This window comes from Solanum lycopersicum, chromosome 9, assembly GCF_036512215.1.
Source record: "Solanum lycopersicum chromosome 9, SLM_r2.1".
Lineage (NCBI taxonomy): Eukaryota > Viridiplantae > Streptophyta > Magnoliopsida > Solanales > Solanaceae > Solanum > Solanum lycopersicum.
Genome location: NC_090808.1, coordinates 841,852 through 952,597, shown reverse-complemented (window position 1 = coordinate 952,597; position 110,746 = coordinate 841,852). Strand labels below are relative to the sequence as shown.

General features: G+C 32.6%; 11 protein-coding genes, 1 long non-coding RNA gene and 1 pseudogene across 22 annotated transcripts; 7 read left to right on the top strand and 6 right to left on the bottom strand.

Annotated features, from left to right (window-relative positions):
- Window positions 1–750: 750 nt before the first annotated feature.
- LOC138338134 (uncharacterized) lies at window positions 751–2,355 on the top strand. Of its 5 annotated transcripts, none has more exons than XR_011211480.1 (7): window positions 751–1,097; window positions 1,173–1,327; window positions 1,410–1,478; window positions 1,550–1,645; window positions 1,724–1,906; window positions 1,974–2,144; window positions 2,221–2,355. XR_011211480.1 is itself a non-coding variant. In XM_069288832.1 (7 exons), exons 1-6 carry the CDS (start codon window positions 856–858, stop codon window positions 2,060–2,062), a joined length of 846 nt encoding a protein of 281 aa, XP_069144933.1. In that variant the 5' UTR covers window positions 751–855; the 3' UTR covers window positions 2,063–2,100; window positions 2,221–2,355. The 5 variants fall into 5 exon arrangements, 1 of the variants encoding a protein (XP_069144933.1); XR_011211479.1 differs by having other exon boundaries at window positions 1,712–1,906; window positions 1,974–2,135; XR_011211478.1 differs by having other exon boundaries at window positions 1,712–1,906.
- A 2,746-nt stretch (window positions 2,356–5,101) lies between these two features.
- Window positions 5,102–12,411, top strand: LOC138338138 (ethylene-insensitive protein 2.2-like; annotated as a pseudogene).
- An 8,766-nt stretch (window positions 12,412–21,177) lies between these two features.
- LOC101250251 (F-box/kelch-repeat protein At3g23880-like) lies at window positions 21,178–22,445 on the bottom strand. The gene is made up of 2 exons (XM_004246883.4): window positions 22,245–22,445; window positions 21,178–22,164 (listed from the first exon to the last, which is right to left on the bottom strand). Exons 1-2 carry the CDS (start codon window positions 22,440–22,442, stop codon window positions 21,238–21,240), a joined length of 1,125 nt encoding a protein of 374 aa, XP_004246931.2. The 5' UTR covers window positions 22,443–22,445; the 3' UTR covers window positions 21,178–21,237.
- Window positions 22,446–31,441: 8,996 nt separating this feature from the next.
- Window positions 31,442–38,410, top strand: LOC138338226 (uncharacterized). Its single transcript, XM_069288990.1, has 2 exons — window positions 31,442–31,622; window positions 32,178–38,410. The coding sequence occupies exons 1-2, from the start codon at window positions 31,527–31,529 to the stop codon at window positions 35,526–35,528; spliced, it is 3,447 nt and encodes a 1,148-aa protein (XP_069145091.1). The 5' UTR covers window positions 31,442–31,526; the 3' UTR covers window positions 35,529–38,410.
- Window positions 38,411–40,738: 2,328 nt separating this feature from the next.
- On the bottom strand, window positions 40,739–48,608 carry LOC101245392 (uncharacterized). The gene is made up of 11 exons (XM_004246692.5): window positions 48,140–48,608; window positions 45,266–45,422; window positions 44,423–44,901; window positions 44,078–44,299; window positions 43,647–43,973; window positions 43,204–43,557; window positions 43,020–43,100; window positions 42,836–42,940; window positions 42,370–42,741; window positions 41,631–41,762; window positions 40,739–41,305 (listed from the first exon to the last, which is right to left on the bottom strand). The coding sequence occupies exons 1-11, from the start codon at window positions 48,452–48,454 to the stop codon at window positions 41,168–41,170; spliced, it is 2,682 nt and encodes an 893-aa protein (XP_004246740.2). The 5' UTR covers window positions 48,455–48,608; the 3' UTR covers window positions 40,739–41,167.
- An 843-nt stretch (window positions 48,609–49,451) lies between these two features.
- Window positions 49,452–55,343, bottom strand: TRM19 (TONNEAU1 recruiting motif 19). The gene is made up of 5 exons (XM_004246693.5): window positions 54,815–55,343; window positions 53,951–54,039; window positions 51,889–53,859; window positions 50,456–50,729; window positions 49,452–50,236 (listed from the first exon to the last, which is right to left on the bottom strand). The coding sequence occupies exons 1-5, from the start codon at window positions 54,864–54,866 to the stop codon at window positions 49,650–49,652; spliced, it is 2,973 nt and encodes a 990-aa protein (XP_004246741.2). The 5' UTR covers window positions 54,867–55,343; the 3' UTR covers window positions 49,452–49,649.
- Window positions 55,344–63,373: 8,030 nt separating this feature from the next.
- Window positions 63,374–64,432, top strand: LOC138338132 (uncharacterized). The gene is made up of 3 exons (XR_011211477.1): window positions 63,374–63,681; window positions 63,939–64,034; window positions 64,115–64,432. It is a non-coding gene; the product is annotated as an uncharacterized lncRNA (long non-coding RNA).
- Window positions 64,433–65,000: 568 nt separating this feature from the next.
- On the bottom strand, window positions 65,001–68,654 carry LOC101245980 (protein SLOW GREEN 1, chloroplastic). Its single transcript, XM_004246694.5, has one exon. It carries the CDS (start codon window positions 66,377–66,379, stop codon window positions 65,315–65,317), a length of 1,065 nt encoding a protein of 354 aa, XP_004246742.1. The 5' UTR covers window positions 66,380–68,654; the 3' UTR covers window positions 65,001–65,314.
- A 141-nt stretch (window positions 68,655–68,795) lies between these two features.
- On the bottom strand, window positions 68,796–70,456 carry LOC101246275 (uncharacterized). Its single transcript, XM_004246695.5, has 3 exons — window positions 70,189–70,456; window positions 69,877–69,982; window positions 68,796–69,192 (listed from the first exon to the last, which is right to left on the bottom strand). The coding sequence occupies exons 1-3, from the start codon at window positions 70,219–70,221 to the stop codon at window positions 69,020–69,022; spliced, it is 312 nt and encodes a 103-aa protein (XP_004246743.1). The 5' UTR covers window positions 70,222–70,456; the 3' UTR covers window positions 68,796–69,019.
- Window positions 70,457–73,967: 3,511 nt separating this feature from the next.
- Window positions 73,968–76,072, top strand: LOC101246658 (large ribosomal subunit protein uL23). Its single transcript, XM_004246696.5, has 4 exons — window positions 73,968–74,082; window positions 74,173–74,233; window positions 75,252–75,615; window positions 75,775–76,072. Exons 2-4 carry the CDS (start codon window positions 74,221–74,223, stop codon window positions 75,857–75,859), a joined length of 462 nt encoding a protein of 153 aa, XP_004246744.1. The 5' UTR covers window positions 73,968–74,082; window positions 74,173–74,220; the 3' UTR covers window positions 75,860–76,072.
- Window positions 76,073–76,276: 204 nt separating this feature from the next.
- On the bottom strand, window positions 76,277–78,377 carry LOC104649097 (pentatricopeptide repeat-containing protein At5g42450, mitochondrial). Its single transcript, XM_010327749.4, has one exon. The coding sequence runs from the start codon at window positions 78,241–78,243 to the stop codon at window positions 76,747–76,749; it is 1,497 nt and encodes a 498-aa protein (XP_010326051.1). The 5' UTR covers window positions 78,244–78,377; the 3' UTR covers window positions 76,277–76,746.
- LOC101246955 (diaminopimelate epimerase, chloroplastic) lies at window positions 78,264–86,154 on the top strand. Of its 2 annotated transcripts, none has more exons than XM_004246697.5 (9): window positions 78,264–78,771; window positions 79,619–79,786; window positions 82,235–82,305; window positions 83,149–83,206; window positions 83,472–83,648; window positions 84,204–84,288; window positions 85,529–85,588; window positions 85,700–85,773; window positions 85,911–86,154. In XM_004246697.5, exons 1-9 carry the CDS (start codon window positions 78,490–78,492, stop codon window positions 86,025–86,027), a joined length of 1,092 nt encoding a protein of 363 aa, XP_004246745.2. In that variant the 5' UTR covers window positions 78,264–78,489; the 3' UTR covers window positions 86,028–86,154. The 2 variants fall into 2 exon arrangements, with proteins under 2 accessions (XP_004246745.2, XP_025888635.2); XM_026032850.2 differs by having other exon boundaries at window positions 85,908–86,154.
- Window positions 86,155–101,092: 14,938 nt separating this feature from the next.
- Window positions 101,093–107,322, top strand: LOC101247250 (type I inositol polyphosphate 5-phosphatase 8). Of its 6 annotated transcripts, none has more exons than XM_069289216.1 (12): window positions 101,093–101,315; window positions 101,870–101,910; window positions 102,204–102,288; window positions 102,394–102,474; window positions 103,411–103,477; window positions 104,137–104,241; window positions 104,407–104,857; window positions 104,940–105,112; window positions 105,204–105,312; window positions 105,437–105,585; window positions 106,727–106,782; window positions 106,952–107,322. In XM_069289216.1, the coding sequence occupies exons 2-12, from the start codon at window positions 101,884–101,886 to the stop codon at window positions 106,981–106,983; spliced, it is 1,335 nt and encodes a 444-aa protein (XP_069145317.1). In that variant the 5' UTR covers window positions 101,093–101,315; window positions 101,870–101,883; the 3' UTR covers window positions 106,984–107,322. The 6 variants fall into 6 exon arrangements, with proteins under 6 accessions (XP_069145317.1, XP_004246746.2, XP_025888747.2 ...); XM_026032962.2 differs by having other exon boundaries at window positions 101,101–101,315; window positions 103,408–103,477; window positions 106,952–107,058; XM_004246698.4 differs by having other exon boundaries at window positions 106,727–107,276.
- Window positions 107,323–110,746: the final 3,424 nt, after the last annotated feature.

Genomic DNA, 110,746 nt, shown 5'->3' with positions numbered 1-110,746 from the left:
CAAAATAAATCCAAATAAAATAAAATAAAATCGGTAAATTGAAAAAGAATAACCCACGTTCCGATATTAAACAAGATTTCATTCCTTAGTTTCTTCTCATTTTGTTATTTATCTTCCACAAATCTGTAAAGAATTAATTTATACTTCTCTCTCGTAACCTTAAAACTAGTATTGTAACCAATATAACACCTTAAAATTCGCTAGAGATGAAATCTTAAAGAATGTGAATGAACTCACTTTTCGTGAAAATATCATTCATAAACTTGAGGTCATGATTAAGGATCTAGGTTATCGCACTGATGAAAAATGATAATATTTAGTAGTCCAGACTTTAGAAGAAATTGTGAATACCATTGAAAAAGATAATGTTAAATATGATACAATATCTTTGGAGCTAGTATTTATATAAAGTAAGAATTTCGGCCCACTTATGTGCGTACCTCAATGATTAGCAAACCTATTTGTCGTTTTTTTGGAGTTTCCCCCTATATTTCCGTTGAAATGAATTTTAGTAATTAAATGCAAAATGCAATTTCCGGTCCTTAACCGTTTCTTCTAATTAAGGCAATAATAATTTATGAATTCTAATAAATTAACGTTTAAGAAGAGAAAGATACCATTTCAAATTGTAATTGTAATTTGTCATGCTTAACTGTTTCTCTAATTAAGGCTAAAGTAATTAATGAATCCTAATTAATAAATGTATAAAGAGAAAGTATACAATGATAAATCTCTTTTTATGACTAAAGGGGTAAGTTGGACTTTTTATTTCTTTTGTCTTTCTAGAATTTCCCAGGAGAGAGAGCAAAAGTAAAAAGTCGCCTTTCGTGCCAAACGTCCTGAAGCCGATTAGCCATGGATGATTGCAGTCCTTGTACTACATTGAAGGATCATCAGAATTGCAACGATAGTTGTATAATGAAGAAGTATTTTGTTCCACGTACATTAGAGATGCTGGTGAATCATTATGGATATGAATTGGTGAAAGACGTAGTACTAAAAAAACATGAAATTAACCCAACGGATTTGAAGGTGTGGATATCTACGAAAGTAGTAGATGTTGCTAAAATGAATGCATTTTCCGATGTGATTTTCGCGTAAGTTTTGAATATTCTTATAGTTTGCATTTTTCTGTATAGTATATAATGTATTACGTATGATTTTATATTTAGAAAAAATGTGGATTCCGATCCGGATGTACCTCCGGATAAGGTTGATAGAGCTCATTGGGCTGGAAAAGCTCGGAAAACTCGGAGAAGAGGAGCTAGTTCTTCGGCGAATCCTGTTCAAGGAGGAGTTTCAAAGGCTCCGGCAGCTGATACTGCAGGTTACATCAGGTCCCATAGTCTATTTTGTTATTGTTAGGGAAACAGCCTTTTAATGAACCTAAAAATGGCTCTGCTTCTTAGATGAAGCTGCTGCTGATGATATTGATCCACCTCCTCCACTAGCAGCTCAATTGTCTACTGTTATAGCAGGTTACAGCAGGTCCCATAGTCCATTGTATTATTGTTAATAAAACAATTTTGTAATGAACCTAAGAATGCAGGTTCTGCTGTAGAAGAAGCTATTGTAGAAGCTGCTGATGAAGAAGCTTATGAACAAGCTCCTATTGCTGCTACAGCTCAATTGCGTGCTAGAACTCGTAATGTTGTTATTCCATTGTGTTATTGTTAGGAAAACAGTTATTGTAATGAACCTAATAATGCAGGTTCTGCTGTAGAAGAAGTTGATGAAGCTGCTGATGAAGAAGCTGATGAAGAAGCTGATGAAGAAGCTGATGAAGAAGCTGATGAAACTTCCGATGATGATAATACTGATCCACGCCCACCACCACCTCCTCCACCAGCAGCTCAATTGTCTACTCAAGCTCCTACTGCTGTTACAGTTCAATTGCCTGATCGAAGTCGTAATGTTGTTATCCCATTGTGTTATTGTTAGGAAAACAATTATTAATGAACCTAATAATGCAGGTTCTGCTGTAGAAGAAGTTGATGAAGCTGCTGATGAAGAAGCTGATGAAGAAGCTGCTACTGATGATACTGATCCACGCCAAATTTGAATAGATCCACATATACCTTGGTTGACACGAGTATATAAGTCAGCTCCTACTACTGTTACAGCTCAACTGCCTGGTCGAACTCGTAATACTGTTATAGCAGGTCCCATAGTCCCATTGTGTTATTGTTAGGAAAGTTTCTAATGAACCTAACAATGCAGGTTCTGCTGTAGAAGAAGCTGCTATAGAAGAAGTTGTTAATGATTTTACTGCTGATGATGATCCACATCCACCATCTCTGCCACGTGCTCTAGCTCAATCTCCTGGGTCATCTGCTCAAGCTCCGCCGGTTGAAGGTACATGACTTAACCATTCTCTTTTTGTTCCCCTTGATTAGAAAAAGAATGAATTGGTCTTTTTTTTGTTCAATCATTGGATAGAAGGGAAAGACAAGTAGTAAAATAATTCCTCGTCTAGAAATATCCAAATTTTGATGCCCAATATTCCATAGATAGTTCGAACATGGCACTGAAATTGGATAGGTTCACGCTTAGGCCTGGTTATGGAAACTCTTTAAGCATAGGAAACTCCAACTTAAACAGGAACTGACCTGGAACTATATGTAAGGGCACTCTCATCCACTGGCTGCAAGGAAACAACTGGATTGGCTTTTCTAACTCTTTTTGAAAGAGACTGCTTTCAAATTCACTTGGGTCAACCTGTTTAACTGCATGCCAGACCACTAAGTGATGAGACCGTGCAAACAAAGGGAACGAGGAGCGCTAGCCGGAACTGGACAATGGGTGGGTGTCCAACAAACATTCCTTAGCTAAGAAGGATTCATTCACCGCAGCTTCTCTTACTAGCAGATGAAACTAGCAACATCACATCATATAGAATACCGATTGACAGGCATTCAAGTCTATCTTATAGTTTATGTTGATGATCTCATTGTTTCCGCGAGTGCATCCTTCATTTCCAAGCTTTATGAAAGGGGGAAATGGCGGCTGTCCGTGCACTTTCCGGAAATGACGGAAATATAGTCCAGTGCCGCGAAGGCGATAATGTCTTACGATCTGGAGATCTCCGCGGAGACGGATACGGAAACCCTCCGCAGATGGGTGGAGAATATAAGGGGGACCTTTCTCTCCTAAAGCTACTCATTAGGGGGTTTGCTGCTTCCAAACCTGGTTGTCAGGACTTGGAGTGAAATCCGTTCTATTTTCAGTCAACCCCACCAATACTTAAGGGCTAAAAGGAGGATGCTGAGGAAGAAGGTAATGGAATTGAAAATACAGACTGAAGCAGAGAAGAAACAGAATGTTGGTCTGATGGTAAAGTACCCAGCAGAAGGTAAGGCTGGGAAAGACCACAAGAAGCTGGAGAAGGGACAGGCCTCGTCAACGGAGTTTTCTGATGAGCTTTCTTTTTGAATACTGTCGACCATTACGAGCGATAGCGAAGCCAAGCAGTATGCATCTGTTATTTTGGCACAAATCTTTTTGGTTCTTAAAAAGAAAGAGTTCGAGAAGGTTCAATTGGCCGAAATGAATTTCTAGATTCGCAGATTTATCGACATCAAGTTCGTAAAAAGAACCAAATACTGATGACTTCCACCACGTCAAGGTGACACTCTACCGCTGAGTTATATCCCTTCCCCGCCCCATCGAGAAATAGAACTGACTAATCCTAAGTCAAAGGGTCGAGAAACTCAACGCCACTATTCTTGAACAACTTGGAGCCGGGCCTTCTTTTCGCACTATTACGGATATGAAAATAATGGTCAAAATCATCTTCTGCAGTTGATGAAGAGGCTGTTGATGAAGAAGCTCCATTACCTGTTCACACACTACTTCGGAGGTCTGCACGCTTGTCTGCTCAAGCTCCGGCGGTTGAAGGTACATGACTTAACCATTCTCTTTTCTTCATCTTCTGCAGGAGGCTGAACACGTGTTCCTGCTAGTTTCATTGGTTTTCTTAACAAAATCATCTTCTGCAGTTGATGAAGAGGCTGTTGATGAAGAAGCTGTTGATGAAGAAGCTCCGTTACCTGTTCACACAATACTTCGGAGGTCTGCACGCTTGTCTGCTCAAGCTCCGGCGGTTGAAGGTACATGACTTAACCATTCTCTTTTCTTCATCTTCTGCAGGAGGCTGAACACGTGTTCCTGGTAGTTTCATTGGTTTTCTTAACAAAATCATCTTCTGCAGTTGATGAAGAGGCTGTTGATGAAGAAGCTGTTGATGAAGAAGCTCCATTACCTGTTCACACGTTGTCTGCTCAAGCTCCGGCGGTTGAAGGTACATGACTTAACCATTCTCTTTTCTTCATCTTCTGCAGGAGGCTGAACACGTGTTCCTGGTAGTTTCATTGGTTTTCTTAACAAAATCATCTTCTGCAGTTGATGAAGAGGCTGTTGATGAAGAAGCTGTTGATGAAGAAGCTCCATTACCTGTTCACACGTTGTCTGCTCAAGCTCCGGCGGTTGAAGGTACATGACTTAACCATTCTCTTTTCTTCATCTTCTGCAGGAGGCTGAACACGTGTTCCTGGTAGTTTCATTGGTTTTCTTAACAAAATCATCTTCTGCAGTTGATGAAGAGGTTGTTGATGAAGAAGCTCCATTACCTGTTCACACTTTACTTCGGAGGTCTGCACGCTTGTCTGCTCAAGCTCCGGTTCAAGGTCCGAGGAGATCGACACGTATTGCTCTGCAGAGGCAGAGTAATATGCGTGTCATACGTGTACACCGTCAGCGTCACTATCATCGTTGTCGTCCATATTGTAATTGTAGACGAAGCACTTGTCCATGCTACCTCTCTAGAACGTAATTAGTGACAGAAAAAGAGACAAACAAGTCTGTTTACATCTTCAAAACTTTGATTTGCATATATTTCCACTCTATTGATGTAGTTCCACTCTTATTCGAATGAAATTCTTCTTTTTAGATGTGATTTAACGTGTGTGTTTCTTTCTAAGTTCAACTTTTATGTATTTATAACAGATGAGAAGATTTAATCTTGCTTTATATAATAATTACTAGTTGAGTTTCTGGTCGTGCTGCGGTTGAGAGTCTGCTGGTTTTGAGGAAGCATTAGTGTGTTCGTGGCAGAGAGCGAATACATTGAATTTTTCTTTGTAAGTTCTATCCCTTAGCGTCTTCCGAGTTTTTCATTTCTTTAAATGTTTTATGAGATAACTTCTACATAGAAAGAAGAGACAAGAAGACACACATTACCAGTTGAAATGACGTCTTTTCTTGAAAAGTTAAATACATACCTTAAACTTCAAAGAAACTGGCTTATATTATCTTAATTTAGATCCTGAGTAGTAAAGCCAAAAGATCCCTCTCATCAGTTGAAATACGATGAGTTACAGATGGAAATGTGTGGTGGTGAGAAATGAGTTTTGGTGGAAGCTTTGTGATTACCATGGCATGCATGGTCACAGCTGAAGCGAAGTCCAAGAAAGTGGATATAATACTTGGTCTGGACTCAAAGGTGAATCCAAAACCTGCCCCTCCATCACTAAAAGTGGAAAGCAGTGTGTATATTCCATCGGGGAGTGCAAGGATACCAGAGTTTCGGATCAACTCGCATATGTACTCCCCCAAGCAGCAACTTGCGTCAAGCATTGTGGACTATGCTTATAGAGTCCCAAAGGAGCCATCTTCAGCATCTTCTATGTGGTCTAACCATATGAAACTGCTGAAAGCATGGCTGGCTTAGCCAACTCTAAGAAGTACTACAGCTTGCCTGATATCTCAGTGTGCGATGTTCCTCGCCAAGATTCTAAGTCTCAGATGGGAGAGCTCAATGGTACAATTCCATGGGGTTTGGACAATCTGGTGGTCGATCTACATACGAGCAAGCCCATATGAGTGGTTCACTTAGGGCAGGTGGTCCTCAGAGGTATGAAATATTCTCCTAAAGTCTGCAGAGATGTGTTCTCCTTGCAGTACAGCTCCAATTCAGGGACTGGATCCCTGTGGTCTTGACAGCCTTTTGAGCAATTTGGTGTAGCTGGTAAGCCAGATGTTGGTAGCGGTGATCATGGAACTGTTCATCTGCTCAATAGAGTACATCTACGGTTGACTTGGAAGCTAAGCTGCTTGAGTCTTTCAGAAGTTGTATTGTAAACTTTTGAAACTGGAAGGGTCTGAGTGGTTATTTAGGCAAGATGATGGGGCTGATGAGGATCTTACAGGTCGGATTGCTGCAAGAGAGAAATTTCTCTATAAAGCTGAAACTAGGGAGATAAGTAGATTGACCAACATTGGTGAATCACGCTTGTCTTCCAACAGGAAACCTGGTTCTGCCCCAAAACCTGAAGAGATGGATTACACCAAGTTCTTGGTGATGTCAGTTCCCCATTGTGGAGAAGGTTGTGTTTGGAAAGTAGATATGATTGTAAACTTCGGTGTGTGGTGCATTCACAGAATTCTTGAGCTTTCACCTACGGAAAGTAGGCCAGAGTTGTGGGGCAAATATACCTATGTTCTCTGGCTTGCTAACTATTTAAATCAAATTATGGATTCTGAAACTCCGTCTAGAGAATATAGGCAGCCCAGCATGGTTCAGCGAGTACTTTCTGCTTCTGTGCCAATGCTGCCGATTGCAGTTGGCTATGTTGATCCTGGGAAATGGGCTGCAATGGTTGATGGAGGAGCTCGATTTGTCATGCCAGTACTCTTGTTCAATTTTGCTGTCATCTGTGCTGGTATCTGTCTGCTTGGATAGCCTTAGGTACAGACCAAGATCTGGCGCAGGTAGTGTTCTTTCATTGCAATTTAACTTTTGATTGTGTCTAAGTAGTGATGAATCTAAGTAAATCGAACATGCATGGACATTGATTCTCCTGCTCTTATATGTTTCATTTAGAACACCCATAGCAAGGACAGTTCTTCTTTTTTTTTTTTTGTGCTAACCTGGTGTTTGGGCCAGTTTATGCACATCTTGTATTTTGTTTAACTGGTGATGTATAATAACTTCGTTGTCCTTGATGATGTCAAAGATTTGCAGTGAAGAATATGACAAAGTTACAAGCATATTCCTAGGAATTCAAGCTGAGGTTTCGATGATTGCTCACAATGGTAATTTTTCTATTTCATTTTGTGTATACTCTGGCTTCCGACATTATGACCTTTTCTAGCGCATCAACTTACGATCACTTGATTCTGATAGGTTTTGGGCACTGCACATGGGCTTAATGTTGTGTTTGGAATTGACCTGTTTAGCTGTGTGTTCCTGACTGCAACCAGTGCCATTTTCTTTCAACTGCTTGCTTCTCTCTTTGTAAGTCTTACTACTAACTATCCTTGTGTACTTTCTGTTATTGGCATCTTGAATTATCTCAGATTCTTGTCGTATAGTCCTAGTCTCTCATAAATAATAATGATTTTAAAACTATATGTCTAGGACAAGGGCAGTTCAAAATTGTTATGCATTGGCTGGGCAAGCTTTGTACTGCTCTCTTATGTTTTTCGAGTGGTCATAACTTAACCTGAAACTTCATTCTCCATTGGTGCTATGCTGAATAAGTTTAGTGGAGAGAGTGCATTTGCACTGATGAGTCTTCTTGGAGCAAGTATTATGCCTCACAATTTTTACCTCCATTCTTCTATTGTACAGGTGCCTCTCTGTCAATGTGTGTGTGTGTTTGTGCATGTGCATGCATAAATATTGATCTGTGCTTGCAGGACGGAGGCATGCCTGTAACTTATAGAACAGTCTGTCACTGGACTGATTGTTAAGATAATTATTGGTATGCTAGATTGGGCCCTGATAACTCAAGGCTAAATGTTTTTTCAGTCTATTTTGTTGTTCCAGCCAGTCATTTGTGTGAATAGTTGTACTGCTTTCTTATATTCTGTAGCTCTTTAACTCTAGACTATCCATAGTCATGTGAGGTCCTCTCTAGATATATGGGTTGTGGCTGGTACCCAAGTCTTTAACTTGTACCATGTAATGGGGCTAGCTTATCTACTTATCTACTCTTTGCATCCTCTAGATGCCAGTAATAAAACAACTTCATCAGAAAAATGATTGGCCTGATAAATCTTTTACCCAACAGACTAGCAGACACTAGCCTAGCCCCTTAGTAACCAATATTGGCATGTATGCTTTGTTTTTCATGATGTTGATCGTGTGAATTCTGTTATTGCTTCCATCTTTTAATTGTCTGTCATGATTACTGAACTAACTGCTCATCCTTGGGACTTAAGTTGGCTTGGCCATGATCAGCTAAGTTGCGTAGGTTGACTCTTTAAAGAGATAAAATCTGTTGAACCAATCCGTGTTTCTGAAGCCTCTATTGTTAAGATTTTCGTGCTAGGGATCATAATTTTTGTGGTGGATGAGTTTATTTCTTCAGGAAAAAGGAAACCAAACTACAACAAAAAGAATGTTTTCTCACTTTTTCCTGTTTTAAGGGGGTGGGGTGTGGGGGAAGTGAGAAGGTTAAAGAGCATGTCGAAAATGAACTTGTGTGTCCTTTGCTTTTTCACCTGCACTATCTGTATTATATAATATCTTTGTGTATCCCTGAGCCGTAAGAGCCAATATTCACAGGGCAAGGGTGCTTAGGCATGATTACAACAGTCTAAAAGTGTAAAATATGTTCAGACATGCTCAAATCATTAATGATGTGTCTTCAACCTCCCTTGTGAAAAAAATGATGCGTCTTCGACATTGCCAGTGGATGTGGTTTTTTTTTGTGTATTTCCCTGTTTCTGATGCATTTGTTTTTGGATATTGAAAAGACAGATTTTTAGAAATTTCCATGTTCCATGTTATTTGTATGGTTTCCATTAGTCTCATTAATTATCAGAGCTTAGAAATAATTTGCTACTTGTGTTTTTGAGTTCAATACTAGACTGTCTCGTCTTTACCTCTATATATAAATTCTTTTCTGCAGCAAGGTAAGGAATCAATGGAGCTTTCAAGGGGAGCTCTGTGTCAGGACCATTTTTTTGCCATTGTTTTCATAATCAGTGCCATTTTCCTGGTCAACATGAATTCAGCAGCCAATGTGTCTGTCTTATAGTACTGGCCTTTTGTTGCTGACATTTCCGGACACATTGTCATTGCTCGATTAGGTTAGATTAGAACAGCAAAAGATGGTTCTGTCTAAGCTAGGCGCCTCTTTGAACTAGAAATATTAATGCTTTTCATGAATTATTGACGCAGGTGTTCAGAAGCTCAGTAGCACCATTCACCATAATGCTGGTTACATTTATTTCCAATCAAGTTACACCACTAACTCGGGATCTTGGTAGACCAGCAGTTGTGCATGACTTATTTGGAATGGCATCCCAGGCTGGCTTCATTATGTGACGATCAGAGTTATTTTCATTGTCCCAGCCCTTTATTGTGCATGGAATTCAGGAGCTGATAGCCTATATCAGTTACTAATATTAACACAGGTTGTGGTGGCTCTTGTGCTTCCATCTTCTGTCATACCCCTGTCCAGATTTGCTTCTTCCAAATCAATTATATTGGTGTTCTTATCTCTTGGCACATTTATCGGCTTACTTGGCCTAAAGATTATATTTGTCATAGAGATGATATTTAGAAATAGTGATTGGATTAATAATTTAAAGTGGAGTATCGGGAGTAGTGTGTCTACTCCATATGTTTTTCTCCTTATTGCAGCCTCTTTATCTCTTTGTCTGATGCTGTAATTAGCAGTAACTCCACTGAAATCTGCAAGTTCCAGGTTCGATGCTCAGGCATTTCTGCAAACGCCTATGCCTGAGTCATCAACTTGGTGTGTAATACTATGTTTGGTCTAGTAGAAGGGTCCTCCCAAAAGCAAGAAGGTGCATTTCATGTGAAAAAATCCTTGGTAAGCCATCCAGATTTATCAACTAAAGTTTAATCCTGATCAACTCTTGCCAGAAAGAATCACTCTTGGATTTTGAAAAGGTCCATCATTTGGCTACTATTGATGAGGGTAAATCTGAAACAACATTCTCAGCTCCTGCTGTTGGTCATCCTGAGGTATCTGTATCAGCAGGAGCAAGTTCCGGTGTGAAAAGTGTTTGTAATGAGCTGTCTGGTGTTGTATCTGTGGATACCAGTGTCTTCAATACTGAATCCGTGGACGTCGTAGAGAAGACTATTCGAATTGAAGGGGACATGGAAAATGACAGGGATGATGGAGATTCGTGGGAGGAGCCTTAAAAGGCAATCAGAGAGAACACTCAATCTTTTATTTCTGATGTTCCAGGGTCATACCTAAGTCTAAGTGGAAAACTAGAGGACACTGGGAATGATACGGGAAGTCTATCAAGATTAGCAGGTCTTGATTGTGCAGCCTAGGAGGCAGTTATCAGAAGTTCTAAATGAGTTTTGGTGGCAGCTTTATGCATGGCCACAGCAGAAGCGAAGTCCAAGAAGCTGGATATAATACTTGGTCTGGACTCAAAGGTGAATCCAAAACCTGCCCCTCCATCACTAAAAGTGGAAAGCAGTGTGTATATTCCATCGGGGAGTGCAAGGATACCAGAGTTTCGGATCAACTCGCATATGTACTCCCCCAAGCAGCAACTTGCGTCAAGCATTGTGGACTATGCTTATAGAGTCCCAAAGGAGCCATCTTCAGCATCTTCTATGTGGTCTAACCATATGAAACTGCTGAAAGCATGGCTGGCTTAGCCAACTCTAAGAAGTACTACAGCTTGCCTGATATCTCAGTGTGCGATGTTCCTCGCCAAGATTCTAAGTCTCAGATGGGAGAGCTCAATGGTACAATTCCATGGGGTTTGGACAATCTGGTGGTCGATCTACATACGAGCAAGCCCATATATGAGTGGTTCACTTAGGGCAGGTGGTCCTCGGAGGTATGAAATATTCTCCTAAAGTCTGCAGAGATGTGTTCTCCTTGCAGTTCAGCTCCAATTCAGGGACTGTATCCCTGTGGTCTTGACAGCCTTTTGAGCAATTTGGTGTAGCTGGTAAGCCAGATGTTGGTAGCGGTGATCATGGAACTGTTCATCTGCTCAATAGAGTACATCTACGGTTGACTTGGAAGCTAAGCTGCTTGAGTCTTTCAGAAGTTGTATTGTATAACTTTTGAAACTGGAAGGGTCTGAGTGGTTATTTAGGCAAGATGATGGGGCTGATGAGGATCTTACAGGTCGGATTGCTGCAAGAGAGAAATTTCTCTATAAAGCTGAAACTAGGGAGATAAGTAGATTGACCAACATTGGTGAATCACACTTATCTTCCAACAGGAAACCTGGTTCTGCCCCAAAACCTGAAGAGATGGATTACACCAAGTTCTTGGTGATGTCAGTTCCCCATTGTGGAAAAGGTTGTGTTTGGAAAGTAGATCTGATTGTAAGCTTCGGTGTGTGGTGCATTCACAGAATTCTTGAGCTTTCACTTATGGAAAGTAGGCCAGAGTTGTGGGGCAAATATACCTATGTTCTCAACCGTCTTCAGGTAAAGGCCTCATATCCTATTTATCTTTTTTTTTTTCTCTCACAGAATTCTTGAAGTTCTCTTTTTCTTTCAATAATTGAAGTTATTTTTGAGCATGGAGAAATGAAGCATGCTTTTTGGTGTTATCCCACAATCCTTCCTGAAAACCCTCTTTAAAGCTTATATCTCACATCATTTAAGGTTTAAATAACCGTATTTTGTGTTAGATTCATTGTTGGACCTTGTTGCCAAAAAAGATATTGTAGTGTCCTTTTATTTTAAGGTGGCTAAACAAGTGGTAAAAGCTTCAGACACCACAAAACTGTAGGGTGGGGGTCATTTGTTTGAAATTGTCCTTTCTTGGAACAGCGGGAAAGTGCTATAATTGAGTTGGTCTTGACGCTCAACATCAATGTGTCAACCTCACAATATTGAGCTGCTAGTATAAGATTTATTATTTATCTGATAATCATTTACCAACTTCAGGGCATAGCATTTTTGAAGCCCCTGAGCCATTGTTGTTTGTCTTTGAATTGGGGTTGGCCGCCCTTCAATTATAATTGAAACATGCTGTCACAAACGAAACAGGGCCGAGGAAAATGTACGACTACAGCAATGCTCTTAGAGATGATCAAAGACGTGATGACGGCAATTTCCTGTCGAATGGGCACTGCATTAGGGGATTTGAAGGAAAAGAGAACCTGGCATCCGCGCTGTAAACCAGTAGGGGTGGCTGGTGGACTAGGCACGCAAAGTAATGATGTCGGCCTCATCACCCCTTTCATCTTGTAATGCTCTTTTCTCAGATCATTCATAGCAAATGACTGGTGAGATCACCATTGTTCTTAGTTTCTGTGTATTTGAATCTTTGCAGCTTATTCACCCCCACCCTTTACCTCAATCTGTATACATAGAATAAAATGTTGTTACGAGATTATTGTAAAACTAAAGATGTTACTATAAGACATGCACTTCTCTTCCTTTTTCTTTCTATAGTGCTATCTATGTTGAACCAATGGAAACAGCCTCTAGCTCTTTATTACTTTTAATATCAAAAGGTGGTTGTATACTACTACCGAATTACTTTTAATATCAAAAGGTCGTTGTATTTTCGAGGGTCTATTGAAAACCACCTCTTTACACGGGGTATGGGTTGTTGTTGTATTGTATACTACTTCTACTTCCTTTTTATGTGGTGGAACTGTTAGTTGTAGTTTGCACTTAGTTGCCATACAAGTTACTAACTTTACCTCTTTCTGTGTAGAATAATAGAGGAAAATTCCTCTTTTTTGTGGTCTCATGATTCCCAATAAATAATATGGTTGATGTTAATAGTAAAGATTTAAATAATTATATTTGTAGTTTTAATTGTTTCATCTTTCCATTCCAATTATTTTGTACTAATAAGTTCGTCTACTTTATTGATTTCTATGATGTATCTATATATAGACTTAAGCTAATTAATTATAAGATTGTGAAAATATTGCCCTAAATTAGAATTATATTTTAGTTGATTTATTGAATTTTCTTTTAAATACAAAATGACATATGGTTGTTACTTTGATGAGTAAGAAATGTATTAGTTAAATGAAATAAAGATTAATACTATTTAAGGACTAAGATACTAAAATCACAACAAATAAATGACTTTATTGTTTCATAAAACAAACAACCTCTTATTTAAATTTTACTTTAGGAATTAGGATAAATATTCAATTCATATCCTAGTATTTATTAGAAAAATATAACGGTTTAGTCAAACTTATTTATTTTCATTTCATCCTTATCCTTGAGTTTAGATACGATTATAATTATTTAATGATCTATTTTTTTTCTAATAAAAACAAGATTTTCCAATAATGGTAAACACTTTATTTTATCTATATAAACAACATAGTTCATTCACAATTAAAAAAGCACATTCTTGTACACATTCAAAATACTACTTTACTACAGGATGAAGAAACAAAGCAAACTTTTTAAGATCCTTCTTTTTTTGTTTCTTCGAGTCATGCAATTACGAATCGAAAGATATTGGATTTAAAGTCTCGAGTTGAAATTAAAAAATCTTCAAGTGTTTTTGGTCAAATGTTACCAAAAGGTGTACCAATACCTCCATATGCTCCATCTTGTAGATCAAGTCCTGGCACACTTCCTTCATGTCCCATGACACAACCAGAGATCGTGGACGTTGTTGCGAGCTTCACCCCCTAATATATCATTTAAAGCGAATTATATGTCTCATGGCACAATCAGAGATCGTGAATGTTGTTGTGAGCCTCACCCCCTAATATATCATTTAAAGCGAATTATATAATATATAAGAAAATTAGTGTTACTTTGTTGTATGTGCTTCTAGATCGATGTATCATACTATTGAAATCGAATATTTGATTTTATCTACTAATTTGAAATTATTGAAATGAAATAGATTGGAAATTTATTGATTAACTTCTTATTTTAATTTTTTATTTTTTTAAAAAAAAAAGATAATGATTTTTCATTGTGTATGGTGAATAGACAATAGTTCTTGATTGGGGGTCTATGATTTGTGTAAATACAAGTTAGGAAAAAAATAAGAGAGAATTTTTTTTCAAAATTCCTAAATCTTTTTATATATGTTGAAGGTTGTATACATAAATTTGGTTGAGTCTCATTTTGTTTTTATTAAAATCTGAATATTTATCTTAATGATTTAGACATTTTTTTAGAATTTAAACATTGAATAATTTAGGTTATGTATGTTTTAACGTACAAAGTTTCTCTATAGGTACATAATAAAAATATAATTTAAATAAAAATTAATCAAATATTTACAAAATTGAATAATTGATGTAGCTCGTTATTATTTTTCAATAAGCAGTGTATAAAAAAATACAAATTAAAGAAGGATCTTAATTTTGTCAGTTTATGAAATTGCTAACAGATATTTTCAAATGGTAATTTCAGCTTAACATGATCGATAATAAGAAGAAAAATATTATAAAAAAAATTGAATAGCTGACCATTAAAATTATTATAATATTTTTATTAAATAAAATAAATTTTATGACAATAAAATATCAATTCAACCAAAGTAACATTAAATTTAATTTATCATAAATTACATAATTTTATTTTTGTGTGAACGGCTTGATTTTTAATACAAAAAGTTAAAATATACTTGAAACACATAAAAGTAAGAAAAATATTTGAATCATATTGCTAACATAGTTATAGACGAAATAAAAAAGTTACTGAGATCTTATTTTTGTTTGGTTTTGTTTAATATTTGATTTTCCATCTTTAGATTCATCTAATAAATATATGCTTGCATGATGTACGACGTTACATATTTTGTAAAATTTATAAAGATTTTAAATTGAATAAATTACACTTGTTCGTAAAAAAAGATGATTACTATGAATAATTATATATTCATAAAAAAACATAATCCTTATAAAAAGTCATATATTCATGAAAGAACGTGACTTTTATAAATAATCATTTCTTCATATCCATAAATGTACATAGTAAAGAATACCAATGAGATCACACACACAGATACGATCAATTTTATTTGAAAGAAATATATACGGAGAAAAAGAGAATAATTCCATTTATTTTTTTCCTTTCTACTCCACTTCTTCAAGAATTTAAAGATCTTGTCTTCTTTATCCTCCTCAATGTGATGATAAAATAATGTATTAGAGATTATATTTTGCAATAGAAAATAAAATAATTGAAACACATAAAATAAAATGTATATTCAGAATAAATCATGTATTACTTATCTCAATTACATAAAATCATCATACAGTGACAAAATATTAAATTTTTAGAATACATATAGGGTCAAGGTGTAAAAAAATAAATCTTAAATCAAATATTTTTTCCGGACAATATAGAGTATTGAAAGAATTTTATAACGTTAGTGTAATTATTATTATAGTCATTATTAAAATAATAACATATATGATAATAACTCTTCAAAATTTAACTTTTTCATATAATATAACTTTCGATAAAGGAATATCAATTGATACATGTCATTACCTTATATGTATTATCTATATAATTTGAAATTTATAATTTTTTTATCTTTCTTAGAGAGATCAATTAATCACTCAACTGTTACATGACTCATAAATTAACTCCCCAACTTCTTAGTGATTAAGTCAAAATTATAACTCCCCAACTTCTTAGTGATTAAGTCAAAATTATAACTCCTCAACTTCTTAGTGATTAAGTCAAAATTAGGATTATTCTTGATTAATCGTCCAACAAAAAAGGATGTCACTAAATAATGTTCACACACATTTTGGATTTATATAAATAGCATAGTTCCTATACAAAATTATAAATTAATAATATTTTCTCCACATTTTTAAAAGTTCTAAATATTATTAGCTTTATGATATGATGAACAAAGAAAGTAGACTTTTCAAGTGTCTTCTTTTTTTTGTTTTTGACAACTCTTTGCTATTCTTCGAGTCCTGCAATTACTACTCATAGAAAATTATTCGAATTTAAATCTCACATCGATAATTTTGGTAATACATTACCAAAGTTTGTCCCTTTACCTCCATCCGCTCCGTCTTGTAAAACAAGTCCTGGCATGCCTATTTCAACGATATGTCCACCACCTCGACCTCCACCTCCACCAACGCCTCCCACCCCATTACCACCTAGTGCACCACCTACGAGGACGGACGATGGTGTTGGCCGGCCATCGGAATTATATGTATAGTGGAGTTTGTTTTACTATGGTGTATGTGCATTTTAAATTGAATGTATAATCAGCTTTGTTAAGGGACCAAAATGGCATTAAGCATCAAAATAATTTCATATGGGTGCTTGATTTATAGTGAACAAATATTATGAAAGTTCTTTGCAATTTACGTCCTATAATTTTTTTATTTTTTTTTAATTTATTACATTTTTATATATATTATTTTCCTTTTAATGTTTACTCACCCCTTTGAGACATTTAGGGATTATTTGGTAGATGAATAAGCTATATTGAAATTATAATACGAGTAAATAACTACTCCTTCCATAAAAAAATATAGAGAGAAGTATCGCAAATATTCTTAATTTTGGTGCAAATTATCAATTTCATCTTCAAATTATTGACAGTTTTAAACAACGCTCATTTACTTGACTAACTTAACTTAAATACACACCGATTTTACAACATTAGTGAAATACATCCTAACCTAAATTCTCGCCAAGTTTAAGTTGTAATCAACATTTCTCTCCACTTTTTCCACAGTTTGGGTCCGTATCTAAGTTTAATTAGTAAGTAAAGAAGTGTTTTTAAGGTTGTCAATAATTTAGAAACCAAACTAATAATTTACGTTAAGTTTTAAACCGATACTTCTCTCGAAAATATAAGGAAGTTATATTTCTCCTGTCTTGCAATAGATGAAACAAAATTTTGTATCCCCTCTGCTTCACTCGAACCAATTATACACATATTAAATACTTTCAAATCCCAAAATAGCTACTTCACTCAATACACTCACAAGAACTATAGAACCATCTGCTAAAGAATTACATTAGAACCAAAAATAGAACTCCTTTTGCTGCATCTTTGAAGAGTAAACCATTGCATTTTCATGATTCATTGTGTAAAACTAAAAATAATTAACCTCAGTGACTAAACCAAACAAATATACGGAGCTAAATGATTCAAGGATATAAGGTCACAGCAAGTATATTATGATATCATATCAACGCGTATTATTTTAGAAAGAAAAATAAAACAAGATAGATACAAAAGTCAAATTTCTAAGATATGTAACCAATCATCATCACATTATATGATACTTCATTTGTTACATAATCTTCAACAGAAAGAAACATATGTAAATACTAATAAGTAAGTGAAGTAGGTGAGATGAAGCTCTCTGCAAAAACAACTCCGCTCTTAGCAGTATCACATTCAGGGCATAAATCAAATGGTCTTCCACTTGTCGTGAAATTAGAACTAAAATGTATGAAACGTCGGAAGTGTAGTAACACTTGACAATCCGCAAACATATATAATGGTCGCGCTGATAGAAAAAGATCGGTACCTTTTATTTTAATAAAGTTAGTCCAAGATTCCCTCACACCATACTCCTTCATTATCCACAACTTAAAACTGCCTCTAGACTCAATATGGTTATATGCAGAATAAAAGCAAAGCATTCCTCTCAATACTGAAACACCATGATCGACGAAGAAGTACACGGGACATAGATAATACATTTGCTTCAATAACGCACCTCTCCATACACCTCATTTGAAATAGTTAACGAAACCGTAGTATGATATCCAGAAGGTGACTTACCAAGCCAATGAAATGCTCCATGTAGAAACGCCAACTTATCAGTACCACAATCCCTATAACCCTGAGGCCGCTCAATGTCAGTTGGATAACCAATTTTCTTCTCCAAGAAGGACTTGTTCGAGAGAGACATTCAACCGAAATATTGATACTATTTCTTCCATTGAGGTTAACTGCAACGATCTTATAGCCTTCACTAGTTGCATCATATTCCATGCCAAATACATAATACAGTAATGGAAATTCTGGATGGGGAAGTAGTATTGATTCTCTTGTGGACGGATTCCACAACAAAAGTTCTTCACAGAACTTTCTAGAGCAAACACGAATAAGAACCAATCCATCACAAGAACAAAATAGTATAGCATCCACCGGATTGCAGCTTGTAGGCCCATTAAGCTTTTGTTTATCCTCAACCATTGATAAAGAACTAGTATAGAAGTTATATGTCTCATTCTTATCAAGTAACCTTTCGGCAAAAAGAAGTTTTTTGTTATCCCTGCTATGAATGTAATGTGTCCTCTTAAAGTAAGGATCGTCCATTAATGATTTCCACAATTTTGAAACACATTTAAATCGAAGAAGAGACTGAATAGGTAATCTGCGGAGGATGCCCATCATTATTTCGTCTTGTAAATGAATTTTTGTTGGGACCTGGATTGGAGTATAGTATATCAAAATAAAACCAACTATAATTAGTTCAAAACAATTGCAGAACTGAAGTGAGAAGTTACCTGATGAATCTCGATGTGGTGTGTATTATGATTTGAAGGGCTCTTGAGATTGAATTTTTTGATAGCTTCTTGTTTTTCATCTCCATTGCTAAACTTAAGATTAGCTTTTATTCTCTTAAGAATGGACTTCTTGGCTTTTGTATGAGCTAAATTTACATGGGCCTAGCGACGATGGGAGCATGTACACTTCATAGTCATAGTCATCGTCTCAAATGCTATGCTAGCAGCTAGGGTTTTATTTTTCTATTATATACATACACATACCAGGGGTATATTGGTCATTTAACTCAGCTAGGGTTTCACTGGATATGAGAACTTGAAAACCAAATAGTGTCAACTCATGGATTTTCAATACATACAAGGACCTCGTATGTGTTGTAAGCAACTTTATTCTGGAGTTTTGACCAAAATAAGCTATTTTAAAAATCAATTCACCAAAATAATACGTTTTTAATTTTTTTTACAAAAATAGTATAAACGTACTTTATGGTAACGTTTTAGGATATTTTCATTAAAACAATTCAACGGACAAAAAGTTAACGGGTTGGCGACCTTAAACGCATAAACGTAACTCTGAGTAACGTTTTAGGTGTAAAACGTTACTCAAGAGTACGTTTTTGGAGAATCCAATCACGGGCCACTGACTCCAATCTTGCAAAGGCGGAGTCAAATCATTCAACTGTAAAACGTTACTATCAGTAACGTTTTACACCTAAAATGTTACTTTGACTCCCGTTTCTTAAGAATTCAATCACGGGCCTTCGACTTCTGCAAATTTAGAATATATTTAGCTATAAAACGTTACTCATAGTGACGTTTTACCTTAAATTTATGAGTATTCTTTTAGAACTACATTAAACTAAAAAAAAAAAAAAACAAACTACATATAATAAACAGAAAACATAAAAGAACTGGGAATTAAATAAAACAAGGCTAAGAAAAAAAATTTACCTGGTTCTGGGCGGCGAACCGGAACTACAAGTTTGAAGGCAACGACTCCACCTCCTCAACTCGAAAAACCACAAAAAACACTTTAAAAATTTTGAACTATGGGAACCAAGAATTCTAAAAAATTTATGAGTATTCTTTTGTTTTCCCTTCCAAATCCTCCCCTAAAAATAGTGAATGAAGTGGGCTTATATAGAAACCCAAAAATCCTCAAAAAGGATGAAATGCCGATGTGGGACTTATTGCAAAATTGAAAATTGTTTGAGAGACAATGTGGGAAAGACAATTTTTTTTGTTTTATTTTTGTATTTGACCAAAATGTATGAATTTTGAAATCATTGGATCAAAATTTGCTATTAAATAAATAAAGCTTCAAAATCACGAATTTTAAAAATGTTAGGCCAAAATTGGGTGTCAACACATCCTAACCTAAATTCTCGCCAAGTTTAAGTTGTAATCAACATTTTGTTGGGTTATCCCACATCGGAAGTGGAAGGGGCTGGTGGTCAATTTATAAGTGTGAGGGAAAGCCTCAACCTTTGAGCTAGCTTTTGGGTTGAGAAGGCCCAAGACCACCCAACATTAGTATCAGAGCCCATGTTGTCAACAAGTCTCAGCCCACCGGGAGAAACTGGGTTGTCGCTCTCCAGCCCAAGGCCCGATGTATGAAGGGGGAGATTGTTGGGTTATCCCACATCGGAAGTGGAAGGGGCTGGTGGTCAATTTATAAGTGTGAGGGAAAGCCTCAACCTTTGAGCTAGCTTTTGGGTTGAGTAGGCCCAAGACCACCCAACATTAGTATCAGAGCCCAGGTTGTCAACAAGTCTCAGCCCACCGGGAGAAACTGGGTTGTCGCTCTCCAGCCCAAGGCCCGATGTGTGAAGGGGGAGATTGTTGGGTTATCCCACATCGGAAGTGGAAGGGGCTGGTGGTCAATTTATAAGTGTGAGGGAAAGCCTCAACCTTTGAGCTAGCTTTTGGGTTGAGAAGGCCCAAGACCACCTAACACATTTCTCTCCACTTTTTCCACAGATTGGGTCCGTATCTAAGTTTAATTAGTAAGTAAAGAAGTGTTTTTAAGGTTGTCAATAATTTAGAAACCAAACTAATAATTTACGTTAAGTTTTAAACCGATATTTCTCTCGAAAATATAAGGAAGTTAGATTTCTCCTGTCTTGCAATAGATGAAACAAAATTTTGTATCCCCTCTGCTTCACTCGAACCAATTATACACATATTAAATACTTTCAAATCCCAAAATAGCTACTTCACTCAATACACTCACAAGAACTATAGAACCATCTGCTAAAGAATTACATTAGAACCAAAAATAGAACTCCTTTTGCTGCATCTTTGAAGAGTAAACCATTGCATTTTCATGATTCATTGTGTAAAACTAAAAATAATTAACCTCAGTGACTAAACCAAACAAATATACGGAGCTAAATGATTCAAGGATATAAGGTCACAGCAAGTATATTATGATATCATATCAACGCGTATTATTTTAGAAAGAAAAATAAAACAAGATAGATACAAAAGTCAAATTTCTAAGATATGTAACCAATCATCATCACATTATATGATACTTCATTTGTTACATAATCTTCAACACAAAGAAACATATGTAAATACTAATAAGTAAGTGAAGTAGGTGAGATGAAGCTCTCTGCAAAAACAACTCCGCTCTTAGCAGTATCACATTCAGGGCTTAAATCAAATGGTCTTCCACTTGTCGTGAAATTAGAACTAAAATGTATGAAACGCCGGAAGTGTAGTAACACTTGACAATCCACAAACATATATAATGGTCGCGCTTATAGAAAAAGATCGGTACCTTTTATTTTAATAAAGTTAGTCCAAGATTCCCTCACACCATACTCCTTCATTATCCACAACTTAAAACTGCCTCTAGACTCAATATGGTTATATGCAGAATAAAAGCAAAGCATTCCTCTCAATACTGAAACACCATGATCGACGAAGAAGTACACGGGACATAGATAATACATTTGCTTCAATAACGGCACCTCTCCATACACCTCATTTGAAATAGTTAACGAAACCGTAGTATGATATCCAGAAGGTGACTTACCAAGCCAATGAAATGCTCCATGTAGAAACGCCAACTTATCAGTACCACAATCCCTAAAACCCTGAGGCCGCTCAATGTCAGTTGGATAACCAATTCTTCTCCAAGAAGGACTTGTTCGAGAGAGACATTCAACCGAAATATTGATACTATTTCTTCCATTGAGGTTAACTGCAACGATCTTATAGCCTTCACTAGTTGCATCATATTCCATGCCAAATACATAATACAGTAATGGAAATTCTGGATGGGGAAGTAGTATTGATTCTCTTGTGGACGGATTCCACAACAAAAGTTCTTCACAGAACTTTCTAGAGCAAACACGAATAAGAACCAATCCATCACAAGAACAAAATAGTATAGCATCCACCGGATTGCAGCTTGTAGGCCCACTAAGCTTTTGTTTATCCTCAACCATTGATAAAGAACTAGTATAGAAGTTATATGTCTCATTCTTATCAAGTAACCTTTCGGCAAAAAGAAGTTTTTTGTTATCCCTGCTATGAATGTAATGTGTCCTCTTAAAGTAAGGGTCGTCCATTAATGATTTCCACAATTTTGAAACACATTTAAATCGAAGAAGAGACTGAATAGGTAATCTGCGGAGGATGCCCATCATTATTTCGTCTTGTAAATGAATTTTTGTTGGGACCTGGATTGGAGTATAGTATATCAAAATAAAACCAACTATAATTAGTTCAAAACAATTGCAGAACTGAAGTGAGAAGTTACCTGATGAATCTCGATGTGGTGTGTATTATGATTTGAAGGGCTCTTGAGATTGAATTTTTTGATAGCTTCTTGTTCTTCATCTCCATTGCTAAACTTAAGATTAGCTTTTATTCTCTTAAGAATGGACTTCTTGGCTTTTGTATGAGCTAAATTTACATGGGCCTGGCGACGATGGGAGCATGTACACTTCATAGTCATAGTCATCGTCTCAAATGCTATGCTAGCAGCTAGGGTTTTATTTTTCTATTATATACATACACATACTAGGGGTATATTGGTCATTTAACTCAGCTAGGGTTTCACTGGATATGAGAACTTGAAAACCAAATAGTGTCAACTCATGGATTTTCAATACATACAAGGACCTCGTATGTGTTGTAAGCAACTTTATTCTGGAGTTTTGACCAAAATAAGCTATTTTAAAAATCAATTCACCAAAATAATACGTTTTTAATTTTTTTTACAAAAATAGTATAAACGTACTTTATGGTAACGTTTTAGGATATTTTCATTAAAACAATTCAACGGACAAAAAGTTAACGGGTTGGCGACCTTAAACGCATAAACGTAACTCTGAGTAACGTTTTAGGTGTAAAACGTTACTCAAGAGTACGTTTTTGGAGAATCCAATCACGGGCCACTGACTCCAATCTTGCAAAGGCGGAGTCAAATCATTCAACTGTAAAACGTTACTATCAGTAACGTTTTACACCTAAAATGTTACTTTGACTCCCGTTTCTTAAGAATTCAATCACGGGCCTTCGACTTCTGCAAATTTAGAATATATTTAGCTATAAAACGTTACTCATAGTGACGTTTTACCTTAAATTTATGAGTATTCTTTTAGAACTACATTAAACTAAAAAAAAAACAAAACAAACTACATATAATAAACAGAAAACATAAAAGAACTGGGAATTAAATAAAACAAGGCTAAGAAAAAAAATTTACCTGGTTCTGGGCGGCGAACCAGAACTACAAGTTTGAAGGCAACGACTCCACCTCCTCAACTCGAAAAACCACAAAAAACACTTTAAAAATTTTGAACTATGGGAACCAAGAATTCTCAAAAATTTATGAGTATTCTTTTGTTTTCCCTTCCAAATCCTCCCCTAAAAATAGTGAATGAAGTGGGCTTATATAGAAACTCAAAAATCCTCAAAAAGGATGAAATGCCGATGTGGGACTTATTGCAAAATTGAAAATTGTTTGAGAGACAATGTGGGAAAGACAATTTTTTTTTTTTTTTTGTATTTGACCAAAATGTATGAATTTTGAAATCATTGGATCAAAATTTGCTATTAAATAAATAAAGCTTCAAAATCACGAATTTAAAAATGTTAGGCCAAAATTGGGTGTCAACACATCCTAACCTAAATTCTCGCCAAGTTTAAGTTGTAATCAACATTTCTCTCCACTTTTTCCACAGATTGGGTCCGTATCTAAGTTTAATTAGTAAGTAAAGAAGTGTTTTTAAGGTTGTCAATAATTTAGAAACCAAACTAATAATTTACGTTAAGTTTTAAACCGATACTTCTCTCGAAAATATAAGGAAGTTAGATTTCTCCTGTCTTGCAATAGATGAAACAAAATTTTGTATCCCCTCTGCTTCACTCGAACCAATTATACACATATTAAATACTTTCAAATCCCAAAATAGCTACTTCACTCAATACACTCACAAGAACTATAGAACCATCTGCTAAAGAATTACATTAGAACCAAAAATAGAACTCCTTTTGCTGCATCTTTGAAGAGTAAACCATTGCATTTTCATGATTCATTGTGTAAAACTAAAAATAATTAACCTCAGTGACTAAACCAAACAAATATACGGAGCTAAATGATTCAAGGATATAAGGTCACAGCAAGTATATTATGATATCATATCAACGCGTATTATTTTAGAAAGAAAAATAAAACAAGATAGATACAAAAGTCAAATTTCTAAGATATGTAACCAATCATCATCACATTATATGATACTTCATTTGTTACATAATCTTCAACAGAAAGAAACATATGTAAATACTAATAAGTAAGTGAAGTAGGTGAGATGAAGCTCTCTGCAAAAACAACTCCGCTCTTAGCAGTATCACATTCAGGGCATAAATCAAATGGTCTTCCACTTGTCGTGAAATTAGAACTAAAATGTATGAAACGTCGGAAGTGTAGTAACACTTGACAATCCGCAAACATATATAATGGTCGCGCTGATAGAAAAAGATCGGTACCTTTTATTTTAATAAAGTTAGTCCAAGATTCCCTCACACCATACTCCTTCATTATCCACAACTTAAAACTGCCTCTACACTCAATATGGTTATATGCAGAATAAAAGCAAAGCATTCCTCTCAATACTGAAACACCATGATCGACGAAGAAGTACACGGGACATAGATAATACATTTGCTTCAATAACGCACCTCTCCATACACCTCATTTGAAATAGTTAACGAAACCGTAGTATGATATCCAGAAGGTGACTTACCAAGCCAATGAAATGCTCCATGTAGAAACGCCAACTTATCAGTACCACAATCCCTATAACCCTGAGGCCGCTCAATGTCAGTTGGATAACCAATTTTCTTCTCCAAGAAGGACTTGTTCGAGAGAGACATTCAACCGAAATATTGATACTATTTCTTCCATTGAGGTTAACTGCAACGATCTTATAGCCTTCACTAGTTGCATCATATTCCATGCCAAATACATAATACAGTAATGGAAATTCTGGATGGGGAAGTAGTATTGATTCTCTTGTGGACGGATTCCACAACAAAAGTTCTTCACAGAACTTTCTAGAGCAAACACGAATAAGAACCAAGCCATCACAAGAACAAAATAGTATAGCATCCACCGGATTGCAGCTTGTAGGCCCATTAAGCTTTTGTTTATCCTCAACCATTGATAAAGAACTAGTATAGAAGTTATATGTCTCATTCTTATCAAGTAACCTTTCGGCAAAAAGAAGTTTTTTGTTATCCCTGCTATGAATGTAATGTGTCCTCTTAAAGTAAGGATCGTCCATTAATGATTTCCACAATTTTGAAACACATTTAAATCGAAGAAGAGACTGAATAGGTAATCTGCGGAGGATGCCCATCATTATTTCGTCTTGTAAATGAATTTTTGTTGGGACCTGGATTGGAGTATAGTATATCAAAATAAAACCAACTATAATTAGTTCAAAACAATTGCAGAACTGAAGTGAGAAGTTACCTGATGAATCTCGATGTGGTGTGTATTATGATTTGAAGGGCTCTTGAGATTGAATTTTTTGATAGCTTCTTGTTCTTCATCTCCATTGCTAAACTTAAGATTAGCTTTTATTCTCTTAAGAATGGACTTCTTGGCTTTTGTATGAGCTAAATTTACATGGGCCTGGCGACGATGGGAGCATGTACACTTCATAGTCATAGTCATCGTCTCAAATGCTATGCTAGCAGCTAGGGTTTTATTTTTCTATTATATACATACACATACTAGGGGTATATTGGTCATTTAACTCAGCTAGGGTTTCACTGGATATGAGAACTTGAAAACCAAATAGTGTCAACTCATGGATTTTCAATACATACAAGGACCTCGTATGTGTTGTAAGCAACTTTATTCTGGAGTTTTGACCAAAATAAGCTATTTTAAAAATCAATTCACCAAAATAATACGTTTTTAATTTTTTTTACAAAAATAGTATAAACGTACTTTATGGTAACGTTTTAGGATATTTTCATTAAAACAATTCAACGGACAAAAAGTTAACGGGTTGGCGACCTTAAACGCATAAACGTAACTCTGAGTAACGTTTTAGGTGTAAAACGTTACTCAAGAGTACGTTTTTGGAGAATCCAATCACGGGCCACTGACTCCAATCTTGCAAAGGCGAAGTCAAATCATTCGACTGTAAAACGTTACTATCAGTAACGTTTTACACCTAAAATGTTACTTTGACTCCCGTTTCTTAAGAATTCAATCACGGGCCTTCGACTTCTGCAAATTTAGAATATATTTAGCTATAAAACGTTACTCATAGTGACGTTTTACCTTAAAAACGTTGCTTTCAATTACAACATTCTGTTAAAGTCATATTCCTCCATTTTTTCAAACTGACCGAAGTGATTATAAATAAATGTTGTTGTAATATTTTGCATGTTCAAATATAATTCAGCAAAAAATTTCCTTGTGTGGTCCATTTTAAAAATAATATTCACAAAATTTCATCAGGTATGATTTAAATAAGTGAAGTTTATCCTTTGTTATGTTCTTATTATAGCTTTAAAATTATAATTTTGTGAATATTATTTTTAAAATGGACCACACAAGGAAAATTTTTGTTGAATTATATTTGAACATGCAAAATATTACAACAACATTTATTTATAATCACTTTGGTCAGTTTGAAAAATGGAGGAATATGACTTTAACATAGTGTTGTAATTAAAAGCAATGTTTTTAAGGTAAAACGTCACTGTGAGTAACGTTTTATAGCTAAATATATTCTAAATTTGCAGAAGTCGAAGGCCCGTGATTGGATTCTTAAAAACGGGAGTCAAAGTAACATTTTAGGTGTAAAACGTTACTCATAGTAACGTTTTACAGTTGAATGATTTGACTCCGCCTTGGCAGGATTGGAGTCAGTGGCCCGTGATTGGATTCTACAAAAACGTACTCTTGAGTAACGTTTTACACCTAAAACGTTACTCACACTTACGTTTATGCGTTTAACGTCGTCAACCCGTTAACTTTTTGTCCGTTGAATTTTTATAATGAAAATATCCTAAAACGTTACAATGAAGTACGTTTATACTAGTTTTGTGAAAAAAATTAAAAGCGTATTATTTTAGTGAATTAACTTTAAAAATAGCTCATTTTGGTCAAAAACTCCTTTATTCTATTACCCCGTCATAGAATTTTTAACAAACTAAGTCATTATATAAAATAATTTATCAAAGTAATATATTTTTCTAAAATTTTACAAAACTATTATAAACGTATTTCACGGTAACGTTTTAGGGTATATTTTATTTTTTAAAAACTAACAACATTAGGTTGATATATGTTACTGTAAGTAATGTTTAACTTTTAAAACGTTATGTTCAGTAACGTTTTAATCCTACAACGTTACTGTGAGTAACGTTTTAGGAGTAAAACATTACAGTGAGTAACGTATATCAATCTGACGCCATCAACTTTTAAAAAATAAAATATATCCTAAAACGTTACTGTGGAATACGTTTATACTAGTTTTGTAAAATTTTAGAAAAACATATTAATTTGGTGAATGTCTTTATATAATGACTTAGTTTGGTTAAAATGTTTAACTGGTGATGTATAATAATTATTGAATGTTCTTTTAAATACAAAATGTCATAGGGTGGTTGTTACTTTGATGAGTAAAAATGTATTTAGTTAAATGAAATAAAGATTAATACTATTTAAGGACTAAGATTAATAAAATCACAACAAATAAATGACTTTATTTTTCCTTAAAATAAAAAACCTCTTACTTGAATTTACTTTAGGAATTACGATAAAGATTCAATTCATATCCTTGTATTTATTAGAAAAATATAACGATGTAGTCAAACTTATTTATTTTCCTTTCATACTTATTCTTGAATTTATATATGATTATAATTATTTAATGCATATATATTTTTTCTAATAAAAACAAGATTTTCAAATAATGGTACACACTTCTTTTTTTTATCTATATAAACAACATAGTTCGTTCACAATTAAAAAGGCACATTCTTGTACACATTTAAAATACTACTTTACTATATGATGAAGAAACAAAGCAAACTTTTTAAGATCCTTCTTTTTCTGTTTTTGACAACTCTTTATTATTCTTCGAGTCATGCAATTACGAATAGAAAGATATTGGATTTGAAGTCTCGAGTCGAAATTAAAACATCTTCAAGTGTTTTTGGTCAAATGTTACCAAAAGGTGTACCAATACCTCCATCTGCTCCGTCTTGTAGATCAAGTCCTGGCACACCTCCTTCATGTCCCATGACACAACCAGAGATCGTGGACGTTGTTGCGAGCCTCACCCCCTAATATATCATTTAAAGCGAGTTATATGTCTCATGGCACAATCAGAGATCGTGGACGTTGTTGTGAGCCTCACCCTCTAATATATCATTTAAAGCGAATTATATATATATATATAAGAAAATTAGTGTTACTTTGTTGTATGTCCATCTAGATCGATGTATCATACTATTGAAATCGAATATTTGATTTTATCTACTAATTTGAAATTACTGAAATGAAATAGATTGGAAATTTATTGATTAACTTCTTATTTTAATTTTTTATTTTAAAAAAAAAAGATAATGGTTTTTCATTGTTTATGGTGAATAGACAATAGTTCTTGATTGAGGGGCTATGATTTTTGTAAATACAAGTTAGAAAAAAAATAAGAAAGAATTTTTTTTCCAAAATTCCTTAATCTTTTTATATATGTTGAAGGTTGTATACATAAATTTGGTTGAGTCTCATTTTGTTTTTATTAAAATCTGAATATTTATCTTAATGATTTAGACATTTTTTTAGAATTTAAACATTGAATAATTTAGGTTATGTATGTTTTAACGTACAAAGTTTCTCTATAGGTACATAATAAAAATATAATTTAAATAAAAATTAATCAAATATTTACAAAATTGAATAATTGATGTCCCTCGTTATTATTTTTCAATAAGCGGTGTATAAAAAAAATACAAATTAAATAAGGATCTTAATTTTGTCAGTTTAGGAAATTCCTAACAGATATTTTCAAATGGTAATTTCAGCTTAACATGATCGATAATAAGAAGAAAAATATTATAAAAAAAAATTGAATAGCTTACCATTAAAATTATTATAATATTTTTATTAAATAAAATAAATTTTATAAAAATAAAATATCAATTCAACTAAAGTAACATTAAATTTAATTGATCATAAATTACGTAACTTTATTTTTGTGTGAACGGATTGATTTTTAATACAAAAAGTTAAAATATACTTGAAACACATAAAAGTAAGAAAAATATTTGAATCATATTGCAACATAGTTATAGACGAATTAAAAAGTTACTGAGATCTTATTTTTGTTTGGTTTTGTTTAATATTTGATTTTCTATCTTTAGATTCATCTAATAAATATATGCTTGCATCATTTATGACGTTACATATTTTGTAAAATCTATAGAAGGTCTTAAATTGAATAAATTACACTTGTTCGTAAAAGAAGATGATTACTATGAATAATTATATATTCATAAAAAACATAATTCTTATAAAAAGTCATATATTCATAAAAGAACGCGACTTTTATAAATAATTATTTCTTCATATCCATAAATGTACATAGTAAAGAATACCAATGAGATCACACACACAAATACGATTAATTTTATTTGAAAGATTTATATACAGAGAAAAAGAGAAGAATTCCATTTATTTTTTCCTTTCTACTCCACTTCTTCAAGAATTTAAAGATCTTGTCTTCTTTATCCTCCTCAATGTGATGATAAAATAATGTATTAGAGATTATATTTTGCAATAGAAAATAAAATAATTGAAACACATAAAATAAAATGTATATTCAGAATAAATCATGTATTACTTATCTCAATTACATAAAATCATCATACAGTGACAAAATATTAAATTTTTAGAATACATATAGTGTCAAGGTGTAAAAAAAATAAATCTTAAATCAAATATTTTTTCCGGACAATATAGAGTTGTAACGACCTGTTTAGTCGTTTGAGCAGCAGACTGAATTACGGGGAAAAACTGGCTGAGACGACGTGTGTCCCGACGGACCGTCGTTGTCACGACGGCCCGTCGAGGGGTTGTCGTTCCAGGACACTTAGAATTCTTCAAATTGGATATTAAAATCGACTCTCTGTAAATTGTGACGGACCTGCAGGACGTGCCGTCACAGCCACGACGGACCGTCGTGAGCTCCCGTTGCAAAACACTTCAACTTTTGAGAATTTGGTGCAAGAAACGAGTTTCTGACCGTCATGACGGAGGAACAGGACGGACCGTCACGGCTGTGACGGGCCGTCACAGGCCACTTGAGCTCGAGGGAGCTGCGACGACCACCGTGACGGACCGTCGCAGGCACGACGGCCCGTCACAGGTTGCGCAGTCCCAGGCAAAATAGGATTCCTCTACACGTTTTAGGGGTCGTTTTGGACTATTCTTTCCTTAATTATAAAGATTGAGGGTTAATATTAATAAGTCTAATTACTTAGGGGTTAAAAGGGGTAACCTTAAATTAATTAGGGGGTTTATTTGTCCTCTTTTATTCTTAATTAATTGTTAATTAGGGTAAAGGAAAGAGGGTTTGAATAAAACAAAAGAGAAAGAACAGAAAGAAAGAGAGAAACGATTGAGAGAGATTGGACGAGAAGAAGAGAGCTTTGGGAAGATTAGCTTGTTGATTCCAATTCTTCGGTGGAGGTAGGTTATGGTTTTTACGATTTTCGTAGTGACTCTTAATAGTGAATAATATGTGTTGATGATATTGTAAACCTGTCTATATGCTTAATTGTGTGTGTGCATGAATATGATTATGTGATTTTGATAAAACAAGCATGATGAGAACCCTTGAATCCTAAATCTTGAAAGAAACTTTAATCTACAATATTAATGATGATGTCTCGGTATAAAAGAAGGCTTGATGAATTAAAGTAATGGGATTGATGATGCCTTAGTATAGAGAAGGCTTGATGAACGGATAGAATGAATTTAGTGGATCGGAGTGTCACGTACCGACACATAGTATTAGTGGATCGGAGTGTCACGTTCCGACACATAGTATTAGTGGGACGGGTGTCACGAACCGACACGTAGATATAGGGGATCGGAGTGTCACGTACCGACACATATAGGGGATCGGAGTGTCACGTTCCGACACATATAGGGGATCGGAGTGTCACGTTCCGACACATATAGGGGATCGGAGTGTCACGTTCCGACACATAGTGGTAGGGGATCGGAGTGTCACGTACCGACACAAGAGGAATAAAGATAATGAATCTCGGAAGATGATAATATACTCAACATAATGAACTTAATCCCCAAATGAGTATGGTAATGAGGCTTGAGCCCTCATGAATGAACTTGATGGTATTTATTGACGATTATGATACTTGTTGTTGCTACATGTTGAGTTTATAGTTGCTTTATAATATTACTTGATATATATTATCTTCTATTTTGAGTTGGCCGATGATACTTACTCAGTACGTGTGGTTGTACTGACCCCCTACTTTTATGTTTCCCTTTGTTATTTGTGTTATGCAGCAAACGTTCCGTCAACTTCGACTCAGCAGTAGATCAAGCCAGTCTTCACTCCATCGGAAATTCAGGGTGAGCTAATGCGTCTAGCTTGGACTGGATCTTCTTCTATAAGTCTTGATGCCTTGACTTCCGGCATGGACTAGTTTCTTATGTATTTTTTTTTAGCTTCTTAGACATTCTTAGATAGTTTAGATTAGTAGTTTGATCATAGATGTTCTTGTGATGATGACTTCCAGATTTTGGGAATATTAATAATAGTTGAGTTGTTTTATTTATGAGTTTAAGTCTTCCGCATTATTTTCTGTTGATATTATATTGAAATGTTAAGGTTTAGATGGGTTGGTTTGCTCACATAGGAGGGTGAATGTGGGTGCCAGTCGCGTCCCCGATTTGGGTCGTGACAAACTTGGTATCAGAGAATTAGGTTCATTGGTCTCATCACACAAGAACAGGTCTAGTAGAGTCTTAAAGAACGGTAGGGGGACGCCTTTACTGTTCTTTGAGAGGCTATAAGACTTTAGGAAAATTCCTTTCTTTCATTCTTTCTTTCGTGCTACTACTTGAGTCCAATTGGTATCTAGGTGATACAAATTGGTATCTGACCATCTTCATTCTATTTCGCAGATGGTTAGAACTAGAGCAACGACCGCACCAGCAGCGACAACGGAAAGACAGGAAACTACTGAGCCAGCCACTGGGGCTGTGGCTCGAGGAAGGGTAACGGCAAGAGGCCGTGGAAGAGGTCGTGGGAGGACGTCCTCTAGAGGGAGAGGACGAGCCCCTAGCCCATCAGATGCTAGGGCGGTGACTCCTCCACCGACTGAGGAGGTAGTAAGAGAGGGTGAGGAAGGGGAAACTGAACAAGTGCAAAATGAGGAATTGCCACCCCAACCTACCCCAGAGATGATCAACCAAGTACTTGCTTATCTTAGCGGGTTGTCTGATCAGGGTCAGGCACCTCCAGTGGTTTCTGCACCAACACCTCCGGTTTCAGAGATACGACATGCGGCTACTATGGCTCCCCGCATGGATGCAACATTGGGAATAGGCACATTTCCACGTCTGACTACTGGGCCTATTATGACAAACGATCAACATGAATTTTTCAGTAAGTTCTTGAAACTGAAACCTCCAACCTTCAAGGGTGCAGAATCTGAGGATGCTTATGATTTTCTGGTTGATTGTCATGAGCTACTACACAAGATAGGGATAGTAGAGAGGTTTGGTGTCGAGTTCGTGAGCTATCAGTTCCAAGGGAACGCCAAAATGTGGTGGCGTTCACATGTTGAGTGTCAACCAACGGAGGCACCACCAATGACTTGGGAATCATTCTCCACCCTGTTTATGGAGAAATATATCCCAAGGACTTTGAGAGATAGAAAGAGGGATGAGTTCTTGAGTCTGGAGCAAGGTAGAATGACGGTTAATGCATACGAGGCTAAATTTCGCGCACTATCCAGATACGCCACCCAACTCTGTTTCAGTCCACAAGAACGGATCCGCCGTTTTGTGAAGGGGTTGAGGTCAGAATTGCGGATCTCAGCCTTACAGATAGCGGCAACAGCAACATCCTTCCAAGAGGTGGTAGACTTTGTGATAGAGGTGGAAGGAGTGAAACCGGATGACTTCACCACAACGTCTACATCAAAGAGGTTTCGAAGGGGAGGTGAGTTTAACGGTTCTTATTCTAGAGGACAGAACTCCGGAGGTCACTCAAAACGACCAATTCAGTCTTCATTACAGACTGTAGTTGGGGGTCCGCCTCAGAACGGTCAACACTACTCCGAGAGACCTATGCCTGACTCCAGAGAGTGCTATGGATGTGGGGAGATTGGACATATTAGGAGGAATTGTCCAAAACAGAGTTACAGAGCCCCAATGGCCAGAGGTAGAGGTGGTCATGGTAGAGGCCGCTTTTCTGGAGGACGTGGTGGTCGAGGTAATGGCGGTCACCAAAACGGCAGAGGTGATGGGCAAAACGGAGCCACTACTACACAACATGGTAGGGGCAACGGACAGACAAATAATGGGGCTCATTGCTACGCTTTCCCTAGGAGATCTGAAGCGGAGGCATCAGATGCTGTTATCACAGGTAATCTTTCGGTTTGTGATTGCATGGCATCTGTATTATTTGATCCCGGATCCACATTCTCTTATGTATCTTCCTCATTTGCTAATGGTCTAAAATTACATTGTGAATTACTTGACATACCTATTCGTGTTTCTACTCCGGTGGGTGAGTCGGTGATAGTTGAAAGGGTATATAGGTCTTGTTTGGTGAATTTTGTGGGGAGCAACACTTATGTAGACTTGGTTATTTTAGAAATGGGTGACTTTGATGTAATTCTGGGTATGACTTGGCTTTCTCCGAATTTTGCGATTCTGGATTGTAATGCTAAAACAGTGACGTTAGCCAAGCCTGGGGCAGATCCGTTAGTGTGGGAGGGTGACTACACTTCCAATCCGGTGCGTATCATCTCATTTATTCGTGCTCAGAAAATGGTTAGTAAGGGTTGTCTAGCTTTCTTGGCACATCTCAAGGATGACACTACCCAAGTACCTTCGATTGAGTCAGTTTCGGTAGTCTGTGAATTTTTGGATGTGTTCCCTGCAGATCTTCCCGGTATGCCACCGGATAGGGATATTGACTTCTGTATCGATCTTGAACCGGGTACTCGCCTCATTTCTATACCCCCTTATAGAATGTCTCCCGCGGAGTTAAGAGAGTTAAAGGCTCAACTTCAAGAATTGTTGAGTAAAGGCTTCATTAGACCAAGTGCATCTCCTTGGGGTGCTCCGGTTTTGTTTGTGAAGAAGAAAGATGGGAGTTTCCGAATGTGCATAGATTACCGACAGTTGAACAAAGTAACTATTAAGAACAAGTACCCCATTCCTCGCATTGATGACTTGTTCGACCAGTTACAAGGTGCTTGTGTCTTCTCTAAAATTGACTTGAGATCCGGTTATCACCAATTGAAAATACGAGCAACGGATGTGCCAAAGACTGCTTTTCGAACTAGGTATGGGCACTATGAGTTTGTGGTAATGTCCTTTGGTCTTACGAATGCCCCTGCTGCTTTCATGAGTTTGATGAACGGGATTTTCAAGCCATATTTGGACCTCTTTGTGATTGTGTTTATTGATGATATACTGATATACTCGAAGAGTAAGAAAGAACATGAGGAGCATTTGAAAATGGTGTTAGAGTTGTTGAGAAGGAAAAAGCTTTATGCGAAATTCTCCAAGTGTGAGTTTTGGCTAGATTCAGTGTCCTTCTTGGGACACGTGGTTTCTAAGGATGGAGTGATGGTGGATCCATCCAAGATTGAGACAGTGAAGAATTGGGTAAGACCTACAAACGTGTCAGAAATAAGGAGTTTTGTGGGTTTAGCTAGCTACTACCGCCGATTCGTCAAGGGATTCTCTTCTATTGCTTCCCAATTGACGAACTTGACTAAGCAAAACATTCCATTTGTATGGTCGGATGAGTGTGAGGAGAGCTTTCAGAAACTCAAGACTTTGTTGACTACCGCGCCTATCCTCACCTTGCCGGTAGAGGGTAAAAACTTCATTGTCTATTGTGATGCGTCCTATTCGGGTTTGGGTGCAGTGCTAATGCAAGAAAAGAATGTGATTGCTTATGCTTCGAGGCAATTAAAGGTGCATGAACGTAACTATCCAACTCATGACTTGGAATTGGCCGCGGTAGTGTTTGCACTAAAGCAATGGAGACACTACTTGTATGGGGTTAAGTGTGAAATCTATACGGATCATCGTAGTCTACAGTATGTCTTCACTCAGAAAGACTTGAACTTGAGACAGAGGAGATGGATGGAACTACTGAAGGACTACGACATCACTATCTTGTATCATCCGGGGAAGGCTAATGTTGTAGCGGATGCTCTAAGTAGAAAGGCCGGAAGCATGGGAAGTTTAGCTCATTTGCAAGTTTCTAGACGCCCATTGGCTAGATAGGTGCAGATTCTGGCTAATGACCTTATGAGGTTAGAAATAAACGAGAAGGGAGGATTGTTAGCTTGTGTAGAGGCAAAATCCTCTTTTCTTGATCAGATTAAGGGGAAACAGTTTGATGATGAGAAACTAAGGCAAATTCGAGATAAAGTGTTGCAAGGAGAGGCTAAGGAAGCAATAATCGATGGGGAAGGTGTTTTGAGGATTAAGGGAAGAGTATGTGTACCCCGCGTCGATGATTTGATCACCACTATTCTTACAGAGGCTCATAGTTCCGGATACTCTATACATCCTGGTGCAACCAAGATGTACCGCGACCTAAAGCAACACTTCTGGTGGAGTAGAATGAAGAGAGATATTGTTGAGTTTGTTGCCAAATGTCCAAATTGTCAACAAGTAAAGTATGAACACCAGAGGCCTGGAGGAACACTTCAGAGAATGCCCATTCCTGAATGGAAGTGGGAGAGAATCGCGATGGACTTCGTGGTTGGTCTTCCAAAGACATTGGGTAAGTATGACTCTATTTGGGTGATTGTTGATAGGTTAACTAAGTCTGCACATTTCATTCCGGTCAAGGTGACTTACAACGCAGAGAAGTTAGCCAAAATCTACATCTCAGAAATCGTTCGGTTGCATGGAGTTCCACTCTCCATCATATCAGATAGAGGTACGCAGTTTACTTCTAAGTTTTGGAGAACATTGCATGCAGAATTAGGTACTAGGTTGGACCTTAGCACGGCATTTCACCCTCAGACCGATGGTCAATCTGAGCGAACGATTCAAGTGTTGGAGGATATGCTTCGCGCGTGTGTAATAGAGTTTGGGGGCCATTGGGATAGCTTCTTACCTTTGGCAGAGTTTTCATACAATAATAGCTATCACTCCAGTATTGACATGGCTCCATTTGAAGCATTGTATGGGAGGAGGTGTAGATCTCCCATTGGTTGGTTTGATGCCTTTGAAGTTAGACCTTGGGGGACTGATCTGTTGAGAGATTCTATGGAGAAGGTGAAAGCTATTCAAGAAAAGCTTTTGGTGGCACAAAGTAGACAAAAGGAGTATGCAGACCGAAAGGTTAGAGACTTGGAGTTCATGGAAGGTGAACAAGTCTTGTTGAAGGTTTCACCCATGAAAGGGGTGATGCGGTTTGGAAAAAGAGGTAAGCTAAGTCCAAGGTATATTGGACCATTTGAAGTGCTTAAGCGGATAGGGGAGGTGGCTTATGAATTAGCCTTGCCCCCAGGGCTGTCCGGAGTGCATCCGGTGTTTCATGTATCCATGTTGAAGAGATACCACGGAGATGGAAACTACATTATCCGTTGGGATTCAGTTTTGTTGGATGAGAACTTGACTTATGAAGAGGAACCGATTGCTATATTAGATAGAGAAGTTCGCAAGTTGAGGTCGAGAGAGATTGCATCCATCAAGGTTCAATGGAAGAATCGACCGGTTGAAGAAGCTACTTGGGAGAAGGAGGCAGATATGCAAGAAAAATACCCACATCTGTTTACGGATTCAGGTACTCCTTTTCGCCATTGTTTTTCCTCTTTTGATCGTTCGGGGACGAACGATGGGTAAATTGGTATCTATTGTAACGACCTGTTTAGTCGTTTGAGCAGCAGATTGAATTACGGGGAAAAACTGGCTGAGACGACGTGTGTCCCGACGGACCGTCGTTGTCACGACGGCCCGTCGAGGGGTTGTCGTTCCAGGACACTTAGAATTCTTCAAATTGGATATTAAAATCGACTCTCTGTAAATTGTGACGGACCTGCAGGACGTGCCGTCACAGCCACGACGGACCGTCGTGAGCTCCCGTTGCAAAACACTTCAACTTTTGAGAATTTGGTGCAAGAAACGAGTTTCTGACCGTCATGACGGAGGAACAGGACGGACCGTCACGGCTGTGACGGGCCGTCACAGGCCACTTGAGCTCGAGGGAGCTGCGACGACCACCGTGACGGACCGTCGCAGGCACGACGGCCCGTCACAGGTTGCGCAGTCCCAGGCAAAATAGGATTCCTCTACACGTTTTAGGGGTCGTTTTGGACTATTCTTTCCTTAATTATAAAGATTGAGGGTTAATATTAATAAGTCTAATTACTTAGGGGTTAAAAGGGGTAACCTTAAGTTAATTAGGGGGTTTATTTGTCCTCTTTTATTCTTAATTAATTGTTAATTAGGGTAAAGGAAAGAGGGTTTGAATAAAACAAAAGAGAAAGAACAGAAAGAAAGAGAGAAACGATTGAGGGAGATTGGACGAGAAGAAGAGAGCTTTGGGAAGATTAGCTTGTTGATTCCAATTCTTCGGTGGAGGTAGGTTATGGTTTTTACGATTTTCGTAGTGACTCTTAATAGTGAATAATATGTGTTGATGATATTGTAAACCTGTCTATATGCTTAATTGTGTGTGTGCATGAATATGATTATGTGATTTTGATAAAACAAGCATGATGAGAACCCTTGAATCCCAAATCTTGAAAGAAACTTTAATCTACAATATTAATGATGATGCCTCGGTATAAAAGAAGGCTTGATGAATTAAAGTAATGGGATTGATGATGCCTTAGTATAGAGAAGGCTTGATGAACGGATAGAATGAATTTAGTGGATCGGAGTGTCACGTACCGACACATAGTATTAGTGGATCGGAGTGTCACGTTCCGACACATAGTATTAGTGGGACGGGTGTCACGAACCGACACGTAGATATAGGGGATCGGAGTGTCACGTACCGACACATATAGGGGATCGGAGTGTCACGTTCCGACACATATAGGGGATCGGAGTGTCACGTTCCGACACATATAGGGGATCGGAGTGTCACGTTCCGACACATAGTGGTAGGGGATCGGAGTGTCACGTACCGACACAAGAGGAAGAAAGATAATGAATCTCGGAAGATGATAATATACTCAACATAATGAACTTAATCCCCAAATGAGTATGGTAATGAGGCTTGAGCCCTCATGAATGAACTTGATGGTATTTATTGACGATTATGATACTTGTTGTTGCTACATGTTGAGTTTATAGTTGCTTTATAATATTACTTGATATATATTATCTTCTATTTTGAGTTGGCCGATGATACTTACTCAGTACGTGTGGTTGTACTGACCCCCTACTTTTATGTTTCCCTTTGTTATTTGTGTTATGCAGCAAACGTTCCGTCAACTTCGACTCAGCAGTAGATCAAGCCAGTCTTCACTCCATCGGAAATTCAGGGTGAGCTAATGCGTCTAGCTTGGACTGGATCTTCTTCTATAAGTCTTGATGCCTTGACTTCCGGCATGGACTAGTTTCTTATGTATTTTTTTTTTTTAGCTTCTTAGACATTCTTAGATAGTTTAGATTAGTAGTTTGATCATAGATGTTCTTGTGATGATGACTTCCAGATTTTGGGAATATTAATAATAGTTGAGTTGTTTTATTTATGAGTTTAAGTCTTCCGCATTATTTTCTGTTGATATTATATTGAAATGTTAAGGTTTAGATGGGTTGGTTCGCTCACATAGGAGGGTGAATGTGGGTGCCAGTCGCGTCCCCGATTTGGGTCGTGACAAGAGTATTGAAAGAATTTCATAACGTTAATGTAATTATTATTATAGTCATTATTAAAATAAAAACATATATGATAATAACTCTTCAAAATTTAACTTTTTTATATAAAATATAACTTTCAATGAAGGAATATCAATTGATACCTGTCATTACCTTATATGTATTATCTTTATAAATTTGAAATTAATTAATTTTTTATCTTTCTTAGAGAGATTAATTAATCACTCAACTGTTAAATGACTCATAAATTAACTCCCCAACTTCTTAGTGATTAAGTCAAAATTATAACTCCCCAACTTCTTAGTGATTAAGTCAAAATTAGGATTATTCTTGATTAATCTTCCAACAAAAAAGGAGGTCACTAAATAATGTTCACACACATTTTGGATTTATATAAATAGCATAGTTCCTATACAAAATTATAAATTAATAATATTTTCTCCACATTTTTAAAAGTTCTAAATATTATTAGCTTTATGATATGATGAACAAAGAAAGTAGACTTTTTAAGTGTCTTCTGTTTTGGTTTTTGACAACTCTTTGCTATTCTTCGAGTCATGCAATTACTATTCATAGAAAATTATTCGAATTTAAGTCTCACATCGATAATTTTGATAACATGCAACCAAAGTTTGTCCCTTTACCTCCATCCGCTCCATCTTGTAAAACAAGTCCTGACATGCCTATTTCAACGATATGTCCACCACCTCGACCTCCACCTCCACCAACGGCTCCCACCTCATTACCGCCTAGTGCACCACCTACGAGGACGGACGACGGTGTTGTCCGGCCATCGGAATTATATGTATAGTGGAGTTTGTTTTATTATGGTGTATGTGCATTTTAAATTGAATGTATAATCAGCTTTGTTAAGGAACCAAAATGGCATTAAGCATCAAAATAATTTAATATGGGTGCTTGATTTATATTGAAAAAATATTATGAAAGTTCTTTGCAATTTACGTCCTTATAATTTCCTTTTTTCTAATTTATTATATTTTTGTATATGTTATTTGCCTTTTAATGTTTACACCCCCTTTGAGACATCTAGGAATTATCTGGTAGATGAATAAGTTATATCGAAATTATAATACGAATACATAACTATCCTTTCCACAAAAGAAAATAGAGGTATCGAAAATATCCTTAATTTTGGTGCAAATTATTCGTTTCATCCTCAAATTATTGACAGTTTCAAAAACGCTCATATACTTGACTAGCTGAACTTAATACACCCTAAATTCTAGCCAAGTTTAGATTGTTCTCAACACTTTTCTCCACGCTCCTACAAGAGTTTGAGACTATCAATCCTACAAGAGTTTGAGACTATCAATAATTTAAGAGAGAAACAAATAATTTGTGCCAAGTTTCGAGTGTTCTCCGTACTTCTCTCATAAATATAAGAAAGAACACATATTTCAACTGTTTTTGGATATGTTCATGGTTTGGTTTTTCTCTAAAAGTTGACCAAATCAATTTACTCGATTCTGCAAATGTTAGAATCAAATCAAATTAATTAAGTCAATTTTTTGCTTAGAATTTGCCAAAAGTTTAAATAAATGACAAAGTTATTTTCTACCATAACAACAATAATTATTATTTGAGATTGGGATTTGTTTGGCACATAAACATTTAATACTCAATATTCGTTTTAACAAAATCATAGCTAAATTCTAAACTTGCAACAAATGAAACAAAATTTTGTATCCCCTCTGCTTCACTTGAACCAATTATACATATATTAAATACTTTCAAATCCCATAATAGCTACTTCACTTAATACACTCACAAGAACTATATAACCATCTGCTAAAGTAATACATTAGAACCAAAAATAAAACTCCTTTTGCTGCATCTGTGAAGAGTAAAGCATTGCATTTTCATGATCCGCGAGCCTTCATTGTGTAAAACTGCTTCTATGAAAGCAGAAACAAGGCCCTAACTGTGAAGACGAAACAAGAACATGGCAAGAAAGACCATGAGTACTGATTTATCAACCAAGGGATCTCGGAACTGCAGATTCTCCATACAGATTTCTTCGTGAGAATGTCAAACCTCATGGTTCTCACCCCCACAGTCTATTTTGTGGGTTTGCCCTTACTTTTACCACCCTTCTTTTTCTGCACACCACCACGTTTGTGGTCCTGTCCTTTTTCATGGGGATTTACCTCCTTGAATTTGATTGGCTTTATGATACTACCGCTCCTCTTTACCACCTGTAAGAATTATAACATAAGGAAGCAATCACCTAAACAACCTCAAAATTGTAGTCCCAAAGCCTAATTCCTCCCCCCAAGAACAGAGAAGACAACAAAAGAGAACCTTTTATACACAAAAATTAAAATTGAAGGACTAAAGACGAGGAATAACTTTAATGCAATTGGGTTTTAAATTTCAGATGCAGGCCTTGCCTTTTCTTTTTAGATATTTTGGGTTTGGATAGGTGGGAGGGGGGTTTCAGAGACAGGATCGTATAGTTCAGGAAATTAGAATATAGATAGATAAAGAAAAATAAAATTAGATAGTATGCTTCGGACAAACCTCTGGGCGGATAAGAGCTGGAAGTGCTGTTCCGGGGTTGAATTCAGGTCCAATGGGCATCCGAATGCTCCCCTCAAAAAGTTCTTGGGAAGTAAACGGATAAGGTAATGTTGGCGTGTATAAATTCTCAGCCTGCATGGCAAAATAGAAATTCAGTAAATCGTGGCAATAGTTGTGCACTTTAAGCAAAGACAAGCAACACCGAAGACATAGCCTTCCGTACAGAGAAGCATCTGTCGGACAGGTCTGAGACAGATCAGGAAACCATCTGAAGAACAATTTGTCTTCTGGATAAATAATGAAAAATAACAAAAATGCATGTTGCATAGTGTCTGAACATCTCCGGCACAGACTACATAACCATTACCAAATTACATAAAGTTAAGAATAGTGTCTCCTGCAAATGAATGATGGTGAAGTTGAAACTCTACTCTACTGCTTTCTGCATTTCTCTGTTCTTTTGTTTATCTACTTTGTTTGGTTAGCAATCCAACTTCTCTTTGATTGCAGAAAGATGATTTTTCACTTCACCAAATACTTGGTATATTTTAATCTCACTAATTTAAAGCCAAGGGAAAAGGCAAATAAAATATACTATTATCAGGCATGCACATGAAATCTGCAATCACTATTATAAAGCCTAAAAGTTTAGCCTCAACATCTAAAATCAAAATTGGCATCAATCACAAGAATGTTGATTCATAAATCAGGTTTAAAATGAAGTTTGTCAATGACCAACCTTTTTATCCCTCTTTTCGGAGATGATAACATGATTCAGGTTAGCATCCTTCCTCTTCTTGAGAGCTTCTTCCCTTTTCTTTTTGGCATTATCATGTTCTTCAAGCATCCAAGAAGGCGGACCTCTCTTCTTTTGTATATTGGTCCATTGTCCCCAACCAGGCAGTAAAACAGGCTTCTCAGGCTCTGGAACTTCCTCATTCAACGCATCTTGTTTTTCTCTCTCAAAGTCGTCTTCAACATCATCACCAGCAAAAGCACGCCGAATAAGCTCTTCTTGAGATGGGATTTCATATGTGGACTTAGTCCCAGATGTTAAAATTCCATCAACCATTTCTCCTCCACTATCAGTATCGCTATCCTCATAAATTTCCTGCAAGCAAAATTAAGAGTCAATAATAACAAACAGTTCAGACAAGTTTGCATTGTGGATTCAGCATACAAAACTTTTGTAGTTCAGAAATTACCTCCCCATCAGGTTTACTCTCAACAGGTTCTGTGATCTGTAAAGAGGTTGCACTCTTTGCATTTGCAGATTTCTTCTGCTTCCCTTTAGCTGATGAATCATTCATCTGTTCAACAAATACACCAATAAGACTAATGTGGCCAAAAGGAGTGAGAACACTGATTTTGAGACAGCAAAAGCTCAACCTTTTTCCATGAGTTGGCTGCAAAAATGGAAACTTCGTATGATGTCTTTGAGCCTGGGTCTCTCGCAATGTCGTCAAAACTCTGAAACAGGACAAAGTCAAATTTTAATCACCACAAACAACGCAGAAAAGAGGGCAATATGATATGGTACTACAGGCTTTGATGAAGTATGCAACGCAATTACCTTAAACAGAGAATCATGATTAATCTCAGACTCTTCACGAAGTAAATTGGGATCAAAATGAACTTCCCTCTGAGATAAATTATTTTCTTCATGAGCACTGATGCCATTTTCTCTGGCATCTGTCTCGCCTTCACTATCACTGTCACCATAATAATTGTCTGATGTCGCTTTCTTTTTGGGTTCAGGTGCCTGCTCTTTTTGAGCACCAAAAACCCTCCTGCCAGTCAGAATATTTGTTTCTTGAGTTTTTGGCTCGTTCTTGTCTTCTAATTCCTTCAACGATGACTCAAACTCTTCTAGAGCAAGCTTTGCTTCTTCATTGGCCGCCTCTCTCCTTCTTTTCAATCCACGTACCTGTGAAATGGGAGTACCATAGATGAACTTTCAGGCCTCAAAAAAATTAGAGCAAGCCGGGGGTGCAAAGGAAAGACTGATAAAATTACCATGAAAGGTAAAGAAAGCACTCCTGATGCTGGCAATTCTTCGTCCCCTTCTAAGACTGCGGCAGTCTTTTCCTTCGCTTTCTTCAACAGTTTTACTGCAGCATCCTGATCTGATCCATCAGAGGCCTCATCAAGGTCATCCTCATCACTGCTTTCTTCACTACTACTGCTCTCATTCATATTATTTGCTTTTCTGGACAAAAGGGCATGTTGATTCAGTTGTTCAGCAATAGCAGCTCGTGTTCCATCATCTTGCACATCCAATCCACGTTTTAAGATGCGCTTTGCCCACTTGGAGCTATTCTTGTGCTTCAAAGTCAAGCGTTCCTACATAAAATTTCGTGGCAAAAGAGACCAAGTCAATCAGAAAATAACCAGAAAAGCAAAAGTGACTCCTACGCGAGTTTCACACAAGTAATGAATGAAATTACCTCTGCCCTTTTGAATTCTTGTTTCATGGCCTGCTCTTTAGCTGCTTCTGGATCTGTTTCAGTTGTAGTACCTGCTTGTTTCAATCTATCCTTTTTTAGCAAACGATGATACACTTTTGACTTTATCTTCTTGACTCGTTTTGCCTTCATTTCATGACGGAAAAGAAGACTACGCATATTAGCAAGCTGGTCTTGGCGCTCCCTCACATCTTCTACGGATATCTGCCGAAGTGATTAACATTAAATATAATACAAAAATTTACAGGGACCTTTTTCCTCTAAAAACACTGAATGATTAACCATCTGTCGGAATAATAAGTGTGTAAAAGTCTATGACCTCCATACCTTATTAAGTTCAAGAAGTCTTGCACCATCTTTTCTATGAGCTTCAACGACCTCATGGTCATCAAAAAGAGAAGCAATTTTTTTCTCAAAATCACTTCTTGGTTCAAATTCAGCAGCGATTTCTCCTACCGTAGAATATCCCACGTTCTTATCTTTGCCAAAATATATAGTCGGTGCCTCTCTGTTTTTTTTGACATGAGGTTCCCATTTTGTAACATCCTTCTGGATAAAACCATAAGCAGCATCTCTTTCCAATCTTTCTTGATCCGGTTTCGGAAGAGGTGCATGAATAGGCATGGACTTCTTCTCCATCCGACTCATGCTCTTTCTAAGTTTGCTATGGTCAGACTTCCCATGGAGGGGGTCCAGAAGGTCCTGGATGCTAATCCGGCCATCCCCATCCAAAATATCACGACTGGGATTATACTCGGACTCCGAATATGCCTCAGATATGATAACGTCATTTTTCTTCTTCTTGCCTATCATACAGATCTAGCTATCAGTCCTCCTCATCATGGATTACACAATATATCAAAATAAATGACATGTGATGACAAAAAATCCTCTTTTATCCCCACGTTGAGGACTGAGGAGAATGCACTGTCTTGTGGAAAGCAGGGCACTTAATAAGCATATTCTCCAACAAAATAAAGGGAAAGAAACATGGAATTGCACAAAAAAGAGGGGAAAACTAAAATTTAGTTGATTTCCACATCACATGTACAAGCAGCACATACAAATCATGGTTTAAAAATATATAAACGGATTGAGTTTGACAAAACACATCATATTCTACTAGTAAATGCAAGCATGAAACTCAAGAAATGTGGGTAGGAATTATACCATCAAAAGCATCAGTTGGAAGTCCAGTAATTTCTTGCAACAATCGTGAATGCCTTCCATCATCCTCTTCCTCTTCCTCTTCCTCTTCCTCTTCATCTCCTCTCCGACCACCCTCATCATCCCCACCATCTTCTTCATCCGAAGGTACATCTTCATCCTACATAAGAAAAAAACAATGCCTATAAATCCACCATAACCAAAGACAAAAATATTGTGGTATTTCCATCTTCTGCAGACTGCAGCTAATGCAAATCAAAATTTGAAAGGGAAAAACAAGTACTACAAAGCATCAAGATGTTCTTGCCTTTTGTAGCTCATGGTAAGGTTTCACATCCCTCCACACTTATGTACAAGTAGTCAATATTTACAACCAATAAAGTTCATTTAGATTTGTGTGGGTGGGTGGGTGGGATCTAGTGTCCCCAAAATTCCCACCAATAGAACATTAACGACTGCAAATAAGAACATTGCTTGGTAGTGGTGCGAGAGGCAGGCCTAAGTAATCATAATATCAATTCTTTACGCACAAGCATTTCAGTGTTTAGAAAGAAATATTATCCCATCTGTAAGCAAGGACTATGAATCGAGTTAATTTGACATGCATTAGCTAAAGATAACAGGATCTACACATCCCAAAAAGGAAGGAGTAAAATTAAATTGCATATAGTTTCATCAGGCAAACATTGTTTCAGACACTGGAACAAAGTTCTATATAATTAACCTCAGTGACTAAACCAAACAAATATACAGAGTTAAATGATACAAGGATATAAGGTCACAGTAAGTATATTATGATATCATATCAACGAGTATGAATCTCAAATTAAAAGGCAGAGCTACATGGATCTTCCATATACATACTGTTCTATTTTCTTTTTTCTCTCGCTTTTATTATTGGGATGGTGGCTGGGAAAGCTACATTGATCTTCACTTTTTCACCGGGCACCAACTACCTCCCATCAACACAGGTATGTGAATAACTATGCCCACAAGGACTTAGGGAGATTGATAGTAGGGATGACAATAGGGCAGGGCGGGGTAAGGCTGGTTAAGTCTTCCCCTGCTCAGTTATTTCCCTGCCGTGCCCCTTTAAGTAACTGCCTTCCGCCCTACCCTGCCCTGTTTTACCCCCCATTTTCAGATATAACATCAATGAACTACAAAAATTCATTATCATATTAACTGGAAAAGGACAGTGTCAAATTTTGAATGTGAACATATAACATATTTTTCCATTAATTATAATAATCATAATGAACTTTCTTGAATTAATGTAAAAGAGAACCACAGGTAATGTGTTAAAAGATTAACATCAATCATTCGGCAAGATATTGTTCTACATTTGGTTCCAGATGAGGACTATGATATATTATACATCATGTGTATAAGCTGTTACTCAAGATGTTTGAACCTTCCACGCGTTAATGTCAAGAGCTTTCCACATGTTATCAATGTCAAACTGTAACAAATGTGGTCTTTGCATACAGGGAAAATCCAGTCCAGATGTGGCCAGATGGGTGATATATGCTTAGAATATTCTCCGACAAATGATAAAATTTCAGTTTAACTCACGAGTCTTAGGCAAGCTGCAACCTTCCCTGCCCCACTAACTATTTTCCTAAAACGAGTTTTCCCCTGCCCTGCCCTGCCCTGCCTCGTTAAGGCTCTTCCATGCTAAGTTGCTCAGACTTGGGTGCGGGTTTCCGATACAGGTGCGGATCTAGAGGTCAGATCCTCAATGATCTAAATTATAATATTTGGAGATAAGAATCCATGTGTGCATTCAGATATGGGGATTCCGCTAAAGATAATTCAAATATTTAAAAATAGAGTTATAAAACATAAATTATGAGTTATTATGTGAAAATATTGATCCAGAGGAAAATCATGGAAGGAGATAAAAAGTATTTTATTTTCTTCAATTTCACAATATTTTTTTATTATTATTAAAAATCATTGAATCTGTCCACAATTTCTCCCTCAAAATTGGTCAAACTACCTTTTCCTCTATCTTAGAATTTGAACCCTCCAGGATCTTCACCGATCCCGTGTTGCTCCAATCTCAAAAAAAATGTCTTTTAAGACAAAATTAAGGGCTCCCCAACCCTAGAGGTCATATACATATTCTACGTACCAGCACATAAACATACTAAAAAGACTCCTTCTAAACATAGAGCTATAAGTGTAGCACACGACTAAGTCTTAGTACTAATTAGTTAATATCACTTATAGTATCTTTTACTTTTGGTTGCATGATTGCATCGTGTTCTTTTGCTACAGATTTCATGAGATTGAAGTTTTGAGACAACTTTCTCAGTGTTACTTTAGGTTTACCTCATCCACTTTTAACACTTCCAATCATTATAGTGTCACAATTACAAACCAAAGGCGCTTGGAGTCATATGTGTACTTGACCAAACCATCCTAATGCAGCCTTCTTTTATTTATCCTCTTTGTTCAACTAGTAATAGAGGTCTACCTAGTAGATGAACAAAACCATCCTCATACAGGTTTCATCCTCTTTGTACAACTAGCAATACAATCAGATGTAATCATCTCCATTTAGTCTATTCAAATACCAACCCAAAAGACAAAAAGCTCTAATATAACCAAAAAGAATACAAACATAACATAACTCCTCCTGTCAGTTAAACTGGTAAGACTTGTTCTTTATCACAGTAGCATTATAATTAACAAAAAGCATCATTACAAAGAGATTATCAGCTCCCAGAAAGGCCAAAGAAGCTATTACAACTATCAACATAACTAATAGTACCTTCGTAAACCTCTATAACAATGGAATGAGCTTAGCAGAGCAAAAATTAACAGTGAAATTTGCAACCAAGAACAATCAAATTGAAATGAAATAAATACCTCAAACTCCTCAGGAAGCTCATATTGATAATTTTCAACAGGGTCAAAGCGTCTATTCTTCCTTGACTCCTCTTCAGCTACCCCTTCTTCATACTCATACAAGTCATTAAGAGCATCATCAGAGCCAATTTCTTCATCGGAATCTGCGTACCGTTTCGGTAATTGAAGCTCCTTTAACATAGCATTAGGCAAACGAGGACCGGACCTTTTTCTTCTACCATCTTTTCCTCCACTTGAACTTTGATTTTTCTTCTTAAATTCTCTTCCTTTGTTTTGCCTATTTGCTTCTCTTCTTTTTCTCTTCGTCCCCGCCATCACTGCAGATCAATTACCGGTACGCCGCGCCGCCGGTAGACAAGCTTTGAAGGGCGGCAGTTGAAAGAAGGAGAAGGGTTTAGTTGAGGCCCTAACAGTTTTAATTTTTTGGAGGGTTTTTTTTTATTTATTTATGATTCAATTAATAAATTCTATTGTATTTTTTGTCCTACCTTTATTTATTTAACTTTTTGTCCTTTATTTTTATTTGTCGAAAGTGATTTTGAATTAATTTTTAAAGTTTAATATATTAGTTTAATATTATAAACAAAATATTTAAATATTTAAAAATCATTTGAAAAGTATTATAGACGAGAGAGAGTTACTCGGATTGGAGCTCCATGGTAAGGTAGAAAAAAAAATTGAAAAGTATTATAGATTGCAATATTTTACATATCAATATAATGAAATAATACATCTTATTTTTATGTTATTTAAAAGTAACTCACATAGATAGAATGAGCTTTCGAGTTGAATTATTATTACTTTTCGATCATTGGTTTTAAATTTCTGAAGCTTTTGAGCACTTTCGACTCTTTAGAGGCGTATTCAGAATTTCGAAATGATAGGTGGATTACTATGAAAAGGTATATCTAATCAATTTTGACATTTAAGTTATTATCATTGAAAACTGTTAAAATTTAAATTATAGTTCCAAAATTAAAAAACTTAAAAAATTAAAACGCGAAATTGCTATCAATAACCACTTGAAATGTTACCAAATTTTAGAAAGAAAAAATAAAACAAGATAGATATAAAAATCAAATTTCTAAGAGATGCACCCATCATCATCGCATTACATGATATACTTTAGATGGGTTCCCACATTTACATTCACCAAAAAAAATGTATAACGAGCATGAGTTCATATGAACCCGATGACGCCCTCGTGCATCACACTTTTTGCACGATTGATAGGTTCAATCGATTCATAGCCTCACTGAATCGCTTCACAACCATAGAGACTACAAAACATGAAGGTAAAAACAGATTCAAATTGAACTTGAACAAGCGAATGCACTTTGCTCTCTACTCGCAGAAATATTTCATATAATGTCATTGCCAGATACTGGCATTTTAATGTCATCAAGCTAAACTATATAGTTATTACTAAGGTAATGCAACATTTGTATTTTTATTAGTTATATCTCCTAAACCCTTCCATCTTTCGTTATCGTCGAGTATGAACTACCACCTAGACTGCACCTACAACTTCTTCTATGAGGTCATCTATCAACAATTCTTCAATGTCCTTAACTGCCACATCCATTTCATCCTTGATTGCTAGCCAATGCATCTCTTCCACAACGTTACCAGGTGTGTCTGCGTTTGCAGGATCTTCGTGGCTTCTCAGCAGTTGATGCAGAATGTTTTTCATCCCATAAGTCTCCCATCTCCAGATAATACCCTCTATTGGCTTCACCCAAGGGCAAGGATCCACATACTTCCTAACAATCTCCAGTAGACCCAGGTTTATACGGTCAAACAGTAGCCGCCTTTCGTATCTTGGTCCAGTTGTTTCATCAGTGTACTTCTTCTCAAGATTGTCGAAAACCCAGGGACTCAAAGGACACTCCAAAGTGTGGAAAGATGTTACGAATGTATCAGGGTCGGATGTCTTCAACCCAGAGTCGGTTAGCACATCCAATATGTAAGAAGATTGCCAGCTTTGGGACCTTAAACTGCAATTGTCTTCAAAGGACTCAACCTCGTCATCACTTAGTATTACATCAGCATAAGGCCCTGATTCCATCTTGAGGAGCTTCAGTTGCATGCGAAGCCCTAGTGAGAATAGAATAAGTATCTAAATAAATAGTTCGACAGAGATAATGTACTAAAACCTAATGATAACAACACGAAATAATACTTCATTAATGATAAGAAAGTAAATAAGGGTGCAAACACTAGAGTTGTCATCAAGCAAAGCACTTCGATTGCAGAGGAGATGAGAAGTAATCTGTTGCAAATAATTGCTTAACATGGTCAAGAAATCACACTTACCATTAAGTTCAGCACTGACTCTCTCAAAGCATTCTGAACCGGAAGACACATCTTCTGTAAAAGGAACCTCCAAAACAGAAGGTGGACTAGGATGATCAGCCTCCTTGGAGCTTACTGATGATTCAGGTTCAGGTGCAGGATACTCTAAAACAGAGAGGGGACTACGATGATCAGCTCCCTTGGAGCTTATTGATGATTCAGGTTCAGGTGCAGGATACTCCAAAACAACAGAAGCAGCTGCAGAAGATGTTGGTGATGGTTCTGGAAGTGCTTCCTACATAACAGAGAGCTCCACTTTAAGATAAATATGACTTAAAACTCTTGAAAACATTAGTAGAAATGTATGGTAAACATATAACTAATAAATCCTTGGTATTTCTAAAGACCTAATTATCAAACTCTGCAGTCTGCCAACCCCTTTTGGTGCAAACTTACTGCTCTCTGAAGCAACTAATGAAACTGTCCATCTCATTGTAAACACCAAAGAAACAAAAAGCATAGACATCCTTTCATTCAAAGGATAAACCATCCATCTATGTCCATAGAACATTAACAGTTGGCAACTTTTACCCCAAAAAAGGTGTGTTTTGGGTGCATACTACATATACATTCAGCACAATGAGACATTTTATTCCATGTGCATTTGGTACGTTTTACATACCATACCAGCAAGATAAGCTTTTCAAATTGATCCAAGCAGAAAAGGTTTTGCACGAAGTTAATAGGCAAGATGGTAACCACAGTATATACTATATATAGTTACTTCTTAATGAGTTAGTTTTATGCATTGGGCAAAGAAAAAGAGGCAACTGACATGCAATTTAGAAAAAGTTCAAAGAACGCAAATGCTTTACACATGAAAGCTGATGCCAAGAAAGCCATCTAACTACCATCCTCTCACAATGTTGAACTTGAAAAACAGAACATCTCACAGACTAAAGTGGAAGGCTGGTGTATCAATGAAACAAAAATATACCATATATAGTCATCATGTAATACTAACAGATTGGTCAACTAAAAATTCTCGAAAAGCACATCAACCAATTATAAAATTCTCCAGCCAGCACCCATAAATTTTCTGGCCCAATATTACTGACTTGGGAAGATGCTTTTAGTGCTGGTCATGCTACTTGACCAAGTAGTCATTGTGGCCATTTTCTGAAAGCAATAATGTCAGAGGAATGGGAGTCAAATGAGGAAACCTCACCATCAATCGCTGCAACATTTCTATGAAGATTCCAGAACACTACTATGCAAACTTATAGCCAAACCAAAAGCACATTAGTTACCATGTTAAAGCCAAGACAAACAAGGAAATACAACAGGTTTACAGCTAGTGAGAAAGAACAAAATAGATACGCCTACTATGCTTAAGTGGATATACATGAGAAGTTGCACAAAAATAAAAAAGATATATAAGAGAACGAACAAACCTGTAGAATTGAGACCTCCTGGTTAATAGGAGAAGCACTGCCACATTCCGCAGGTAGTTTCCTATGCATTTCAACAGAATATTCTGAAGATAGGGTAATACTATCAGTTTCAGCATCATCTGAAGCATTAGTATAACTCATGCCATCTGCAGAAGGCACTTGAGAAGCTAAAGACAGCTTCTCAGATAGGTCCTCTTTTAGGTTCATATCGATTCTCTGGCGTAGCTTGCCTTTTGACGAGGTGTCACTAACAAGTTGACGGGAATGAAGTTTCTTTTTGCTGGATCTAGAGTTTTTGGATGAGAATTCATCTCTCAGATTCACCATACCATCCAATGACCTACTTCGGTGATGATTTACGGACTGTTCCTGATTTACAGGCTCTTTGGAAACTGAGCATTGCTTATTAGAAAATTCCCGACGTGCTCTGGTTCTATGTTTTTTGCTGAAAAAAGGTGGAGAAGTTGATCTGTATCCTGAGGAATCATTAATACATACATCCTTCCAACCATCCCTGCTACTAATACCCAAGGGGAAATCCCATTCAGTAGTTCCTTTCCTGCCACCAGGTTCTTTAGTGGCTTCTTCAACATGGACCATGGTATCACAATAATCGTGTTTCGTTACCCCATCAGGTAACGAAAGCATTTCACCAAGTGTGTTACTCTTACCAGCCATTTCAATGTCCTGATAATATTGAGTCATCTTCCACCTCTCAGACAACCTCTTCTTTGCCTCCCTGCCCACTGATGATTCAGAACCTAGGGATGACGATTTTTTTAGATTACCCCTGCCAGATGACTTCCTACAAGACAAAGTTGCAATGTCTGAGTCACCGGTCGAATCGCTTTCATAAATATCACAAGAACTTTCATCTCCGGCATATCCTTTAACACCAGAACCTCTAAAATATGCATCCCTACCATCAAAAGGTCCAAAAGAGTCTCGCATACGCCTCGTAATTTCCTTTGCAATATCTCTTGCTTCATTTGACTTGGGCCTGTAGATCCCCATATTCTTCGACGAATTTTTCTCTTCCTCTTCTCCTGCTCCCCCCGGCGAAGCACGAAGATATTTTGCATGCTTCCTCTCGTCAGGGTGATGTGGAACAGAAGCAATATTACTTTGTGTTATCCCTAGGTTTGGCTTCAGAACAACAATTCTTGTTGGTAGAATATTTTCCTCCTTCCCTTCAGAAAGAACTGGTGAGGACTTTTGGGAATTATGTCCACTATGACGATGTTGTGACTGGAGTAAGAGACCATCAAGGCGCTCTTTCTGTAAGCTGATGCTTTTTTTACATGAACCGCCTCTAACAGATTTGGAGGATTTGGCACTGCCTTCATATTTCACAGAATTTGATGGCTTCAAAACTGCTATGCGACTGCACTTAGAACTAGCACTCTCAACTTGCAGATCCTGCAAGTGCTTCACAAACAAGGAATCTGGTTCCTGAAGATACTTCAACAATAATTCCTTATTTGAATCAAGCGCCTCAAGAGTGTCATTAAATTCTTTTGAGTTCTGAAACCTTTCATCAGTTGAAAGACGTTTTGCATCCATAAACTTCTGCTGTATAAGAGCCATATCAGGAGTCGCAAATCTTCCAGTTTCATTCCATCTTGATGAATGGCGACGGTTGCCAACATGTGATGCTTCCAAATCCTCATACACATCCTTGAATTCTTGGTGCTCCATGGAGCTTCTTTTACTTGATTGTTCATCGAATAGTTGTTTCCTCCTCCTTGAATCTATATGCTCATTTCTATGTTGGCAGCTGTCTGAAAACCTTCTCTGTTGTCTGCCAATATGCTGCGGAGATGGCATCCCTTCAAGACCCATCAATCTGGCAACAATGCTGGTCGGCCTTTTCTTTGATTCGCCTTCTCTCGCCATTTCTTCTGCAAGCAAGTTCTTAATTGGTGTCCCGGTAACTCGTTTGGAAGAGCTCTTCCCAAAATCATGCATAATCTACACATAGAAAAATATTTAATGAATGTCAGCTACAACTATTATTTCTACAATGAATAATTAACCCTTAAATGATCGAAAATGCTGATACCATATCTCCCCTAGTAGCTTCATCACAGTAGGAACGAGAATTGAGAGTCACTTCTGGTGTAGCAACTTGTTTCTGAGCTAGTTTACTTCCTGGACATGGAATCAATTAACAATGTCAGTACTCACTTTATATCATCCATCAAAAAGGGGTGAATGCAAGTTAGATTAAAGGATTTAGAGAAAGTGAAGTACAATTTGGTTAAACAAAACAAATCAACCTATGGCTTATATCATAATGATAAGAAAACCAAAACAAAATGATGATGTTACCACTACATAAAGACTATAATCATTCATGCCAATGCAGCTTAACTTTAACAAAAGTAAGAACCAAAGAGAGTAATTTGGGAAACCAAAAATAGTTTAATACAGAAATAATAAAAGCAATTATCCAGAAAACAACAACAATGTAAATACAGGGAAAATACATTCAATATATCATTTCATCTTTCAAAATTAAAAAAAAAAAAAAAAAACTAAATCCAAAAGAATTCCAAGTAAAAAATTTTGAAACAGAAATTTCAAAAAAATGAACAAGTCAATTACTTCCAGAAAATCGCTTTTCGTTTGCCAAATTTAAAACTAAAAAAAATGAGATTATATAAGACAAAGAAGATCTTAGTCAGGCAAAAAGTAGTACTAATAAATTATTATCATCAAAATGTAAAACTTTAAAAAACACAAAAAACTAATTTCCTTCTCGTTCATTCATTCATTCAAAAAAAAAACGCAGTTCATCAAATCAACCAGTACTCATAATTCTAACAAACAGTCAACATTCAAATCTTCATTACTTCACAAAATCTCATCAAACAACCAAAAAAGAGTAAATAACAAGGAAAATAGAGAAAGAGAGAGAAATCACCTTCCATAACTCCGGAAGCACTCCTAGACTTCCTATGACGACTTTTCTCCATTGTATTTTTTTTCAAACTCCACCTCCACAGACAACAACAACACAACAAAAAAGCAAAAAGCAAAAAAGAAAAAGTAGCAAGGATTTTGAAAAAGAGGAGAGAGGGAAGCTTATCACTTATCAGATCGTAAATCTCGGAAAAAAGCAACAATAAACCACCTCGAAACTCATCACCAGCTCCATCTCAAAAACTCAAAAAAAAAAACAGTTAAAAAAACCCTAGCTGCAAGTGTTCTTCATAGCTGCATCGTTTTTGAAAAAGAGATAGGTAGAGAAAACCTGATCAATGGATCACATTATAGAGAGAGAAACAGTCTATACGTATAGAGAGAGAAAGGTAATCACCATTAATGAGTTTTTTTCCTTTTGGGTTTAGAGAGAGAGATTTTTGAATTGGAAAAACAAAGAGAGATTTGAAATGAGGGGAAAAATAAGGACAAAAAGAGTGATACAGTGAGGGAATTTAGAAGCGGGCCCCACTTTTCTCTGCGGCTTGTAAGTAGTAGAGAAAGTGTGTGTAGTGGGGGTAGTGGGACCTACGTGCTAAATTTTGACGCCACGTCACTCTACTATTTTATTTTATCTCGTTATTTTGAATTTGTATCGCGTAAAAATATTTTAAATAAATATTTTTTTTATCAGAACTATTTATATCTTTACACTTGAATTTGAAATTTCTAATTAAAAAAGATAAACATTTTGTTGGGGTACTTGACTAGTACTATTGCCATGACTTGAAGGGCAATATTTATTTCAGAAAATTACTTGTCACATGTTTCATTTTTATCAACTTGTTTCTAATAATATTAGAGGTGAAGTCAGAACTTTTAATAAGAAGGTTTAAAATCTGTAGAAATAGATAGTCGAAGAGGATTCGATATCTATTATATATACATATAAACTTATTTTATCCATATATAAATAATATAATTTTCCGCCTCCGAACGAAGGTAGATCCGTCCCTGAAAGATAGGTTAACAAGTTTAGAATTCGAAAATCCTTAAATATATAATCGTTTCATTAAAAATCATTTTTTAATATGAGATTTTTTAATATAAATTTAGATTTATTCGAGTTTTACTATGAATTTCGAATATCTAATAGAAAAAAAAATGATAGGTGTGGTATGATTTTTAAAAGTAGGTTACATATAGCATTGATGAAAAAGTAAATATTTTGAAAGAAAATAACTTATAATAAATATTATAAAAACTATTGACAAAAATCATGCACGATTATTATATAGTAATTTCATTGTTTGATTATGTACTTAATTAAATCGTTGCTTAATATGTATATATAACAAATGCCAATTTATTTTCCCTTTAAAGTCAAGTTCTTTTTATGACAAACTTGATATCAATTCTACCCTAAAGATGGTAAAATATTGTATTGAAAAATATTTCGAAAAGGAAAACATGATTAAGCATCATAATTATAAATAAAAAAAAAGAACTAAATTTCATTATTTAATTAAACAGTTGTTAATTCCATGCATTATTTAAATAATATATATATATATATATATATATATATATATATATATATATATATATATATATATGTAACAAATGTCAATTTATTTTCCCTTTAAAGTCAAGTTCTTTTAATAAGTAACTTTGGGAGACAATACTACTGTGCTTTAAAGGAACATTCCTGTACAGTATTTATCAAATTCAAATTTCAAATACATTTCAAAGTATTTAATTTTTAGTTTTGACCTATTAAATGCAATAATAACTTCTTAATGATAATTCAAATCTTACTAATAGTTAAAGTCTTCAACATTTTCAAATTTTAAAGTATTGACCAATTAAATGCAATAATAATATAACATAACTTCTTAATAATAATAATTCAAATGTTAATGAGTCTTTTTATTCTTTTTAACGATCAAGTAACATATGGCCCTCAATTCTCAATAAGCAAAGTTTAATGGTAGAAGTAGGATCATATATCAAATTTTAAGAAAAAACTTATTTACGTTCTTTAAAAGTCTGGCTAGCTCATTTATATCATTTTTGATTGAGAAAAAGGCTCACTCATGTAATTTTTGTTAACTGAAATGACATAAATGAACTAAATTTTAACATGAACACATAAATAAGCCTTTTCTTAGGTCCAATGACATATTTGAGTCTTTTCGCTTTTAAAATAATTTAACTCATGACGTAATTGAATCATAATTGACCATATAAAAAATGATTATGCAAAATCAAAATTGTTTCTAGTTATCAATTATGATGGCTGACGTGGAAATGGTATAGATAAGCAAAACATTTAACGAACTATACAAATGAATTTTTCTCAAAGTTTAGTAACATATTCGAGTCTTTTCTCTCTGTTATAATCGGAAAAATAAAAAGAAGTAACCATATACGAATTTCTTAATTTTTCCCATACCACACTCTCCAAAAATAAAAATAAAAGTTCTTAGCTTAATTAAGAGTAAATTGGATTAATTTAGAGCACAAGAAATTGTAAAATTACTTTCTATATAATTTATATAATATAAAGATCAATTAAACCATTCAGTGATTTGGAAGGAGCAAAGTAGATACTATTTTATATATACATTAGACATATACATGTTGAAAATATACTAATAAAACACGTATAATATAGGAAAAAAGATTTAAAATATATTCAAATAACTTTGATCGAAATTATTATAATAATCTTAAAATTTTATGAGTTTTGACCAAATTCGAATATATTTCGACAAAAAGTTCCTATAATACACATACTTAGTTTTTTTTTTTTGAATATTCTAAAGCTATCAACTTTAATATAATTATCATTAATTAGTTGCAACTCCTCTTTTTCTGCTTTTGAAAAAGAAAACCTATTAGAGTATATATATTAAAGTCAATTTTTTTTAATTCTTCTTGTCCTACTTAATATTAGTATAAATGAAATGAGAAATAAGTTAAATATAATTAGATTGACTATATGTTTAATTAGTCTAAACTTCAAATAATTTTGACCACCAAACGACAATATTAGCTACTCTTCCTCTCATTATTTTTCTCTACATTCGTGCATTTTATTGGATTTTTATAACATTTATAATTTATTTATGTGTATTTTTAAGTGATACATACACGTAATATTTTATTAGTGGTGTCCTGAAATAAAAAAGAAAAAAGACCAAATCAAAACGACTGTTTTTTATTTCTCGAATCGTGCACTATAACGTTCATTTGGGATAACACTCTTAATAAGATTTTTTTTTTATATTCAGAATAAAAATTTGAGATCTGTGATTAAGGATGAATCAATTAAATACATTCGCTCCTGATTTCAAGTATATAATTAGTAAATATTATTATCTTGATAGATTATATAGTTAATAATTGTATCAAATATTAAAATAGATGGAACCTTGTACATTTATGTATCATTCTTGTGATAGAAAATTATTTTTATATCTTTGGACATGATGTTACATTTTTTTAATTGATAGGTGCATGTGAGAGGAAATGTGAGAAAGATGGAGCAGTATGGGGTAGGGTGGAGCTAGTATATAATTAAGATTTAGTTGAATTTAATTATTTTGGTCAAAATATTATATTTGTCTCAAAAAAATCTATTGAACATATAGTAAAATTTCACTAAAATAATGTATGTGAGGTCGTAAAATATTATTATTTATTAAATCAATAAATTAGTATTTATTAATTCCAAAATTGTTTTGAGATCAAATGAAAATTAATTCTAATTATATCAAAATTATTTTATCTTACTAATTTATGTATCTTATTTATGAAAATCACATAAAAGATAAATTGGTTATATGTAAAGTACAATGAATAATGTTTTAATTTGACGTTGTTAATTTCGCAATCTCGGCTTGGACGACAAACTAATTCGAGAAAGATTAGTGTTTTGGATGCTATCAATTTTGCAATCTGTCTTAGACGACAAATATTCAAGAAGAGATCATAGCAAATTGTTTTTTACATTGCAAAATTCATTCGTGATGAATCTCAAAGAATTAGAATAAATCCACTTGTGAAAATATCATTCATGAACTAGAGGTCATAATTAATGATCTCGATTACCGCAACAAATTAGACATAATAAACTTGTCGGATTACCTGGGTGAAAATGATACATGATCAAAGGTTCATAACTTAGAAGAAATTGTGGATACCATAAGAAAAAACAATGTTGATGATGAAGGTGGAGGTAATAGAATACCTTTAAAACTGGTAGCATAAGAAAGTACTATCACATCTAAAACTCATCACAATTTTATAATGCGTTGAAAAGACTACACTAGAACTTCTGAATGCAAAGTTAGAATTGAGCTTCAACTAAATTTAAATTCTAATCAAAAAAATAAAACACAATTAAATAACAATTCACTAAAATGTGTTAGATATATTTATATTCGTAATAAACTATTAATTTATAATATTAATGAGACCATATATTTAAATAAGAAACTTTTGAAAATATATCATCTTATCGAAATAAGTGACATTTTTATCCGCTCAAATCGAAATTAAAAGAAAACAATATTAATTTAGAACTCTATAATTTAAATGAACTAAAAATTTAAATTTATAAACTTCAAATTTTGACCTCGCATTTATTCTGGTGGGGTGGATTGAGTTAGACAAGGTGAATTTGCCTAAATGGAGCCAAACACCAAATCTCTTTGGTGTGATTTTTCTAAAAAAAAATGACATTTGAATAAAACATAAAACATTGATATGGAATCTTCACCTTTGACAAAATTTGACTATTATGAAAAAGGCTAATCCTATGGAGGCCTACTTAACCTCTAGGTTTTCATGTCTCTTAATAATATATAATCTAGTGGTACTTTCTAAATTCTACTATTTAATTTGTTTGGTTGATGATAAATTATATGAAAATTATAGTATATAGTAGTAATTAGTAATATACAAATTACTTTTCATTGAGGTTTGTTATATTGCACTAAAATTGAATGTATGAGATAACATTTAAGATATTTACTTATAACAATAATTATAATTATTGATTACTAATTGTTAAGATGACATATTTCATGAAATTAATCGAGGTACGCTTATAAATAATAAATTAATTTCATATTTAAAAGTGTGATGTAATATTTAATGAAGTGTGTTAAGAACTATCAGATGGCAACTTTAAATTTGTATAAAGATAAATAATGTCCTAATCTTATTGAACGCAAAGTTATCTGATATATTTATTATTGATGAAATGTGACATATATTTCATGAAGTTAGTCGAGATACGCGTGAAGGGTATTAGATGGTGAGTGAATGACACCTCTTTTTCAGTGTGCATGAATGGTGAAAGATAAGTCTATATAATGGAATCATTTGTCTTCTCATAGACACAAATAATTTTCATCTTACCATAAGTCCATAATAATGTTTGTCCCCATGCTGTTATTATTATTAATATTATTATTGTTTCCCCTTTTTCACTGTTTATGTTTTTTCATTAATTATTAGATCCCTTTGCAAGACACCAAACATTTGGTAGTGTGTAAAATAGTCAAAGTTTTTTTTTTTTTTTTTTTTTTAAAAGAGGCTAAAAACATGCCACCAATGAGTTGCTAGCTTCAAGTGTAATAAATTACACTAAAAAAATCCAAATTGATAGAGTACTAGTTAAAATAATACTCTAGCTACTATATATGTTGTTTTTTTTAAAAAAAATTCATCGTGGAGTTTACTTCATTATATAGTTAGCTGACGAGGAGAGGATTGTCAAAAACTCAAAATCATATAAGAAGATCAAAGATCTTATAAATGCCCACTAATGTGTGATCGAACACTCTTCCGCATGACTGGACATCTAAAGCGTAAAAAATATAAGATGAATTTCCAACATCAGAAGAAAATATATAATGAATTGAATTAGGCATGAATCAAGTACTATGATTTAAAAAAAAATAACATCGATCTAACTTAACCTTAAAAGTTAACTCATAAAAAAACACCGTAAAATATCATATAAAGAGATCAACGACTCTAACGCCTACCAAGGAGGAACTCAAGAGTTATAAATTGCCTTTTATATTCAAGGTAAAAGACGAAAGATGTTTTCAAATTGACATAAAGATGAGATACACACATATATAATGGAAGAAGAAAATAAAGATTTTTTATAAGATATAACTCATTTTTACATTATACATATGTTTTTAAAACTCAATATGACATAATTCGAAAGACAAATATGTTTTTGTACTATTTGTATGGACTTATTCATTTGGTCCTATTGTTGCCTCATATCGAGTAATATAAATATTTATATCTGACTATATTTAGTGGTCCTATTTTTCAATTGTGAAAAAGGTTAATTTCATTACAACGGTTTTTTATCTGATGTTTGATATTTGTATAAGAGTCTAATCAATTCAAGTTTGTGTTTAAAGATTTATTTGAAGGAAACGTCTTTTACCAGTATGACTCAAAATCAAACCCTTCGGTTAAGAAATAAGCAGTCTTATCTAACTCTGAAGCACTAAATTAAAAGACCCTAATTTGATTGTTAGGGTTGTGACAAGTTAATACAACTTCTTTAACAAGGATGGAGCTGTTTAACTGAATAACTTTGACTTTAAGCAACAATTAATTAAAGATAAAGTTTTAAAAAAGGTTGTCTTAATTATAAAAGTTGTATATAGTAGGTCCACTTCCACTTCTAATCAATATCCATAATTAGGGTTTCATCAATCAGCCACCCTTGTTAAAGGAATCAATTACTCTTCTAGATTAATTAACCTAAACATTCCATTGGTGATCACTTACCACCAAAATAATGTTTAGATATTAGGGGGAAAATATTTCTCATTTCTCGGACCGGAGGTATAAAAATATTAAACAATCGTAATCCGTACTTTTATTCTTCAATGAGACACCTAAATTGAAATTAATAGGCACGACATGTTCGTGGAAGATTCATATACCTGATTCGTAAATATTTATAGGTTCTCCTTAGAAAAACAAGTCTATATATGATTTCACTATCTAATGTCTTCAATAAGAAAATATACAAGAGATTTTCTTTTAGCATAATCTAATTAGATATATGGAAACAAAAAGGTCCAAATAGGTTAAAACAGTACTCCAATTAATAATGTAAAAAGATCCCAAATCTTCTTAGAAACATAGAGTAATTAAACCTACTTTTTTTGAGTTTCTTTTCATATGGCTTTCATTTACTTTTGTCCTAATTAAACTTGAAACTTAACCATCAACCTACTAGGCATATAGCAATAGAGTAGCATATTAGGCTTTGACATGTTAAAGTTAATAATAATATCTTAAATTGTCACATTATATTTTGTTATTGTGTTTAGAGCTCAACTTGTAGTGGTTAGAAGTAGTGTGTAAGATTAATTATATTTAATTAAATAGGTAACTCATCATTAATTGATGATATGAGCTTGATGAAGTGAAGGATAGAGCCAGGTAGAGGCAAAAATCCTTTCGAAGAAAAATTATATTATTTCGAAAGATTATATTATATATAATGTTTGCGTTGAGTAAATGTGAAGTCTTTTGGTGGAGATTTGGATAAATTCTAAATGTAATTTTATATCGGGTAAATACATTATTATAGATTACTATACACTTCTATACCATGTCGATATATTGTTTATGTAGATGTAAAAATATCATACAAGAATAACAATAATAGTTAACGCAAGGGCATGGTTGATCGAGTGGTCGAGAGGTGGATCTCCCATGTGAGAGACCTGGAGTCGAATCCAACCTCCTTCTTCTGCTACTCAGTCATGAGCTCATCGCGTGAGATTTGTCTAAGTGTGATTTACATCTTTTGTGGAATTTGCAAGCTATAACACAATTAAATAGTTACAATCAAGTGTTCACTCGAAGGACAGAGATTATGAGCTCTCGATTTTTTTAATTAAAAAAAAACAATAATAGTGTATTAAAATTGTTGTATAATTATTATTGGAGGAAGAAGAAGTGAAATCGTTAATGATTTATTTTTTTATTTTTTTTTGAATACTCGATATTTATGACAAATCAATACGAATGACTAAAAACACCAAACATTGAAGCAAATTCTCAAATAAAATATTTGCTCTTAATCAAATAATTTTATGGAAAAAGGTAAGATGTATAATTAATTGACCCTACATTCAAATAGTAAATATTGCCTTTCATGTACAATCAAGATAAGTTTCTATATATGATTTTTTAGCTAATTTAAACCCTTTTTTTTTCAAATTTTGTCAGTGTAACTTTTGCTAGGTGAAAAAAAAAAAAGTATTGTCATAGTGACATAAAATAATATCATCATTGTTTCATAATTTTCTGCCATCAAACTGAGCTGAAAAAGAAGAAACAGTTACTAACAAAGTAAAAAAGGAATCCAGTGAGGAGTTCTGATTATTCAAGAATATTTTTTTAAAAAAAATAAAAGATTATATTACTGTACTTGATATCCATTTAATAACATGATCCCACAAATGTTTTTTGAGTGACTGATGTATACGCAAATCTTATCCTATCTTCTTCTCGTACTAAGAAAAAGAGTTTTCTCAATGCTCTAACGCCCACACTCACATTAGATAGGAACCGAACTGTCTCACGATGCTTTGAATTCCTTTTTAAAAGCTGGTTAAGAACAGAGATGAAGTGTCTACTAAAGCCATAATAAGATTTACAGATGCAATCACAATAAGAATCAATCAAGCATTCAATGGTTGATGGACAGAACTGGAACACTGACAACTAAGCAAAGTCATTGCTCAAACTGCTATAATACTCTATGCAGCAAAGTTTGCTGTGTAACAGTCTCTTCCATCTCAGGTCATAACACATACCAAGTGCATTTGTTTTGTAAAAGGCCAGTTCATATCAAACACATATCATAGAAATTTCTGAAGAATTAAAAGACAAAATCACAAAGCAAGGTTCTCACTTCCATTCTTGATTAGATGAACTACAATAAGGAATTGGTTTGACTATTGTGATCATATATGTATTGCAAGTACTTATTGGTGCTTACTATTTGATTGGCTTTGGAGAGGCAGTTATCTTTACCACACTTTTCTGTTAATTTTCAGAAGCTTTGTGAGGCTCAGATCGTGTTTACCATTTTAAGTCGCGGATTTTATGTAGCACATATGATTACTATTGGAAGCAAGGGAGCTTCTCTACTTGTATGCTTGCAAATATTTATTCTAGGAATATTGATGTCCATCAACTCTAGCAGTTTGCTCATTCCTATTTCTTGTTGCAGTTATGCATGATTTGCAACTGACTCACACTGATCTGAAGCCAGACAATATCCTCCTTGTTTCGTCGAACTACATTTCAGATACAAGGTAATGCATCATATCGTACGTCTTATTGGAATTGCTTTTCAATAGCATAGTAATATTAGAAGCAACTACGTATTTGTGTAATTATGTTTGCTAAAGATCAACCTGTGTATTAGGATTTTAGCCTTTCTATCAATGTTGACATCACAAACTGAAATTTTCTTGGCAATTTTTCTTAGTCTCTCTCTCGATACAACAAGTAAATGTACGGGATTGACTCACTATACAGAGAGAGATATCTAGGAAGTGCTCAGTCTATCTGCATTTTGCACATATGGTTTCTTTCCTAGACCATATAAAAAGCTAGTGCTTACTTTATCAAAATAGATGGCTGTTCCCTAGAAATTTAAGCAATGGATTCCTCCAACTACAAAGACAGAAAATTCACTACTGAAAGTATGGATCGAATGTGGTTGTATGTTACAAGTTTTATCAGACAACTCAACCACAATAAAATATCCTGATACAATGAAGATTATCTTGCTTCAAAAGCGGTTAAAGTTGCAAAAGAAGAACAGGGGTGAAGTATAAAAACCGTCTACTAAAGCCATAATAGATTTTTACAAATGCAATCACGATTAGAACCAATCAAGCATTCAATCAATGGTTGATGGACAAAACCGGAACGTTGACAATGAAGCAGTGTCATTCCTCGAACTGCTCTTTACATCTATAATACTCTATGCAACAAAGTTTGTTCTGTAACTCTGTCTCTTCCATCTCAAAGTCACAACACATATCAAAGTGCATTCATTTTGTAAAAGAACAGCTCATATCAAACATATTACGGAAGTTTCAACAGAATTAAACAAACAAATCACAAAGCATGGTTCTCATTTCCATTCTTGATTAAATGAACTATGATATCATGTCGTTCGATTCAGATACCTGCTGAAAATTAAAGAGCCTTACGTTATTGCCCTCTGACTAACCAAAAAAGAGAGATCTTTTTGTCCGAACCTAATTGCTACTCGACAACTCATATAACAATAAACTATGCAAACCAGACAACTACTAAGCTCAAACAATATGTTACTAGTAACAAATAGAGCAAAATAATTTCCATCATACCTCTACCATCCAATCTGAACTTCAGCAGAACCAAAGCCTTATTCTATTCAGCTTTTCGAGCTAGCTCTCTCATTCTCCGCCCTCTGTGCAAACACCTTCGTTGCAATCATGTTCTCATCGAAATACCTAGCGTAGGGATGCCCTTGCGGTACAAGTCTCCGATACTTCTCAAAACACTTCTCAGCCTCATTAGTTTTCCTCATTAATGTGTATATTATTCCTTGACACAAGTAAGGCCTGAAATCCCTAGGCTCCTCTTTAACTAACTCCTGATAAACCTTCAATGCATCTTCATATTTCCCTTCGATCACCCGAATTTGTGCAAGCAATAGCTTAAAATCCCTCAAGTCAGTCTTTTTATTCTCCTTCTTACACAATTTAATGCCCTCCTCAATCTTCTTCTCAATTTCCATCAATTCATCAATCGATTCATCTTGTGAAGCTGCCATAACCAGTCCATGATAAGCCTCAACGCGAAAAGGGTCTTTCTTTAGTATCTCATTGAACCCAACTTTGGCCAACTCAATCTCCCCAAAGTTCACATACAAATGAGATTTCAACAAGGGCCATTCGTTCTCGTTCGGTTCGAGCTCAATTAACCTATCAATAATGCTAATAGCATCCAGTATTTTCTTATTCTTTATCCGAATTTCCATCAAATTCCTTAAAGCTTCCACATCATTCGGGTTATTAACCAGGTGCTCTTCAATTGCTCTTTCCCTTTCTTCCTCTGAAACTGCATCTCTCACCACATCAGTTTCCATGGCCGTCGGAGTAAAAGCTTGGTTAGCAAGTGCAGGTTTCGGGAAGACAAAGTATCTTGCGAACAAAAGGGTAGTGGCAGTTACAGTAGCGATGAGTGTTGGCTTAACGAATGAAAATAGGTTATGGGGTTGTTCGTTAGGGGTTTGAGGGATGAGGGGTTTGGGGATTTTAGAATTTTGTGAAGAAGATGAAGAAAAAGAACAAGCTTTAATGGTGGAAGGGTAAAATGGTGGAGGTGAGGTTCTGAAAGTGAGACAAGAAATGGATTTAGCATAAATTGGACGATGATTATGAAGCTTTTTCTGAAATGGGTTTGTTCTAGAGCCAAAAGGGTTTAAGGTTGCCATTGTTTTGGTGAAGATGAAAGAATTTTGGAGCTCTTAAACCCTAACAATAATGGCGGAATTTACAGTCTAGAGAAAGCTTAACAATGGAGAAAGGATGAAGCATATAAGGGCATTGTTGGGCTTGTTTGGTGGCAGGCCCAATTGACTCTAAAATCAATTGGGCTTTTGCTTTAGGCCCATCAAATGGTCGAAATTCAAGTAAATATTTGGATAAACGCGTGTTTTCAAAAACGTTCTTTGGGGCGAGTTTCCGAACGGGGAGTATCAAAAATGATTCAGGGCGTAAATAGAAGACATATATCTATAATGTGTAAGTTCTAAAATTTGGAGCGTAAGCTCTACGTGTAAAAATATACTCCGTTGGAATAATTTTTTTTTTTTTGCTTTAAATATAATATTTGTTATTATTGATGTAATGATAATTTCTTGAATAATAATTATAATATTCTTTTTCATTATTATTGATTATTAATACGTTTCTCAAATAAATATTATAATATTTTTTTCATACATTTTAGTCTATCTTTTTGATAGTAAAATTATAAAATTGAATATACATGTGATTACGCTGCGAGATCTGAAAGACTTGCATTCCGTATATCGAAGCTAATATCTTGCCTTGTATAACCTCACGTCTCCACCTTTTATAACACTCAAATAATATATATATATATATATATATATATATATATATATATATATATATATATAATCTATTTAAAAGTTGATGTAAACACCCAGTACAAATAGATTTTTTTTCATATTTTTGTATTATATCTATAATAATCTATTCAAAAGTTTATTTTAGGGCCTGTTTGGATTTCTAACATATACGTCATAAGACAAAAGTTTTGATTTATTTTATTATTTTGACTTTAAAATAAATGCTTATAAGTATTTTTTAATTTTTATTCAAACACTTTAAAATTGTGAAAAAACTATTTTAATTTAGAAGCATCTAAAATAAGTCAATTCGAATGACGCTTAATCTTTAATTTTAAGAACATCCCATATATTAATAATAATATATTAAAATAATTATTATTTGTTTTTTCAAATTTAACTTCTCAAGACAGTAATAGTTGAAGGTGATGATAAAATTATAAAATATTTATTTTAAGCGTCAAAATATAAATGATAAATTTAATGCTTAAATTTATGCATATATAATAAAACACTAACTTCAAATTTTTCGCTTTCTTTATACTTACAATAAGATCGTTATTATTATCATACATACCCTTTGTATTTCTTTTTAAAATTATTTTCAAAAACATTTCTTCTTTTTTTTTAGTTGATTACTGCATTTAAATTTGGTAAAAATGCAATAAAGAAAAATTTAAAAGTAAAATAAAATAGCAACATGGACTCTTATACATTGGCACGTGGAGTGAGGAGGCACTGCCAACTAATGAACATGGCAATAACGTGTCAAACAATTTTATTTGTCACAATAAAAAATTCCGACGTCATTTTTATTTATTATATTTATTATTTAAAAATAAACAAATATTTTTATATTATTATCATCTTATTTTTATAAGTAAAATCATTAATATATATTTTTTAAAAATTTCCAATCAAAAATATATCATTTATTTTATATAAATCGTCGGTATAAATAATTATCACTTATTTAATCTACCTCTCAAATCAATATAAGAAGGTAGTATAAATTACCTTTAAGAATATCTTTTTTGCTAATCATTAGTTTTACTCTTTTTGAATAAATCACAATCATCAAAGTAATATAGTAGAAGAGGCTTATAGAATAAAATAATTACCTTTTTTTCCTTTCTATTTCTAATTTTTTTATTTATTATTATATAGAAAGAGTAAAAATTGGAATATTCTGTTCTAACTTTTTTTTTTCCTGTTAAAGAAAGACATAAAAACATTTATCTTTAGATTTTTCAATTTAGATTGATTTCATCACTCATATAAATCGATTTCATTATTCATATAATCTTCCCCTCTAAGTTTAGATTGATTTTACTATTCATATAATTCTCTCCAATAAATTTAGATTGATTTCATCACTTGTATAATTTTTCCAAATCCAATCAACCCATAAATTTAGGGAATGAAAAAAATTAAAGTAATTACTTCATATATATAAAACTTCAAAAATATTTTTTTCTTGTTTAATTATTTTATTCATATATGTAGGAATAAGACAATTTAGGACCACCTTCCATTCATGAACCCTATCTTCTTAGTTTTATTAGCCCTAGAACTTTTTGAATGAACTAACCATTGAGCTAAATTTGAAAGTCCACATCAAACATCATTGTTACAACAATAGAGAGGAAGGCAAAGTTTGCTAATGCTAATAATATAATATAATTGTTGTGATCGGACCCCGCGCTCGAGTAGGATGCACGTGTATCTCGTTAACTTTTGAAAAAAATCAGTATTTATAGGCATATGTATTTTGCAAATTCTATAGATATTAAGATATTAACAGTGTATTCATGAAAAACATAGGAGTAGTACTAATACAGGCTAGAGGATTCACCCGTGAAACCTGAATTTGAATTCAACTTGAGTGTTTATTTCACCGTTTTTATTTTAGGTTAACCCATATTTGAGCTAAGATAATATTGATTTACCCTAAATTTTAAAATTCTGACTTTGCCGCTATTGTTTTTCCTTGGAGTCTTTATTAGAGGAAGAATCCAACATTATACAATGGATTCTTTGTCTTGACATCTCCAATTCATCATGTATTGATGATGGTCTTCTTGCTTCTCTCGTTTTCTTGTTGTATGCCTCAAAGAACTCTTTGTTTTCTTTCTCCAATTCCTTCCACACTACATAATTTTTTTTTATAAAATTCAAGTTAATGTACACATAATTCTCCGATTTGTTTTATTTTACGTGACACACTTTTATTTATCATATTATAAATTATAACGATCATATTAAAGTTTAATTTATGGTCTAAACTAAAATATATTTTAATCGTATAAAACTAAATAATTCATAAAAATAACAAGGGATGGATAAATTTTCTATATTTTTGTTAAAATATCTTAAATTTAAATCATATAAATAAAACATTTTCTATAAAAAACACTTATTCCACCATAAATTTTGTGTGATACGAATTTAATTGTCAGTCTAAATACTAATACTAAAACATATACTATAGAATATTGATAACTATTTCTCAATTCCAAATAAATTAAAATCATCGATACAAATCTTAATTTTGTCATTTAAGCTAATATCACATCAACATTTTAATAAAAATTGTTTATAATATACATAATAAATAATATTAATTCCCTTACCTACCCTTATTCCATAAAAATCTCAAGTATTTACCCAATTTTCTACTATTCGAAAAAATAATTTATCGAAATAATAATATCATCATTAATATCGACACATCTGAAATCGTCCTCCCAAAACGCACAATCCCATACATAAAAAAAAAAAAAAAAAAAAAAGGCAAACAAGAGTGACAAAAGTGTACTAGTTATTTAATTTACCTGTGGAAGTGATAATAGGCTGAATATTTGCATGTTTGGATAGAGCATCCATGCATTCTTCTTGGCTCATATTGAATATTATACATTCTTCTATCAAGTGTTGCACCTACATCATCACCACCACCCCTTGCTTCATTACTATATAGTAACAATAACTAAAACTAAACTTATATACACGATATACCGTATAGTAACAAATATTCACACAATTAGTTAAAAGATATCATTATATCTGTTATACGATCAGTATATATAACTTAAATCGATCTAATGAAAGTATTGCAAGAGATGATGTTAACTAAAAATACTTACCATGTGGATGTATTGAGAAGAAGAATCACCCATTTCTCTATATGTTGCACAAGATTAAATTGATTTTCTTTTAATGAACATAAAGAGTAGAAAACAATTACTAAAAAGAACCCTAGTTAATTGATTAAATTAAGAAGGGGGAGAATTTAAAGGAGAAGCATATGAGTAGAAAATATGAGAAAAAGATGTGGAGAGAAGCACAAACATATATGGAAAGTTAGGCATATGTTAGTGTGTGCACAATATATATGGAAATATCTTTTTATTTGGAGAAATTCTAAATTATATTCTCCGTTCAAAATAAAATTGATTGTTATTTTAATTTAAATGATATTTTTCGCATTTTAAAAGTCATTGTTTTTAATTATAACCTTTTCAATTGTATTAATAAAGTTTTTATTCTGAATGCATATGACTAAAAAAAAATAACTCTCAAAATTAATACCAATTATAATATTAATAATAAAAATAATATTAATAACTTAATTGTTTAAATATCTAAATTTCCACCTAATTAGAAAAAGATGATTCTCCACCTATAACTATTAACAAAGATGATATAATCTTATAAATAAAATTTAAATGAAATGAACCATACCATAAGAAAATCTTTTAATGGCAAAATAGGGTATATTATTCATGAAATAAATGAAAGTAGAGTATAATTCATTGTATAGTGAGTATTAAATTACGATAATAATAATAATAATAATAATACATTGGAATACTAATCTAAGAGTGATGTCATTCTTCTTGTTATGGGGACTCGAAATCCCACGTGGTGCAAAACCTACTATTGGCTAACATTATTTTGAATTTTGGACTAGTTTTGATTGTGCACGGAGTTTATTCAAGAATAACTTTCAGCCAGCTGAAGGAAGGTCGCGATAGCGCCCAGCAATCAAAAAGTCTTTTGATAATCTTACTACTAATAGAAAGGGGAAAGATGCGCTCAATCTCTTGCTTCTTGCTTCAACTTAGGAGTAGGATGAGATTACATCATGTTGCCCTTATTTTATGTTAAATTTTTTTTTTATTGACATAATATATAGATAAGTCTTTAATCTGTTTTGGTTGATATTTATATCTTCTAATTTTGGTTATAAATAAATATAGATATATAAAATTTAAAGAACAAACATGTCCATCCTGCGCGGCATACTACATGAAAATTTATTTCTTACATGGTATCGTACGTATATTATGACACGTAGGATAGTGCGTCTATTTATTAATTTTGTACAAAGTTTTAAGTGTCTATTTGTGTACATAAAATTAAATGACATATATATCAAGTTTAAATATCTACGCGTGATGTAGCAAGGCATATGCTACGTTTTTAAATGTTGATTGATGTGTCCAAAACTGAATCAAGATGTATCAGAAGTATCCGAAATCGTGATACAATGTATTAGGACATTTGGAGATATATCCAAATTTTCACTAAATTCCAAGGATTTTTCTAATTTATTTGAAAAAGTAAAAATAAAATATAACAAACTCTTAACACTATAAAATTTATGTAAAATTCTGTCGATATAAAAACACATTTGGCAATGACCCATTTTTATGTAACAAAGTCCACATGACAAGTTAGGCCCACATACCTACTGTGTTTGCCCCAAAAGTGGTTCCTCAATTGGGCCCACTTCTTCCCTAATTGGTGGGCCCACAGTAAAGCCAAAAAAGGTAGCAGCCCATGTCATGTCCACCTGCCGTAAACTCTTGGGTAAACTCTTTGGGTGCTAATCGAAATAAGATGAGATATTTTAAAATTAAATTCAAATAAATAATATTGATTTTATTAATAAAAAATTATGTGTCTTTATTTTATTAGAAAGTCCTCGAGAGAATTACTGGACACATTTTGAAATTTGGCGTGAAGTAATTTTTTATTTCTAAATTATTGACAATCTTAAAAATATTCACTTATTTGAATTAGTCAATTTAAATACATCCGATCTGCCTCATGACATTGTAAGTGATCTTAAATTCATGTTGAAATGTCAAACTCTTAATAAAAACTCGAAAAAAGGTTGAAAACACTTTAAATTTGATAAGAATTTAGGAGGGTGTTTCATTCATATAACAAGATCATGAGCGTTCAAAGTCAGTTAATTAATTAGATGAATAATTTTAAGGCTTTTAAAGATAAAATTAAACTTTCAAAAATAAAATTAATAATTCACACTAAGTTTAAGGGCATCTTCCACACTACTCTTTAAAATCCTCATATTAGTTGTTGATATTAACAAACATATCAACTCCAAAGTTTTTTTTTAAAAAAGAGTAAATGTTATAAAACACAAATATTTGATGACTATTATTTTGATAAATGATTATTTTTATCAATATCTCTTGAACCGACTAACAAATTCCCATATCTTAGTATAACATAAGTACTTTCAATAAATAAATGCACCATTATTATTTCTAAATGAAGTATAATTAATCATGTCGCAATCAATAGTTCCATCTTAATCTCTCACATTAATGGGCATACTAACTAGTTGATAAAAGTTAATTTGACAAATATGACAATTACTTTCTCCAAAAACTTCTAACTAATATAAACTATAGTCTTAATCTACATAAATACATTTTAATATAAAGTTACCTATGATCATAAGAGATCATTTTTATGAAATAAAGTATTCACTAAAATATGTACAAAAATTAGAGAATTAAAGAAAAAATGTCTTCTTGTGGTTTATTACCATTAAAACAAATAGAGTTTGTAACGTATCACTTTCTCCCTTTTATATGTTGTCTTTTTAATAACAAAAAGAGGATCATTATTACATAATTTATCAATAACCATAGTTCTCAATCTAATTATTTATATCATACATTAGTACATAATAAATGTACATTTATTAGCTTTTATATTTTGATGGACAGTTGTTTATGTCAATTTCTAAGCATTTAATAAGCAGAAGAAACTACTAAATTAGTAGATCACATTAATATCAAATTAATATAATCTAATTTATCTTTAAAAATTAATTAAATTAATTTTTGACCACAAATAATTTTAAACAGAGGGAGTAATATTTTAGCTAGCATGAAACTCGTGTTAGCTTAGAACTGTCTAATCCACATATAGTTGACATATGTGGTTTTCGAATTGGAGTAATCAAATCCTATCAATTAATCATATAGGTTCGATTTTTGATATTTATATTCAATCATTAAGTGCAATTTTAAAATAGAAACAAAATATACGTACATTTTACCTTTCTTAAATTCTAAATATGGGAGCGTTATATCATTACATTTTACATAAAATAAGTTAAATTTTGTAATATATAACTTTTATTTGAAAATAGGCCCCTCCCTCACCCCCGTATAATCTCTCTTCATATGTCCTTTTTGAATGGACTTACAAAAAAAGTAATTTACAAGTAAAAAGTTAATAGTCATAACTATACAGTACCCTATTTTGATTTTAATTAATTTATTTTTTTACTCAAAAAATACTTTATAACCTTTTCAAACTAAAAACTATTTAAAAGTCTAAAATACCTAAAAATAAATTAATTCAAACGGGCACTCAATCATCTGAGATATATCTTTTTCTCTGCCTATATTCATAGCGTTTTAAACTTCAACACAAACGGTACGTGATGTGGTTTATTTTTTTTTTTATTTATACCTTAGAATGACTATTTTTTTTTTAAAAAACACATATTTTAAACTATAGTTAAATTGTTTGTGGGCTGATTTTTACAATTTTATGTGCTGTAAATGATAATTTTTTCTGTGGGCTTTTCCTACAACTATAATATGGGCCTCAAAATATTTGTTGAATTTGGGCTGAGCCCCATTATAAATAAGACATATTGCTTCTCTCTGCAAAACCCTAATCGGCAGAAGCAGCTTCTTCTCTCTCAGGTACACTTCCTCTGCAATTCTCAAACCCTAATTTCTACGTTTTCAGACCTTGAATCTTATACTTTTTTGCGTAATTCATCTGTTTTGTAGGTAAGCTGGTGTTTTTTTCCCTAGGGTTTCAGAACTAAACATATCCAAATGGCTCCTAAAGGTACACTTCTAACTCTTTTGTTTATTATGTTGTTGGAAATGCGAAAAGTTGTTGTCTTTATGTGTGCAATGGTTTAACTAGTTATTGGACTTAGCTCCAATCTATGATATTCTTTGTTATATAAATGGTTTAAATTGCAGTGTTTTTGTTATTATTTTTGGTGAAGGCATGATTTATTGAGGGTTCTGATTGTTTACTGGTTTGGTAGTTTTAGCCAAGTGTTGTGAGGATTTCAAGTGTTCTGTTTTTGGTGTTTGGGTGGATAATGGTGTAGAGTTATTTGTTGGATATTCTTATAGCATGATGTTCGTCTGCATTTTGTTCAGATTAGTAGAAAACCTGTTCTGTGTTAGTTTTAGTATCAACTGGAGATTTGTTTTTGTAAAAAAAGACTGATAGTTAGAGTGTAAGATGCTGTAGTAGGGAAATGTATGGTTGGCGCATTTCTGGAATTTATTGGCAGTAGAATAATTGATCGATTGTTGTTGTCTTTGTTTAATAGGTTAAATGAGTTATTTATTTGAGTATCTATTTGCAAAAAGTGCCTGATCAGTAATTCTTGAGTAATAGAGAATTTGCCTCGTCTATGGAAAGTGTATGGACAACCTTTATTAGGTTCTGGAATATTGGTAAAAGAGAGACTACTATATGTTAGATAATTATGCAATATTGAGTTGTTTTTTTGGAGAAGGATACCCTTATTATGGTTGAATTATTTGACTTGGCCTGCTTTATACAATCAATTGGATTGGGATAAGAATCAATATTCTGATTTGGGAGTTCTTAATTCTAACAACTTGCAACCTAGAGATATTGAGATATGCAGGAGTTAATTCATGTAGGACTAGAACGAACAAGGGTTAGAGGCGTGCAGATAATCTTATAAGTTCTATATATGCGAGGAGTGAAAATCAATTGTATTTACTTGCTTTGCTATTGATTTGAGTAGTGGATGTTGATTAGTTGCTGCTTTTTACTAGTACAAAGCTGATACTTGGATTTTCAACCTTAATTACAGCTGATTCGACCAAGAAGTCTGACCCTAAGGCTCAAGCCGTTAAGGCTGCCAAGGCTGTCAAGTCAGGATCAACCTTCAAGAAGAAGTCACAGAAGATCAGGACAAAGGTTACATTCCACCGTCCTAGGACTTTGAAGAAGGATAGAAGCCCCAAGTATCCTCGTGTTAGTGCACCTGGAAGGAACAAACTTGATCAATATGCTATTCTAAAGTATCCTCTCACCACCGAGTCTGCAATGAAGAAGATTGAAGACAATAACACCCTTGTTTTCATTGTTGACATCAAAGCTGATAAGAAGAAGATCAAGGCTGCTGTGAAGAAGATGTATGACATTCAGACTAAGAAAATCAATACCTTGATCAGGTATGTTTCTTACTGTGATGCTTTCATTCCACTATCGTCTTAAAATGATAAAATTCGAAAGTGTATCATGTATATATAGCATAAATGAAAAATTGGTTGACACCTGAAAATCGGCCAATCTTTGCTAAGCTAAGCTACATTTTTGTGTTTCTTGTTCAGGCCTGATGGAACTAAGAAGGCATATGTGAGGTTGACTCCAGACTATGACGCTTTGGATGTGGCCAACAAAATCGGGATCATCTAAATTAGTTTTCCTGTTTAGAATTTTGAGGAGAATTTAGAATTTCATGAAACACTTTAATGGAAGTGCCTTGTGTTTTGAATTTTGAATTTTGCTTTCCTGTTTTATTCCATATTTTTGTTATAATAGAATTCAACCTTGTGCTCCTAGTGAGTACTTGACATATTTGATTTGCCCCATGATTTATCAGATAGTATCATATAGTTATTTATACAATCTTAGTTCATTGATCACCAATCCTTGAAATAGAAAGAAATTGTATTTAAAAGGTCTAAATGTGAAACAAAGTATTTCTGAACTTGAACTTACAGATGTGTAGACTGACTCTTCTGCACTCTAGTAAGATCAGGAATAGATATTTGCAGCTTGCAATTTCTGTGACATGTGCAATATAATCTTAAGCAATGTAACTCGATTTGAGTTGGTGACAGTAGGATTGACCTTTATATCTTGTTCTATCTTCATAATGAGATGTAAATGTCATAGCAGTTATTGCATGACAATGATCACTATGTTTGTCTTATGAATTCTATAATCAACAGAAAGATCTGAAGATGATAATTAGAGGGTTCTGAGGATAGATAAATCATTTGGCCAATGACACCACTTCAACTGAGACAAACATAGACAGTCTCATGATTCATATGTAGTAAGTAATCAACGTTCCATCAAATTTATAAGTTACTTCAGAAAGTTCAGTTTAACGTTGCCCCCGAATAACGATTGTTTTCTTATAATGGTATAGTTATACCTCTTTCTTCCCTGTGTTCAACTTACTCTCACAATCTCATGAAGCTTGACTTAGTACAGCTTCAAATGCATCTTTACAGTTCATTGATATTTGATACCTATGTTGTAGTCTGCTGGACATTGAAGTGTGGAGTTGTGCATCAAAATTCTTGAAGAAAATCAGTTTCTTGGCTCTTCATTGTGTGCTGGAGGAAGTACCCAAGAAGTTCATAAATCTCAGGCTTGTTGGTATGTCTCTTGTCTCCAGTAACAAATACATGAATTTTGCATTTGATTTCAACCCAACTACATCCAGGGACCGTCTTCAACCCTTTTTCCCTCATTTCATTCCTTACGATGGACACACTCTGCCATCTTCCAGCAGCAGAATGTGCATTCGAAAGCATCACATATGATGAAACATCTCCAGGCTCTAAAGCCAATACCTTTTCAGCAGCGTATTCCCCTAGCTTCGTGTTTGAATGAACCTGGCAGCCTCCTAACAATGCCTTCCAAAATCCTATACCTGGATCAAAAGGCAAATCATGAATGAATTTCTCAGCTTGTTTAAACCTCCCTGAACGCGATAGCAGGTCAACCATACATGCATAGTGCTCAGATTTCAGTAGATTAGCATCCCGAGTTCTTGCCTGCTCAAAATATGAATAAGCCTCATCAACAAGACCAACATGACTACACGCCAGTAACAAACCAAGAAGCGTAACACTATTTGACTTAATTCCCATATACTCCATTCTCTTAAACAATTCAATCGCTACATCCCCTCTCCCATTTTGAGCATGAGCACATATTAAAGCATTCCAAGTCACAACATTTCTTTCAGTAAGTCTATCAAAAACGCGAAGACAATCCTCTAAACTCCCACATTTTGCATAAAAGCTAACAAGTGAATTGCCAACAAACACACCAACCTGACCCAAATACTTCACAGCACAAGCATGCAAACTTTTTCCCTTACCCAATGCTGCCATATTTGCAGCTGCACTTAACAAAGAAGGGAACGTAGATTGATCAGGTATGAAACCTCGTCTCAACATCTCAATAAAAAGATTAACAGCCTCTTCGTTACATCCTTTCTTGCTATAACCACTAATCATAGCATTCCAAGTAACAACATTTCTCTCTGGAATTATCCGAAAAATCTCCATTGCTTCATCAAACCTCTGTTCTTTAAGATATCCACATAATAAAGTTGTATACGAAACCACATTTGGTTCATGTGTATCCTCAAAAACAAACAGACCTTCTTCAATGCTGCATAGCTTTGCATAAAGATCCAAAAGTGCACTACCCACGTAAACATTCGAGTTAAGACCAAGTTTCATTGAAACACCATGAAATTGCTTTCCTAAATTTGGATCATCAAGAACAACAGATGAGTGAATTACAACACCAAATGTGAACTCATTCGGTCTAATATTCAGCTCAAACATTCTTGAGAAGATATTCATTGCTTTCTTGTGTTGATTCAGTTTAGCAAAATGGCTAATCAAAGATGTTGCCGATGCTACATCTCGTTTAGGCATTTCATCGAACAACTGAAATGCATTTGTATCAATTTGGTTAAAGCATCTAAAAGTTGAACGTTGGATTCTTATACACAGAAATGATATTCGAGTAAAACGCGAATATATCATAGTAAAATCAAATTTTAATAAGAGGCCTTCAAAATTGGTTTTATAAAAATCACATAGAATAAAAAAAAAAAATCCAAACTAATAAAAGTTAAAACGCTTTTTAGTTTTTTTTTTTGAGCATTAAAAAATAATACTTACATAATTTAGAAATACTTTTAAGTATATATATATATGTAAATTACCTCATAAACTCTTATGTATTTTTTTAGCGTCACCTGTGACTGTAAGAGCTGACCAACTCCTTCAATGGCTATAGCCGCCGCCATTACAGTGCCTCTCACAACCCCAACTCGCCGGTCTTTTTCTTCCCTTTCTGCTAATCCCAATCGATTATCTTCTCCATTCGCTTTACAATCGAACAAGCTCAAATTCGTGGCCATACAGTGCCCTAGTTTCCGGGTTTCTGCGGTATCATCAATGAAAATCGAAGTTCCGGAGAATAGTTCTTCGGCTTCTTTCCTTGATCGTAAAGAAAGCGACTTTGTTCGCTTTGTCAAGTACCATGGCCTGGGCAACGACTTTATATTGGTAATACATACACAATGCTCAATATTGAATATAGCTTTTTCTAATTTAGGAGGAATTTGCGAGTAAAAGATGAAACTTGCTGCATTGGTTTCCAGCTATTGTATTTTCTCCCCACATTTTACTAATTTGTTGTATGATGGTGTTTGACATAATTTAAAGTTTAATATGTTGATTTTCCTTGTGTATGATAGTAGTGATAGACTCGTAGAGGAAGAAAATAATTGAAAAGTTAGTTTGTTTAATAGTTAAAGGAATTTGAATTCTTCAATGTTGTATGTAATAGTAACAATAGAATGATGTAAAACTCTTATAGACATTCGAAAATGAACGGAGTTGCATATAAGGTGGAACTAAGGGAGTGTTTAAGTATCTTTCTTGTGTCTTTTAGTTTGAACAGTGAAATTATCTTACTTTTATATATCTTGGAGCTTTTTCCCTCTATCTTTCTTGCCATTCTCTTTTCCTGTGTTCACAATATGCTAAAATGCTGCTTCTTGTTCAATAAAATGTTAAAAGGATGGATTTTTACCCTAGTGATGACTTGTTTAGAGTTTAGTCTTGGGAAAAAAATGCAGTCTTGGCGGAAGATAACTCACAGTTTTTGCTGGATATTGATGGTTTTTAATAAACAGTTGACAGTTTACAATGTTGAAAGTTGGGTATATTATTTATTTGATTAAGCTCACAATAGTTAAGGTCTAGAGACCAAAATCCTATGTTTATGAATCACAAATAGCAGTCTATACCTGGAATATTGACATTTGGTGAATACACATAGAAGTATGGGTGGGAAAGAGCCATGGTTCTTTGATTAGATGCTTATCCTTTATATGCTTGTTTTGAGTAGGTTGACAATAGAGATACAACAGAACCTAAGGTCAGTCCTGATCAAGCTGTGAAACTGTGTGATAGAAACTTCGGTATTGGTGCGGATGGGGTAATATTTGCAATGCCGGGAGTCAATGGCACTGATTATACCATGAGAATCTTCAATTCAGACGGAAGTGAGCCAGAGGTAACATCACATGTTCTTTGAATCTAGAATTGATTGCATCTGTCTCCGGAAGAAGTGATCTGACATATTTGACCTCTAAACATGGTGTCTTTGTGTTTGCTTATCTATGATTGAGAGAATGATAGAACGTGTTGAAATGTATCTTGCTGTCCATTCTATCTCCCTCTCTCTCTATCTTTCTGATTCCTTACTTTGTTGAATTTCCTTTAGTTATGCCCTTGCTTTCCTTGTTTGGTGGCAAGAAAATATAAAAAGGACTTCAGAAGAACATGATGTTGTCATTTTTCTTTGTGACATGTATAAAGATTTCAGTTTTGCATATATTGAATATCCTTGCATATCTGCTAACCATGCTGTTGTGTCTGTTTCACCTTGTGCATTAGAGAAGTATATTGATGCATATGACTTCCTCCAGTACTTCTATTTTTGCAACTTCACCTTGTCTTGGCAGCCATACACTGCAGTTGCTTCCTCACACGGAGACAGTAGTTTTACTGTGCTTGGGCTGTTGGAGCAGCTAAATACCACAGGAGAGGTGCCTGTTTATTTGTGGTATAAATCTAATGTCGAGATCAATCTAACAGCAGGGCTTCGCAAAGTGGCAATTGGCCTGGGCTTATTGTCTTCTCTGCTGAGCAAGTATTGCATATTTTTGTGAAAAAACAACGTGCAAGAACAGTACTTGGAAATTTGGGTAACCCCAAACGGTCTTGCAGTGATGATATAAATCAAGGAGCTGGTGTAACCATGAATTCTGATATAAGCTTTGTCCATAGCTTTCTGAATGATAGCCCTCAATCTGAGAAATGGAACTGTAGTATTTTTAGAACAGCTCCACCTGCTGATCTTAACCAGTGCCCTCATCTGTCTAGTGGTCACTCAATTGTTGAATGGATTAATGACTGCTCAGTAGTGTCTTATCAATCATTTTTGAGATCTGTATTAGACTCTTCTGTTGGTTAATGCCATTAGGATACCCAGTTACAATCATTTTAAAAAGAAGCAGCCTCATCTTTTCTGATGACAAAGTTAGTGTGGAACTTGGTTGGTTCGAGCAATTTCATCTCAAATTTCCAATTCACAAGTTTGATCACTCGTGGATTCAAGATGGAATTATGCTTGAGATGCTTGAGAAAAAGACAGTTTTAAGATCGCCCGGAGGCTGAAAGAGCATAAGACTTTATTGGTGAACAAAACATAAGAGCTACTATACCATATTCACGAAAGCAAATGCTCTATGAACAGCTAGTTGACTGTTGACCAGCTTGAAAGTTGCCATTTGCCTCCCCATGATCAAATGTTACAGTTAGAAGGTGCAAACACCATGACAACACTATTATTGATGCTTTGGGGACTACATCATCTGCAAGGGAAGTTGGGCAGAAGGCTCCGACTATTGAGGATATTGGCAAAATAATTATTGCAATCAGCGAGCAGACGGAGATTATGAAAATGCTACAAGAAGCAGTCTTTTTGCATATTTTTGCAGCTGCTGATTTTGTCGTTAGTGAGTTGCAGGCAACGAATAACGCGTTGAAGATTATGTTAGCTGGAGATTGTCTAAAAATTGCTCCAAATTCTATGAAATGCTAGGGAAAGCTGGTGGAGCTTCCATTGGACTAAAGATGTGGTCTTGCTCTCAACACAAGATTAAGTGTTTGTTGGATGCTTTTGAAATTGGGAAGGGATATATAGAGTTGGTTATATCTTTAGAAGATTCACCCCACAATGAATGTAAGCTACTGGAAGTTGATTTTGTGTTGGGTGCTGGAAGGATTTGGTTAAGTTGGTTGAGAAAGTGGCAGTCCCTTAAGTGCTTTTTGGACTACAGAGTACAGGCGCCAATGCCATAAATTCATAATGTCTTAGAGGAGTTGGATCCAACAATTCTCGATGCCCTCAGTTCAAAGCTCCATAAGGTGTTCAAAGTTGGTCCTTTAGGTCTGCCATCTTCTTCTCCCAAGGAACTCTTTGATGTATATCTGGATGCATCCTCTGGTTTGAAAAGCAAAACGAAAAATCATTGTTGAAAGTTGCTTTGGATATTGAAGCATCTACAAGACAACACTTTGGTCTCGTTAAGGCTAAATTTGAACTTTGAGGAGAGGTTCTTATTGAGGTGGGGAGAATTGTTCTGAATGTAACTAAGATGGAGGACGCATGTGAGAAGATGTCAAATTACATTTGGGACCCCGGGAAGATGCCTATATATTGAAGAGGGAAATAATCAATTAGGGTTTATGCTATGAAGTTGTCTTTTTATTTCTTAGTTGCCTAGATTAATTCTGGAACCTCCCTCCATTCTTCCTTTTTATTTCTTGTTCTTCCCTAGGAAGATTTCTTACTAGTTTGGAGTAATTATAATGGTGAACTCTTATATTTGTAATTCCAATTATCCATTTGAATACAATATGGGTTCATTACATATTTTGTTTTGTCTACAAACAGATGTGTGGTAATGGAATTCGATGCCTTGCCAAATTTATAGCTGAGCTTGAGAATTTCCATGGAAAGAAAAGGTATTTATATCCTATTTGTTTCTCTATGTACAGTAATCTGCTTTATAGGGTCTCACAACATCTGCCTGGTATTTACTGCTTTATATTTGTTGAATTACTTGTTTCTTTGCATTGAAAACCTCTGGGGATGCTTTCTAATATCATTTAATTACTTTATCAAAAAAAAAAAGAAAAGAAAACCTCTGGGGAATTTCAAGCTTCTTTAAACTTACTTATTTGGTGCTTTGGAGGGGAAAATTTTGAATTTGCTTGACGAATTTAAGATTAGCAAATATCGTGAACCATCATGGAACATCAATACTGCTTTCTTAACTTGATCATACCTTTCACATCTGAGAATTTTGTACTGCCAAGCAACATAGTTAGTTTTTCTTTTTCAATTCTTTTTCTGCTTAAGGTTCCCTGTTTATGTAACATTTGTGCTAATTATTTGAAGTGGCATCATGAAAAGTTCTACATAGAGATCCTAAGCACCATATGCTATTTGGTTGGTGTTTCAATATCTGTATAACTGAACATATTCTAGTGGCTTGGATGGTTTGCTGTTCTAATAAGCCATTATTCAGGATATAAATGCATCTTGGGACATCTGAAATTTAACAGTTGTGTGAATATGACCATCAGATCTTTGCATGAATTGAACAGTGACAAGAATCATCACTTTGTTGTTCAGTACACTTGATCTGATCCTGGTTGGTGGACTGATTGATTGAATAACTATCGATTTGATTGTTGTGGCTCACCAATCTTTGTGTTTTCTTAAATTCAATAATAGTATGATGGCATCTAGTGATTTGATTTCCTTAATTAGTCTGGCTGACTGACTGTCCTCTCTTTTTGTAGTTTCACCATACATACAGGGGCTGGACTTATAGTTCCTGAAATCCAAGATGATGGAAAGGTAAATTCCATTTTTCTCAGCCATTTGCTAGATTAAGGGCTCTATTGCATGGATCGAGCAAAAGGATACATCAGATCATATAGCACCTCTTTCTCAAAAAGATCATATAGGCAACCCAACTAGATTGGGATAGCCACTTAGTTGGTTGATTGATTGAACGAGCTGCATGCTATTTGGCATTCAACACTGAAGTCACTGAAGTTTGATGTCAGATTATCTTGAATTAAAAAAAAACAAAAAACTTAATAGTTGTTTCTAATTCCAGGTTAGGGTTGACATGGGTGAGCCCATTCTAAAGGCAGCAGATGTGCCCACTAAACTACCCCCTAACAGAGATCAATCTGTCGTTAAATCAAGTCTAGATGTAGATGGAAGCACATGGAATGTAACCTGTGTTAGCATGGGGAATCCCCATTGTGTCACTTTTGGTACAGCACAGCAGGTATCTTCTTTGGTTTAGTGCTATTTGTAGCCGTTCGTTTGGAATCAAAGGCAGTGGCGCTACAGTTGATATGAACTCTTGTTGCATAGGGATAATAAAATATTCCGTTATCTCTAAAAGGATCAGGACTCTAGCCTATGAAAAGAATGGATAACTTCTCTTATTTCACGCAATTCTTTTGTCCATGCCTAATGCCTTGTCCTCTTTACTTTATATTTTGGATTGTAAGTTGAACATGAGAGTGCTAAACATTGTACCTAGCTGTTCTCTGTAAAAATGTCCTCTTAAAATATGCCATGTTTTATTTTAAGATAACAGGCCAATCATAATATTCTTAAGATGAAATGGAGTAAGGTATTTCTTAGGATATTAATATCATCTTTTTCCTACGAATACTAGTCATTCCGTTTCCTGTTTCAGTTTTGTGGTTATCTGATTCATTATTTAACAGTAAACATCTGCTTGTGCAGAAATAGAAAAAATTCACTGAGGGCTTTATGTCTCTCACATTTATCGGGTTTAAATTGCTTTTGTTTTCTGCTTATCATGCATCAGGACTTGCAAGTAGATGAACTAAAATTAGCAGACATTGGTCCAAAGTTTGAACATCATGAGATGTTTCCTGCTCGCACGAACACAGGTCCGTTTAAATCTAAGCATGAAGAAAGTTAATATCTTTATTGATGCAGGAGTTGATCTTCATGTCAGCTATATTTTCTTCAAAAAGTATTTGAACTGCAGACCAAGATATTAGCATAATATTTCATTTGAAAATCTCCCTAATCCAATAGTAGCTGTGACAAAGCAGAATTTGGTTTCACATTGATCACATTGTTCAAGCTTTTTACCAGAGTCATACACTGATTCTGAACTTTACCAACCGAGTTCATCATAACTCATTGATCTGCACTTCCCTTTTCTTTTTCCTTTTGGCGTTGCTATTAGGTAGAACTTCCTTAGGGCGATGAAATGATAAAGCCTGAACTCCAACTTCTCTTTTTGCCCTCCTTATGCCAAAAGTTCTTTCCAAAATGATGGATTGTCCTATTTATACTGTTAGAATTTACCTAGAAATGAAATTGAAGTTTGAAAATCTCTTCAGGAGGCGCTGCAGACAAGGAAACCATGGCTGTAGCACCTTGCGTATGTCTGAGTCCAAAAAATCTGGCCCATGGTCTATGCCATGAGTTTCGAGAAGTTATATTTCATGAATATAGTCATCTCCTGCTCATTCCAAAAAGTTAAACATTTCTATTTATACCCCTTGGAATTTCCCTATAAAGGAAATGGAAGGTTGAAAATTCCTAAAATTGATCTTCCATAGCCTTCATAGACCAACAAATTGAAGTATGACACCTAAAAAATATTGGTTATATGCATGGCGGCTTTTTAAACGAAAATGCTAGTATTTGGAAATGTACTAAATGTAGTAGAACTGATCTACATTATATAATGTGGCTTTGGAAAGAGATGGAGATTGAACGTTAGCCAAAAAAAAGGTTCTGTTTTTAGTTAACCAGTTCGGTTGTATGTACTCTACGTTGACAAGTCGTTCATGGTTTATTTACTGGAATATCATTTATTATGTAAAGTGACTGAGTGCTTGTCATTTGGCATTACCCAACAACAGTTCTTTTGTCTGGCAATAAAGAACTTTAGGTGCACTTCCAGTATCATTATAGGTGTAGGGTGAAGCAATCTTTAAGTTTGTCGTCTGTGTTTGAAATGTAGCTTCCTGATTAAGATTTAAGAGCGCACTCAATTTTTGTGTAAGGATTACCAAATGTGTGTTTATGTCCGTGATATATCATTTGTTATTATTTCATGAACTCCTTTCTTGCATCTTTTGGGTAAACCAAACATATTTGGTTGATTTGCAGAATTTGTTCAAGTTTTCTCCCCAACACACCTTAAAATGCGTGTCTGGGAACGTGGTGCAGGTTTGTTTTCTGAACAAAAAGGAAACCTTCACCTTACAAATAATTTGATGTATTAGATTGGTGCCGTTACTTGCTAAATGTAACTATGAATTTATCCCTTTTCGAGTATAGGCGAGACACTAGCCTGTGGGACAGGAGCTTGTGCCGTAGTTGTTGCAGCAGTTCTTGAGGGTCGTGCTGCAAGGGTAAGAAGTTGATTACTTTTGGGTTTTAATGCTGGAAAAAAACCAAAATCATGTCAAGTATGTGTGACCGTCTTTCCCATTTGTTGGCGTTACTGATTTCTCCTTTTTATCACTGCTCTTCCCCGTTACCAAAGCAGCGTTGTACTGTTGATCTGCCTGGTGGACCACTTGACATTGAGTGGAGTGAGAAAGACAACCATATATACATGACGGGGCCAGCAGAGGTAGTTTTCTACGGGTCAGCTCCTCTTTGAGCCCCTAAATGTAAGTTTATTTGTACTTCATCCTTTCTGTAAGTTCCAGAATTCATAAATTTGCTCTAAATCTTTGCCAACTTCGTTGGAGAATGAAAGAAATGCAGACGAATTGATCTTGGATAAACCACATTACCTTCATTGTTGCCTCAAACTGAAATTCTTTTGTTGTGATTTCTCAAAGCTGTGAACTTCTACTTTCTCCCATTTAGCCATTTCAAGGATGGGGAGAAAGTACATTAGTTTTATATAGGCTCCTTGAAGTAGTACAAGTATCATCACTTTAGGAAAATGACTTTAAGTTTCATAAGTGATATTTCATATTGACTTTTTTGTCCTCTATCCTTCAACGCACGTAACTCAAACTAGCACCATATAATATTTTACACTAAGCCGTATATAACATATAAAAAATTGAATCATTTAATTTACTGAAATAAATACCATCAATTAGTTATCATATAATTTACTAACTTATAGTATATATTATCCGACATGAATACATATATAAGTATTAACTGTAACGGAAGAACATTTGCAAGGAATTCGTATATTATACTAATTTGCTTTGATTTGACGATTATTGATCAACGTGGTCGATATAAAAATTGAAATGAAAAAGGAATATTTATATGTTTTAAAAATTGAAATACTAAATTAGCAAGGATATTCTATCTTAAAGTCAAATAAAAAAAAAATATTAAAGAAAAACAAATGTCTTACCAATTGTCACCTACAATGTAGAAAATAATTGCACGTTACTACTTGAACCACATATTTTTTTTTTATCTTTGACGAAGAACTTAAATCCCTTTTTAGATAACAATTTATTTGACATTATGTATATTGTTTGAGGATAATAAGTTATATATATTTGACATAATAAAAAATATTTATACAACATCAAGTATAGATAGTCTAAGCATGACTACTAAAATTCACTCTTATCACAATACTGAAGGAAAGTCTTGATCTGATATCATTTATAAATGTAATGACTTTGAACCAAGTGTTGAGGCATTATTGATTTTGGATCTAGGCATGCACGAATTCGTCTCGTTGAGATATATAATTCAAAAAACACTTTAACTATTTACTCTTTCATTTTGACGATTCACCCAAGATGTAATATGTATTTTATGATATTTTCTATCCACCATAACTAACAAGATGTGAGATTAGTATTTTCTTTTTTTATAAGTATTTATTTAAACTATGTTATTTATGAGCCTAATCTTTTACGTTTCACAAAAGAATTCAAAAGGTAAATCTTTTTTAAGGTTCCTTTTTAAAAGCAAATGCTTCCAAGAGGAAGGTAAGTACACATTTTTTAGGTAAAAAGATAATAATAACAAAGATAATGATGAAAATAAAAATAAAAATAAAAAGAGCATAGCATCACCTTTTTAATTTTTTTAAACTAGAAAAGCCAAAGTCATGTAAAAATATTCTTAATTTTTACCTTATCGTGTCACTAGAAAGCATGATGAATGTCCGTAATTTTTTTTATGAATCGCATTAAATAAAGACAAATTTAAGATTTAAATTTAACGAATTCATACTTTTAAAGTCTTCAATAATAAATCTATTGTAATATATATGTATATATATATTCGTTGAAAGTTATGTATTCAAATCTTATTTTTTTGTGGCCAAAAAGACTTATATGTAAAACCATTGATTAAAAAATAATTAATGTCAAAATCAGTATTACCTATAATCTGAAATCTGATTGATTATTACAATTAGAGGAAACAAAGCTGCAATTGAATTTCAATCAAGGAGACAAAAGTCACCGGCCCATAATATTAGGTGAAAAATAAAATTAATTTATTAATTTTTCTTTTTATATTTTTCGTGAAACCTAAAGAATTTTAGAAACACATTTTTTAAAAAAACTCTAAAATCATATGTTTTATTTGACCCGATGAGTCTGTCGGAAAAATATATAAAGTAGAGAGTAAGACTGTATAAACATCATTTTACCTAGATTCCATGCTAGACTATACTGAATATGTTATATTTAAGGTAAAAATCTCCCTCTGAATCTGCGAGTCATATTTATAACTTTCATAGAATATAACTTTTCACATAATATTATATGTATCTATGAGATTGAATATGAAATTCTATATACACACTTTAAATTGGGTATTCGTTTTCCTCCCTTTCCTACTATGTACGAGGATTGAAAATCGTGTAGGAGTATTATTTTGTGATGAACGTACTTAAGTAGAATCAAAAACTTCAATTTATAAGTATTATTTCATAATGTTTCATATTATATTGTATACTGTTATATTATATTGTATTGTGTTATATCGTATTAAATGACTCATATATACGGCCAAGAATAGTATTGTAACAATTCTGTATAATTAACATTATCTCAATATAGGAGGCAAAATTCACCGGCCTATATATTTAACCTCTTAGGTAAACTATATATTATAAAAATAATTGGTTATTTCTTCAAACGTACATTTGTCATGTAACTTAAGAATTTCAAGACAACTCATGTTACATAACTTGAGGATATATGTATATATGTATACACTATGGCTACGAATTATAATTTATTAGATTTTAAATAGTGGGATAATTATTGTTCAATATTTTGGGTGAATTAGTAATTTACAGAAGAATCAACAAATATATGATGGTTTTGTATATTTAAGTATAATATACATTTCTATACATATAATATACAAATCAATGCGAATATATTATATATTTCGATCGTATTGATGAATAAATTTGGCCGAAAATTTTCTTTTTAAAATATCATTGCAGAGGCTATAGTTAATTGGTTGATGAATATAAAGTGCTAGAAATTTATTTATTTTAAAGTAATAGCAAGTATATGGCGGTAAATTTGACATTTTCCTTTCATTATTAGGCATCATGTTAACCTATCGTGAGGTAAAGATTTTTTCGAAAAAGTTCTTTTTATCTCGTAAAAGGTAAGAGTAAAGTATATATATACACTCTTCTTCTTTAGATTCAAGTTATGAAATCATACTGGATATATTGTTAGAATTCGCCGTTGTCGTGTTAATTAGTTAGTTGAGCTACTCACGTAGTCAATTGAAAGACAAGTGTTCGATAATTAATAATTAATATGTAATATGTCAAGTTGTTACTTCAAGATTTGAAGACAAGTTTTGTCTACACCAAACTCCTCTATTTAGACTATAAATGATTTTATCATTTTCTAATTTTTAAAGCAACATGATCCTTAAGTTTAATGTTAATTTGTCCCAAAAAGTCCAACCATGAAAATGACTTTAATTTACACAACATTGATGTAAAAAAGAAGAAGAGATATTTGAACAAGTCTACTAGGATAGACATATGACTAATAATGACAATAATAATGTGTCTAAATCCCAAAGAGGGACATAAAATAGAGTCTCCATAAGCCTTAACTATCCATGTTTTATTTTCACATCTAACACCAATAAAAACAACTTTTAACGGCAATAGAGATATGTTATATGCACATTAATAAAAAATATACACTAAAGTGCTTAACGATATAAGTCATAAGATTCAATATCGTTGTGTACTTTAGGGACTTTACAAAGAGTGTGCAGTTACCTCTAAAAATATACTTTACGACAACTAATCTAGGCTATTGTTGTTGGATTTTAGAGGTTCAACAATATCCACTCTCATATAATCTCATTAACTCTTTATAGAACTTAATTTTCACTTTGATTAAATTATCAACAAACCAAAAGCTTCCTAAAGAACCCTTATAGTAATTTGTTTGAGATTAATTAAGCTACAAAAGAATGCACATCTCTATACTTGAGCCTTCATATTTATTTTAATTTTTTTTTTTTTGAAAAAAAGGTTCAATTGGAGTAGTATTTTTGGAGAGAAATGATATATAATGGCTCTTCCAACTAATAATTGTAAGAGCAATGATTGTTATATAAAGATTATGCACAAACTTAAATATGATTAGTGGAATTAGTTTGTTATGCTTTATGCGATTTGAAGTAGTTAATTAATTGGACTTGTTATCTAAAAAGTATTTCACCTTTTAAAAAGGAAAATTAATCTCTTTTCTAATCATCAAAATCAATTTTAGCTCTACTAGGCCTTCTCATGAAGCCTGATTGATGCCTTGGTTAGGCCATCATCTAGACTATTATTTTCTAACGGATCGTTTTGTGTGATAGATAAAGAAAAATTCTAAAATAAGTGTAGAGATGAAATACTATAAGACGTGTTTTATTTCTTTTAGGATTTTTAGAAATTGCGCAGTCCAAAAATCATAGTTCATACCTATATAAAAAGAGTATTATACTCCTTAAAGAGGTATCTCTAATATTTCGCAGGTTTATAAAATATTCGTAAAGAGATCAAATTAAAATCATCAAGTTCGGGAAATACGTCACTAAAGGCCCTCGAGTCATGGATCATTCTTATTTATGGATGATTATTTTTCATCTGTTTAAAATTTGTCGCAAATAATAAATTTTTTATATTCCGCAATTCTTTGTTTGGTTAGAATGTATGGGCTAACTTATTTCAGGACTAGTAATTATTATTAGGATAAATCATTTCTACTTGTGGGTGAAATATTAATTCTAAGATAACTTATCCCTAAAAAAATGTAAAATAACATAAGTATGTTTTTTTATAAACAAACAACTTATACTTAAAGGATATCTTAGTAAAATAAACAATTTATTTTTAGAAATTATGTCATGCATATTTTACATATCAAGCAATCAATAAAAAATAATCTCAACATAACTAATTTTATACTTTATACTATCATAATTTATCATAATTGATCTCAACATAACTTGTATCAAACGACATCTAAATACTGTACCACCCCATGTTGACTCTTAATAATAATCATGATTATTAACTGATCACTTCAGGGAAGTTCAACATTCCTTTTCTCTATAATTGTACTTAATTATTAAATATTTGTTAATTTTTTGGTAGTGTCGTGGAAACTTAATTTATTAGAGCCAAATAATTAAACTACAATTTCATACATAAAAAAATTGCTCTGGAATTTTTATTGCATTTTGAAATTACACCATAAAAGTGCTCTTGATCACATGAAACATGTTCTCAAGTATACTCTACCAACGACAAATTAAACGAATTAATTAGCTATTTTCTCAATCTAATAATGTTTATCTAATATTAATTTTATATACTTTTTAAAAAATTATAAATAGAAGAATAATTTTTTATCACCATTTGATCAATATAATAAATACAATGTCTTAAAAAATATAATAGTGAAAAAATGACTACAATTAATAATAAGGATAAAATAAGAACTATATGTAAAATTATTCATTAATTTCATAACGTGGATAAGTATGGTTAAACATTCCAAAATAGTACTTATAGTGGACATATATTATTGGACGAAGGAAGTAATCATTTACTCCGGTGACACTCATGCCTTAGCTAATTGACCATGAATATTTATTACTTCCTATGTTCGAATTTACGTGTTAAATAAAATTTCCTAATAATTTGATTTATATTTTTATTTGTAATTTTCGATAAATCAAGAAAGGATAATTTTTTCTTCTTATTATTATAGTCTTAATCCCTCTTGTTCCTAATACTTTTACATTTTTCATGAATCATCACACTTATTAAGAAAATAATAATTGACATAGTAAGTTTACCATTTCATCCCTATTAATTATGAAGTGGATGAATTAAAAACTTAAGATTTTTAAAAAGTTCTATCTTTTTCAAAATAACTAATTGAGGATCTAATAGGTATTTTGTCCTTTCTTGATTTGTCAAAATTGACGAGTAATTAGGGAAAACTAAAAAAGAAAATATGAACAAGTAACTAAAGTCAAATGAAGTATAATTGAGTTTATGTGTTTTGAAAAATATAATGAATAAATATGTCGTCTGAAACCCTATCAATTAATAGAGATATACTAGTAAATTTACTATAACAATTATTATTTTGTTAGTGAATATAATTAATAAAACTTGACAAAAGTAATTACCAAAAGAGGGAGTAATTTGAGAGAAGTTAAAATTGACAGATCATAGAGCAATAAAAGTAGAATAAACTTCTCATATCCCTTCAATTTATAGTGGCAAAAACATGCATGGGGAATTTAATATTTATAAATTGAATATAGTTTAATTAATTGGTAGATAATTCCAAAGACTAATAACATCATATAAAATGGGAGAAAAGAAGTGTGAAATAGCATGTCACCACTAAAAGTGGAAGCTTCTGCGGAGGAACAAATTAAAATAATTACTGCTTATTCAATAATATTTATTTAGTTAAACAAAAATTAAGAGATAAGTTATCATTTTATATATTTTTTTATTTTTACTATTAAATATTATTTAATATCTAAATATATTTTCTAAAACATTAAATTCAATATATTCAAAGGGTAATGTAGTACATACTCTTCTATTTCTATTTATTAGTTGTCATTATTTTAGATTTCACGCTCGTTATGTTGCTGGTTAAATTCGTATTTTCAAGGTGAATAACTCTCAAGGATTAAATCAAAAAAATATTGCCATTTACGTATTGATTATGTGAAACAACAAGTAGTATTAAAAAACATTAATTTTTAATGAAAATGACATATAAATAGAAACAGATGAAGTGATATTACCGTTATTATTTTTTTAAGGTGTGTGTCAAATTAACTGCGAATAATTATTGTTAGACGGAGGAAGTAAGTTATAAAAACAAATTAATCTTTGCAATTATCAATGGTTTGGCCAAAGGCATAATGACAACAAGAATATTAAGAATCTATTTGAAGTTATTTGGTTCCATTAATTCTTTTGGCACTTTAACTAATTAATTAAATGACTTTTGTCAAGTCATTATAGGGTCATATTTGCTGAAGACTTGAAGATCATCAAATAATTAAGAAGCTTCCTTAAATAATTATTACAAGTCCTAGAACAATAATTCATTAGTCCACTTAGCTTCCATCCACAAAATATAATAACATATAAAAATTATCAATAATGTATTTTATATGAGCATTTATTAATTTAGACATAAGTTAATTATCATCACAATATATTATCATTAATAAAGACATTAATCAATGTGCTTAATAATTAATTAATGAGATCTCCTCTTATCCCTCTAATTTTCAGTTAGTAAAGTAATTTGCCAACTTAGACATTATAATTTAATTCTATCACATGGGAACAATTCTCAAGTTAATGAACTACCTTTATTTTCTTTTTTAATTACTGATTTTGGTTGAGTTGGTAAGCAATTTAATTAACAGATGATTGCTTATTAATTTATTATAAATCAATATAATGTAGACAAGAAATATGTGATTATTGGTTAGTTTATTTTAAGCAAGATAATTAAAATTAGCTAAAACCAATCAAAGTGGACCATGAATTGATCTCCATAAAGTATTATTGGTTCATTCCTTCTGACTAATAAGTTTAAACTCATGGACTAAACTATATAATACACTAAACAATTAAATTAAATTTACATTATATGTTGGAGGGTCTATATATATATATATAGAAATATTAAGGGTTTCATGCATTTCAACCTAGTGCTTTGACATGCATCATTCAAGATACAATATATACTATTTAATAAAATCTTCATATTTGTTGATTAGATGAATATTATGAAGTTCAAATTAAAAAAAAAACGATGACTTATTCAGGGTAATTTCATATGTGAGATTTAAGTGTAGTATAACCTTGTTCCTATCTTTTAAATGTAAATTTTTTGTCACTGATTGACAAGTATGAAGCTAATAAACGTGCCCTTAATTTGAAATAGTTTGAATATACCCTTAAAGAATAGATTAAATGAACGAGCTTTTAAGAAAAATGCGATTAAAATTAGAATAATTTTTTTTTATAATATTTATATTAATAAAAACAAAAGAAAGGCACACACAAGACACAACTTGTAAAAGCTACAAGGGGATTAATACATGCATGAGAATTGTAGCCAATTGATACATAATTGTCTTCATCTTTAAACTTAAAACTAAATTTATAAATGTTTTGTATTTATTTAACCAACAATATTCAACACTGACTCATAATTAATCTGAATTTACATTGGATATATCCATTCTTGATAATCATAAATGAAATTGGACAATTACTAGTATTGTTATACTATTTCTTAACATTCTAAAACGTCTATTTATTTTCATATAGATATATTATGTTTTTGGAATTGAAGATGGGTTTTAATTTTTTTTTATTTTTTGTATAGTTGAAATACACTTCTGACTCAAAGATTTTTGTTATGTTCAACATAATGTTTTTATTCTTATTTTTTGGGGAAATTAATTTTATAAAAAAGGAACATAAAGTTGGTAAACAATGAAACACTCAAAAAAAAATCAGGTGTTACATTAATATAAGTGCATTTATGTAATGTAATCTAAGTCAATCCAAATAATAATTAATATAATATATCTTAATTTTACACTAATCTATCTTCTTTTTTTTTTTTTAGATTTCTTGGTCAATTGTCAACACTAATAATGGGTTAGGTTAATTTTGGCATGATTTTATAGAATCTCTTCAACCAATTAAAGTTGGCCACGCCATTTAAGAGTTGTTGATAAGGACTTAATTACATTATTTCTTAATTAATTAAGTATTGGCGCATTAATCTTTTCTAATGTTTGACAACTCCTCTTAAACAAAAAATTTGGTATGAGATTAAGACTTAAACAAAATTAACCAATTGTTTTGTAATAATTTCTTCCTCTCTTTTTTTCCTCGAAAATAAGAAAGTAGTTGATTACGAAATAATTTAAGTAACTTAGTTAGTTGATTATCTGAACTTCTTATAGACAATGGTGTCCTTTTAAGGTATAACCAATAATTATAGCAATCATTTGTTTTAAATTTTAGCCTAATTTGGCAATTAAAATTAAGGATAATGCATAGGTAGGAGCCTAGCTTAGCCAATATTAAGAGAATAATTCATTATTATCAACGTTTTATTTAAATTTATATACGAGTAATAGCATAAAAATATTTATATAATCAAGTAATTTCAATTTAAATTAAAAGTTTGATTTAGTAATTAACCAATAAAATTGGTCAAGTTAAACTTAAGGGCTTCTACAACCTGCAAAATTAACATGGTAAAACAACTTAATTGTACTAGGTAAAACTATTTATATTTTTTAACTGTGGGTATTTATTAAGATATATGTACTTCAGTAAATATAATAATATATTACTAGTTATATACAGATGTATATATGGGAGCTGCACTGCAGTTATACTTGTACTTCACCAATAATATTTAATCATTACTTCTAATTGTAACATCAAATCAGAGTTTAATGTATCCTCAGCTACTAAAAATTATTGCATTGCTAAATACTTTTTTTTTTAGTTAGGATTAGTATTGTTGGATAAATTTTTTTAAAATATAATAGATAAATAAAAGTAGACGAAGAGAGTATTAGCGAGGACGATATAATTGACAATAACGGTAGATGCATGGCATTGATTATTCTGACATTAGTTATGTTTTGATTTTTATACAGTTTTTTTATTTGGTGTATTAAAAATAATATTCATTGAATAAATATTTTTCAAAAAGATTATTTTCTTACATTGCAAATACTATTGTTTGTATTGTATTAGTTATATTTAACATAATATCAAATATATAAAGTATACATTTGTAAATAATACATAATTTTAAAAAATGTACCAAACAAGGTACTTATTATTAGTGATATATACAAAGCTAAATCATGCATTAATACATTCCAATGAAATAAATACAATTTCAATTTATTTTAATATTTTTTGGAAAAACATATTTAGTTAGTGAGGATTAAGAAACATAAAACATAAATTGAAAAACGAGAAGCGCATTAATATGTTATTTGCCCAATTTTATTGACTTCATTTTACTTTCACCTTTTCTTAAAAAATAAAAATGATTTTTATCGGTTTATAATCTCACAAAAACTGAGTTTGAGAGAATAAAATGTACACAAAATTTATCTATAATTTAAAGATAAAAAAAAATGATTTTCAATAAATTTTAAATACAAAATATATAGATTTTTTAAAAAAAATTACGATCTTAAATATATTATTTATAAATTTAAAAATAAAAAATTATCAAATAAGAGAGAGATCTTTTTTGAAATGGAATGGAATAATACTTTTTCTCCTCAAAATGTAATTAAGATAGTATATTTTTTATTCCTTTCATATAATTATTCCAAGAATACTAAAGTTTTGACTATATATTCCACCTTTGCAAGTTTTATTCAAAGTCTTTATAAGTTTTTCTCCCTTCTAGAACTTTTTACTAGATTGAAGTCTTACTTATTCAAGTCTACTTCATTTGAACAATTAATTTATTATTATTTCGAATATTTTAACAATTTATTATCGATCATTTCAAATAATTTAGCTTGATAAAAAATTAAAAATTATTTTTTTCATCAAATTATTTTTTAGTTACAATATGTAAAAATTCTCTTTTAATTAATTAGTTATACATCACAACTAAAAGTATACTGAATAAAATATTATTAATACATAAAAATATTGCATGCATTATTTTTGCTTAACACTTAAAAAGAAAAGGACTCCAAACAACACCTTTCATCTTGTGGCCTTTCTAATTAAATACATTGGTCTATTCATTTGAGTCATAATTAAATCTAAATAAGCCTTTTATTAAAAAATTAATTGTGAGGCACATTTTTAAAAAAAAATAAATGTCTGTCTTTGCTAGGATTATGAGACATGTCATAAGTATAGGAACCAAAAATTTAAAATAAATAAATAAATAAAAAGAAATGTAATATAAATCCTAAATCCACCAAATCATTTCAAAATTAAACACTTGTATAAAGTGATATCATAAGTAAATTATTAATTTTCCAGGTGTTTACTTTTCAAAAAAAAAAAATTACCTCATGAGGAAAATACATTTTAAAATGTCCAACAATGAATAAACTATAATGTTAAATAAATTTTGTCTTGCCACAATCATGAATGTGGAAATTTACAGTAAATTGATTAAGCTTAGTCATTGATTCGTGTTAATTATTTAATTTATCCCAAATTAAATTTGAGGGGTGTATTGTTCTGTGTTTGACACGTTTAATGAAAATCAATTAAAATAATAAACCATTGAAATTGTCTTTAAAATTATAATTAAGTGTTTAACTGGATTACTACTGGATTCACTTTCACTGTTAAATTCATAGTATTAAGCACTTTTTCAACTTTAATTATGGTTTAAAATTAGTAATATTGACAAGTGTCTGATCTGCTTTATTAATTTAAACTAAACACAATCTAATCCTCGTCACATTTTGTTGGCTCAAACAAAACATTGCCTTTTCTCAATTTATTTAATCATGAATCCACATCCATACTTTTTTTTAAAAAAAATAAATATTATTTCTATTTTTCATTTTCTTAAATGCAATTTTACCGAAGACAAAAATTTGTATGTTTTTCTTTAAGTATATTGTTATATTCTTATCTTTTATTTCGGAAGAAATTATCAAAATAACACTTATTTTGAAATGGAGAGAATAATAATTACACAACTTAATACTCCCTTTATCTTGATTAATATGATGTTTTTTTTAATCCAAAACTTATTTAAGAAAGAAAGATATATAGCTTAAATAGTTTAAATAAGCCATACATGTTTGTGTGATTATAAATTACTTTATTTAGAAAATTTAATAATTAAATTTAAATGCATAAAAATGTCATTTTTTTAACAAAATAAAATAAAAGACATTTCACATAAATTAAGATCAAAACAGTAACTACAGAAAAGATATATTTGTTTATTATAACATAAATATAGATTAATTTTCGGTGTCATGTTTGGTTGCTCAAATTTGCATAATCATATATTTTTAATATAAAAGGTTATTTTTAAAAAATATAAATAAATAGAACTTTTTCAGATGAATGTGTGAATAAATTTCAAAGTATGACATACAAAATGTGTATAAAAATATACAAATATTACTCGTATTTATTGTAGGACAAATCACTTTGTCAACTTAAATTAATGTAAACTATAAGTAATCTTAACAAGTGTCTGATCCGGTTATTAATTAATTTAATTAAACACAATCTTATCATCGTCACCATTTGTTGGCTGAAAGAAAACAATTAATTTTCACAATTCATGAATCTATAATCTACATCGTCACTCTCTTTTATTAGAATATTTTATTTTTTAATTTTTATTTTCGTATTCGATATTAATAGTAGAGCTTGATAATATTAAATTTTATGCTTCTGCATTTGCATTGCATGGTTTATATTAGGGCGTTGTTCTCGATAAAAAAATTTTCCTTTTTAGAAGATTAAATCTGAGATATCTGTAAAAAAAAAATGGATCGTATCCAAATTTTGTTGTTGATTAACATTTTTAATAAGAAAAATCATAATATATAATTTAAAGCTTTTTCAACCTAAATTACTGTATAAATATTGTCTACAACAATGTGATTAATCTTTTTTCTTCTATTAATATTAGTATATAGGCAAGATATTCTCTTAATTAAGTACTTTTTTAAAAAAAAAATTCTTACGTGTAAGAATAATATCTTTTTTCTTTTTTTGGTAAAAGAATATATTAATGAATCAATGCAAAAGTAGTTGTATTAACAAAAGAAAATTATTTAATAATGACCAGTAAAATTAATTGAGCCATCTAAAGTGGAAAAGAGGAATAATAATTTAAAAGTTTATTTGCTATACCAATGTGATAATGGAATAAAATGAAAAACAAATTTAACTATCATCTAATGTTCGTAATTACTTACAAATTTAACTAATAGTTTAAATATCTTTCTCGTACGACGTTTTATTTAAAAGATATCTTTATAATAGAATTTGAATCTCACTTCTTTAATAAATCGAAAATCATGTAAGTAAAGAAAATTTCAAGAAATAAAAGTTTTAAAAATTTGATTAGAGGCAATGTTAGAATACTAATAACACATGTAAAATATTTATAATACTTAATTCTATTGATTAAATATATATAATAATGTTTGCCTAATGACCTAAACAGTGAAAAACTTATACTAATATAATATATTCCTCGTTTGGTGATCTCTTTAAATAGCTAGAAGAATCATATTCCTTTCTAATATACACTTTTTAGATTTAAAGAATATGCATTTACTATAATTTATTTTTTATATATATATTTCAACATGTTATATCAGGTTTAATACTATTTTTATTATATAGTTAATTTTTATTTTCATGACCTAATTATATAAATTTAGTGTATATATTTAATTTCATGTCTTCTTTTATTATGGTATTATATCATTTTGGAAAAGGCAAGTTATAATATCTCATAAACGAGAGTAGTTTTGTGAAAAACTTTAATATTTATTATTGTGATTTTCTTGAAGTAATATTATAATTATGTTGACTTTATAAGAAAATTTGTTTCATTAACGAATAGAACTATTTGTTTGTTTTCAATAAAAATGACTTCAAATAATTTGACATAGATTGCTTAAGAATCTTTAGAAAATCTTTTGTAAACCTTAATTACTAGTACTAACAAAAAACAATCCAATAATTCTCCTCTATTTAATTAAAATAATTAAAGCCAATCAGTTTCGAATTTATGGCAGTAAATAATCAAGAAAAATATTTTAAAATAAACCAAAAAAGACAAACCCCTTCTACACACTACTCCATTCTATGCCTCAAATCAGAATCAATCAAACAATAACACATAACCAAATCTCATGTCCATGTTTAACTAACCGAGTTTCAGTGAAATGAATAGAATTATTTTTTCGTTAATCAAAAATTTTGAACGTAAATTTTAAACGTAGAAAACATCGTGTTATGGAGCTAGCATTTTTACCATTGGTGGAGGAAGATGAAGAGAGGTGAATAACCGTTTGTTAAGAAATTACACTATATGAATAAGTAAAAGTAATTTAATTATGTTAGATATATAAATGTGATACCTACTTGATATAAGATTAATTTTGGAATACCTTTTAAAATTCTTACACTACTAACGTATTATTTGGATTAAATTGAAAATCAAATTAATTCAAATATTAATTTGGATTGTTCTTTTAAATTTTTGATTTGGTTTTGAATTAAATAAGAAAAAATCAAATTGGAAAGAGAAAAATTAAATAGAACCAAATTATTTTGATTCGGATTGAGTGACACTTCTTCGAAATCAAAATCAAAAAATTCAAAATGGATGGTACAAAAAACAAATCGAAAAATCGAACTCATACCCTTGTGCACCACTATTGCTTTCACCTTGAATGAGTCTTATATGACCTGAATCTGAATTAGTGACATTGTAATACACATTTCAAACATTCCGCAATGAAAAGATATGATGTCTTTACTGTTAGTCAAAGATCTCGAGTTGAAATCTAAATTATTTTAACAAACCTTTGAGGGAGTCAGGGTAGAGCCACATTGTAGTCAGGGTTGTGTATCTACGTCCAATCTAAAGTAGAAGAGAAGGTTCCATTGGAACAATTATTTATTTAAATTCAGGATTCCCCGCCTTTTCTTTTCTTTTTTTGATCGAAATATATATATATATATATATATATATATATATATATATATATATATATATATATATACATGAAATGATTATATGACACATTTTGAACATTTTTATGACAACATGCTGTTGTAGCCTAACAATTTCAAATGTCTCGAATGAGCCAATGTTTGAATCTCACAAACAACAAGCCCCATCCATTTTAAAAGAACTTTTGCCGGACAATTACCCTTCGTGCTATTTCTAGCTCCATCAACTCTCTCTTAAATTTATGTTACGAAATGCGATTTCAGATTAGCTACGATTTTAATGCAAGTATCGAACATTGATTTATTTATTCTATAGAAAATCAAAATAATAAAATGTCCAAGTTAAATTAAATTACCTTTCTACCCCTACAACCTTTTTTTTTTTTTTGGACATGAATATCCTTCTCTCTTTCTCCATCATTATATAAATAGAGAACCAATTAAAGCCTTTTGCTTTTCCGAGGTAAAATTGAACTTCAATATTTTCCTTTATCATTTCATACACCAACCAATATTTTCCTTTTCTTTCTCTCTGCCAAAAAAAAACACAAATTGAAAAAAAAAAAAGATCCATAAATATGAATTACAACTAAAAAAAAATAAAAAAATCCCTTTTCTCTTCATCAACAAATGTTTTATGCCTTTCACTTCCTTTCAAAAATCAAGATATTCTATGTAAGTATTCTCAAAATAATTAAATTTACATCACCAATGCCATTCACTCTTTTTACTAAAATAAGAAAAAAAAAACACCAATTTTATTACTCTGTTTCTGTATCTTACTCTGTTTTTTTTTCTCTTGGAACTTTACTTGGGTATGGGTATAATCTTTATATCTCACATGGGTTTTCATTTTGTTCAATTTATTTTTATTCTTATTCTTATGAATTTGTTCCAACTGAAAAAATATATTTGCTCACAATCTCCACTCTGTAAAGTCCCTTAAAAAAGTAGTTTTTTTTTTTTTGAAAAATTTAATTATTTTTGAGTTGGTTTCTTTGTGTTTACTCTTCGTTTTTAGTAGTTGTCTCTAAATCTCCTGCAAATGGGTTTTTTTATAATTTAAATTCCACCGTTGAAAACTCCATTAATGACTTATTTATAACACTAAACTATGTATAGTTGATATTAAATAAATTTTCTTTTTTTTGTGTTCTTATGTTGACTTCAATTCTTAAAACTTATAAATAAAAATATCAATACCATCTTCTTCATTATTTTTTTTTCAGCTTCATTCGTGGCCATGAAAACAGAGCAAAAATTATCCAAGGTATAATTTTTTTTACCTTTTCTTTTTGTTTTTTCGATATTTAGTATGTTTTATTCGTTCGATAGATTGTTTTTTTTCTTTAATCAGAGTATAAAATTAGGGCCACAATAAGGGTGGAGCTAACCTTGGCCAATGAGTGTCGAGCGTTAGAAAATTATATCTTATATATATAAGTTAAAATTTAGTTACACATAAGTATTTATATTTTTTGATAAAAAAAAGTGATTGAAATTATGTGTTTTATTCTTTAATAAAAATCGTGATTCGATATTTTTTTTAAAATTTTTTTGCAGTCTTCGTGGACTAAAGTAGTAGTTAGGAAATGGTTGAATATGAGGAGCAAATCTGAGGAATTTCATTCAGATCATATAATAGATGGTAATATTTTCACATTTATTGAAATTTTCAACTTTTTTTTTTAAGTGTATATATATATTTTTTATTATGATGAAAATCAAATATTTTGATTTTTTTTTTTTTTAGTGATGGGTGGTAGAGGAGAAAGAAGAAGGAAGAGTTGCTCCGACGACGGGGGTTGCGCCGTCGTGCCGGAGGAATTATCCGGTAAGAATCTCCGGTGATCGGAGGAGTTTTTTTTACAAAAATTATTATTATTATTTGCCGGTGAATTGCAGCTTTTTTTTATTTTTTTAAATTGGATTTGATAGAATCATAAATGAACTGCATGCATCTCTGCCGTTGATTTGATTGACTTTTTTAATAGTGTGATTTAACTTCAATTATAAATCACTATTTATAGCTTAATATCTAATCATTGCCTCTCCTTGTGCCACGTGTACATGGCCATACTTTTTTTTTTTAATTATTGTTTAACCTTAGAATTATACAAATAGATCACTAGGTGAAAATCGAACTTTTAAATTCGTTAGGATAAATAAAAATTGATTAGTCAACTAATTAAATTACTAAAATTTATAGACTATTCTCAAAGGTAACCTATGGAATAATCTTGTGGTTATGATAATATTTTTGTTAATTTACTCAATAGAAATATTTATTATTTATATTTATTCAATATTAATTAATAATTTTTTATTTAATTTTAGTGTATTTGGTTGATGTTGAAATTGGTATTGCTCTTTATATTTATTTAGCATGAAGGTATGGAAAAGAATTAGAATAGTAGCAGTATATAATTTGAATGCTTGTTATTTTTAGAAGATTTCTACGGTGTAAAAAAAGTAAAAAATCTTGTGAAAATTAAAGAAAAATTTGTGTAAAACTAATTAATATAAAAGTAGAAATGGGTAGAAATCGATTTTATGATTTATTACAAATGTTCTTTTAGCAATATTACTCTTTTACATGAAATCAGTAAAATATTTCATTAATAATTGATAAATAAATTACATAATTGTTTTATCATGCTTATTTTCTTATGTTTAAATTTCTAATTTGATTATTATTATTCTTATTCTTATTATAATTATAAATAAGAAACTAAATTGTGAATTATTATTTGTTATTTTTGAGAAGCAGAAAGTTGGTTGATGGAAAGAAATAGAGGAATTGAAGAGCCAATGACTTCTACTCATCAAAACCTTAGGTAAGCCAACAAAAAAAATATACTTTTTATAAAATTTCACAAAAAGTTTAAGAATTTGATGCAAAACCATGTTATAGTTCATGATTAGATCTTATAATTTGATTAATTAATTTAAGAGAAGAATAAATTTGGAATTAATAAATCCAGAACATTGAACAAGAAGCCACATATTATGCTTTAAGTACTTTTTTGGGCCATGTGAAACTATAGTTAGCTGGTTTCCATAGCCTTTCTAAATAGATACTAAAATACCTTTTTAGTTAACTTTGAAAATATTTAATCATTAATCTTCATGTGGTGTTATGTAACAAATACTCTTAATTATCTTTTAAGTAAATTCATTTCTTTTGTCGGTTTGTCAGTTAAACTAAAATTCCATTATCGTATAACGACATTAGTACTATCAGATCTATCGAATTCTTGTTTTCGTGCGATATCAAATTATTTTATTATCTAGTTTATAGTGAAAATAAAATCGCTAAGAATCATTATTTCTTTTTCAAAATAATATTTCAAAAAGTTATCCAAAGTAGTGATAGTGAGTTGAACTTACATGCAATTAATTAGTGACTTTGATATATATATATATATATATATATTTTGGATGTGTTTTGTCTCTTGAAAAATTCTTATTCTTATGATGTAAAAATAATAAATAGGATGTTCGTGGGGACATGGAATGTTGGAGGCAAGTCACCAAATGAAGAATTGAACTTGGCTGATTGGTTGAATTCTAGTGCACCGGCTGATATTTATGTCCTCGGGTACGTTAGTAAATTTTATTTAGACATAAAAAATATAATATGTTATGGTTAAATATTCAAATTTATGATTAGAAATATAACAGTTAGTTATTTATATAACTCATTACCTTCTTAAATTATACGCATCAATCTCGATAAATCGTAAAAGTATTTGCATATGAACAGGTTCCAGGAGATTGTCCCTCTAAATGCAGGCAATGTTCTAGGTCCAGAGGACAGTGGACCAGCTTCCAAGTGGCTATCGCTGATTCGCCGAACTTTGGACAATGACACAAATACCCCCGATCTTTCTCATTATTACAACAACACCCCTAACTGCGAGCCCCCGTCCCTCGATGACTTGTACCACCAACAAGCTAGTCCGAAACCAAGGGTCAGCTTCTCCGACTTGGAGAGGCTGAACCACGACGTATCTGCTAGTCCAAATTGCTTATCGAATCGATATTATTATAACTCTTCTAGCCAAGGGCAAAATGGTAAATATTGCTTAGCAGCAAGCAAACAAATGGTTGGATTATTTTTGTGCATATGGACTCGTAAAGACTTGTATCAACACATTACCAATTTGAAGGTTTCATGTGTTGGAACAGGCATCATGGGCTATCTTGGAAATAAGGTACGAATTAAATTAACTCGTAAGATATTGAACTTTTATTTATGTATAGACATTGTAAGATACGATATTTTTTTCTTGATAGGGTTCGATATCGATCAGCATGACGTTGGACCACAAAACATTTTGTTTCGTTTGTACTCATTTAGCATCAGGAGAAAAAGAAGGCGATGAGATTAAAAGAAATTCTCATGTCATGGAGATATTGAAGAAAACAAGATTCTCCGATATCGAAAAATCTCACATTTTGGATCATGAGTACGTGATAGTAAAACTTGAACTATACATAACACATATAGTAACAATGTTTGTGTTTTTACTAATGTATATCTTTTGTTAATTAATGTAGCAAGATAATTTGGCTTGGAGATTTGAATTACCGTCTTGCATCGGGGTGCGAGGACACATATGAGTTGGTTAAAAATAGCGATTGGGAAACACTTCTAGAAAAAGATCAGGTACGATAATAGATTTTATTACGAAACAACTCGTAACGTTTATATTAACTTATATATGTCTTATTCTATTGTATTTCAAAATGAATATTTAATTTATTAATTTTTTTTAAAAATGTTATGACAGTTAAGGATAGAGCAAAGAGCAGGAAGAATATTTAATGGTTGGAAGGAAGGAAAAATTTACTTTGCACCAACATACAAATACCTTTATAATTCTGACCATTATGTTGCTCATACATGTACATCCAAGGAAAAGACAAGGACCCCTGCCTGGTAAATTTTCTATTTTAATATTTATTATCGACGAAGTTTATAGCTAATTTTAAATTTTTGATATATTAATAAAGCGCATGCATGTGATACATTAATTAATCGATATCGAAGACTAATATATAGGAGAGTCTAGAAAACAAGTGTTAGGTCATCTTGCTTGCTTTCTAGTATGTGTAGAAAGTACTATATTAATATGATTTCATTAATTAACTCTATTTAGTGTTATATTGTAAAGAATTATGTACAATCATTTTTCCATTGACTAATATTCCATACTATATTCTTGAAATTCCAAGTCAAAGATGTAGAAAATTAGGGAAGGATTCACTTCAATAGGTTTTATTTTTTTTACCAACATTTTTTATGGTGGGGTGGGGGAATTGATGCACCGACCATATATAATAAGGTTGCTCATATAACAATAATCTTATGCTAAAAGTTAATGTCAACTTTATTCTTAAACATCAACTTTATTCTTAAACATACATATGTAGAAATTTAACTAATCTTGATGGTTTTCCCACTCAAGAAGTCTACCTTGTAGGCCCAAAACACTAATCTACATCATCTCTAAATATAGAAATTTTGAAACATATTCTAATAAGGGAGAGGGGGTTGGTGGTGGTAGGAACATCTTTTTTTACCCACTCAATTGGTTTAGATTTATATCGTCATTCTTCATTTTCAGAATTAAAATATGAATCTTCTGAATAAAAATAGAAAAATCATATTTATTTCAGTATAATAGTGATAGTGAGAAAACTACTCATATTATTTCAACATCATATATAGTTGAAGACCATCCATAATTTTCCAATGCAAATTATGCTACTACACAAATAATCAAACATAGTAATCTCAAATTTTTGTTTAATTAATTGCACATTGAAACTACTATTTTGTTGTTGCTTTAATTAATTGCACATAGGCAATAAACCTATTAGATTTTGTTCCACATAGTACTTAGCTTGTCAAAAAGTTGCAATTTTTAGCCTATCTACTCAACCTTTTTTTTTCCCCAGGATTCTTGGACTTAAAAAATGCTTTTATGTTGTTTATTTTTGCATGCTAGTACCTTATTTTACTCCTTTAGAAGAAAATTAAATTGTTTTTAATAGTTTTTTTTCCCTTAAAATTACAGGTGTGACAGAATATTATGGAAAGGCGAAGGACTAAAGCAAATATGTTATGTTAGAGGTGAATCAAAATTCTCAGATCACAGACCAGTTTATTCACTTTTCTCTGTAAATAATAATTTTACCCAAAAATTACCACTGTAAAAAAATATAATTTACTACTTTTAGCCTGAAATCTTTCAAATAACACAACAGCTTAATCCAACTCAACTCGTTATATCCACTGACAGTCCGATATTATCGACCCGGCCTGATAAAGTGACACGAGGGTTACGGCGTGCTCTATGGCAAACACAATGGGGTTTTGACACGTGGCAATCAAGAAATGGTGTTCATATTTTTTTTTATTATTTTTTTTAAAAATTACGATTCTCTCTCTATATTTTTTTAATTATATATTTTTTTTTTGAGAAATATTAGTTGAGGAACTTAAGGGAACAAGAGCCCATGGCCTAGTCAATTTTGTAATATTAATTTCTATGGAGTGGTTTCTAAATGGTGAAAAAGTAGTGTGGATCGTATTGAATTTATATGAATTGTTTCTTTAAATAATAACTATTATTTTATTTAGAGAAAAAATAATAAATATATTTTTGAACTATCGTTAATGGCCTTTAACCTTCTCTTTTTGGAAGGAAAATATTCGAGAAGATAGTCTATCGAAGGTTTGGGGTTATAATTTGGTACTAATCTTAAATTATTTGGATTTTTTAATGATTCGGAAGGACATATACACTTCAACAATTAGACGATTAGGATATCCATGTCCTAAAAGTATAATAGAGGGTATTTAGATACTGTTTATAATTGTATGAGCGGTATAGTTATCCATTTCCTTTAATCTACATTACTAAGATATTTTAGAACAATAACTTTGTAGAACTATAAAGTTTAAAGTATATTTTCAAAATCAGAAAGTATAAATCAATAAATAAAATATAATCCAAAACACCGAAAAGAAGAAAATCGAGTTTACTGAATGTACATTGTGTCCTTAAAAAAATTATTTCCCTCATATATGCTTAGATTAATGGAACATATTCTCTCAAAATAGAACAATTTTACTCACCAGTGTATTGCTACCTAAATCATGGTGTCAGCAAACCACCTAGACAGTAAAATACATTAGAATTTATTTGTGCAGAATAAGGAGTTCATAAAATTCGTTATTGAATAATGAGAGAAAAATTCTTTATTTATATCTGGGAAAATACCCAAGTACCCCCTCAACTTATGCCCGAAATCCCAGAGACACACTTATACTATATTAAGGTCCTATTACCCCCCTGAACTTATTTTATATGTAATTTTCTACCCTTTTTTAGCCTACGTGGCACTAGTTCGAAAAAAAAGTCAACCATCGTTGGGCCCACAAGATAGTGCCACGTAAGCTAAAAAGGGGTAAAAAATTATTAATAAAATAAGTTCAGGGGGGTAATAGGACCTTAGTATAGTATAAGTGTGTCTCTGAGATTTCGAGCATAGGTTGAGGGGGTACTTGGGCATTATCCCATTTATAAACAACAAAGGGTAGTATGATCACAACCATTTGGAAAAGTTATAACTCTTCAAAAAGTCATTACCTTTCTAAAAAGTCACAATCCTTTGTAAGAGTCATAGCCTTTTGAAAAAATCGCAAATCTTTAAAAAAGTCACAATCCTTTAAAATCTTTCAATAAAGTTACAACCATCTTTTTTGTTCATATCTTTTAAAACCTAACAATCCCCCGCATAAATGGATAATGACTCTAAAAAAGGATACATGATATATTATGACACAATAAATACGTTAAAGAAATCACATACCGAATTGATGCTTTATGTTTCGATGAATGTCCTTCACTAATAATGTTTCCATTTGGAAGAACAATTATGTCCAATCATGATTGTCCTGAAGCAACATTTTTTCATTTTTCATTACAATCATGATTGGTCAGCTCGATTATTCTCATAATTAAGATGATCATTCAAGAAAATGGCCACGATCCAAATAATAAAATTGGTTCATTAGTGGGTTGGTTCGTTAAAAATGATATTATATTCATTTTTTGACAATCTTATCGATGTGGATCAGAGTTCATTAATATGTTTAAATATTTATTTTTATTTTTTACAACTAACTTTTTATTTTTATTTTTTTAGATAAAATAAAAAGAAAAAAAAACGTTTATGTATGAATTGGTAACCAGCACTAATTGTGAGATTTGAATTAATTTTGATTAATAATGGATAATTAACAAATTAGCACATGTTAAAGAATTCAAAAAGGACTTAAATTATTCAGTTTCCTTAAAATGCTCAAATTAGTTTAAATCAAATTAAAACATGATTTTTTCTCTCTCTTTATCACCTTTTAAAGCTTTTAATATAAATAATAAATTATTATTAATTAAATTTTACATTATATAGTTACCTTTTAAAAAAATAAAATCTAAATAATAGGGATTTGATTTTAATTAATTCCCTATTATACGGTTGCCCAATAACTATCCACCCATATCTCAACTAATACATACATAGACATCTTTCCCCAATACACTCCATCTCTCCCCAACACGCGAACATATTTTGATCTTTCCCAAATCCTGCCTCACACTCATCATCTCTTTCCAACACGCAAAGATTTTTTGTTCTTACCCAAATCTCGCCTCACTCATCTCCCCATTATCCCTCTCAGATCAGTTCACCCAAAATCCAAACATCCCTCTCAGATAAGTTCCCCATTTAGTTCATACAGAATGTCTAGGAAAGGTAGCGAAACCTCAAGTAAAAGTAAAAGATTGGTCGATGAGACTGATGACTTTCATGTTCCTTCATTCAATATATTGTCACAAACTCAAGCGCAAAAATCAAAGGGAAAAGAGAAGTGTAGTTCAGTTAATTCGAAGATGGAAAAAAACAAAATCAAAGAGGCATTGAAAGTGATCGATCAACAAGAAAGTTTTCAAAAAAAAATCAGGGATACAAGCTATAAATAAACCCAAAAAGTTGATAAAGTCAGTAAAAAGATTATTTCAAATTTGGATTACAATGTGTTGTGTTAGTGTATTTAATTTTTGCTTTTATTTGTCAATAGTGTACTACATGAAATTTGTATGATTTATGTATGAGTTGAGTTTTTAATATTTTATATTATAATTAAATATGAATATTGAATGATTTAGTGTTGTATGTTTTGTATATGATATAATTTGAATATATCAGTATATGATTTGATACATAATAAATGTATTAGTTTTGTATGATTTTGTGTACGAAATAATTGGTCATTATCGATACAAGAGTGTATGCATTATGTATTACCTTTGTATAATATATATATGAAATGATATTCTTGTCCAGTTAAATATATGTGTATGAATGATGTATTAATGTTGTGTATCCTATAATTTTGACTATTATAATAAGTATTGCAACTATATATTTTATTTTTTGATTTGATGTATGAATTGACATATTCATACTAAATGAGATTAGTATGTAGTTTTAAAGTCACATATTAGTTTTTTTTTTAAAAATCGTATATGTATTAATATTGTATGAATTGTGTATGAACTGAGACATATAATTTCTATGATTTCTGTATGAATTGAATTAAATGTCCATTGAATATGTATTAATATTGTATGAATTTTGTATATAGTTTGTATGATTTGTGTATGAATTAATTGAATGTCAATGTAATAAAGAATTGTATATATGATTTTTTCTATGAAATTTTGTAGTATATAAAAAGTAATAATTTAGTTTTACAAATTTTATAGGAGAAGAAGGTTCAAACACATTTATCTTTCTGTATCAACATAAGGTTCAAACACATTTATCTTTCTGTATCAACATGATTTTGTTTGCTGATTTGTTGACCTTCCTCGGTCAAGATAAGTTTCAGCAATTTTTACAAGAAATTCCATTTGGATTTTTTTATGATTTACATAACATAAAAATCCGATGTCAATTGTTGCGTCATACTTTCCTTCTTGAATCTGAAACTGGCAGGGATGACATGTTCATTATCAATGTAAATG

Excerpts from the sequence above, each read along its gene's own strand:
- LOC101245980 (XM_004246694.5), bottom strand. The coding sequence starts at position 66,379 with ATGGCAACCTTAAACCCTTTTGGCTCTAGAACAAACCCATTTCAGAAA.
- LOC101245392 (XM_004246692.5), bottom strand. The coding sequence starts at position 48,454 with ATGGCGGGGACGAAGAGAAAAAGAAGAGAAGCAAATAGGCAAAACAAA. Across the intron at positions 44,902-45,265 it reads TCCAACTGATGCTTTTGATG|GCAAGAAGAAGAAAAATGAC; the intron begins GTATAATTCCTA and ends TCTGTATGATAG. Across the intron at positions 42,742-42,835 it reads AGAGTAAACCTGATGGGGAG|GAAATTTATGAGGATAGCGA; the intron begins GTAATTTCTGAA and ends TTTTGCTTGCAG.
- LOC138338134 (XM_069288832.1), top strand. The coding sequence starts at position 856 with ATGGATGATTGCAGTCCTTGTACTACATTGAAGGATCATCAGAATTGC. Across the intron at positions 1,479-1,549 it reads ATTGTCTACTGTTATAGCAG|GTTCTGCTGTAGAAGAAGCT; the intron begins GTTACAGCAGGT and ends CTAAGAATGCAG. Across the intron at positions 1,646-1,711 it reads TCAATTGCGTGCTAGAACTC|GTTCTGCTGTAGAAGAAGTT; the intron begins GTAATGTTGTTA and ends CTAATAATGCAG.
- LOC138338226 (XM_069288990.1), top strand. The coding sequence starts at position 31,527 with ATGTTTCCCTTTGTTATTTGTGTTATGCAGCAAACGTTCCGTCAACTT. Across the intron at positions 31,623-32,177 it reads CACTCCATCGGAAATTCAGG|ATGGTTAGAACTAGAGCAAC; the intron begins GTGAGCTAATGC and ends TCTATTTCGCAG.
- LOC101246658 (XM_004246696.5), top strand. Across the intron at positions 75,616-75,774 it reads AAAATCAATACCTTGATCAG|GCCTGATGGAACTAAGAAGG; the intron begins GTATGTTTCTTA and ends TTTCTTGTTCAG.
- TRM19 (XM_004246693.5), bottom strand. The coding sequence starts at position 54,866 with ATGGAGAAAAGTCGTCATAGGAAGTCTAGGAGTGCTTCCGGAGTTATG. Across the intron at positions 50,730-51,888 it reads AGGAGGTCTCAATTCTACAG|GAAGCACTTCCAGAACCATC; the intron begins GTTTGTTCGTTC and ends TCTGTTATGTAG. Across the intron at positions 50,237-50,455 it reads AGTCAGTGCTGAACTTAATG|GGCTTCGCATGCAACTGAAG; the intron begins GTAAGTGTGATT and ends TATTCTCACTAG.
- LOC101247250 (XM_010327750.4), top strand. The coding sequence starts at position 101,884 with ATGAAAACAGAGCAAAAATTATCCAAG. Across the intron at positions 103,478-104,136 it reads TCTACTCATCAAAACCTTAG|GATGTTCGTGGGGACATGGA; the intron begins GTAAGCCAACAA and ends AATAATAAATAG. Across the intron at positions 105,113-105,203 it reads TCTCACATTTTGGATCATGA|CAAGATAATTTGGCTTGGAG; the intron begins GTACGTGATAGT and ends TAATTAATGTAG.
- LOC101246275 (XM_004246695.5), bottom strand. The coding sequence starts at position 70,221 with ATGGGTGATTCTTCTTCTCAATACATCCACATG. Across the intron at positions 69,983-70,188 it reads CTTCTCAATACATCCACATG|GTGCAACACTTGATAGAAGA; the intron begins GTAAGTATTTTT and ends GTGATGATGTAG. Across the intron at positions 69,193-69,876 it reads GCCTATTATCACTTCCACAG|TGTGGAAGGAATTGGAGAAA; the intron begins GTAAATTAAATA and ends AAAATTATGTAG.
- LOC101246955 (XM_026032850.2), top strand. The coding sequence starts at position 78,490 with ATGGCTATAGCCGCCGCCATTACAGTGCCTCTCACAACCCCAACTCGC. Across the intron at positions 78,772-79,618 it reads TGGGCAACGACTTTATATTG|GTTGACAATAGAGATACAAC; the intron begins GTAATACATACA and ends TGTTTTGAGTAG. Across the intron at positions 85,589-85,699 it reads TGTCTGGGAACGTGGTGCAG|GCGAGACACTAGCCTGTGGG; the intron begins GTTTGTTTTCTG and ends TTTCGAGTATAG.
- LOC101250251 (XM_004246883.4), bottom strand. The coding sequence starts at position 22,442 with ATGACTATGAAGTGTACATGCTCCCATCGTCGCCAGGCCCATGTAAAT. Across the intron at positions 22,165-22,244 it reads ACCACATCGAGATTCATCAG|GTCCCAACAAAAATTCATTT; the intron begins GTAACTTCTCAC and ends ACTCCAATCCAG.
- LOC104649097 (XM_010327749.4), bottom strand. The coding sequence starts at position 78,243 with ATGATATATTCGCGTTTTACTCGAATATCATTTCTGTGTATAAGAATC.